Here is a 144,179-nt window from a genome sequence, read left to right on the forward strand (position 1 = left end):
TTGCCATGGTCATTGAATGATTATTGAGTGGCCTCAAAATGTCGTCAGCCAGCTCCCTCAGCACTAGGGTACATCCCGTGAGGGCCTATGGACTTATGTATGTCCCACCTGCATAAGTATTCCCTAACCTGATCCTCTTCTACCGAGGATAAATTTTCCTTGCTCCAGACTTTGCCCCTGGTCTCCAGGGCCCGGGATTCTGGAAGGCTAATCTTGCTAGTAAAGACCGAGGGAAAGAAGGTATTCAGTACCTCTGCCTTTTCCATGTCTTGCGTCACCAGGGCCTCTGCCCCATTCAGCGACGGGCCCATGTTTTCCTAGGTCTTTCTTTTACCACTTCTGTACTTACAGAAGCCCTTCTCCTTGCCTTTGGCATCCCTTGCCAAATTCAGTTCCAAGTGGGCTTTGGCTTTCCTAAATTCATCTCTGCATGCTCAGACAGTGTCTCTATTCCTTCCAGATTTCCTGTCCCTGCTTCTACCTTCTGTATTATTTCCTTTTTATGTTTGAGTTTTGCCAGAAGCTCCTTGTTCATCTATGCAGGCATCCTGGCATTTTTGCCTGACTTCCTGCTCATTGGCATGGACTGTTCCTGAGCTTGGAGGAGGTGATGCTTGGATATTAACCAGCTTTCTTGGGCCCTCTCTTCTCTCCATGGCCTTATCCCATGGGACTCTTCCAAGCAAATCCCTGAAGAGGCCAAAGTCTGCTTTCCTGAAGTCTAGGGTTGTGATCTTGCTTTTTGCCCTCCTCTCAGGATCCTGAACGCCACCATTTCACAGTCACTGAAGCCAAGGCTGCCTTTGACCTTCACATCCCTAACAAAAGCCCTTCCATGTTTGTATGAGGTCCAGCAGAGCACCTTTCCTCTTTGGCTTCTCTGTCGCTTGGGTCAGGAGGTGCTCTTCATGAAACTCCTGGATTACATATGCCCTGCTGTGTTGTTTCTCCAGCGGATATCGGGATGGTTCAAGTCCCCCATAAGAACCAGGGCCTGTGAGCATGACACTACTTCTACCTGTCTGCAGAAGGCTTCATCCGCTTATTCTTCCTCATCAGGTAGCCTATAGCAGACATCCAATATGATGTCACTCATACTGATCTGCTCTTCAATGCTTATTCATAAACTCTCAGTTGGCTCATCATCCACCCCTAGGCAGAGCTCCGTGCATTCCAGCTGTTCTGCCAGATAAAGGGCAACTCCTGCCCCATCTTCCTGGCTTGTCCTTCCTAAAGAGCCTGTTTCCCTCCACTGCAACACTCCAGTTATATGATCCATCATACCGTGTCTCCATGACCATAACAAGATCATAGCCCTGCAACCACAACTAATTCCTCATGTTTATTCCCCAGTCAGCGGGCATTAGTTTACAGGCTGATTTCCCAGAAAGGGTTTGAAGGTTTTTCCCATAGTGGTGCCTTGTAGGCGATCCTTGCTTACATACAAATACTTGAGGTGATCCTACTTAAGCTCTTTTGTGTTTACTTTCATTCACACCACCACAGGCCCTTTGCTTATCAACTGGGTCCATCAGTCCCTCACATGGCTGCTGGTAACTCTCTCCTTCCCCTGTTGAGATCTAAGAGCCTGAATCTCTTCTGAAAACGAGTCTTTGTTTTCTGTATTGCTGAGGTGCTTTTGAAAGTTTTACTGAAAGTAAGTTATAATCTCACTTACTTTAAAATATCTTAATTTTACTTCATTTGTCATTTAATCATATACACTGATAGATAGCTAGATAGATATATTAGTCATTGATTGGCATTCAAGAATCATTCATGTAATATTTATTGAATTCATATGTCTATATCTGGAAGACTGGAGAGAGCAAATATTAGCAGATAAAATGATTATACTTTCAGTGATGATTTATAAACTGTTTGTAAACATTTAAAGCCACAGTAGTTCATACATATCCTAGGTGATAGAACTTCACTTATTTATACGCCAGACACATCTGTAAAGAACCTTGAGTAAGGATCGTAAATATCATCTATGTCCCTGTTTGAAGATTTAAATTAAAAGAGAAGCCTCACTCTGACAAGTGTGCTCCTTACTTCTCATATGAATTTATTGATCATTAGTTTCAATCTCTTTGGTGTATTGGGTTTGCGTGGCAAGGTTTTGGTAGTGGAGGGGCTACAGGGTGGCTTCTGTGAGAAGCTACTAGAAGCTTCCCCTATGTCTGACAGAGCCAATGCCAGCCGGCTCCAAGATGGACCCACTGCTGGCCAAAGCCAAGCCAATCAGTGACGGTGGTAGCGCCTCTGTGATAACATATTTAAGAAGGAAAAAAAACCAAAACTGCACAACAACCTGCAGCTGGAGGGAGGAGTGAGAATATGTGAGAGAAACAACTCTGCAGACACCAAGGTCAGTGAAGAAGGAGGAGGAGGAGGTGCTTCAGGCACCAGAGCAGAGGTTCCCCTATAGCCCGTGGGGAAGACCATGGTGAGGCAGGCTGTCCCCCTGCAGCCCATGGAGGTTAATGGTGGAGCAGATATCCACGTGCAGCCTGTGGAGGACCCCATGCTGGAGCAGGTGGATGTGCCCAAAGGAGGCTGTGACCCTATGGAAAGCCTATGCTGGAGCAGCCTTCTGGCAGGACCTGTGGCCCTGCGGAGAGAGGAGCCCCTGCTGGAGCAGGTTTGCTGGCAGGACTTGTGCCCCCGTGGGGGACCCATGCTGGAACAGTTTGTGAAGAACTGCGGCCTGTGGGAAGGACCCACGTTGGAGAAGTTCGTGAAGTGAGGAGGAAGGAGCTACAGAGACAACATGTGATGATCTGACCGCAACCCTCATTCCCTGTCCCCCTGCGCCACTGGTGGGGGAAGAGGTAGAGAATTCGGGAGTAAAGTTGAGCCCAGGAAGAAGGGAGGGGTTGGGGAGACTGTTTTAAGGTTGTTTTTATTTTCTCATTACCCTACTCTGATTTGACTGGCAATAAATTAAATTAATTTTCCCTAAGTCAAGTCTGTTCTGCCTGTGATAGTAATTGCTGAGTGATCTCCCTGTCCTTATCTCGACCCATGAGCCTTTCATTATGTTTTCTCTCCCATGTCCAGCTGAGGAGGGGATTGACAGAGCGGCTTTGGTGGGCACCTGGCATCTAGCCAGGGTCAACCCACCACAGCTGGCTAGCTAGTCAGGAAAAAAAATAATCTAGTATTAAAACCTCAATCTTCCTATACTGGAAAAAACTAAGTCACCTATTAACCTTTGTTAGACTATATGGCTTGGGTTTCTACAGTTCAGTGTCTAATGTAAAATATTGATTTAACTGCATAAATTACATCGTTTATTGTCATAATATAGCCTACAAAACAGCAATTGAACTTCCTTTGTTCTAAGCAGTGAAGTTTAAACTTCAAAACCTTGCACTGAAATATATATTGAGATTATGAACTTCAAGAATTATTAAACATTGTATAATTCATTGTTATCCTGTTATTTTGATTTAACAGCATGCATAGGTTTAATATACCTGAAACTTCGAACCTGAAAATTCAAATATGATTTTTGCTGTTGCTCACAATAAGGCAAATATTATAAAACAGTAGAGTCATAAAAATAATAGAAAATGTATTACAAAAAAGGGAAAACATTTTTTGTGTTCTGTTGATACCCATTCAAATACATAAATGGTATGTTAACTCTGTGAAGTAGTGTACCATACGCAAAAGTGCCACTGTTTTCCAAATATTGCATCATATCTATTCAGTATGACAATAGCTTTAGGCACGAAATAAAACTTTGCATTATTTTAGACTTACATGGAAAGATATTTATGGTACTGCTGGAAATGCTGCATCGAATTGCACTTATTTCCCAGATTTATATTGGGCTAAAAGAAGTCATTAGCAATTTGCATTTTGAGAACATTGTTGGTACAATAAGTGTTGTGAGTCACCAAAAGCTTAGTGACATAAAGAATTACAGCCTGAAGGAAAAAAAAATATAATTTGCCCAGAGTACTGCATCTGATTTAGTATATTATGATCAGAGATTTGAATTGCCTTTTTATTTCTTGTTTTTCAAAATATGAATAGGCACTTTCATAAGCATTTGACGGAGGGAGAATATTCATTGGATAGCTTTATTTCTTTTTTTTTTGGCCAGAAAATGCACATGGCTGGAGGACACACAGAAACTCCTAACATTCAGATATAGAATAGTAGCAGTACCTCCAGTTTAAAACCTGATCTTAAATTCTTTTGAAGAAAAATGCTGTAATGCTGGGAAAGCATGTATGTAAAAGACAGAACTTGTAACACTTAAACTGAACAGTTTGGAACAGAATAAGATACTGGTGCCTACTTTGTATTTTAACAATAGTATCATGATGACTCATCAATACTCTAGACTACACAGGAACCAAAGAAAACCAAATTGCTCAATGAAAACTTTCCCATTTATAGGTCAGACTATAGCCCTTCTTTCTGTGGGAGCATTAAGAGGATTTCATTCTTCTAGCCATTATTATTACATAAAACTTGTAGAAACTTGCTGTCTTTGACACCTCTACACCTTACCAAATTTCTTGAAATGTGCAGCCAGTTCAAAGTTGTTAGAGAAAGATAGATGCACTGCTACATGTATCATGATCACGCAAGATTTATTTATCTATGAAACCAGTATAAAAATCTTTTAATGAGGAAAACTTAATCTTCTATAGGATTTGTTCCTTTGTGTTTTTTAAAAATTATCACAAACTAAATTTCAGGCTTATTATGTTATTGACTCTTTTGTGTATCCTTCTACCAAAGAATGTTAGAAGAGTTCTTAATCAGATTCTATTAAAGATTTTTTTTAATGCAATTCAAGATGTTAAGATGCTTTTTGCAAAGTGGAATTTTTTTCTTATACATAAGTAACACACCAGAGAGCAACTTCTTTTTCTGTCAAGGCAAATTGTAGTAGAGCATAAAGCTTGGCATAAGCTTGTTCCTCACCATAGGTATTTCCAGTTACTCTTGCAGGATTTTTCAGTCTGACAGAGAACTCACAGGACTAGCTGATCTAGCTGCCTAAAGGAGACAAGAAGATAGCTTTGTATGCTTGTGCAAGGTCCTAACACCTGGCAAAACTATTCTTAGCATAAAGACTTAAAACACTTAGAAGAATTTATACTATTCTAACATCTCCTACAACATGTTCGTGTGCTGGTTTATTTTAAAAATATTTTTTAATTGGTTAAAACACCAAAACCAAACAAAACCATAAAATCCCCCAAAATCCAATCTTTACTAAATCAGTTTGGATCAGTGTACATCGGGAAGGCCAGAGCTGTTTAAATATAAATTTAGACTGGATCTAAACTGGGCTGCAAATATCTTTTAAAAGTGCTTAATAATAGTCCAAAAATATGTCTTTGAAACTTGCTTAAACTCTTGGAAGCATAAACGCTTACTCCTACTGAAGTTACTATGATTTTTAAATATCTTGCTTTTACAGAAAGGATATTAACATCTCTGTAGCTGCTTGCTGTTATTTACTAGTGAATCTGGATGACTAAGAAATCTAGAAAGCTGCTAGAAGTCTAAGCAGGAAAAAAGAGTACTTATATTACCTAGAAAAACTCCGCTGTACTTTCAGCTGCCTAAACAGAAAATCCCCACCAGCTGTTTTTTGAAAGTTCTATATGACTGTGAGTCTACTTGATCTAGGTGATGAAACTCATTTTCTTCATGGAATGTTTATTTGCTTCTTATCATTTTAGTTTGTTTTTTTATGATGATAGCATTTTGATAGGAACAAAAATGAGCATTTTATTTTTTTTAATTTGGTAATTAAGAGAGATTTCTCCTCCCCCCTCCCCCCAAGTTTTTTGTGAGATCTTAATTTGCTTCAACACCAAAGAGCTAGTCAGAAGAGCATTTGCACCATGGTTGGCTATTTTGTAATTAGTAGAATAACTGATTTGTTTTCTTGGAATTCTGTGGATTCCAGTGTGATGCAAAGACATTGAAAAAGATTGCAGAGGAAGTTCATAGAATCACCATCACTAGCAATCTCTAAGTCTGTCATTGCTATGTCCATCAGTGCCTTTTATTTTTGGTTGTCTTTGCTTTAATGAAATAAATGTCTAATCCCAGGATTGTCTTAGATTTTAAACTGTTTTGTGCCAGAGACATTGCTGTCTCTTGTTTGGATGAATGCATAGTTATAACAATTCATTAATAAATAATATATTTAGTCATATTTTGTGCCAAAAATAATTAAAATAACTCTTTTTAGAATGTGGATCCAACTACTAGATTTAGTTTCTTGCATTATTTCATCATTCTGACTCATTATGTCCTTCTTTCTTTAATTTTAGAATACATACATTAGAGGTCTCTCTCTCTTGTCTGCCCATAATAACTTTTACTAAGCAACTTTCCTAATCACTAAAAGTGTAAGAATCAACTAAAGCACTAAACAATTCCAGACATGGTAAGAGTGAATTATATGTATATATAAAAAGAGAAAAGATTGTTTGATTGAAATCTTGACTTTTATGAAAATGTAGTAAGAAACTTGTGGTTGGGGGAAATATTTTAAAGCATTTTAAAATAGACCATCATAAGGGAAAAGCTATCTTTGACAGTTTTTCTTTTAGAGTTACTGTGTAGAACTTTGTCAGGATCCTAGGTAGTTCTTTTCTTTATTGCTGCTGAGAGTCACCTAGCTTCTGCTGCATGATCTGGTTTTGGCTGGCAGCGTGGGGACTTGGGTCCCCAAGTGGAGGGCAGGCTCTGCACTCATACTACATTTGAGAAAGAATCCCATGGAAAAGCTAATTAAATAACAGAAAGCAGGTAAAGGGTTTAAAAACCAGAGTTCATTTTTTAATCAGCTATTTTACTTTTAGAATTTAGGAAGTAGCCCACCTGTGAAGAGGGAAGTCAGCAAGATGGAACTTGTGCTTTGAAAACCTTCAGCTGGTGGTATGTGTAGATACCAAGATGGAATTTTCCTGAGTGAAGCAAAATTACTTAAGGTCACTGAAGTTTTATTGCATCTCTTACACCATCAGCAGATGGAAAAAAGGTTGTTAGGAAAAGAGGAACATAAGGTCAAGTGAGTCCTATCAAAGAGTCTCTAGTGCAATATGATGGCCAAGTACAGTCCTTACAACTAAGAGGTGGAAGGAAGTTGTAAGACCTTAAAATCAAGGTTCAGCTTCTGCTTGCATCTGTCAAGATTTGTATGAAGTCTGGCAGCACCTTTGGCCTTGGTGATAGTGGAAAGATACCTGCAGACCCACCAAAACTGATCTTATTTTGGGAGGCTCATATAATATCACTTATTCAAAACCAGGCATAGACAGCAGAGACAGATGATATTTGTCTCAGAGTTAGATAGTACAGTTCTCGCCTCTCACTTCATCCCAAAGGGTCTCTGACATCTTTACTTGTTGTCAGAATCAGTGAATTAAGTGTTAAGGGATTGAAACTGCCCCAGCAGTGAGATAGTTCAGTGAGAACAAAGTTAAAGGCTTCTTTTCTTGATTTGGCACTCAACTACTAACAAGAATTGCATCTTGGACTTTAATCGGCTTTAAAGACTATCTGTTTTCAGGTTTGTCAGTCATCTCAAAACTGCTTTTTTTGACAGAAAAGGTTGCTCTTCCCTTTTTATCCACTTGATTCTCCTTAAAAAGGTTAGACTCAGTGATGATATTGCTCAGTCATGCAGCTCGTCCCATCAGTTTTGAGTAATATCAACTGCATTAAATACATGTTCAGAAATGAAAAATTCTAATTGTGGTTTATATCAGAGTTCTAAGAGTCTAGGCGATAGGCAGATAAATTCTTTACATGCTTTTTGGTGACATGTTTTGTTCTTGGTGATTTGAGTTTCTTAAATAAGTGTTCATTTATTCCCACTTTTTTCTCTCCCTTTTTGTTATTAAATGCGTTTTTCTCTAGTTTAGCCAATAGTCCTTGACTGTTCAAACGGAGGTGATCTAAACTATGTAATGCTCTCTCACTAAGGAATGTGAACTTCTTTTCCATAAAACTATTTACCTACCCAGTGATTCACTTCCGAAACTTTGTTTTTCTTTGTACAGAATAGAAGATCTATGTTTGGAAACATTTCATCATTCCCAGTTTATAAGTTATAGATTTCTTCAGAGAACTGTCACATAAAGCAGCAGTGGTAATCACTGTCTGCACATTTATCTTCATTGTACGGATGTGATGAATTTTGAGAGACTCCACAAAGGAGTTTAGTTCAGTATAACTAATCTTTTTTTAAAAAAAGTTAAGTGTTATTATCAATGTCAGTATTTCCATATGCATAAAATTTGGCCATGAGATTCAATTACTTATTTCTCCTAAGATGGCTCAACATCCTATATTTCCTCCAAGATTAGTATGAGTTCATTCTCCACCATGGCAAATTATTTTTCTAATCTAGGCCAACAAACACTTGTGTAGGAATACTTTTTTCTCTAGTGGAAAAATGAAAACTTGACTAATTCTTGGCTGCATTTTATTTTGCTTTTACCTGGATTTTTTTTTTTCTTTTTTTGGTGTTGACATTTTCTGTGCAGCAGGAAATCTCCAGTTTTCAATCAAATATACTTGCATGTTTTATGAAAAATTGATAGTTCTTTTAGAACTGAAGAAGTTACCTTTATTTAAAAGTAAGATTTTTAGCTGTCAGTGGAGGTTAGTCTCAAGCAGCAGAAGTTAAGGGAAATAAAATAACTTTAGTAAATTAACTTAAATTTAAGAAATCTTTACTTGGATGTTGTCTGATTGCAATTCCTATTTCCTACTAGCTAACTGAAGGCTTTATATAATTTCCACTAACACAGGAGTCTCAGCTCATATTGTTTGGCCCTTAGCTAGATTTCTTCTAATTTCTTTTCAATTTTAGTCAGAAACCCTGTTGGCATTTTAAGAGATTTGCAATCTGTAGCAGTCATATTATACAGAACAAGAGGAAGAGTCTGTGCTTGGTCTTCTGTTTAACAGGAAGGCTGTCTTCAACAGAAGTGCTCCACTGCTATTGCTTTTGCAACATATCATTACAATCAGTATCATTTGTTCCATGCTTTTTCAGCATCTGTGAAGCAGCAGCTGGTTACTGCTTTCTTCATCATCAAAGTGCTTTCAAGGACATTGGACTAGAAACTTCTAGGAGAATTTTATTAATTTGAAAACAGAGAAATATAAGTATTTCAATGTTGGTTTCAAATGTAGGTCAAGTAAGATGTTAAAAAGTATTGGGGAAGGCTTATCCACCATGGGAATGTGTGTGTTGATCAAATATGAAAAGTCTTCTTGGAAGCAATAGAGTTTTCTTCTTATAATTTTGATGATTCTCCATTATTTTGATAATTTTAATTCTCCTCTTTATAATTTCCCTTTATTTTACTAGGGATACCAGAAATACAATCGGTCCCTTTAAATCTTCATGTTGACATAAAATGTCTGTAATTAATACCCTCCACTCCTGGGATTTACACAGCTCTAACAAAAATAAATCTTCTTCAAATGGAAATCTGGGCACATTCTAGCCACCTCTAATCCTTCTGCAACATTAAACTTCTACAAGTAGCACTTAATTGATAGCCACCAGCCTACATTTTACATATGTGAAGTTTGGCAATAAAAGCAAAAAGATCTGGACGTTTCGATTTAGAAGGCATCATGCTGTCAGCATGTCCTTTGCTTATTTGTTCTTACATATAAGTTGGATTCCATTTTTATGGTAAAGCTATCAAGAAATGTATCATGAAGATACAGTTGCTGTCTTAGCTAACCATCAACTTCTTTTTAATAATAATTCAACATAAACTTGGGGAAGAGAAGATCCAAAATGATCATCAACACTTAAATGTTTTAAATAAGTAAGAAATGGTGGTAGAGGCACTATGGGACATAAGAATATTAGATCATCTCAGTGCTCTGTCATATTCTTCATTTAATTAAGGCCAACCCATTGCAGATGTTGTTAACAATAACTAGAGTCTGATATAATCAAATATACATCTGAATTGCTTTATTGATACTTCAGGATGGTATCTGTGTGCTATTTGTTACACCTAGAGATGCAAATTAATTCTTGCTTTCAAAGTTCTTTTAGAATGGGTGAGGCTGGTGATTTTGGAAAGAGACATAGCAAACTTACTGTGCAGAATTCTTCACCTATCAATGTACTGTTAAAGTAGCTGTAATTTCATTGTACCTCCTTTGGTAAATATAAATTCAAGGCAATACTTTAATTAGCTACTATAAGTTTCCCCAGAGAACCTCATTTATTTTATTCTGTTGCTATGAAATCATAGAATCGTTGAAGTGGGAAGGGACCAACCTCCCTGCTCAAAGCAGGGTCAACTACAGCACATTGTTCAGGACTGTATCTAGTTGGGTTTGCATATCTCCAAGGGTGGAGACTTCACAACCTCTCTAGGCAACCTGTTCCTGTGTTTGACTACTCTTACAGTAAAAAACGGGTTTTTTTATTACATTCAGGTGCAATTTCCAGTATTTTACATTCTATTGCCTCTTTTCCTTTCACTGGTTGCCACTAAAAAGAGTCTGGCTCTGTCTTCTTTACTACCTTGCATCTGATATTTATACACATTCATAAGATCTACTCTGAACCTTTCTTGTGGCTAAACAGTCCCGGCTCTCTCACCCTCTCCTTTTATGTCAGAAATTGGAAATTATTTTGGATAGGTCAGGAATTCATCTTTTATATCTTTCTAATACAATTCTAAAGTTTATTCCAACTCCCTTATTGATGTATTTTCATTATTCCTAATAATTTTATTATAGTTATGCCACTGCTGATCCTAACAACAACATGTTCTTCCCCCTTCCCCACCTATTAAAATATCTCCTGTGTCCTCTACATGTCTCTTTAGTGTGTAAAGTGAAAGGATATGTCTAATCATCAAATATTTCCCATGGTAGTTTGAAAAATTAAAAAATTACAGTAAGTGTCTGCAGTTGTACTACATTTAAGGTATAGAGATTGGAACTAATATTGTGGAATACTAAAGTACATTTATTTAAAAGGTCTACTCTTCTTTTGATTTCTGCCACTAGGAGGTGAAAGTGGTCCTTTCACGTAATCAGCAGTAGGAAAATCTTGTCTTGCTCAGTGCCTTTTCTATCCCTCCACCATATTTTTTTTTTTTTTTTTTTTAAATGGTTTTAGAATAGGAATGTATTGTGTTTGGTTTTTCTTTTATAATGCTTTCTTAGTGTTTGTGGCTCACCCTGTTCACACAATCATTTCCTCTTGGTTGATAATCTGTTCTTCCCTCCCTCAAAATGGCCTAAAAGCATTTCCTCCCTTTGCCTTTTCCAGCATTTCTGCCTGACTTTTTTTTAAAAAAACCAACAAATTACAAAAAATCTCCAAGCTAGCCTTTCCAAACTGGCAGCCTGGTTGCTGTAGCCCTGAATCCCCTTAAAGCCAAATGCTTTAAGGCCACTTGAATTCAGGGAATTGAAATTGCCCAGAAAATGTCAAGAGCTAGGGTTATTCAAATGGCCCTAGGGAATTAGGCTCTCATTTCTTACTAAAAGACTTTGTGAGGACATCACCTCTAGTTCTTGGCCCTTTAAAATTGTCACTGTTCGTTATATTTATGAAATTGCTCTTTTATTTAAGTGCTTTAAAATTCCAGCAAAACCACTGACAGAAGCTATCTATGTTTCTCCCTAATTTCTTTTTTCAGTAACACTATCAGATTTCTAACTAGCTTTCCTTCTTCAAAATTTGTTCCCTGAATTATTTGTAACTTCTGAGGATGAATATTCCCCAATTGTATTAAACACTGCAAGTTTGCACTCTTAACTAGTGTTCTCTCTACACTGTCTTTCAACAGATAAAGGTCAGTGAGGGACAAGAAACGTGACCTCAAATGAAAAGGTCCAGGCAAAAGGTCTTGCATACCATGGGCCTTGCATACAGTAGCAAGTGCTAAATGTAAAAATTTTACTCAAATTCAGGTGTTTACTTGGAGATGTCTCATTCTGGTCAAGCACCTTAGAATCTCATTCTGCAGAAATATGTAAGAGGTTTTCAGTCTCTTTCTTGCAAATCTTTACACCCACAAATGAAGATATAAAAAATTAACAGCAGAACACTTTCTTTTTTTTTCCATTGGAGTATGCCTTAAGAGAATCATTCTTTTATGCAAACTGCAGGGTATAAAAATAAATAACAAAACACATGATTATGAAATAAATCAAGGTATTGTGGTTTCCTAAGTACTGAGGATTAGGGATAATGCATCCTCACTCTTTTTTTCTCATTGATTTGAAAATGAAGATATATGAACTCTGTCTCTTTTTACTGTTGGTATATTCTCGCACATTCTGATAGTAACTGAAATGAGGTCAGTTAACCATAACCCTGCCATACATTGTCAGGGAACACGGCAAGGATAAAATAATGTAGTAAGAACTTTTTAATTCTTGATTCAAGTGTAAAATATTTACCAGATTATTAGAATTCATCCTCTTTCTTCCTTTAATTTTTTTGCAGCAATTACACTTTTCCTTTTGCTGAAGTGTTAGAAGTACATGCCTCAAGCACACCAAAACAAGTCTTTTTTTGAAAAGTCTTTTTAAGTCAGTAGTGTCTCTCCAACTCCATGGTGGACTTTCCTATCCTTACTTTTTTAATTCACAGTTTTATAAGAATGATGAACAGTTTTTTTAATTAAGCAAATTTAGCTATGGAGATAGAGGATTTTTTTCGAACTTACTGATTCCTGCCATGTGCTGTTCTTCATATTAACTTTTAGATAGCTTTTTCATTCATCAAATATAGCTTTATTTGGAAACCCACTTAAGTTGTTAATGGTTAAATCCCTTTTTTTTTTTTTTCCCTTCCCTTTTCCCTTTGCCTATGTGTTTATGAGCTTTGTTATTGTGGGGAATGCTATGATAATATTATCCATATATAAAATTTTTCAGCACTGCAAAATACTTCAGATCTGTCTTGCATCAATCACACTGAGCCAAAATCTATGATTTCTAATCAGTAAAGTTCTTGACTGTAGTGGGAGTTTTGCTCAGTTTAAGACCTGCAGTATTTGGCCTGTAGTTTTTCCTGTACTAAAAGAACTTGATCATGTTTTCATGAAATAAACCTAGTATTCTTTTCTATTGGTTTTCTTTTCCAGGATCTCATTTCCTCTAAGACATCTGGCATGTAAAATTGGCTGACAGGAATGTTGCCTGGTGCATGAGTCTTGGAATGTTAACACTCTAAAGCTCAGTGCCATATCATGAGTGTGTTTTTCATAATGTTGGGAAGGATGAGTTTCCAGTTTATTCTTGTGCACAGACTCGGGATTTTTTTTTTAACAGTGCCTTGACCAGTTGTTATATGTAGGAGCTGAACCTTTAGCTGGTAATGCAGAGAGAGCAACAACCTGTTCAAGTAACCAGTCTCAAAACAAGACACCAAAACTGAAAGGCTTGATTTCCTCTCTGAATTGAACGACATTAATACATTCAGAATGATTGTAGATGATTTTTCCCCAACTTGTGTTTTCACTTATCTGTTACAAGGTTGATGGACTGTAAAAATATTTCCTTTGTGGAATAGTCATGCTTTATGTCTGTCTGTCTTTGTAAAACAAACAAAACCAAACTCCAGTCAACCTAAAATCATTCTTTAGTTCCATTAATATGAAAGGAGAGGTTTCCATTGATCGTACTACATTTTGGATAGGGCTCTTAGGCAGGCTTATAGCTGAACTATTTTTAGTTTTCTAATATAAGGAATGTGTAACTGAAATATTCAGAGCTGCTGTCACCTACTGTGCATAGCATATATGAGTGGTATTATTCTGTTAGTCAGACTTGCATCACATTTGAGCTGTCATACATTCAGCTATACTGAAATCAGGGAGCTGCAGCTCCTCTCAAAACCCTCTAAAGGTTCTGTGTCTGTCATATTAGACAGTCAGGTGAGTGCCAAATTCACTGAAGCTCACCGAACTGAATATATTGAGGCTACAGTTGCTGCAACGTTAGAGAAGTAAAGCTACAGAGCAAATGGGGGTGGGGTGGAGGAGAGGCGCAAAATGAGAAGGCAGGGCTGAAAGCAAGCAAGCAAAAAAGGATTTGTTAAAATCAATGAGGAAAGTAACCAAATGTGCACTGCTTAAGCTTCCTCAGAGATACTCTGGTCAGTCATCCCTGGTATACTTTCCCTATGCATCAGTTTCTCAGGCTGTTTTCTCTTTGGTATCCCTGCTCCTCTTTCTTGCTCATAGCAGCCTGATACTTTCTAATATGTAAGTTCCCACTCCACTGGCATATTTGACTTTCCTTTCCTGTCTGGTTGTCCTTAATTCTGCATTATGCAAAAATTTTGGCTTTTGGCTGCTTCACATCTGTGGGATTCCAAGGGGAGAAATCAGATTATTTTTTTCTAATCAACAACAAATGTAACAGTGAAGTACCCTACTAGCTGTGAATATCTGTAATAAGTGTGTTTAAACTTTTAGGATTTCCATTGCTATGAAGGTAGAGAGCTTGCCTTGATTTCTGTGTTATTGAAAGATAGCAAGTCATCAAAATTATGGATTTTAAAAAAAGTCTTATTTTAGAAAGCAGAACATTTTGAATGCCGAGCATAGCCTTGAGTATCTGCTGAGAATTTGCACCAGAGGCAGAACCTAAAATAATATAGTCATAGAAAGGATACTGAATGAATCTGAAATCTGTGCCTGTTTCAAATTTCAGCTACTGCTTTTGCACAAAGGAAACAATTTCTTGTTTGTCAGATATAAAATAAGGCTTACTATGTTACATATATGTCCAGTTTAGAGGAACATTTTTTAAAGCTTTGAAGGTAGGTTATTTATAATTTTCAGCAAATTAGGTAGTTTTGTCAGAATGTTGTGTGCATAATGAATTTCAAAATTTACAATAAAAACAGATTTCAGCATCTCTTGTGCAGAATTAAAAAGAAATGTGCAGAATATAAATTTTGAACTCAACTATGCATAGCTGTAACATTCTGCTAAAAGTTTAAGATTTATGTTTTGCATTGTATAGATTCATTAATATCACTTGCCTGTCAGACAATGCAGTTAATGGCATGCAACAGTCTTTTAATGTGTTTTATTTACTCTGCCATCTCTTTCCAAGACTAAAAAAACCCAAGCCTTCCATGTTTCCTTGTATGTCCTGTTTCCTAGACGTCTGGTCGTTTTTGCATCCCTTTGGGTACTTCCCATTCAACACCATCTTTGGAACTTGATGCAAAAACTGAGTACAGTATTCCAGTGGAAGCCTTAACACTTCTGAAATTGCTATATTTTCTTTTGATCTTCCACTCCTCCTCCCCTAGTTTGAAAGATGCATTTTACCACAAATTGGCTCCTTTAGAAATGGAAAAAATAGTTAAGTAAATTTTGTTTGTTAAAGGAAATGGCATAAATAGTTAAGTAAATTTTGTTTGTTAAAGATGAAGAGTATTTCTTCTTCTATCATTAAATCTATGTGTAAAGTATTAGAAGAGCCTCTCCCCTTTTTTTTTTTTTTTTTCCCCTTCACTGTGATCTTTTTGTATTAGGATGTGAGACATTCCTTAGCGCAGGAGTTGTAATTTTGGATCCATAGCATCATGTTACATGAGTGATAAGGCATTTTCAGTTGCTATATAAGAAGGCTTGTCACAATTTCTCAGTCCTAGATTTTGTGCTAATAGAAAGGTGAAACATTAATATTTAAAATATTAAGTATCTACTAAGTTCATCCTATATATGGTAGGACAAAATGATGACACTTTCAGAGGACATTTTTCTCCACTGCTTAAAGGGAAGGTCTGGAAACTAAAATTTTCAATGGCTACATGTAGGTGTGATGGAGGAGTGCAAATCCACAGTGGAGAAAGATGGAAACTTCTTGGAAATACCTCTCTCTCTTTTCTCTCTAGTGAGTCAAGGAGATGCTAAGGTAAAGTTAACAGTTAAAGTTAGTAGAAATGAATTGTAATATAGAAATCAGAAATTACTTGTTCGGTGTCTCATGATGTCTAAAATTATGCAGAGAGTTAGGTGTGCATTAGTTAATATGGATGACCAAAATTAGTACTTTAACCCCAAAGTTGTAACTTGACATTTAGAGGTGTCCCTGGGTCAGCTGGTATTCCTCTTCAAGTTTCTACTGTGGATTAGCTCCTCTGCATACCCTAGAACATCAAAATGAGAATATTGAAACAAATGTTTTCACCTGAAAATGCTGCTTTGTCAATACATAAACTTCACACATAATCTTCTCAATCGAAATGTTTTTTCAGTGACAAGTTTAAATTCTTGAAATGTTTCATAGTATATTTTCCAAATATAAGTTTGAGGCAGTCATCTGACCTTTTTAAAGTAGGAAAATATGCACTATAATTTCTTAGTTATGAATCTGATCTTCAGATCTTGAATTTCAGGTGAGATGAATGTTTTTCTTTAATCAATAATGAGATGCTTACATGCTTTTACTGCTTTCTTCTTGACACAATGGGTAAACAGCGATGTCATTACCAAGCCTTTAAAATAAGCAAAATATTAGTCCTCTTCTGAGCAAAGTGCATGACAAATAATTGGCACATGAATTTAGTATATTGTCTCTTCCATATCAAAACCTGTCCAAATCTTATTTGATTAAGCATAAAAAACCTCTGCGAATGCCATTAGGAGTATCGATGACTACTCAATTTTTCATTGTCTCCTTTTGTTTTTGATAACACATTGTTAAATTGCATGTTAGTCTTTCATCTTACATGAATACACTTTTATTCTCCAGAGATTAAAGGAATTGTTTTCACAATGAGATTTTTTTTAAGCATTTCCTTTTTCAATTGAAGTTGGAAACTTTAATCAGCTGGTAAAGTAGTGTGTACTTGTTACAGCTTGTTTGTCTAATGCTCTTGTTTCCCTCATAAATGCATTACAAGGCTCTTAAATCTTACCAGACACATCTTGGTTAGAAGAGGGGTCTCAGTTAGCAGTGATTCAAAGAGTATCAGTTTGTCATCTTCTTGAATTAGCTCGTTTTTCTTTTTTGTCTGTTTTGAAGCTTTTGCCCTTTTGGCCGAGAGTAATGTCTGTTGTGCAGCCCTACTGAGAGAGCAAGTGTTGAGAAATATGTAGCAGTTGTTGATTTCTCCTAATTCAATATCACTTGGCTGCTTACATGATGTAAATTCTTGTTTTGGTCCCATCTAGGCATTGATTTCTTGAGAGATTATTAGAGAGAGAGATACAAAACCCCTTTGTCATCTCTTTTGGTAGCTGAATTTCTGTGTATGTTTTCCCGGGAGACCAATGACGCTATGTTTTGGCCGAAGAATAATAAAAATAAACCTGTTAGGGGTGCATATATAATTTAGATTGCAATCGAAACTGCTACATGTAAGTGTTTACAGTGTTTGTAGAAACCTCTATCTGTTTGTTTGTAGGACTTTTTAGAAGCCTGAGATATCTGAGGACTGTACTATATGGTGTCTTCAGTAAGACTTCTAGGCTGATGTCAGGATACCAGCTTACTGACTTTCACCTTCTGAATTTGCAGTCTGATAGATTCTGATGTCTGAGACTTCCATACTTAACTTTTAGGATGATATGTTAAAAGTGGGATAAATATATTCCCTATATATATACACCTGATACATTTATCTAACACTATGCTCAAATGAATGTGTTAGCTTAATTTTTCTTTGAAGTTACTCTGAAAAGTCTGGGTTGACTTTATTACACAGGTTAAATTCTTCATTGACAAAGACAGAATTTGAAACTGACTAGGAACAACTAAAAGGCAAACTTAAACAGGCAACAAACGTAAAGGTATGAAGTAGCATTGTCCCATGACGTATAAAGATAGATAATCTCTTTGTAACTGGAAAAGGATGTCATAAACATTTCAAAGGCCTTGACAGTACTTCCTGTTGATTTCAGTAGCTTTCTCATCAGATCTATCCTACACTTGATGCTTTATTTCCCAAATCTAGAATAATAGAATGTCTGTAGCAAGATATTTGTTTTTAACAGCGGGTATAAAAACAGAGTTGGAATTCTTGAGTGCTGCTCTTGGTTCTGTTATGGACTAGCTGTATATTTTTTAGCAAGTTAGCTAGAATTTGGTCTTTTACTTTTGTCTGATGAAAAATGAAGATAATTCTGCTTTGTTTGCTTCTGAAAAACACCGTGAGATGTTCCATAAGTAGAAAGAATTATTCATTCATGATCTCATAACATAATTATCTGTACTAGTTACTGTCAATTTTTTAATGTTATGTTCAAATTATATGGCATACCAGCTTGATAATGTGTTCAGGCTTCAGTAATCTGAGGCACCATATGACACATTTCTACACTGAGAGTTTTAGAGGGGCCTTCATCACAGAGTATTATATAATTACTGTTATGTTTCAGCTTTCACATTTTTGCATTTAGCCTTTCAGTTTCCTGAAACTTTTGAGGTTAAAATTTTGCAGATTTATTCTCTTCCTGGGTAGTTTCTGTAATTGTATGTACACTCTGAAATGGGGCAAGTAATAGACAATTCTGCATAAGGGGGCAAGCTGGATAGGAAAGAATCCACTGTATTATTATAAACTATTGAGTATTGTTTTTAGACAAATATTGAACAGAATTTTTTAGAATGGGACAGACATTCCAAATAAAAGTTGCCTTTGTTTGTTCCATTGTTTGCCTTGATAGATTTATGAACCTTTCAAATTTTTATATATTACATTAAGTCAGCTTTTTGTGCAGCTGGAAAATCCCTCATCTTCACAAGCTTGTGCTCCATACGTCCATTTACTTCTAATGATTCTCATCCTTTCTGGTGCTTGAGAGAATTTAAGAAACTAATGTAACAGGTCAGGAAGAAATCACAAGATGCTGGAGAAGCACTGTGGTGTCATCAGTTAAACTCCAATTTTATTTTTTTTTTTTTTTTTTTTATCAAGGTCCCAGGGAAATTTTACCTTTTCTTATTTTTTTTTTTAATCAAGGTGCCAGGGACAATTTACCTGTATCTGACACTAATGTGCTGAGTGATATTGGGGAAGTTATTCTGTCCAACCCATAATAAAATGAAAACATTGCATTCATTTCCCACATTTGAGGATGTCAGAGCCACAATGAGGGAGGTTTTGTAATGTTCTTTGGATATTTTCAGCTTTAAGCAAAAAAATTACTGTGTTCATCTGCTGCCGGGAAGCTTGAAGGAATAGTGAGCACTGCAAAGGGGAGAACAAAGTTTCCTCCTCATGGCCTAGACTTACTGTCTCACACAGAAGCCAGATAGCATGGAAAATGCTCTCCTGAGAGATTCTCTGGACGTATAATTACTAGAACATGAGGGATGGGGAAAGAATGTTTAGCACTGATATTTTTTGTACAAAGAAACTTGTGCACACACAAAACAACAGTTGAAAAAGAAACAGAGAGAGGAAGAAGGCACTTACAGTACTGATGATTGCTCAAGATGTGCCAGAAAGGATAGTTTTAGAACAAGGTATGTAATAAATCACATTTTCTGAAGTAATAACTTGTCAATACATTGAAAAAGTACTTTCAAATGAAGATTTAAACACACATTTACAGAGTATTCATATCTTGGATATATTTTGTTAGCTAAATGTGATTATACGGATACTTTCTGGGAAGCTAACTTTAACAAATGGTGGTGGCAGCTCCTTAATTAACAGTGTTACCTGAAAAGCAAAGATCCAGCCACATAAAGAAAAACAGAGAGTGTAAGGAAATTAAGAGTCTGTCTGTTGTTAGGAGACAGTGAAGAACTTTACTCTATGAGTATCCTCTTTTAAAAAATCAGAGAAAGAATATGTGGACTTGATGGTTTTTGCATTGGATAAAGGAATAGAAAGAAGGAAGAAGTAAAGGAAAGGAGAAAAGAAGTAAGCGTATATAAAAAAGGTAACAGCAGAACAAAATCAAATCAAGGGATTTATACTCTGACAGGGGAAAGAATCAGAGCTATATGAAATATGGGAAGCCTGAAGTTTATGCTTTGTTATTTATTTGAAAGGCATATAGTAATTTAAAATCCTTAACTAAAATAAGGTTTAAAAATACCTCTTATTAACTACTGTTGAAAAATGTCAATGAAGGAAGTAAAAAGAGTATCCAGAGAGAGAAATTAAAAAAGAATAAAACTCATTGCATAGCTTTCTGTTGAAGTAACAAAAGGCATATCATGAGTTAATAAAGAAAAAAAAAAAGTACATCTATATTAATAGACGTACATTACATGGAAAAATACTTATGCACATAGAATTATAATGATTTTAATAATATCACTTTTATTAATGAGAAACATTTTAAATGGGCCTACTTATGGTACATATTTACATACTGATTCAAGCACCTTACAGAATCTTGGCCAAAGGCTCAGATGGCATTTCTGTACTGGTAATTCTGTCACTGCACTGGCAATTGGAGCAAATATGTTTAAAGAGCCAGTCCGTTTCCTTGTTAAAAGGAAATAGAAATGCAAAAAGACTCAAAGACAAATCATGCCAACTAGAGATTTTCTTTATTTAGTGCCCAGGAAAGTTCCAGTCCATCTCAGAATAGGATGGTTAGAAAGTGTGTTGAACTTATCCTCAAGATTTCAGCAGTATTTCAGAGCCAGACTTGCTGGCCACTGGCATTCTACAGGATACAGAAATATGAGCTCCAAACTGATATAAAGTAAAACCCTCGATGTCAGTGGTTACCCAGAAAGGTAGTAGAAATGTCCCCATTTGAATACGAGATCTAAGTTTGTGAGATGCTGATGAAATTCCTTGACTCACTGGAGTCCTTGGGTAGTGATAGGGTTAGCATGCTGCAGGTTCAGCTATTAAGTTATCTTGATTTTGTGGTTACAAGCAGCATGGACACTGAAATAGAAAGAGCAAAAGGTGAAATAAAGGATAGGAGGAAATGTTTTAATATTAACTGGCGCTGTTGTCCTGGATAGCATAGCAGAGAACATGCAGTATTTGAACTAAGTTAAAAAGCCGGGTAAAAAAGCTAAATGCTGTTTAGACAGAACAAGAACAGCAGGAGATGTGTTTGATAGTTATATTTGCAGAAAAGGCTAATTCAAGTGTTTTGCCTGAAGTCAATCGTTTATTGATTACTAAAATAACAATGGGATATACTTAAAGCAGTACGGGATTGTGTTCAGCATGTTAAATTATCAAGAAATTTACTGACTGAATTGGCTCTAAGAGCTATGAATGAGTTATGTGTACGAAACAATATTTGAAGCTGGGAGGTACCAGCGATGATAACAATATGCAGATGAAGATCTGCAGGAAAGGCAATGATATAAAGTATTTTTGGAAAAGCAAGGATTTGAAGAATGTGAAATGAAGAAAACTACCTCCCTTGCACAGTATGAATACAGATTTTGGTAGGGATTCTGTACTCAAGTAGTTTCAATAAAATCCATATGAATCCAAACACAGGTAACAGACTGATACTTCTGTAATGCGAACTAGAATACAAATGATGGATGTGACAGAAACATAAACTATTTGAACGAATTAAAGAAAATATATATCTGAAATACCAAAAAAACTTAACAAAAATTAGCAGCTTCTCTGTGGCCTGTTAATGGTGGAAATAACTGATTTTAAACCTAAAAGATCTTAAAGTGATTAGAGTTGTGTAGTGTGTTGTGTGCCCAGAGCTGTTCCACCTCAAGAATTAAAATGCCTTCCTCTTCTGTAAGCCACACTGGGATCTGGAATCCATCCTATATAGCATTTAAGTCTTCAAAGGTCTTGATCTCATCGGAAGGCTGAAGGCATGCTTAATGGCGTAGTATCAGGCACCCAAAAAATGCTGGCATTGTTGCTTTTTTTTTTCCAAATTGCAAGCTAATTGCACTATGTGTAGAACCAATGGGAGATCTGATTTGATTCCGTTTTTAGCCTGATGGCATTCAAACCTTTATCTCTCACTTCTTGACAGCATGCCCAAATCAGTAGACTTACTAGCTTTTTTTGTTGGAAAGGCTGGGAAGGCATTTGCTGCTTCTCCTATTGCACTGAGTCACTACATAGCAAGAACGTGATATATGGAACAGAAGGGGAAAAGCAAATAAAAAGAGTGAAAACATTACTTAGTGGAGAGAGCACATGCTTGGAAGGTGAGTCCTGGGGGACTTGGAGTCTGGTCCAAAGACAGGGCATTTTAATTGAAATGGTTGTTGTATTAAAGGTTAAGTCCAAGCACTCCCCAAACAAACAAAACCAACCCAGTGGTAATCTGGAAATCCCGCTTTAATCTTTGTTTTATCTCAGTTTGACTAACACTTTTCTTTCTGTTCTGTTCAATTTCTTCTCAATGTTTTGGTTGTCAAAATACAAAGATGACGAATTACTTCTTTTCAGAAAGCCAGCAGAAAATCTGTGTACCAGTGATGCATAGTGCAACATGTGCAAACTGTTATGAATGTTAATAGCTCTGTCACCCTCTCAGTTGGTAAAACATACTTCTCAGAGGTAACTCCTTTTTGCAGAGATAAAAGATTGGCTTAGAATCACCACTAATCAACTTTATTGAAAAAGTATGTACAAGAGAGAGATATAATAAGTAAAAATATAAGGTCATAAGCCAAAATTAGGGCAATAATGTGTGAATAAAGGTATTTTTAACCAAGTGTAAAACAGTATGAAAATACAGGACAAAACCACACATAGCTGAATGAATTTGCCCAAGTAGAAAAAAAAATCAGTTCTCCACACACAATGTCAACTTTGCACTAATAAAATAAGAATTTCTTCCATGACATTTTTAACAGCTGCTGTTGATATTCCTAATTTTTACTAAGCTTCCAGAAGTCCTGCTGGCCTTCAAGTAGCAATGGATTTCTAGGTTGATTTTTCTCTTTAGCTGTGATCCAAAACCAGTTCCAAGTTATGGCAATAAATAAGATAATTTCCCAGTAAGTCAATATCCAGGCTTGGTTAATCTGCAGCAACTCTTTGATCCAAAGGTTCTATAAATTAAATTATCTGCATCTGAGGAAGTGCACAATTGAAGAAAGGAGCTGGCCACTAAAGTTTTGAATTTTTCTGAACCTAGTAGTAATTTCTTAGACATTTCCTTAATCCCTGTGGAGTGTTCTTATTTTGATTGTGTTAGCATAGCTTACCATACAGTCATATTTATTAACAAGTACATGTTGTTCACGCAAGATTGAAAACTTGTGGTAATGTATGCAATACATATGATTAAAAACTTTAAAAATTTTTGATTAAGATTACAAATGAATGGATTTTTAAAATGTTCCTTGGCCACATTGCCAAATCCACAAGTTGTTGTGGTGTCTGTTAACTGCATCTCATCATCAGAAACTAAGAATGAAAATATGTTTATTATTGTTGGGTGATTATTTTTAAACTGAAATCTCCATAAATTGCTCAAGTATTACAATAAGACAGTGTGGGTTTAAAAATTATTGGCTGTGAATGTTTAAATACAGAGAATTTTGTGTGAGGGATATTACTTTAGGGATTGTGCACTTAAGAGTCTAGAATGGCTACTATGCCAGCAGGGTAAAAATACAAGAAGTCAGAGTAAAGAGAAGATGGGGAAACCAGTCCAGGAAGCTGTTTTGCACTGTAGCCAAAATCAATATCTAGGGAAAAACGCTAGAACAAGGCAACATGTAGTGAAACTTTCCTACCCTCCATCGATTTACAATTTAGGGACTTCCTGGGACAGAGGCCTTTTTTGTGTCTATTTGCATTTGCAGTGCTAAGGCTGTCCTCAGGCCTCCCGGAACCATGAGTTCACTGGCAGAGTGAAGCACTGCCCGCAACAAAAGAAGAGGGAATTATGGAGCACCTAAGCCAAATGGAGATACACAAGTTCTTGGGACCACATGGGATGCATATGAGGGTGATGAGGGAGCTACGCAGTATTGTTGTGAGGCTGCTCTCTATCATATTAGAAAGGTTATGGCAACTGTGGGAGTTTAGTGACTGAAAAAAGGCAAACATCCAAGAGGGCTAAGATCTGTGGAAATACAAGTTAGCCTCAGTACCTGGAAAGTTATAGAAAACGATCTTCCTGGAAGCTGTTTCCAAGCACATGAAGGTCAAGATGGCAACTGGGAACAGTCAGCATAGATTTACCAAGGCATAATCATGCCTGATTGACCTGATTGCCTTAATATCACCCATAAACTTTGTCTTCTTACCGTTCACCCCTTCTCCAGCTCGTTTAGGAAAAGGTTGAACAGCATGGGTGCTAAAACAGATTGCAGCAGGATTTCACATATGGTGCCTCTCCACTATCGACTGGCCATTTTTCCTGATTTATCTTTTCTGCTTTTTAATCAGTGGTGTGCATGTATGAAGAACTTCCCTCTCATTCCATGACAGTTTAATGTTTTAAGAACTTTGGATGAGGGACCTAATTTACAAGAATTTTGGAAATCCAAGATCACCCTGATCTTTCTTGACTACACGCTTGTCCTTTCTTCCAAAGAATTCCCAACAGATTTCTGAGGCTTAACTTCACAACAACCATCTTCCTTTTCTTGCAAGATACCATATTTATCATACAATATTTATTCACATACCCACAGATTCTGTTCCTGAGAACAATTTAAATGATAGAGATATAAGGCGTGGTAGTTTGTAGTTCTTTAAATGTCCCTTGGATGTCTTTGGGAGAATCAGTATGCATTAGCTACCACCTAGTTGTCATATAGCAAGGAGCTTTTGAGTGAGTGGCTGTATACTAGAGTTCAGATATCGGCATCTGTGGGTGAATAGAGTTTGTTCCTGGTCATTCATTACTATTAATTTTATCGATAGGTTCCATAATCCCTTCTACTGACACTTCATTTTATCAAGGCTCTTGAACCACTAGTTAACTTTCCATGTCAGTCCTATCTTAGGAGTGAAGCCTGCTCATGCTGTTAAGGTATGTCCTGATTTTGGTGTATTCTGAGAATTAAATGTATATGCCAGGGAAGAGAAAGGAAGAATGCAAATTACTGCAAAATCTATGTGGATGAGGAATTTTCAACGCATTTTTTATTAACCATAATCCTTTATTAGACCTCACAGAGGTGTAAACTATACATACAAATACATTAGAAAGATACCCTCTTAACAGTAATGCTTCACATTTTGGACCTGATACCAAGAGGGTTGCAAACATTTCAGTACATTCTACAAACCAAAGGGTGCATTAGCCTTTATGTATACAGAGTGACAAAGCCCTTTACTGAAATCAAAGTAGATAAAAGTGAAAATCAGTCAACTACCTCTTCCAACCTTTACCTACCATAAATGCATATAAAAGCCTTTAAAAGCATGAATACACTATTATTTATGGAGCAAAGTTTACTGTTCTAGACAGCTCGTAGAGAGAGGGGAAGAGACTGGTCAAGATGGCATTACATGAACTGCAAACTAGCAAAAATTCTTGGGTTTTTTTTATATTTGTACATATTAAGAGCTCTGTTTTTTTGATTTATTGGTTGTTACTAGAAAAGCTTGTAAGTGCTAAATGGGGAGAATAGCGCAACAAAGACATTGTTGAGGTATTTGGGGGATTCTGCAACACAATGATGTTACATACACAGTATGAAATATTATTTGTCATCAAGTAGTGACATTGTATTATGAGTAAGCACAAGAAAATAAAAAAGAAAGAATAAATCCAGTTAGAACTTTAATAGAGAGTTTAAATGGTTTTTAGTGAATGAACATTTAACACTTGTCACTGTTTGGTTATGATGACTTGAAATGTTAATAGTAGCATTATTCAGTAGTGAAATCAGAAATTCATGTATCCACATTCATGCTTGCATCATGGAAATCCCAGTTTTAGTCAGGATACCAATTGAAGTCCAACAGTGAAGAAAGGGAGGACAGTTAATATTCCTATTGGAAAGGGTGTCCTCCTGAAAACCAAGTGCTATTGAAGTGCTCTTCTGGGTGGCTTTGCAGATAATTAGTGAGGAGAGAAAGTTCATGTATGATTTGATTATCAGCAGCAGGTGGTGCCGCTTCTTCTACTTTAACTTTGTTTCCTAAAATCCTGAGGCTTGATAAACATGTTTAATATTCAACCCAAAGACCCCAAGGATTAAGAAACTATAAAACAGAACCATCACATTCTGATAAAAGCAACATGAAGTATCAGACTACAGGTGAAGCTGTTCAGAACATTATGAAGTAGCAGTATGCTTTCAGTGGAGCATTTTATGACTCATGTTTGATGAGACTTAGTTTAATCAGGCAACTATTACACACTTTTAACAACTGTTTTTTCATCTTGCACAGGATTTCCATAGAATTCAGTTGAACTAATTCCTTAGAAATGGTAATAAATGAAAAGGTAAGATTTATATACTGTATCATGCAGTGTAACTTGCATGTGTTTTATTATATTCAAACTTGTCTGTAAGTGGAAATAACGAAGGGTATTATAATTCTTATGCAGTATTTATATCAATTTCACTTGAAATTCTAGTCTAAAAAAAAATTTAAGATAGAATTCTTCCCTGTGCACAAAATAAGGACATTTTACCTCTTTCATTGGTATCACTTTAGTCTATTGCTCTTGGATCCTTTGTCTTTGATCAATGTTAAAGTGGGCTTTTTCATACCATAATCCAGGTTAATGCCAGTAAACCAGGAAGAGTGGAACATTAATTTGATTTTAAAATTTACAAAGTTAAATGTTTCATTACAAGATATGAATTTCATTGAATCAGTTGTAAATATAATTATCTGGTTAAACCTTTTTCTTTAACACGAGTACATGAAGTATGGTCCTATTTATCAAGATAGAGTCCTTTTTGTTCTGCAGATATTTTGTTGTTGCTTTAGAGGAATGAGATGATACTAATGAATGTAAAATAGGTAAGATAGAAAGAATGTCTTTGATTTAGTTAAAAATGATTCATACCTTTAAAACGTGAAAAAAAATTTAAATCTCCCAATTATATTTGTGCTGTTTCTTAAGAACTTCAATCAAGTGTGAATATGTAAATATTGTAGGTGGGTGTATGTATGTTAAATATTTGTGGGAAAGAATGTTTAGCAGCAGAAGTATTGTGTTGATGCTTTTTATGACTTTTGTGAGTCAAGCTGGCAAAAGAAAAAGTTACTGAAGAATACAGAGAAATCAAAAGTTATTATAAATAATTTGAGATATAGGAATTTACAGTGCTAAGTCTTTTTCACTTCTGAAATAGTTAAGGGTACTATAGAGAGGCATGAATTATTCTTACAAAAAACATCTAATTGACAAATGAGTAACAGAGGTGATATTATTAAATGACAGAAATTTTCATTCTTCTCTCTTTATATTACCCATTATTCTTAGTTTGAAGGGGTACATACGCTTAAAAAATTTCACTTAACAGAAGTTATCTGGAGAAGAATGAATTAAAAGAAAATTTTTAAATCAATGTTTTCATAATAAGGCCCTCAGAGTTAGTATTTTATATCTGTACTTAGATAGATAGATTTGCCTGATGACAGCAAAGAAGTTTCTCATGATTTAAAAATCAGGTCATTCCTTTAGGTGTGAAAAACAAAGGTAGGATCAAACTTGTGACACCCATATTATACAATGTTCTTCTAAAATTAAATTCCAATTGGATTATTGACTATAGTCCATGGGAAATAATGTGTAAAAAGCAAGAAATTCAAATTTTACTTGAGAGGAAAAAGAAGAAAAGCATAATATACACATGCACACACACACGCACATACACATACATACATTATAACATTATATATATACACATATACATACATATGTCTATATATGTATATATCTATATATACATACACACACCCTTTATGCAACTAGTATAAGATTTCCTAATGTAAGCATGAGGGAGGTCCTTCTTGTTTTGGTCTCTGCTAGACTGGTATCTCTATACTGTACTATATGTAATCAAGTTTCAGATACTCCAATAACACCCTTCATGTAAAAAATCAAAGAAGATTTATATATATCAGATACTGTGTGTTCAGACAGTTACAGTCCAGTAGAATATTCCAATGCTGTGAGAAGCAAAATGTATAGCGTAGGATTAGAATGAGTACAAACTTTGTGTTAATAACTTTTTTTCCTTCTTTCAAGACAACTTTAATCTAGTTGCTTTACTTAATGCTACTTCCACACATGAAATGGATAATTAATAATCTCATCAAGGCAAATTCTTTATTTTTTTGTGGATTGTACCCAAGAGGAAAAAGTCTTAATCACTTGAAAGACTCATCTCCTCCTCCTTACCCCTGCCCCCCAAATCAAAACAAAACAACCTCCCCAAAACAAACAGACAAACAATAAAATTATGTTGCAATAGTGTTTTAACTAGTTTTGCTGGGGGGAGGGGGAGGGAGGAATGAATGTTGGTTTTGAATAGAAGTTTGGCATTTGGAAAAGTTGTTTGCACTGAACAGTATCCTTAAAAGAGGGACCAGTATAGGTTGCGTCCCCAAATAAATTATTACTATTCCTTTTCAGACTAAAAATAAAACATTTTAAATATATTGATTATACCTTCATCAGAACATAAGTATTCTATCTAGCCTATAGGTTCCAAGAATCTCTATTTGGGCTTAACTTACCATCATTTCAAAACAAAACAATGAAATGTGAAATTTTGCACATTAGGATGTTCATAGTGACCACATAAAGTTAAAAAAAAAAAAATTCACAGACTCTTAGCCATATATTTCAACTTTTTCTCACAATTTGAAACGTAAGAATTAAAAATAGCATCAGTTTCATGTTAGGAATATTTATTTCTCCATTCCTTTTTAAAATCAGATGCATTTTTTTGTGCTATTTTTTTTAAAGATTGTTGACTTTTGGGGGGCATGCCATGAATGAGAACGTAATCAGGTAAAAATAAAAGCATGTGCTCAATGAAAATCTCGATCATATCATGCCACTGACTTTAAGCCAAACTCTACACTGATTTCAGGCTAGAGTGTGGCTTAAAAATCTGTGGTATGATATAGGACTCGCATTAATCTGAACAGGCTTTCAGTCATATCCATTGTTCCCTGACTTTAAATGCTTTTCTTCATCTGTATTTCTGACTTGGAGTAAAGATTCAGAATTGCATTTCAAGTCTATGAATTTTTGTGGCATTTTGACTCTTATTCCTGCTCCATCTCTGTCAATTTAAGATTTCTTTGCCGTTGCTGCGTGACAAAAAGTTGAAAAGTTATGGCTAGTTGTATTTCTATTTTAATAACCATACCTACTTAATTGTCATTTTCATACATTAAAAAAATATTTATGCTTTCTTTTATATTTTAGTCAAGTACTTTCTTAAACAAAACAATAGCACCACTTTGGCATTGTTGGCCAAATCAGTAACAGGTAAAGCAAATATGCATACACTTTTCTGAACTTGTCTTATGCAGTTGCTTGTTAAAATGGAGAGCCAAGAAGACACAGTGCTTGGCCTAGAGTCTTCATTAATCAACTTTAACCATTGATACTAAGTCAACAACTAGCTCATGGGGCAACTGAACATAGCTGCTAGTTGTGTATGGAATTCACTTCTGTAAAGAAAGTCTACCACTAATTTACCCTTTAATATTAAAAAAGGAATTGACACTGTAATCTGTCTTGGGCAAAAGGTGCCTACTTTAATGTATCTACAGGGACTGAATGCAGTATCCCATTATTTGATTTTCTTTTCTTTCTTGACTGAATGGTACAAATGAGCGTCATCCAAGTCTTTCACACAAATGTAAGTGTAGGTTTGTAAGTACATTTTGAGCAGAATATAGATTGTATTCATCTTCCACTTAAACTCTTAATGATTAATTATGATTACTATGGAGATGAGGCTCAAATTTTGCTACCTTGATGAAAGAGATATATTAACTTCAGTGGGTTTAGCTCTGCAGTCCTTTTTGAACTAACTGAAGATAATGAGGCTTAATTCATTTTTTTACTTCTGCACTTCAGTGACATTCTGTGTAATAATTGGAGTTTTATGTCTATTCTAGAATGCAAAAATCTGTGACTTCTGTCATGTGATTTACATGGTATGGAAGGATGGGGAGTGGGATTTTCTTTACCACTTAAGTGATTTGTGAGAATCAATGGCATCCAGTGGGAGCCCTGTTCCTAAATATCTGGAGTGCTTTTGAAAATCCAGCTGAACCCTTCAATTTCTCTAATTAGAAGTTTTCCAAGTCAGACTACTTTGTACTTTTGGGAGGGAGATATTTTGGCTCATGCTTCAACTTCTTTAAGTAGCGGATTTATTGAGATTATTAAGCTAATGCAGCCCTTTATCTTTCACACTGACTGGTATATCATGTGCTCCCTGCCATATGACTGGAGATTTCTTATACAGTATGCATTTCCCATCCATGCATTTCTCACCTCTACAGTGGTGCAGCTACTCTCCATTTTGTGATACCATTTATTCTCTAGTAAAGCAAAGTGTTGCCTTTGAAGCTTGTAGGGTTTCATTGTTTATTGTAGTTTCTTTCAAGAATTGTTCCAATTTGTTTAGACAGTTGTCAAGTTCTGATGTTAGATATTGCTGTCTATGAGTGACATTTTCTAATTATGATTTCTTAACAGGAGAAATATGGTGGTATGAATGTGAGTGCATGAATTCCAAGATTAGACCAAAATTTGAATTAATTTACAGGAATTAAATAGCACAATGATGTATGGTTATTCAGTTAACAGTGCATTAGTAAAATGTTATCTACAAAGAAGCTTGCCACCACAGAGATCTGCAAATTGCTTTTTGTGCTCACACCTTTCCTCCCTCCTTCTGTTAGAGCTTCAGAGGAGGTAGGGGACAGAAAGAGTCATGGGACATGAAATGGAAACATGTATTATGTCTGTGACATCAAACTAATGGCTTATTCTTAGAATGCATTTCAGAATTCTTAACAGCCATTGAAGTAAAAATACTTCCCTCTCCTTCCCTTCCACCAAAAAAAGGCCTGTAAGAGCTGTGATAGGTATCAGAATCACTACCTCTGTTTATTGAATTGGTGGTAAATAATTTACGTTAGTTTCCCCATCTGTTTCTCTCTACTTTCTTCCTTTTTCAACATAACTATCTCAGTCAGTGACAGCTGTGACATATTCTTTTTATTCATTTACTGTTCTGTTTTTACAATGTAATGGCAGCCTATTGTGCATATAAACATGCATCTCACACAAAGTGGAGGGTTTAAAGAATTGCATAGGAATACATTGCACTTTCCTTGGAAAAAATACAAAACCCAAATTTTCTATGGAAATAAAAAAGGAACTATAATAATTTGTTAGACTTTTAAGACCTACCTTTCCTGTCTGTTTCACAAGAAACTATTGAGAAGCTGTACCATATGCAGTCTGCAGAGATTCTTCTCTTGTGTTTTAATCAATAGTTCAGTCATCTACTCCCATGGATGTAGTAGAAAGTAAGGCAGATTTGAGCCTCTAAAAAGAGATACTTTGTTTACAGGTCTAATCTAATCTAACATCTCCCTAATTGCTCCCTTCATACAGTATTCTCCCTGCCCTCTTTGGGCTGACCAGGGGATACTTCATCCCTTGTCTGAGCTTACAGCGTGCAGGGTGATGGGGGGAAGAAGTCAGGTGGAACCACATTGCAGTTCTGGACAGGATGGAACAGTGCATTCTCCCCTGCCTTCTCATCCCTTCTCTCACAAAGAAGTTTATTGTTCACCTTGGGACGCTGTTGGCTACCTATCCCCCTTTACTGCATGGCCGATGTAGCACTGAGTTGATTTACAAAAACGGAGCATAGGACACTGTTATTCAAGGTAGAATCAGTGCAGTACCTATCAAGGTTACATGGCAGAGATTATCTGGAAATGTATATGTCTCCCACAAGAGTGCATGAAAAGGTATTGGGAGTAGCAGTTGGAAGGACTTTATGGTTCATCTCTTCTTGAGGACTCTTTCTACACTGTAATTTGGTGATTTGATTAGCTTTTCTGATTTACGGAGAGATGCAGCAGCCTAATTAACAGTCAGTTTAGTCACATCTGATTGTGGGAAGAATTAAAATGGCAGAGAACTTGAGTAGCCCTCTGTTACACTTGAATAGAATGCTGACATTTCAGAAAGATTTAGGCCCTGATGGGCTACCCTTTGAAGTCATTTGAGGGCTGTTTTTCAAATTGTCTTCTCCCGGTCTAGGCATCTATGAATTTGTGTTCCACACTACGGTGAGTGAAAACACCACCATTCAAGTATCTAAAAAGAAACAAGTATCTGAATTTTCTTTTGAAGATGGGAAAGTTATTTCCATGTTGGAATCTGAAGCCATTTTTTAGTTCATTTAAACTGAATATTTTTAAAACTATTTTGTTATTTAATCTTTGGCTTGATCTTTTCATATTTGCTTTTACCTATTACCGTTTTGGCCAGACCCTTTCATGTAACAAACTATAAAATAGCACCGTTGTACTATAAAACAGAGATTTTTACATACTGTTTGATATATGTGTATTATTGATATGCTAAATTTTACATACTGCATTATATGGAGGAAGAAAGAAGTTACCTATACTGTTGCAAAATAATTACCTGGAAGAATCATTAATGGTTTGAGAGCCTATGTATGCTTTAACTGCTTTTAAAAATCTTTTGTCTCACAAATTGCAATAAACTGCATCTTTGCAAGAGAAGGAAAAATAAAACTGTCTTAAAACAAATGCATCTATAACCCATATTCTGTCAAAATGCCACAGATGGAATTAATGGATGTTTAAAACTGTATATGTTACCTTACTGCTGCTGTTACTGGGAATGTCAAACTGTGCAAATATGAAGGGGTAGACAAACAATGTTATCAGACACTGTAAAACAAACAGCCTGTTGCTTGTATAGAAGTGCAAATAAAAAAACCACCACTTAGACAAGGCTGATGAATGACTCCAGCAGCCAGTGTTCATAGGTTAATTTAGTGCAATTGGAACCATCAAAGGCCCATAAATTTGTAGGCTTTTGAGGGGCACAGGACTTTAAGAGATTTTGTGCAGGACATTTAAAACAGGTTAACAAACAGTAATATATCAACCGCAGAATTTTTTAGCTCTGGGCTGGTTAAAATGTTCTGTTCTCTAAAGACTTAATATTGGAATGTTTAGTTGCATTGTTCATTGGGAGAATGCCCATTGGTTGAGAATGCATCAAGCTTATTAAACCATAGGTTTTTTTAAGTCTTCCAATGTTTAACAAATAATTTATTTACAGCAAAGTATCCTGCAGATGGCACATTCATTCTTCATTCTTGTGGATGGCATGTTCTTACATTCTTTAATTTCTGTTTCCTTGTGTTCCCTCTACTTGTATTCTTCAAATGCACTTCCTGAAGGTGTAGGGAAAAAAAAAAAAATTATTCTAGATAGGTTTTAATACGCTGCATGACCACAAAACTCATCTTAGTGGGAAAACAGTTATCCTGAATGCTGGAATTGTTAAAGCCCTTCTGCCAGTTCACAGAGAACTTAACTATATAAAACTTCTGTACAGTAAATTCCCCGTTCTCCTAGGCATAAACACTTTGACTGCTGTCATTGTTGATCTTGGCAGAGGAAACATCTGCATACTGGAACCTGGATGGGCTTAGACACACAGTAGGTACCAAAGATTTTCTTTCTTACAGAACAAGGACATTTGCAAAAGCAGGATGTACAGGGGCCAGGGAACGTTAGAGTTGTAACTGCAGGATTTATGGAGCCTCCTGGGCTTTGGTACCCAGCGGTCAAAGGTTTTCAAAATTGCTGAGTGGGACTCTGTTACCCACATTTTGCATAAATCACATATCAGACCTGTAATTTTTTTGTTGGAGAAGGCCTTTAGGAGGATAAAAAGTGTGGGTTCACTGCAGGAGCTGCAGCCAAATAATTTGCATTTTCAAAAAGAGACAAGGTGATGTGCCAGGCAAACCAAGAGGGCTTTGGAATGAATAATGCCCTCAGTACAGTCTTTCCATGCACTGGCCAGTTTCTAGCAGCAGGGATGGGTGTGGCATATATCTTTCAGTTTGACTTCCTTATTTGTCATGCTGGTAAATATTAGCTGGGCCCAAATCTTTGCACATTCTGTACCAGATTAGAGGCAGAATTGTTAAGTGACTCTCCACATTTATATTCTGCATCAGAAGTAAAATTCTTAGTTAACTGAAATCATGTCTGTTGTCTTAAGAAAAGCCAAAAATAAAAAAATCTCCCTGAGAAAGGTGAGGCATGCGTATGCAACTCTACCACTGCATTATCTGCTATTTAAGCCCTAAAAAAAAAAAGAAATTTATTCTCTAAAATTTAAAAAGTAATGAAATTTTTGCCTGCTTTTCTGATGGACAGAAAGAAAATGGAAGCTGATTTGGTGCATTACTGTAGATTTGTGAGGGTTTTTTTTAATTATTTCCTATATAAAATTCTATTCTATATATAACTTTTCCATATCCCTCCAGTATCTATTAAACATAAATCAGAAACTGGCAAAGGATCACAAAACTTGAGCTCACATGAAGCTTATTCATTTTCACTGGTTTTGGATTGGGTTCTCATGGATATGAGTAGAATTATTATTTTCAGGATATAAAAAACCCCCAAGCAGTACTAGTAATTGTTAAATTAATTATACCACCAACAAGTAAGAACACTGAGCCAAATTAAGATTTATCATCACTGACAAGCCAAATTTGTTAATAGCAAAGTATTCATAATGAAGAAATGTCTTTGTTAAGAATCTGCCATTCTAGATGTTTTTAGTCCGAAATGCAATACTAAATGAGGAAGAAGAGATTAATCATCTAGTCACTATTCCCGTGATCAGTTCAGTAGGATACTGGCTTGTCTTCATCAAATTTTGCTAATACTGCTATAGAATAGCTTCCTTAGCATGGATCGAATACAGAAACAGAAATGTCAACAGAATTCTGCTTATCCATAAATTAAAATAATTTTTGCTGTTTCAAAAGCTCTTCCAGCTTTTCCAAAACTACCTTTTCCGTCTTTAGTTTTCCCTAAATTGTACCTTAGTTTTCACCCTGAAGCACTCATTCCGGATGAACCCTTCAATTTTCACTGATTTGCACTAAAATCATCATTGCAGCACTTCACAGGAGTCTGCCACTGTTAAGGATCCTGCCTTATGCTACAAATGCTTATACTGGTAACAATGAACTAAGAAAACAGGAATTTCTTGACTCATCTGCCCTGTTTTTTTCCTTGTGGAAACAAAGCAAAATAACCTTGTCAATGCTGCCCCTAGGTTCTCCTCTTTGAAGAGAGTTTGCTAGCATATAGGAAAAGTTATATGTTACATTTTATTTGCAGAAAGTCATACATTCTTAAAGACTGCACACTCATGATTTATAAAATAGACAGTGAGAGCCTTATTATGAAACAACAGCCATTTTGCATTGCAGTGGCTTTCAAAGTATACTTAGATTGAAAAATAACTCTATGTTTCCCAAATGAAAATATAAATTCTCTCCACTACTGTTGTTGTCTGACTTTAAAATTGCTTTGTCATCCAAAGAGACCAGATAGTAACAAGCAGCAGGGTTTCAGTTATAGCTTTTAATACTGACATGTAGATGGAAAAAGAGCTGTCATAATACACTTCGAAATAGCGGGAAGATGGCAGGTTACTTCTAGAGCAGTTTCTCCTCTGGAATCAGCATTTTGATGAATAACTACAAAGAAGTGGCACTGGTGGTGGCAGCAATAACATGCATGCCAGAAAATGCTTTGACCCACATTACACATTTCAGGTATGCAATGTTAAGACCGTTGGGGAAAAAAAAGTGTGAATGCCTGAATCAGGTTCTCAGACCTGCATTTGCACTGGTATAGAAAAGCTTGCCTTGTTTCTCAAGTCTTTAGAAAAAAGGTAATTAGAAATAAAATCGTTATCTGTGATGCCTGTTTCATTATCAGATCCTCTGAGCTGATATTCAGACCCAGGCAAAGACAATAAGCGTTTTAAGATGGCAGATACAAAATGTCAACTTTGCATAAGTCAGTTCATGAAGAGAGAAGCGCAGACTTCTGACCTATCACTTTAAGCCTGGATCTTTGGAGACAGGGCAGCATTAACATAAGGATAACAACTACCTCTGTGATAGTAAAGGTCATTTAACTGAGATGGAAGGGTATTGGAAAGCATGCAGCAGCATTCTTATCCTATTAGGATGGATATTCAAACCTCATATTGGCATTAAAAGATCTCCTGCTTTATTGGTAATAAATGGAAAGTCTAATGTTTGTAGTAACAGGCATGATATCTTAGCTACGAACTCTCTGGGGTCTCTTTGAAAGCTTTTCAGTTCTGTGGGCAGTGTGATCAGTAACATAATAACAAGGCTGGAAAGTAAGCAGTGGGAAAAAATAATTTTCTGAAGCAAAGAGGCCAAGTTCTTCTATCTGTTACACCTAAAGGTTCCCTTATTGGCTTGGTAATGTGGCATGGCTGTAATAGAAATTAGGATTTGTGCCTTTGTGCATATTTTGGCCTGTAAATGTATCTGTGAGTTGATACTGAGCCAATTACAAAAGAATCTGTCAATCTTGGAAAGATTAATGAGAAATAATGCAATACTTTTTCTGTTTTCTTAATGGCATTTTCTTAAACTAAAAATATTAACATCTTTTCCCTCTCTCTCTTAGTCCCACTTTGTATTTATTTAAATTTTGAAGATTAGATAAAATCTGAAAAGGATTTTTGAGAGAATCCACTTCCTATTGGTACTTTGTTGGTAAATATATTTATGTGTATTTTCCACATATGAGGCCTAAAGAAGAATAAGGACTAAAAATCTGAGGAAAAGCAAATTATGTCAAGATGTACACCTCTTTGGTCCTTTTGCTCAGGGTGCAAGGGGATGGCATAGCACTATGTTTTTTTGCTTTCCCTCTTCTTTATTTACTGGATATTAAAATCAACCTTACCAGGGTTCACATTCACGTAATAATTTTCAAGGTACCTTGTAACCTTTAATTGATAAGAACTTTGTGCCACTGGTTCTGTGACATTGCTTCGCTCAAAAAGGTCACAGTCTTCCCTCACGTACACAATTGTTGTGGAAATAGCTCAATTTCCTTTGCTTGAACAGAGAATAGTTGTTTTTCAAAGTTCTATTCACTAGTTTTCCAAACTGCTGTTAAAACTTAATTCACTTAAGGGTAAATAAACTGAACTTTTGTTAGCATTTCTCAGAAGAGAAAGAAATGAGTGAAAGAAAAGCTAGATGGAACCGTGTACACTGAAGACAGAACTTTAATTCCCCTTCTTGCTCCTGTTTTGCAGTTTAAAACTCTAAACATAAACTTAGTGTAAAAATAGGCAAAACCATTACTTTGCTTTCAGCACAAATACTGAACGTTTCTCCCTGTTCCTTACTCCTACTTTACTAGCTGATGTATTTCCTCATTAAATGAGATTTTAATCTGAAAGCAATGTCAACAATTATTCTCATAGTTTTAGGTAAAAAAAAATCTTGATCTATAATGTGCTTTGGTTTCACACCTGTTCTCTTTGTTATAAAATCAGGGACATCTTTCTTGGGTTAGAAATGCTGACATATGATTAAGTTGTGTCCTCTTTAATAATCTCTGGTTATATACATAACTAACTGCAATTGAGGCAGAATTTTATAATGGATTTGTATTATGCAGTTGATCACTTCCTGTTTTTTATCAGTTCTGGCAAGATGAATACCTAAGTATCTCTCATTTTTTAACAGTAAGAATTCAACTGAAAGCTTTCAACAGAGTATTCAAATAGCAAGAAACTAAACAAAACAGGCTTTGGATGAGCATAATTGATGAGTGATCATGAAATGAGTGAACAACAGATTGTGCAGGTTGCTTGGATTATTTGATCAAATGTTTAGGTTTTCCTTATTCTTAAAAAAATTATTATTATTTCTCATGAGTTTTCAAATGAAATCTATTACAAAAGAAAATTGCTGCAAGACTAAAAGGAATATTTGCTGGATTGTGATCCTGCAAAAAATTACCTGTGTTTAAATGTACAAGTGTTTTAATAAAATTTAATTTTTTACAGTATTTTAACTTTGTTTTACTGGGGTCTTGTTTTGAATAGTATTATAATTAATGCAAAAAGGTGAAGTAATAAATTCAGTGGCTTAATTAAGATGGTCAGAAGCAAAGTAAGGGGATTTTGAGTAATATTAAATTCCCTGAAATCTGAATCTGAAGTGAGACTGAAAATAGCTCAATGAAAATCAGTTTCACCACAAAAAAGATAGAACTGCAACAAATCAAAAAGCTTTAATTTGACTTTTTGAGATTAAAATGTTTTGCTTTGGAAATACAAAAATATTCAATTCCAGCAGTTCCAATGTGAAACTTCTGACTTTCCCTTTTCAAAACATCATTGTTTTCATTCAGTGTAGTAAAGAGATATAGAGAACTAATTAATGTCAATAATATAAATATTAATAATAGAAAGGTATATACAATGAAGTAAATTAAATAAACTGAAAAAAGAAAATCAATCTTTATCACCCTTGGTCTTAGTGTTGCAACAGGTTCTAAAATTATTCTATTCCCTTACCTAAATAGTCCAGAACAGTTGTCCTGAATTATTTTTTTTTATTTCATCAATCTGAACATTAAACTGAAAATCAAATTTAATCACCTAGTTTTCCTTAGGAAGCCCATTAGAGAAAACCAATTTCATTACCTGTAGTTCTTGCATATTTTATGCCATTTCTGTATTTCTGGTCAGCTGCTCTTGTACTGAGGAATCTGAATGATCAGGGCAATATATTCTAGAACACAGATTGACTGAGTGTAGATTATATGGATAGATCCTATTCTATTTTAAAGGAATAATTTACCTTTGCAGATCAAGTTCAGAGGAACAGAAACAAAAGATGCAAAGTAAATGGTTTACTAAATCTTAGCCAGCTATGTTGGTTTTGTATAAAATCTGCTTCAGAGATGACCGTTACAGCAACCTGTGAAGGCTATTGAAAAAATTATTTGTATAAAACTAAAGCATTTTCTCATTGACCAACCATTGTCCAGTTGTCACCAAGAACACAACTTTTCTTCTATGCTAGATTTGAGCATTTAGAAACAGAACTGCCACTCACTGTATATTTCCTGTACCCCAGCTTGGATATATTTATTGTTTCACACCGGAGAAAGCAGTTTGAATGCTCCAGAAGTCTCTCAAACGACAAACAGTTTTTTCATCCCAGAGTTGCTGACCAGGCAGGTTTCGACTCAAAAAACCAGAAAGTATTTCAGGGAGTAGGGGAGATAGATACTTCTTTTTATGTAGGGGGGACACACTCTGGTGAGAGTTTGGTATCCTTTAGATAGATGTCTGAGAAGGATGTTTGACTGCTGGGCACCAATGGAAACTACGTCTTACTGTAGTTCACAACTTACTCATGGCCCACAGTGCTGAAATCCAGCTGGAAAGGTACTCTGAGTTATCCCATCTGTTCACTAGAGACTTTAGGGTGGTTAGCCTGTAGCTATCACTTTGTGCTCTGATGCGCACCTCATTTCTCTCTGCAAACTGTTATGCATGTTTGTTGCATTCATTGGCTGCTCCAGTTTAAGGTAATTTTGTCATGCGCTGAGTGCAAAAGAGGTGGTGAAAGCTGGGCATCTAAATTAGGACAGAGTTAAGGCTGGGTATGTGCTCCATTGTATACAGCAGCCGAGGCAATAACCAAGTGCTTCTAACTGCTACTTCTTTCTTAATTTCTTTTTTTGTGGATCTGTGAAGTACACTGTGTATGTAATACCCCTAAGTATATCACAACAATGTGTTTATTTCTTACTTTTCAGTATACTTTTATATTTATTTGTGAGTAAAGGTCTTAGAACAAGACAAATAATAATCCTATAGAGAACAAAATATTTTGTTCATCAGCTACAAACAAACAAAACTCTACACATACAGTCTCTGTAATTGGATTAAAACTAGTTCTTGATGTTGGCTTTATAGCAACAAATAGGCATTTTGGGGTTCCCAGCCCACATCAATCATTCAGTGCCTGGTCCTCATCATTCAGATTTGTGCGTGTAGTGTAGCAACACTTGTTTGTAATGTAATGACTAAAGAACAGCATTAACATAACCTATAAACAGAACAACAGCCCTGCTCCATTGAAGTAGGTTATTCTACCAAATTGTGCGTAGGAGAAATGATCTGCTCAAGGAATTGGGGAAGTAGACCATTTACAAAAACACTTAAACCAAAACACAAATCCTGGGTTTGTCTATTAAAAAGGTTGCCAGGAGATGCCAAATAAAAACTACAACAGAAGTATTAAAGGCATAAGAAACTGATTGTGTATGAAATCTGAGAGTAACTGTACAACATCTTATATATTCCACTTAATCCTGCCTTAAATCTTGTAACTAAACAAGAAAATATTAGAGGTCATATATATTATCTTATATATATTCACTTTATATGTATAAGGTATGTACCTCATATAACATATAATATTAAGAGAGAAAAATATTCTAAATAAAAAAAAAATTGCTCAACTGAAAAATAATTTGACTTTAGTATAATTAATTTTTTAATTAAAATCAGTGACATCTCAACACTATGAATTAGCTAAATGCATTCATACTGGGGGAGCCTATCCAAATAAGAAAGTATGAACATAGCATTGTCCTTCTTAATGGAGGCATGTACAGCTGACTGCAAAAAGAAAAAAGAAAAAATAATTACATGAGAATGTGTACCAGAGCTTTTTCACACAGAGTTTTTCTTAATGAATTCTGTTTCCCTTCTCTTCCTTTCCCTGTATTTTCCTTTTATCTATCATAAATCTGAATAATAGTTTCTCCTACCCCTTCTGTATTTTTGTTTCCTCAATCTAATTTTCTCCATCCACAGATATTAACAAAAAATTCAGTTTGTTTTTCCCATCAGATTTCTGTTATTTTATCAACAAGGTCGCATCAAGAAGCATTTATGATTTTTCTGCTTCTAGTCAGTTCTCTCCTTTTCCATACATTTTCTTTAAAGGTGTTGTTTTCTTTAATATTAATTCTTCTCTAATTTTATTTTCTCTCCCTTTTTCTCAAAATTCTGTCTTTTCTGTGTGATGCACCATGGTTCATTCAGTTCTTCGATATTTCTCATCTTCTCAGCCTCTTTGATCTAATTCCCTCCCCTTTCTTTTCTTCTGCTCTTCACTGTCCTTTTACTGCCCTTTTCATCTCTTGATTTTTTTCTCCTTTTAATTTCCTGGGTGATTTCTTCTGCAGCTAGATTCTCCCAATTACTACATACTCCCTCTAATTTTTTTCTTCTTCCAGTATCCCCTCTTGCACACTACTTCCCCTGCTGCTGCAGAAAGATGCAAAGCCTGTCTTCTGTTCCTTCCTGTTTGTAAGAAAAGTGTTTTCCTGCCTATCTTTTGAACTGGGAAGAGGACAGCTGCCTGAAGAATGACATCATTCCTTAGCACTCCAAGGAAAGTGGTATGGAGATCCATCAGAGAGCTGGCAGGTATCTTGTCTCCTTTTACTTGAAGTTACAGAATGTTTTACCCATCACCTTAGCAACAAGTACAGGAAGGAGCACACAGATTACTGCCAAGTCTGTTTTCTTCTTTTCCCACAAGTCTTAAATGTATGTGTGCCCAGACAGGAATAAAACACAGCGTTTTCTTGTCTATAGTTGAGCTCTACCTGAAGAAGACTTCACTTGTTGTCATGTGTGCCTTTTGAGATGTTCACGGCTAAGGTGGTGCTTCCCAGGAAGAATCATACAGGTGAAAGCATTCCATTCCATGGATTAACTTATGGAAAAGAAATGGATGCTGGAATGATTACAATTGTTCTTTTCATAAAGTTGATATCAAGGAAATTAGTATATAGTGCTGGTTTCCTGACTTCCTATGAAATCTTAGGATTTCATGCAGTTCCATTTCTTATAAGAAAAAATTTTCAGATAACTGCAGGAGTGGGGCCAACATATGTGTAGGACAGATAGGGTCAACAGCAATAAAATATATCACTAGAGGCTTGCAGCAGATGACAGATAAAACAGATGTTCAGAGCTCAAAGAGAAGAGACAGTTGGACATGAGCTTAATGGTAGCCTAGCCTAGCCTAAGATGGGTTTTCTGAACTATAGGCTCTGTTGAGGAGAGATGAGACTTAACTACATGTATGCACAGTATATCTAGTATGACAGGAACAAAAATCTGGATACTCTGAACTCCACAACTATACAAATAATGCTGATGAATATTTGAAGTGCTTGGAAAATATACATATTAAACATTAAATAGTTAAAATGAAGTATGTAATGGTTGCAGTGACTATCCAGTTAATTTAGTTCTGATTAAAAAAAAAAAAGCCAAAATAATGCAGAAAGAAAAAAATCATTTGTTCGTTTACAAGTAAAATTAATAGCAGAAGAGCTGTGTTTTCCCTCTTGATCACTCACTCTACCTCTTCCTGACAAGGAAGGATGAGTGAGGAGGTTCTGTATAGGTCAGTTGTTAAACATTCAGTGTTTGGTTTCTCTTTTGAAAGAAGTCTTAGGTGCTATTATGATTGGATGATGTGAGTACTTGTCATTTACTACCCAGTAGCAGGATAAAGCCTCACAACTACTAGCTTTCCATCTTTCATTCAGTGTTCTAAGAGATGAGATAGAACACACCATTTCCTATTTATTTCCTACCACGGACGCTATTTTCCAAAACCCCACTAAATCTCAGTGTCCCTAGTAGGCAGAACACATCAGTTGTTTGCTATGTTACCAGTCTTGATAGAATTTTCCTTCCCTAAAATAGGTAGGTTGGGGTTTTTTGTTTTGTTTTGTTTTGTTTTTCCCAGCCTGGCCTACCTTTTGTGCTTTTGGCATATCAGTGTGGCGCTGAGCACGTACAGAGCGTGCAGATTTAGGTGGCTTTATTGGAGCACAATACATCTCCAGCCTCCTCAGGTCACAACTCTGGAAGCAGCATTCATCCACTATTCCCTTGTGGTGTAAGCGTCTACTGCTGGATCCATACCCTGTAGGCTTACCTATTCAAAACACAAATGGAAAGTTTTTATGTTAGAAAGAAAATGCAAAGATCTCAGCAGCAATCATATTAAGTTGCATTATTTTAACTGAATCACCAACGACAGTTGTAGAGGCTGCCTGTGTGTATCTATTCTAAGATATTCCTGGAAATGGCCAGCTTTGATCTCTGTCTATAGGTGGTTGCTATTTAAGCATTCGAGCAAAATTACATCTTCTTAGAAACGTATTATTAAAATACTTTCTTGAACTGTCTTGGCATTGAAAATGGAGAGGGAGGAAGTTGAAATCTGGCATTTAGAAGCCTTGCAAAGGAAATTTGCCCTTTAGGTTTTGGATGAAAACTGGTTGTTGAGCTGACTGAGGTAGCTGGTGTTTAAAGATCATAGATCGTGCCTGTGTTGTAGGCAAGTATTTTCTAATGAAAAAGGCTACACTGAGCCACTATGTGAAGTCAGAGTGTGTGCCAAAGGGGAAATAAATACTGTATACCATTGCACAGGCTGTAAGATCTGCAAGCTCAAACACTAGTGGGAAGCAAGAAATAAGGTAACAAAGTAACCAATGAAGTGCAGCAAAAATAGGAAGATGGTTGATGGAACAGGTAAAAGCAGAAGATTTTATATTCAGTAGCTTCGCACGAGATAGGTAATGGGACTGACATAACGTGGTCTTTCCTGTGTTTTGTGTTTGCACTGGGCATCTGTAGAAACTACTTGACTGGCAAATGTTTTGCATTTTTCATTCAGCTCCAGTAAAGGGTGACATTTTCATTCATAGAACTCTTACACGCTTCTCTTTTTTTTTTTTTCAGTGATTTATGACTTCTTTAGTAACTGTTGATTTCTCTGCTGTACTATGCAAAGATTACAGACCCATTATTTCCTGGGCCTGTTGGTATGCAACCCAGTTGGATGTGCAGTTGCCCTGTTATGACTAACTAGAAATGAAGGAACAGTAAATTCACAAAAATAAGTATTTGCTTACTTCAAGTATTTTAAAATTCTGGTAGAATTTGGTTTCAGACAGTAAAATTCTGAAAAGATTAAATGTTTTGTTTTGACATTTTCAGCATTAAATGTTTCCATTTACAGAATGATCCACATTGGTTAAGAACCCAGAAATATGGAAAAAAGGAAAGAAAATGTCACCAAGAGCCAAAAAATGAAGTAACTCAATTCAGTCAGCTCTACCAATTTTTTTTCTTGCTTTTTTTCTTTTCCCCTTCAGTTTTATCACTGAGACCAAAAATCTGTTATTCACAGAGTTTGGCAGGGGTTTACGTTTTAAGAAATTACTCAAGCTAGATAAAGGATAAGAATATCAAAAAAGATGAAAATTCAGTTTCTCTTTGGGAAATTATTGCCTCCAATGCTTATACAGCAAATTCTAGGTTAACATCCGTATACTTGTCCTGCAGTTGTCAAGTTGAAGACAACACTGCATTTTGCAGTTCTCTGTGATTAAAACATACGTCCACTGATGAAGAACCCTTGAGGCCTTAGTACATCCATAAATGAAAAGACCTCTAGTGGTAAAGTATGTCTAACATTTTAGCCAGCAATACAGTCAGCTAAGAACTAACTATCCCTATGAGCTTTGTAAACCCAGACAATAGGTTTTTAAATGTCTTTTTTTTTTCCCAGGGACTATAAATAAAACAAAAAGAAAAACATGCTTACTTAGTATATTGCAATCCACAGAGGGGCTCTATACTGTACATTGCCTGCTAAATTATTTGTTTCATAAGACTGATCAGAACAGCAAGCCAGGAGTAGATTACAGTAATATTCTGATTTGTCTATGTGTGTGTGCATGTGTTGTTTTCTGTGTATCACTGTAAAGTATTACAAATATTAAGACACAGAGTTTGTTTTTTTTTCCCCTGACTATTTTCACTCACTAAGTTACAATATAAAGTACAAGCTTCTCCCTGGAGATTTTTCTGAAGTCTGTTAATCAGGTTGTCTTAGCCTAATACTTTTAAAATTTAGCAGTCATGATAAAATATGGAGTGTCATTACTGTGCGGGATACCCTGAGCCGTTCCACATTTTGTCTTGCTCCCATTTAAAACATGCAAGGGCAAATTCTGTTCCTGGATATGCAGGCGTAACTCTTCCTGATAGATCCAGCTGAACTGTAGGTACAAAAATTGATTAGTTAAGCTTACCTTTCTTTTCTCAGTCTGCCAGGTTTTCATAAGCAAACACTCTAAAAGCTTCTGTTCAAGAATACTCCTTTAAATGGTATTTCACAGCAGCTAACAGGCATAGAGGTTTGGTTGATTCCCTGGCTACTGCTAATAGTAAAAATAAGGATGGCCAGTTCACTGGTCAGTTTCACCTGGCTTATCATGACCTTTCTACCTAGCAAAGAAGTTACATATTCAAAAAAATCTCTATCAATCCAATAGAAGAAATATCAGGATTAGAAATATCTTGCACTTCTAAGAATCTTACAAATGTTAGCTCCTCATGACATTCATGCTAGGTAGATAATATTACTTCTAAGTGACAAAAATTAGAATCAATAAGATGAAATGTGCTGGCCAGGAACTTCCATGAGTTAACAACAGAACTTGACAGAAGAAATCTTCCTTCCATGAGTAGCAAGACTATAAATGTCTAATGACTGATAGTGGCATTTTTTATGGGATCCATTGGTATATGAAGGGGTTATAAAGGAAATAGTCAAATGAAATGTAAAGTTTGCAAGGTCTCAAAATTTGTTGTTTAATGTGGTTAACATTTATCTTTGTCATGATTAAAGCCAAAGATGAACTGATTCGTAGAGGTGATTTTTTTTTTTTTTAAATTTTTCTTCTCCTTTAAAAACAAATAGTTCTTTCCAGTTTGTCTGTGTTGAGCCTGTACTTGTACAGTATTGCTTGTATTTTGCCATTTTAAATTTAGCTCAGTCATATAATCTGATGCTTTCTTTCCTTAATTATTTTTTTACTCAAGACATAAGATAAAACAGTGACATCCAATGGGTTATATAGCGTTCTACCAGTTTATCAGTATCATTTCTTGTAAAAAACTTATGACTTATTGGTAAATGCAGTCATTTCAACAGGAATACATTTGTTTTTTCTTTGATGGTGCATAAAGTAGAGGAACTAGAGCCGTGTACTCTAACTTTTAATACCATCACTCATTTATTTTTGTATGATGTCTTCCCAATAAGTCAAGCAGGAACTTATACAATTTTTTTGTTAGTTGGAATTTGTCAATTCTGAGTTTTATTCTTATCTAGCTACAATCTTGTTGTGTGATTACATGGAAGTTATTTTACCCTTCAGTGTCTGAATTTAACCATTTATAAAGTTGATAAAATACCTTGAATAACCCATGAAGCATTGCCTGCTTTATTTAGTAATCAGTAGCAACATTTCTCCTGCACTATCATAGGCATAAACAGTTAATACAAATCCTGAATCCTGGAATCTTTCAGGTGAAAATCTCAGTGTACTTCAAAATTATTTTTACTGTAGCCAGACCACAGACATCTACAAGTTGTTTCTCTTTCTGACAGAATAATGACTTTATGAAGGAGGATATAGTATCTTATAGCTCTTTAAAAAATCTGTATGGTACATGTAACAAGTTTGGAATGGAATCACTAACACATCAGTGATGTGGTCAGCAATGAAACTTGACATTTATTTATAGGCTTAAATATTCATTTTTTCATGTATTACATGGCATACTAAATGCTCATCCTTCATAAAAAGATAACATTATATTGCGAATTCAAATGGTTTTATTTTTTTCTTTAAAAAAAAAATTTCCAAAGGTTTTTGAAAGACCTAAGCCATCAAGTATGCTTAAAATTCATATAAAATAGAAAGTGATATTACCTAAAGTGCTGTACAACAGAGCAAATAAATAGGGAAGAAAAAAAAAAAAGGAGAAATTATTCTTTTTCAGTAATCATGATTCTGGACTTTACTTTTGAGACGTATCTGATGTCCAAATTAATTTGAAACCAATAGATTTTAAATTGCTGCTGTCCTCTTAAATGTTGCAGTATACAAAAGATGCTATCACAGACAAAGATGAGATAAAGAATTACAAGGAGATACTACCACTTCTACAGATATTATCAGTATTTGACCCATTTTCTTCTGGAAGGACTGCAGGATCAGATGGTCCCTGTTCATGAAGTTACCAAAGTATGCACTTAGATCTAGGCAAATATTCAAGCTCCTACATGGTCTGTTGGACTAAAGCACCTCTTCAACAGTAAGCATATGCCTGAGTGCTGCCCTATATAAGGACTGATGTAACTAAGCACTTAAGTTAATTTCTAGACCAAAATCCATATTAGTAAATAAATGGCTGGTGGTTCTGCACACTTAATACCAGTTTTCTGTTCCTTAGGTTTTTTTATGGTATTGCCTTAAAATACTGGCTGATCCTGCTGTGTCAGTATACTGGGCACCCATATAGTTCTTTCTCATCTTTCTGACACAATTTGAGTGCTGCCTTCCAGCTGTTATCAAAAAGTTCCTTATATTTACTCAACCTTCAAAGTGCTGCCTATGGACATATAACAGTCCTAGGCATTCCTTTTTGCTGACGTACACTGATTTCCTCGGAGGTTTCTTTCCTTTCTTGTCAGTTGCTAGCTCAAAAGAGGCTTCATATCATGTAGGTCAAAGTTTACGTACTAGAATTTTTGGCTCTCATTTAATCTACAGTACCAAATATGTGAATGTTTCCATGTGCTACATGCAGATACAAAGTTTAGTCGCACTGTTCTGAAGTCCCCTGAAAGCAGGCCAAGGTACAGAATTCCAATAGTTAAACAGCTGGCTTCTGTACTAACAGCACTTCCCTTTAAATAATGCAAAGTCAATGGAGTAATTCAGCAGGGCTTGTTTACGCTTGATTTCTTTGTTCCCCCCCTTCCCTCCAAAATATCTCACTGGTGCTGCCATTGGTTCTGCTCTACTGACGGTTTCAATGTGAGAAGCACTGGTGTAGGTGGACTACAGAGGTTTCAGTTGTCAAACTACCTAGGCATTCTGTGGAGAATTATAATCTACTGTTGTAGCATTAACGTTAGAAATTACATGAGAAATAGCCCAGGATAAACACAAAGCTAATCTACTGTTTAGGTGACTCTAGGAAGAACTGGGGTAACGTTGCCTGTCAGGAAAAGACCTGGGGGTGTTGGTCGACAGCCGGCTGAACATGAGCCGGCAGTGGGCCCAGGTGGCCAAGAAGGCCAATGGCATCCTGGCCTGTATCAGAAATAGTGTGGCCAGCAGGAGCAGGGAAGTGATCGTGCCCCTGTCCTCGGCACTGGTGAGGCCGCACTTCAAATACTGTGTTCAGTTTTGGGCCCCTCACTACAAGAAGGACGTTGAGGTGCCGGAGCGTGTCCAGAGAAGGGCAACAAAGCTGGTGAAGGGTCTGGAGAACAAGTCTTATGAGGAGGGGCTGAGGGAACTGGGGTTGTTTAGCCTGGAGAAGAGGAGGCTCAGGGGAGACCTCGTCGCTCTCTACAACTACCTGACAGGAGGTTGTAGCGGGGGGGGTGGCGGTCTCTTCTCCCAAGTAACAAACGATAGGACGAGAGGAAATGGCCTCAAGTTGTGCCAGGGGAGGTTTAGATTGGACATGAGGAAAAATTTCTTTCCTGAAAGAGTGGTTAAACATTGGAACCGGCTGCCCAGGGAAGTGGTTGAGTCCCCATCCCTGGAGGTATTTAAAAGAGGTGTAGATGAGACGCTTAGGGACATGGTTTAGTGGGCATGGTGGTGTTGGGTTGACGGTTGGACTTGATGATCTTAGAGGTCTTTTCCAACCTTAATGATTCTATGATTCTATGTCCTGGAGCTTTTATGTGACTCTCTATATTTGCTGTACATAGTGTCTTTTTTAGCCCAGCAGTGGAACCCAAGAATGCCATTTAGAATGTAATTCAGAAAAACCTAATAAATCGGAAAAACAGTGAACTTACTTCTAACCTACTATTAGAGTCAATCTTCAGCTATAACTGAAGCAGCTTTTAAAGTAATGCAAAAGGCTATTGACCTATTAGTATACTATAACCTTGTACTGAGAAACTCAAGAAGTTTCCATCAAAACATTTCCATCAAGGTAACATAATTTGTACAATTTTGAAGCATTGACAGCAGTTTTGGGGTACCTCTGTGAGGGATCCTTCAGAGAAGTGTGATGACAAACATTTTTTCTCATTTACCACTGTGTCCAGTTCATAGCTTGCAGTATCTGGATGTATGTAAGCATGCTATGAGGCAGTAGGTCAGTCAGACAGAATTTTTCTGCGGCCTGAACAACAAGGTTGAGAGTCTGTGGTACTATATTACAATGTAGTAACTGAACAAGTACATCCTGTATGCTAGATCCAGACTGGGAGCTGGTGGTTGGAGTATTTTTAAGTTGCATGTACTATCTGCCTTATGGTGGCACAGAAAACTAGGGATGCTGAGTTTGAGGTTCATCTTACTCAGCTGTACTATCTGAAAATTAGGGATCTAGTTTAAGATAGTCAAGTCAATGAGCAGGTGTGTCTGGAGAGTGACTTATTCCTGTTTTGAATGCTTTGCTTAAAATGAAATGAATCCTTGTCCTCTGAAAGAGCCCGTGTTCTTTCATTGACTATAGACAAAGCTACTTGATCTAGTCTTGAGTATATGTGTAACTTCTTCTAGGTAACTGAACTCAAAGAAAATGAATTCCATTGAAAGTGATTTGTCCTAAATCACAAAATGTATGCCACTGGTGGAGTACAAAGCTATTCTCTTTTATTTCCATTTTAACAATTAAATATAATGACACATATTGTTCTGAAAAGCCTACCAGCCAGTCTACTGTTTAATTATGTATCTCCGTACCTCTTCGACTATGTTCTATATATCAGGCTAGTATTCTTGTCTATTTTTGCATTATGAATGTATACATATGTAAAATAAGAGATTGTTGATATCACTTTTCATCTCGTGATCTTACACAAATGGTTTAATGTTATATTGGTAATACTTCTTGAGGGTACTCTGGAATTTCTAATCTGTATTTGGAAAATTATGCGTCAATGTTCAATCAGCAGGAAATGCCTGTATTTTGATACGTCTATGAACTGTTAAAACAAACAAACAAACAAGCAAACAACAAATCTTGTGAACTGTTGTAAAGTCCCTTAACAGAAATACCTCAAGGTTTAAATGTTGCAAAGTAGGCAATCTGATTTTCATGTAAATAAGTTGCATGCATTTTGAAGCTATGATATTTAATATTTAGCTTTCATTTTCCTTCAATGTTTTGTTAGTGCCAAAAAATAATTATGCTTAGACTGATTTTTGTTTGTATTCATCAAAATGAGCATATATTAGCATTTATAAATGCTCAATGAATGGATGCTCTAGCTCCGAAGTCTAATTTAATATGCATGAGAATAGAGGATAAGCTTTATCAGTATGCACAAGTAAAATCTTTATGAAAGCATATGCATTTGTTAATATTGAGATATTGCACTAGAGCTACTGCTTTGTGGAATACTGGATTGCATTAATTACTGAGTCTAAGGCAAGAAGATGTTTGCTCATTGCTCTGAAATTCTAGGTGAGTAAGACTGGGAAAACATAGGCAGTCAGTTAGTACTGATCTGTAAGAGAAATCTATCAAGACTTCACAGTGTTTTGCCTGAATAATTAAGATTTATAAGCTGCACCTTATGAAAAAATGAAAACTCTTTGATGCTTCAAATGGAGAGTAAAATAACTATTTCACTTCTTTAAAGTCAGCCGACAAATGTAGATTTATTCCAAAAGGTGTTTTAATTTTTAGTTTGTATGTCTGTGTTTATTTAGTCTGCCACACAGTTGAAGAAGGTAATTTTTTCCTCTAGAAATACGCTTTCGGAAGCATTTTTTTTCTTCATTGTGTATTTAATTGAAAAGAAAATCTCCTCTTCCCCTAAACTTATTTCCAAAGTACAACACTTGTAACAATTTCCTCTCACATATAGCTGCACTGTATTCTGCCCTTTTCATGGAACGGCTGCTTTGGAGGCCATTAAGTATACTGAGCATGTGATAGAGCCATTATGCTTCACACAGTAGTTCCTAAGCCAGTTGCAACGTGTGAAGGGAAAGACCTATAGTTTTGTGAGTATTGCACTGGGATATGAAATGGAAATTTCAGAGTTTAGAATTCTTTTGAGGAAAAATAATAGCAGAAAGAGTGGGAAACAATATAATGTATTATTTTACACCAATTCAGTGCTCTAGAGGGTGAAAACCTTGCCAACCTAGCACAATTTACAAGCCTACGTCAGATTCCAGGGCTGGAAAGTGCCAGATGCTGCCAAAAAATATATACTTTGGCAAGGGAAATGCTTTGCTGGAAAGAAATTCACTATTGCAAGAATAGCCAGGTTTATCAGGGTTTAGGACAAGATAATTAGAAACCAGTAGGTCATTGTTACATTTGAATATTGCCCCCTATATTGCATCAAGGAGGACAATGGTAATACAGTCATCCGTCCATAATGAGAACGCATTCTCTCCTCTTCTTGTATATGCTCTCACAGTAAATAATTACTGCTTACTCTTGTGTGTGGTGACAGGATGATCAGTCATGATAGGACCTTTCATACCCTTCTTATCCCATAGCCAATGTAAAACTGCCTTTTATTTGGATTACCAAACGAATAACAACGCAAACCCTAGCATCACTAAAGTCACCGGGCAATCTTTTAGTGCAGTCAGGATTATGTCCTGATAAATCAGGTCCCAGAAGCTACTTATATATAACATGATCCAAGGTCTATTAAAATCAATGAAAAGACTTCCATTGCCCTTAGTAGGCTTTGCATCAGGCTGATAATGAACAATCACTTGTTTTTTCTTCCAGCCTTACAGTTCAGTGAGTAAATACTCTCTTAGTGTCATCTAGAGAGATTTGCAGGGAATAGATATGATGTGATTCCTTGAAGAAGGTAAGAACAAAAGAATACTGATGTACAATGTGAAGCAGAATGACTGCTATGTGGTTCATGCCACTGGCCACATAAAAAGCAGTACATTGCTTTGCACTGTGTAATCAAGTTTTTTATTTCTATAGGTACTCTTTCTCAGCTGTATTCTGAGAAATGAAAGCAAATAACAAATGACAAACATGGTACTCTTGTTCCTGCATTTTGGAATCATCATCTGGTTAGAGGCAGAAGGTGTGAATGGCTGTTGCATTAAGTAACTCCTGTCTAATACCTTTCACATTATCCAGGAGTGCACCTATTGACACACGTTATGATTTTTATTTCTATTTATACAGCAGTAGCACTTACAGGAGGGTAAGCAGTTGAGCGCAGGCCAGTGTCATCTTATCAACTATAGAGGTAGACAATTTTCATTCCCTTATAAGAAACAAGTGTGACAATAGAAAAGAAAGCAGGAGGGAGAAAGAAGATAACAGTAAGAGCCTGGCTCACTTCTCACTTACACTAGTTTTGTATTTGTCTAATGCAGTTAACGTCAGCGGATTTACTCAAATGTGCTCTAAGCTCTAGAGCTATAAGTTCTGTTTAGTAAGATCTGATATCATTGCTGAGGGCTTTGTCAGCAAGAGGCATCCAACCTTGTACAATGATGCAGCAACAGAGCGTAAGGAATAAACAAGATTCAGCTTTGTACCCGTGCAGTATTGTCTGAATCTTGTTTAGACTTTCAGTTATTGAACCTTGTTGTACAAGTCAGGATGACATTACTTTAATTACTTCAAAAATTACGTTAAGCGTGGTAAGATGACTTAATGCTTTTGATAGAAGTCCAGCATGTAGTTTTCTTATGGCCAACAATTTAAATGTGAATTATTTTCCAGAAAACTTATTTTTGACTGTCTGTTACTTTTGGTGTATTGGGATACTTTTACTTGTGAAGATTGACTTACAAGGTTCCTGATTAGCAAGGACAAATTAGCCACTACATTCAGAAAGGGAATTACGACAGAAAGATTAAGAGACAGATTGTTTTATCTTCACTGATGTTAAACAGTACTTTATCCTAAATTAAGAAAGCTCTTTGCAGAGAAAGATAGTACTTAATTTGAGTAATATTTATGGAATCTACCTATCAATTGTTTGCACAAGAGAAGGCCGTGACAGTGCCAGGAACTGAACCTACATCAACATAAGCATGAGGTCAATACTTTAACCATATACCTGTCTTCCTTTAACGTTATTTTTGAGTCAGTAGGGCATGTAAAAATCTAATCTTGAAATGAAACATTCCTTTGAGGTCATGATGCTCCTGTTAAACTTGTCTAATGAGATAAAAGAAAAAGTGAAACTTTCCAGTGGAGTACATAGTCATTAGGGAGTGAGGATGAAGTCACTGGGATAAGAAAGGGACAGTGAGTTGTGTCTGGAAACAAAACCAGAACTAAACCTAGCTAAAATGTACTGTTATGCTTGATTCACCTTTCACTCACACTGGTTTTCTACCAGTTGTAGCTCCATTCTTTAGTGATTTAATACTGCAATAGGAGCCAGGAGAATCAGTTCTAGTGGCAGGAACCTAAAAAGAAGTCTCTGCTGAATAATAAATGAAGCTACTCTTGTTCTCCTTGACCATCCAGCTCACCTTGTTATTACTGAAGACAAGCAGGGGGATTATAAAGGAACACTGGTATAGTGCAGGGAGAAATTGGTTCCAGTATAACATCTTAAATACCAAGACTACAGTTTCTATAGGATCGTTGAAAATGGAAGTGCTTATAGGTAGTAAAGTTGGTTTATGAAGCAAATAGGAAGTAATCCTTCTTTTACAGGGCTGACAATGCCCTCTCCAGTCACACTTTTTAAAAGGGAATGTGGTTTCTGAGTAGATTTTATTTAAGTTCTCACTTGCCAAGTTTCAATGGCCTTTTCAGGGAAGTTCAAAGGTTTTAAAAGTTCACTTCCATTTAAAGAGAAGGTTTTCTAAGTAACCAGAATTATTCCTTTCTTTTACTATTTCCTTCCCAACTTGTTTAGACTTGATTAACGATTGAAACCTCCGCATTAGTTAAAGATGTTTTTCAATGTCTTCTCTTACTTGGCAACCTTGCTGTCCTTTTGTTCCTCTAGGTTTGTTCTGTGGGTCATGTAGGAATATTATAAACTTTAAAAGGGCCGTGACAATATTGAAGTTGATCTGGCTTTTAAATTCCACGTGCTCACTGACTTCTCTTGAGCCACAACTTTGTGCATCCACAATCATTTAAGCAAGGGAATCCAGTTCAGCAGAAAAGTAGGATGAATAAGTATGCTTACAATGGTGTAGACTTCTCATTTATCTTACTGGTGTACTGATGTGTAAGCTTAATGGTGACTCTGTAAATATTAACTCTGTTAGATGTGCCTCAGTCTACAAAATCATTCTTCCCAATGCTGGGCCAGTGTTTTTGGACATCATGACATCCACTTCATCAGGCTGAGCCTATCCCTGCTCAGGAGCTATTGTGGTTATGCAAAAAAAAAAAAAAAAGTATTGTGGAAAAATGAAAAAAATACTTGTCTTAAGCATACTTGGCCAGTGGAGGGCTTACATGGTATCACAGAAAATGAGAAAGTAGAACCAAGTAATTCCTATGAAGTGCATTTCTAAAGAATCTCTTTTATTCCTGTATTGGTTATTAGAAATCACAGCCTTTTTTAATTTTCAAGCCTTCAACACCTATCGTTCAATTTTTATTCCTTTAAATGCTAATAAATCTCAAAGCCTGGAGGACTTTGAAGAAAGCTTTTGATCATCTGAAAGCATCGATTCTTTTGTTGTTGTGTTGAGTTGTGTCTGAAGATATTTCTTGGACATAGGCATCAGTCTTAAGGCCTTTTCAAATATTTTTGTTGTGAGTCTTTAGATATTTAGTTCTGTAGTTACAAGTAACTTAGCTGTATTTTAAATTAATAATCCAGTATAAAAATATGACACTAAGAGTCAAGCTGTACAAAGGAAAACTATGTTCAGGCATACTCTGTTAGTACCCAAAATTTGACTTAATAAGATCATAAATATTTTCAAATAACTATCCTTAAGTAGCTAACTGTAGTTAATCCTACAATTAAATCTGACATAGCTATACATAAACTGAATCAAATAGGATAGAAAACAATACTTCCATACTCAAAAGACACCAAAACACCAAAATCCTTGTAATTTCTTCTTCTTTGCTTCTTCTATCTCATTTGATACAACTAAAGGAATGGGAAAATGTTCAGGGGAGGTTAAGTCATTTTCAGATGTTATAGATGTGCAGTTAAAGAAGGTTTTTTTAAAACATATTCAAATTAACTTTGTCATTAGCCACTCAAATGTCATTAGAAAGTGGAATAATTTATACAATTTCCTCTGACTCTGCCTCCTAAAAGTGCTATTGCATAATTGTGATAATATTTGCAACCTCCTGCACTTTTAGTATTTATACACTTTCAGTGTGGATGTAGATGCCAGCAGTACAGTATTTCTTTCTCTTAGTCCTTCTGTATCAAAACTTTTTAGACTTCTTTCCATTGAGAGTTATTTTTGGATAAAATATGACCATTGGTCTCACTGAACCTTTGGTCAAAATGTATACCAAATGAAACTTTTCTGTGGTTTGGGAAAGTTGGATTAATTTTTCCCCCTTGTTTTTCATTTTGCATTCCTCCGAATTCTTCTTTGCTAGCCGGAAAAGGAGGTGCCAAAATAACCCAAGGAGGCTGTGCAGCCTGTCCGGAAGTGAGAAGTTCAGCAAGTTTAGTGAGAGTGGTTGTTCACGTAAGATTTCCAGCATAAGGGCCTTAATCAGGACGACACTTGAAACTCATTTTCCCCATTTGTGAAATTCAGAAAAGTTTCAGGTCAGCATCCAGGATAAAATCCTAAATGGAAGTAAAATGAAGTCACCTTCACAATTCTGTTTGTCTAAAATGGGTCTGAGTTTTCTCTTCTTTGCTTCTAAATGATTATCTAAACTGCATCTCTTGTGATTTTGCTTAATTGTTTGCAATCTCTCCTCATCTGTCAGTTGCTTATGCCTCTCATGCATTACTTGTCGTCTTCTAGTATCACTTCATAACTTTTCTAATGAGTTTCCTAAACTCATTCTAGCATTCTAGGTATTCTTTGTTTATCCCTCTAGCAGTTAGACAGCAGGGCATTAAATAAGTTGTTATCAATTTAAACTTCATAATTGTTTTGACTTTCCATCCAGCATCATAAAACTGCTATGCAATCAACTGTGATCACTCTAAAGATTAAAAACACAAAAATTATCTGTTGCATATGGTTTTCTCTCTACAATTTCAGAATAATATTGGTTTTAGACCAGATAAATTTAACATATAACTCATTTAGAATTAGTGGCAATAAAATACAATCAACATAAGCATCGTCCTTGCCTTTTTCTTCTAAGCTTAGTGATACAAAGCATAAACCAAAAGTTTTGGTGCAGGAAATAGCTGCATATTATGGACCTGTGTAGGACCGAATGTCTGTCTATCTCTCTTTACGTGTCTGTCTCTCTCTACTTGCATGACTGTGATCTTTTGCCAACAGCTACTATGCAGCATCTTCATAGAATGCTACAGGTACCATGGAGGCATATGCTGCCTCTCCAATGTCTTCTTTTGTCTTCAACTGTATATATTATGTGAATATTACATGAATTACATGCTGTAGTGGTATATATAGAATTTTTTTTCTCTATCATATGAGATAGAGAGATGGAGCTGTTGTAATGAAGCCGTATCACTAGCAAATAGATCCGAGCACTGGAATTTCCTGGATATTATTTAGATTATAAAACAAACTGGCTACACCTCTGGAAGATTTGAGTGATCAGCACATAATAGATAAAACTTGCCCTAGTGCATAGGGTTTACAAAAAGGCTTTCTGTCCTTTAAATGCTCCTTATCAATTGTTCTTAAGGTCAAGGTCTACTGAAAAATTTAAACAAAGTCTTTATCTGGCAGGGACTGCAGTTTATTTCTGCATCATTCTCAGGTTTTTGGATTCCTTTTTCAATTAAGACTGGTTTTATGGCCAGTCACACATTAGCCTTAAATCACATTATCTGTAACGCCCATTAAGACTAGCTGTAAGTATATACACCTTTTTTCCTTCAGTGTTGAAATCCAGGAGGTTTTATAATTGTTGCATCTTCTGGCCAGCGTGTGTTGCTGGAATGCCTGGAGACTGACAGTGACATTGTAGTCATTGTTTTGCTTGCGTTATTTGTGTGCAAAATATGGGTGGTAGGTTCAGTTTCTTTTTTACACTAGAGGGCTCCTTCACACTTGGTTAGCAGTGTGGCAGCACCTACAAGTCAGAGCAGTGGAAACATGCCGCAGTATAAGGGGATGCCTGCACTATAGGACGTAACAGGCTCGCTGCGTCTTCGCTTCACAGAAACTGCTTCTGCATATCATGATATTGTCACCTCAAGAGCAGCATCAGAGAGGCTTGTGATAATTTTCCCTCTGTCTTACCACATAATATGGGAAGAACAGAAACGCTGTGGAACTATTTCTGAACAAAGAGAAGTTAAGATTCGCTCCCTGTTCAGTTTATAGGTACACATGAGAATGGTAAATGCCATAATCACGCCAGCTGGCAAACCGGAAATCTTATCTTGAATGTTCCCTAAAATTACGGTCACTAGGTAAGATTTTTAGAGGCTATTGAAAATCATGTCGACTTGCCCTTCTGTTGTTGAAGCGGCTGAGTTAATTTAATTTCAGCAGTGGGACCAGTATTTTTACAGGTTGAAGAAAATGCTTATGCGACCTCTGCATGTTGCAGTAGTTTTTCCTGTCAGTATTTGGATCTTGGACTACAGTGGCTCAAATAACAGAGGAAAACTAGAAAGTGAGAAGAAAGCTTAACTGTTGGAGGAAGGCACCCCCGTGTGATAACTCCTCTTGACCTTTTTTAGACCAGAATTTCAGATAGTTTTGACCTGTAAATACAGTTCTGGAATTTGAAAAATAAATTGATAGTGAAGATGTGCAAATCAGAAAGTAAAACACTTCTCAAATATCTGCCCTGTACTCTGTCCTTTGGCATCTTTTCTGCATTATTAATAGTTTTCTTAATTGTCTATATAGAAATTTCTTAGTATTAATCAGTCTAGGCTTTCTTAATTTCTAGTTTAAATGAAGTATTATGGTAGAAAACCAGCAAATTTACAGACAAAATAGCTGTGTGCTGTAGTTCAATAACCTTTGAAGTTTCTAAAATAACTGAACCATATTCAGTGAGACAGGTTGTGTGGTAAACACTCTTGTCCGTTCAAGTAACAATATCAGAAATTTTTCCCAAAACACTGAGTTATGTTGATATTTTAAAATATTGCTGTTGATCTCCACGGCTTAAGCACTTAAGCCCTACCCCTCTTTGTCAGCTTCATGCTTGGGAAATGTCGCTGGAGTGACAGCTGGTGGAGTGAAGGCAAAGAGCAGAGAGGAAGCACTGAAAAATGCTTGGAGCATGTTGCTGTATAGGAGGGAGAAATGATACTAGAAATATAGAAAACAATATATGGCTTTTAAAATCCACAACATGCTCCATCCTATGTAAAAGACTGTTTAGTATTGGTTGTAATTAAACTTATATGCATGATGAGCCGTATATTTATCAGAACTCCTTGCCATTCTTCAATAATGCAGCAACAAGGAAGATTATCCTTTCCCCTACTCCAGGATGACGTCATTGTACTGATAAGTAGGACTTAGGAAAGGTTTATGTTCTTAGCACTAGAATTAAAGAATATAATACTCCTTTTAATATAGTAATTTCTAGCTCTACTAATTTTCAATGTTTATCTTACAAGATCATTAGGAAATTCAGAAATCATTTCTCTGGTTTGAGAGAAAAACAGTGGGGTGATCTAAGGATAAAAAAGCACTCTGCTCTAGTGTTCCTCTACCACTGTATCACATCTGGCAAGTATCGACAAGGTCTTTCAAAGTGATATGCTGTAAAATTGTGAAGAAATGCAGCCTTTAAAAATTCAAACATATTGTTAACATTTTAGTGTTGAAGCTGGTAGCAATTATTGAGTACTATATTTGTTTCCTAATAGAACAGACGTTCTTAATTTATTATTTCACATTGTAAATTTTCACATTAGACACCATACTGGCTCAAGATAAAATATCAGTGATAGGACACTTGTTCTTTCTTTTTATTCAGAAGAAACCAGACATTATTGCACCATGTCCTGTATCTTGCTCAGATTCATTTGACTCATTTCCTTACAGAAATTGCTGAAACATCTCCAGAGTTCTTCATGGACCATTCATTCATTATTGTCTCAGTGCTCTGGCGCAATTATATAAAGTCGTATTTAGTGGATATAGAAGAAGAAAGATTAAGAGTTAGCTCATCTGGATGGGCTATATGGCATCTGGTATAGCTCAAGCTGGAATCAGTGAAGGGCAGCCCAATCCCTAAAGAACAATTCATCCTGTCTTATTGCACAAAGCGCATATAAATGTTTGAAAATTAAATACTTCTGCAAAAGCAAACTAAATATCCCATAACAGTATCATCAACCGAGCAGGAGAACATAAAGTTTGGTAATCATACATATAAATTATGATTGTTTGGCACTATAATATTACCATTGACACTAATAGTTGGAGCAGGTAACAACACTTGAACTTCAAATTACCTGACATTTTCTAATATTAATCTCTGTCTTAACGTTGCTATAACTTAACCAAACCTTAACTGTCTGGGATTCAGGTTTTGTGCATTGTGCATTTTTGATAAGTTTTTGAGTTTTTTTGTTTTCTTCTTGTGAAGGAATGGGAGAGAGAAAGGCGCAGCTAAAACCATTGAGTTGTTTCTGACAATAAGATTAGAAGACACATGGTTTTGCCCCTATTAAAATGTAAACCCCCCCCTTCTCTGAAGTGTATGGCTGTTTTATTGAATAACCCTTGTGCTTTTGTGATGTGAAGGTGGAATTCAGGGAGGAGGCAAAAAGGAAATTACTTTGGTTCAGATATGTGCATTTGTGTCCTGCATGTGGAAATTCACCTAAAAATTGCAATTTCCAAGGTTCTAAGGTATTTATCATTAAAGGTAGGTATAAGTATTTATCAGTCCAGTATAAGTATTTACTGGTTCAGTTCTCTGAAGAGTTGGGCTGCCACAAGTGTTTTTCTTTTTATACACCCCCTCATGATAATTTCAAGGAGTTGTCATCTGGCAACTCTCCTGCTCTTTAGAATGGCTGCTACCAGTTGTTACTGCTGGTAACAGCAGTAACATAACTGAACCTGCTGTCTGATACTGACATTTCCCCATCTGAACACTGAGGTGAGGTTTCTCTTAAAAACATTTTTTCTTGGACTCTACTGAGATTGAAGTTAAACGAGATGCGGCTACTTTGTGGTTAGGCGATCTGGTGTGGGTATTTCTGTAGAGATGCTTCACAGCCTGCTTCACAGTCTGTGCTAACCAGGGCTGCAGGATTGACACTTACATAGCTAACCACTGACATGCAATTGCTAGTACACAGTGCAGTTGCTGCCCAGCCTGGATCTGGTAAGAAAAATTGGACACAGTTGCATGTGCTGTGTGTTTCTGAGGGGAGAACTGTCCTTGAAACCTGGTTCAAACATGATTTACCCTCAAAGGAATCAAAGTCCTAGTTCAGGTAAGGTAGCTGCCAAATACAGAACTTTATTAGCAACTTTTAAAGGCTCCTCTGTCTTAAATTATGTTTTCTTTTGATTCATCATTTTTACCTCTTTCCAGTTGAAATTTTTCTGCCTTGCTTGTAACACCTTTCTCTTACTGCTAATTCTCACCTTCTTTTTTTCTGCGTGCAATTCTGAGGTATAATGACTGTTTTTAAAAGAAATATACTAGAGTATTGACTCCTTTAAATTAATGATGGATATCTCAAAGCTTAGACTAAGGGATTTTTCTTCTATTGTTCCTGCATTAAGAATACTGGAAACTTTTGAACAGAGTTACTATTAAATTTGAAAGAGTAAAACTTTTCTCAACTGATTTTCCCAAATCAAAATTACTTAGCAATTCTGAAAAATAATACCTTCACAGTTCATTGACACAGTATTGACCCAGAACTGACAGATATCCTACCTACAGGGAAGTCACTGACTTCAGGGAAGTTAACCTCATGGGAATATTGATAGAAACAGGACTAGGAAAAGAGCATGCAAGGCAAGTGCGCTCTTCTCTGAGGCGACTTGTTTGATTTATTGCCTCATCTCTGTGTTAGCATTGGCAGAACATTGTGGAGAATGAAAAGAAATTGCTTACTAGGCTCTACCACTTTATTGAGAGGATGCAAGGAAAGTGGTGTGAAAAGTGAAATGTGTGGGGAATTAGAGTGAGAGCACAGTATTTTGTTGCTGGCAGATGTCTGCTAGGCTTCACCATTTTACTGGGGTGGTACAATTCAGTTGTTATGACACATCCAGGAAGAAAAACAGAAAACACGAGCTGGAGGCTTGTAGAAAATTAAATGATGATGACTCAGAACTTAAACCCCAAAGTAAAATGAAGATTGAAACACTGCACCAATTTGTTTAGCAGAGGAATCTGAAGCACACATGAAGAAATGAGCTTCCAATTTATTGAAGCTTTGCACTGATCTTCAGATGAAGAGGGTAATATTAGAAAGCTAGTGTCAAGGTGAAAGGCAAGGATGATTACAGATAAACTGCAAGCTGAGCTTATGTTTTTGCTGCTATTCCCTTTTCAAAACATTCTTTTTGTTCAGTGTGTAGTCAGCCCCACATCTGCTTCTGCTGAAATCCAAGGAAAAGTGTTTCAGTGCCTAGAAGTGTTATTGTTTGACTCGTTTGGCTGGGAAAATGAGTCTCAAGTAACCTATGAACTCTGTGCCATATACTTGCAGTAAGCAGAGGGCCTGCTGGGGTGATCTACTTAACTTGCCGTTAAGTTTTATGTAACTGTTATAGTATTGTTTAAAAACGGTTTGAGGGATTCTCTGCAGAAATATGGCATACATTAACTTCTAGTTTGAAAGTAGTAGCCAATTTTTATCCCTTATGTAAACAGATCTATTTTTATTGTATTTACTGAACTGTCTTTCTAAGTCTGATAGACTATTACCTGTAATTTATCATCCTTACTGCAATGTGGCATTTTGCTTAAAACTTTAACTGTTCCAGTGGTTGAGTTAGATATGGGTGAGCTTCTAAAAAATAGTATTTGGATGGATCTGAATGGTTACCTGAATCGGGGGATTTCAAAAGCATTTAAAAAGTGAATAGACAACATTGCCTCATTTTCACACGTGGTGAAAGTAAGACAAATACAGATAAAATTGGTTTGTTCAAGGTTATGTAAGCTAGTTAGTCCCAGAGCTAGAAATAGTCATAGCCCTCCCAGCTGCTTTACTCTTTATCCATTGCCTATCTACAGAAGCACTTGGTCTGTCCTCTGAAATATAAAAGGTGAGAGAGGGTTTACACCAATTAGGCTTCTCGATTCGGAAGTCTTATTTCTGGATTCATGGATTGCACAGAAAGGGACTGTGTTAGCCATAATTGTGTACTACTGGACTCATACATTTCAACATCTCACCATTTCTTTTTATGGGGGCAAAATTTATAAATATTTTTTCTGTTCATATGAGAAATTGGTTAACAACAAGATCATCTTATGCAGCATATCAAGAAATCAAGTGACTGTGGCTTTGATACTGGAAGTAACATGTGTCCAGAATTCTTGTGCACTTTAAGAAGCAGTTATAATTGCTGAGTGTTGGAAGACCAGATGGTGATCTTGTTATTTGTTACCAGAGAAATTCAGGTCCTTTTATCTTTGCCAAAGAAGCTGTAATTCAGTCTACCCCAGATGACGGTGTTGCATAGGGCATATCATCCCTTATCTTGTGAAAGCATAGCATCAAAACTCATTGAATAGTATGCAGCCTACAGGGTATAGTAAGCCTTTATTTCATATTTTTATGCATCATAAATACAGTGTTAGTGGTCTCCTCAGCGGGTTGTCAAGAGGGCAATGGCTACATTACACCACTGCTGATGACTGTGATTACATAAAGGGACAATCTGTCCAACATAGGGCCTCTGTTTTACAGCTCCAATATGCTGATATTCTAAAATGACAGGTAACAGATAACACCAGGTACTCCCTACCGCATGTCACTTGAGGCAAAGGGTACGTATCATTCCCTTTACTGGTACCTGGCAATACTGAATTCTGTTTATCACCAGTCACTTGGCAACAAGAACTATTCCTGGTCAGTGCTTTGCTGCTGCCCTGCACAGCAGCTGCTCTGGAATTTCTGCAGCTCGCAAGGATGAGGCAATTTCTGTTGCTCCAGTGAGAGCAGAAAGAGGCTAATGATTCTCTGGAAGGGTGCTTAGATTTGAAGAAAAGGAGAGGAGGATTACATTCCCAGTTTCTGTTACATGCTGTTCTCCATTGCTTATAGTTGTTGGGCCTAACTTATTCTAAGTTAATTTGGACTGATAGATAGACCATTTACTCAGCAATTTGGGAGTACTATGCTATTTATTGACTGCATACATTTAGGTACATCATGGCCCATTTATAATGTAGAAGCTCAAGTTTATTTTTGTCCATTAAAATGATCAGGATTAGCTCTCTTACCAGACTATATCACTATGAGTTATATTGGTGATGGAACCTTACTGTGTCTGTTGTCTGAATCCAAGCTTCCAGTGTTAACATTGGCTAAACAAGCTTTACATTTTCTTTTCCCCTTATAAAAAAAATATAAAGAGCCCGTATTTCAAAATAAATCTCCTGGATTTTACTCTGACACAGTTGAGATTTTAAGCCGCTAAATGCACGTATAATGCATTTTAAAAAGTGACATTGCTATGGTTATGAGTTACACAACAACATGATGTCAGCCCTCTGATTGGTGTCATGGTATTTAGCAATGCCACTTGGACAGGAAAGTTCACACACAGAAGCCTGTCCAACAGTTCTAAGAATTTTATATCTTTTGAAGTATTTAATATATTTCTTTATGTGTTGAAGCACTGGCCTTCCAAACCCTTGTTTTTATTTTCCAGCAATCTTAGTGAACTTGGGGTCATTGGATTGCTTGCTTTCTCACTGGCTGCACTGAAATCAAGCAGCCATCAGCTAAATTACTATAGTTTAAATGTATCTAAAAGGAATTCAAAGCAGTGCTTTAAAACAGCATTATGACTCTGCTTTCAACATGTCATGAAGATATAAAGCAAACCAAAGAGGTAGAGGTGGTTCAAAGAAAAGGTGGATTTTCTGTACTGACTCAAAATAAGAAACAATGGGACTTTCAGATTTCAACTACCTACTTCAGCCAGAAGTTTTCTGTGATTATAGTTGTTTCACCAAGAAAACAATATACTGTTGATACAAATTAGGTCTTAGTTTTCTGAGACATCTCTCCATCTTTTGAGACTATAAGGAAACAGCAAAATGAAAACTTTATCAAAATATTATCAATCTATACTGGCAATATGGCAATGATAGCCTATCAGTTCCTTTGTCGGAAAAAAGTCAAGCTAAGGACAGTTAGGATGGACTCAACCAACAAAATCATATTTATCTATTTAGGTTGTTCAGAACAAACAGTTTTCCAAGTGTTACATATAATATGGTGATGCAGAGTGGGGAAAGCAGGAAAAAAACCAAACTGACATATAAAGTGGCTTTTTATTTAGTAGATTATTGTCCATTGCCAACAAAGCTTGGTATGTGAAAAACATTATGTTTTTACAGTGACTGTTGAGAAATGCACTGGTGGTCTCTGCTAATACTCACATCATAAAATTACTTGAATGAATTCTCGTCCAGTTGGTATTTTCAATTGACTACCCATGAATGGATACGCCTAATTTATGTTGTCATTACTGAAGATAGGAAATTACTTATTCCAGCTGAAGGTTTAGCATGCAACTGTGAGCGGTATTTACACAACCACGGTACTTCATGAACTTTTTGTGAACAGATATAGGGCTTTTACTGTACCACCTTTCATGAGCTCCTTCATTAGCTGAAAAGGAAAATACATGTTTTTATGTTCTTTCTTAATTGTTTTTAACCTTTTCATCTAAAATCAGATCTCTTGACCAAGAGATTTCAATCATTTAAAATTTTAAATGATTCTGCACTGAATTCTATTTATCACCAGTCACTTGGCAACAAAGACTATTCCTGGTCAGTGCTTTGCTGCTGCCCTGCACAGCAGCTGCTCTGGAATTTCTGCAGCTTGCAAGGATGAGGCAAATTCTGTCACTCGAATGAAAGCAGAAAGAGGTTAATGATTCTTTGGAAGGGTGCTTAGATTTGAACAAAAAGAGAGGAAGATTACATTGCTTTTGTTTCCAGCTCTTTTGGCAAAAGTGCTTTATTAGCTCAGGTAGGGTAGGGTACATGCTGAAGCTGCTTTTGAGCAAACGGCACACTTGCAGATGCCTTTTTCCTTCAGTTTCCCCTGTATAAAGGGAAGGTACTACTTCACTGTATCTCTAGGTTAAATTCATTGACATTTGTATTCTGTTTTGAACATACAAAGTACTAGCAAAAATGTTAAAATTACTTTGCAGAAAAAATCCTTACCATCTCCAGTTGGATATGCAATTACTAGGGCAAAAAAACCCTTACAAATGTTTAGAGAAACAGATGATTTCCTGGGAAATTGTAGGGTATAATGTATTTGTCTGAGTGCTGCAATCAAATACTTCTATGATGAGCACTCTAGAGGAGTTTATAAGGAAAATATTAATTCTTATTGTCTGCAGTGTTTGGGTCTTGGAAGTCAATAGGGCATGAGACCACCCATTACATAGTGAAGACAGAATAAATATTTGAATGATTTTTTCCTTCTCCCAAGAAGTGTGCATCCTGCATAACTACAGATACAATTTTTTGTTAAAGACTGTAGTCATTTAGTGATGGAATGTATCATAATATAAAACTGATTGGCCTGTGACCAAAATGAAGGCTAATATTCCCTGATTTTAAGGGATTCTTAAGACCACAGCTTAAGTCACTAGTTCTTTCATTAAGCTCTTCTGTTTGAGTTGCAGCACATGTTTAAAAAATGTGTTTAATGCATATATTTCTGCATAATTTGTGGTTACACAAACTAATATTTTTTAATAAAACCTGCAGGTTTTCTTCCTCCTTATATTATAATGTACCTTATATTATAATGTATTTAGAATTATTGCAGTAAATTTAGGTGCTGTCAGATGGTCTCATTACAGTGGAGATTAGGTCTAAGTCACAAGTACAGGAAACTCCAAAGTAAGACATCCTAAAGAAGTTTGAGAGATTTTTAATTATATTTTTCTGGTCAGAAGACAAAGAAAACAATAAAATATGCAGTCTCCCACTTCCTGCAATGATTATAATTTTTCTCATGTTTGATCTTTATCCCATATTGTTTGTGGTCCATGTTTAGGCTTTGGCATCTTGCAAATGAGGTTAATAGAAAGGTAGCATTTACAGTACTTATTAAGCACTGTCTGTTCCAGAATGCCTCTTAGAATATTTATTCAAATTCAGCCTTCATTATTTTTAGCTCACTTGGGAAATTATTAGCTTTCATCTGATGCCTCACATATTTATGCTAGAAATAAGAAGATTTCATACTAAGCGTATTAGTATGTTTAACGTCAGAGAGGAAGCCAAGTCATTATGCCAATTCTTATTTTAAAGAGCTTTTAATAGTGATAGCTTTTTCACAAGTAGTCAATAAGGTCCATAAGCAAAATTTAGACAAGTAGCTAAGGACCCTGACTTGTATTTCCAAAGGTACTGAGGTGACTAAAAACACAGGCATATGCCTAGAAGGATTTAAAAAAAAAAATCTGCTTAGGACCACCTATCACTGATTTCAGTGGAAAATAGATACATGACTGCTTTTGGAAAATCTTTTGAGTGTCCATCTGCATCTTCAGTGCCTAAAAAACATTGAAAATCTGCCTTTAGGAACCTCCAAGGTCTCACTGACTTTTCATGAGACTCGTACTAATTTTTGAAAATAGGTTAACACTCTAAAAAGTTAGTGTTCAGTCTTTTAGATGTAGCCATTTCCTGCCACAAAATCAAGACCAATTTAGGCACTTCAGCAAACACTTATGTATGAAGAACTGATAATTTTTAATAGTTTGTACCATGAATGGTAAATGAACTTTAAAATTACACTACAAACCTTTCAGGTTGGTTTGAATGAATGTTAAAAATGAGGAGTTTTTTGATGTGCATGTACCCTTTTAAAATCAGGCACAACTAGTATCTATTGATTGCTCAAAAGAGCCTCTATTTGCTATATTTATAATACAGAAGGAAAAATATCAGAAATTGAGCTGGTAGTTCTTAGGAAAAACATATGACTAGTTAGAAACTAGCGGGAATCCAGTCAAGGGAAAATATTTGTGGTGCAATGATACTTATGGCCAAAAGACCTAGGAAAATCAATGATCAATGTTTTCTTTAGTGAACACAGAGAATTCCTCAAATTAACTCACACTATCCTCGGTGTACTGAGCCAAAGCCAGTTGCAGTTAACTGATAACCTTGAGTAAGTAAGTATCCATGGACTCCTGATTGTGGATTATGAAGTGAAGAAACTCCTGGACAAGGCCAGCCTGGATTAACAACATCACTATTTTCCCCTTCTTTGGTATCATCTTTGTCCCTTCTTTATTATACTACATATCAGCTTTTCCTTGACAATGTCTCTCTTTTCTCTGCCATATAAAAGTGTAGATATACACTTTTTTTGAATATTATATCTTAAAAAAACTCAACAAGGGCACTCCCAGCTGTTTCATGATTCAAAGATCATCGTTTTGCATTGAAAATCTGTTGCAGGTTATTTGATTCTTGATGGGGGGTTCAAGCCTGATTTATTCAAAAACTTTTGCTCTTTTTTCACAGACCTGAGCTTCATCTGTTCCATATCAGAGTATAAATTTCTATTTGAAAAGAGCAGCAGACAATAAGAATATGACCACTTATGAATTCTGCTCATTTTATTAATCTTCATCTTAGTGATAACAGGAAATAGTTGTCTTCTATTGCATCAACACCTACTGCTTTCAAAAACTAAAATAAGATGACTATGTAACAAAAATTATGACAGTTAACACCATTAGAGCTGCAGTTGTAGAATTTCATTCCATTGTTTGCAAAAAGAAAGCTAAGAGTCAAGTTCTACAAAAGTATCTTCCTATTATTTTTTGAATGACCATATTATCTTGACCACTCCAGTTTTTGAAATGATTGTATCTTGGAATACCTATATTAAATCTAATGTATCTAATTCCTGAAATAGTGGTGGAACTCTACAAGTGTATAAAATAATTCATGTGAGTATCTCATACAAGCTCACCCTTCGTGACTATTAAATGCAGAAGTCAATACATAACTGCGAAGTGAGAGAATGTTGTGGAAACACTACCCTCATTTCTACCCCATGTCCCTCAAGCCAGACCAACAGGGAATGGTACAATGCACAATATTAAGAGTAGCCTGAAATAAGCTCAATTGTATACATATTTATTCATAGCAAATGTAAATAATCCTTTCTGGTTTCTAGTGCTGTACTCTGACTGCTTCAAAATACAGTTACTGGAAAAAGGTTTGTCAAGGTCTGAACAACCTGAAGTACAGTTCCTACTCCCCATAGCTGGTCTGGAAATTTTAACTACTGCAATTACTGTTCCCTGCAAAGGGATCACTTTAGAGATCATGGAATGCAGTTATCTTTGAAGTGGTTCTGCGCTGTTTCTGTATTGCCTTGGATGAAGGGAGGAACAGAATTGAGGAAGGTAGAGGGACTTTGTGCTGTTGATTCAACTCATTGAATGGTTAAGAACCTCAGATGGGGTTCTGCCTTACTTCAGTCATATTATTGCTTTTATAGATGAGCTTATTTGCTCAGCAGTAGCTGTTTTTTAAATCTTTAAATTGCCTGAGTATTTCAAAACTGTATGCCTGTTGTATCAATGAGTATCTCAAAACTGTACTTCAGCATCATTCTGTGTCCTTTCTCCATGATGATACTTTATGGCACAGCATTCTAACAGAGAAAATGCTTCATTAATGACATCTGATATTTAGATGTCACTCTAGGCTTTAAATATTATTATTGTCTCAATTTCTTAAAAAACTGCTGGGCCATGTATATTCATAGGGATAGAAATGAATCTGTGTGAACAGCAGTGTAAAAAATTGCTTCATTATTTATGCATGGGTAAGTGCACCTTGTCTCATTATGCAGGAATAAAACATGAAGGAGTGTTACTTATTACAGCATGTAAGAGCATATTCTATCTATTATATCAAGAAAGGAAAGATAGATAAGCTTTTCCCTTCTACTTTTACTGTTTCAAGGTGGACTGCTTTCTCCAACAGGATTTACACTTAGTCAGGCTGAGGCCTGGAAGTTCTTAAAGGCCAAAGGAGCAACTCTAACTGGTGTTACCCGCATAAGGCACATTCTGGGTCATTGCTTAACTGTATTATAGCATGGCAGCTAAAATAAGCTTGGATTTACTTTGATCTGAAATGTGGTCCATATGAGTGCATCCTTATCTCCACATCGAAGTTCACTGTGTGATTTTAAATAGATTCATCCCACCAAAATTTAGGCTCTTAATGGAGTGGTCCTTACTCAACTGACTTAACTAACTTAAGGATACAATTGCCATAGCTTCCTTGCTTAATTTAGTGGATAAGGAAAAGTATGTTCTAGGGATATTCAGAACTTAATGAGAGCTCTGAAAGTTTCTTACTTCTGTCACTGACTGTAGAATGAGCTTGAATAGGCTCCTAACTCAGATACCTCATTTAAGTGCCCAAAAGTAGATGGAATGAATCTGAACCAGAATCTCCTTGTGTATATCGGATCAAGCTCTGTTTAGTCTTTATCATTCAGAAGGTTCAGTCTGTAGGTGGGTAAATGAAAATGATGTTTGTCACAGATTGCCTGTCTAGAAGAACTGAATTTAAAAGTCTTTTGTCTGAAAAGGGGTGAAAGGAACAATACAGTCAACACCATAAAATACAAATGAGAGCTTTTCTAATACACCTATCCTTCTCTGTATGAATCGTGGAGGTATAATAACATCACCTATTCTTCCTACATCTCTATCCTCCCTTGAAAAAAAAAAGACACCCCCCCAAAAAAAAAACCCCAAACAACTTCAGTAAGGAATACTTTGATATTACTGAATTCCAAAATATAAGTAGGGTCATAACGCAAATTATTTCAGTAGTACCTCTGTTTTCATTCAGTGCCCATTGATTTAGAGTAAAATGTCAGAAACAATTAGAAAAAACAGAAGTGTTCTAAAAGCAAATATATATGGTGATTTTGCATTTAATCTTAGCTATATATTTCAGAAATAAACATGGCTTTTATTCAGGACATGTATTTGCAGATAATACATCTGATTAAACTAGGAAAATTAGACATACTATCAGTAGCTTGCTCCCAAATTACACAAGAAGAAATTAGATACATTTTCAGTAGCTTGCTCTCAAATCTCTTCAGTCTATGAGTCACCAGATTCTTCCTGCCAAACTAAATATGTCTGTGAAAGGCTGGAAACTTTAATGGAAAGAAACATAAAACTTGAAATACGTAGGAAAAACTAAGTTTTTTCATGGAAGACCTGTTGACTAGTAATTCAGGAATTCAGGGGATGTAGAAACAAATTATTACATCTTACTTGTCTACAGAAGTTTCAAGGTATGAAACGTATTCAGTTTAAACCTGCTATGTTAACCTAAAACAGATGTCCTTATTAGCTTTCATGTGACCTAAAGTAATCAATGAAGACTTACAAAAAGAAGTTGTAAAAATTTCATCATAATAGTAGAAGCTCTTATCCAGTCATTTTGATGGGGCTGAGTTAAAAGAAACCTTCAGTATAGTTAATGCAAGTCTGAAAAAAAATCCCTCTGTTGTAAATTGGATTTATTATACATAGTACCACACAACCATCAAAGCTAATTAGGAATGTACTCATCTTTTCAGATCCACAACCATAACGACATCTTCTCTACCATTTTCCCCACAACACTTATACTTTTTCTACCTTTGCATAAGCCATACATTTAAAAATATTCTTTAGAATACAGACTTCTTGTGAAATACAGAGTTTGTGTGCATAATTTAAGATTTTATCCATTGCCTTAGTAGGATATGGCTGGTAACATTCTTTTTTAGTCAAAACACTTTTCGGTAGTATTTACTTTCCTTAGAAGTTGTGTTTATAGGAACTGGGGATGTTACTTAAGTGCTTACTTGTTTAGAGATAGAAATAGTTAATAAGTATTGCTAGAATATTTATTTTCAGAAAGAAAACAGTTTTGTTCACTGAGCTGGATTGAGTCAGAATGCTCTGAGCCAACCCCTTCTTTTTTCTGCATACTCAGCCTTGTGAAAATTTCTGCCCAACACACAAAGACGCAAACACTACAAACAAACAGTTCTGTATAAAAAAAAAAAAATCATATAATTTTAGGTTGGGGCGTGAGCTGTAATTTCCTAATGGAAGTGCTTTAACAGGACACTTTTTCCCTAATTCCATGCTTTTATGGGCACATAAGGAAGCAGAAGGTTCTGCTGTCTGGAGGCATTCTCTTACTCTAGAACAGTTATATTACATAGATGGGAAAATTGGGATCACAGCTGAATTTCAAAAATAAGATGGGAAATATATAAATATGCTGTAGACTCAGGAAAAAAAAAAAAAGAAAAAGAGATGAGGCCTAAATTGTTTCTTTGATAAAAGGAAGCTATTCCAGTTTTCACTAGCAAAGGATTTAACATGAGGTGAGCAAACAGCTTCCACTGTCTTGTAAGAGCAAGAACATTGAAAACACAGTAAATTTGACTGTACACGGAATTCAATCAAAAAATACAGCAAGTATCTCAGACTTGTGTCTGATTTTGTAGGAATTTAAGTTTACTAAGGAATTCAAAGCAGTTTTCTAAGGAATTCCAAACCAGTTTAGCAGGAATTGGCATAGAAGAGGCAATCAGAAATTTAACCTAAAAGTTGCTCAGATAAAATTGACAAGACAAGCTCACCTATATAATTTGTCTAATAGTTAAAGAAGTCTGAAAAGAAGATAGCATTTGACTTTTCTTGCTTTGATACAGTAAGAAAAGCAATTTATCCTTTTATTCTGAAAGTTATGTGGTAACCAGTGCCTAAGGTACAGCCTTTTGAAATGGGCATTTAGTATTTAACTGGATTCAATTTTTTAAACTTTTACTTACAGTGACAATGCAAGATTTTCTATAAGTTGGAGTGACCCACTGGTCAGTATATGGTATGCCCCTCCAAAGGCTATGGATGTGTTAAAATTCTTGTTCTCAGAACCCCATTCACCAATGCAAACATGAAATATGCCTGTCATTGCTTAACAATTAGACCCAGTACTTGGGCTACATCTTGTGTAGTGATTTTGCATTAAATGCACCACAAACAAAGTATGAATTAATGGCTACTTCTTCTTTTTGACATGGAAGTTCCTGTGGTTATTACCAGAGATAAATTTAGCATAAATTCTTCAATAAGTATACATTTGTGGTATTCCTTTTGTCTTGATTTCTAGACTGAGAAATGACTTAACTGTTGGTTACCCCTTTCATTTCTTGCCATATTTTGAACAATTAAGCTTATATCATAGGGAAATAATGACACTTGGGCATGGCTTAATAAACAAGTTCACATCCATCCTTTTTTAGCAAAGCTCTGAAATGAAAATGGCTTTAAGTCTTTATTTGATTTTCAGTAATGTGAGAGGGTTTGAAACATGCGTAAGAGCTAAAGTGCTGAATAAGCTCTAGAGAAATGGCTGTATGAACTTCCTGCTTTGAATGAGCACTCTGTATAGATTGCCCTAGATGCTCAAGTAGTTAATGCAAAAGCTTTTAATTAAGAGACTATGTGGTTCTACTAAACTGAATAATTTGCTTTGCGACTCGCTGCTGTTGATCAAATATTGCAAATGCATTATTAATAGCAGAACAAATGAAGAGGTCCATATGCAAAGGTTTTGGCCAATTGCATAAAGCATATGCCGGAACTGAAGTGAGTGAAGGGTTTTTCTTGGTTTTTAAGATTCAGTGGAAAAGTAAGAGGGGCAGCTATGCCAAGAATTAATGCTCATCTTGCCAAGTGCTTCTTTGAGCAACTTTATCCAACATGAGACTAAACAATGTATTAAATACACATATAGCAGGAATCAAATGTCAAATAACAGCTTTCCGCTATTTGAGACCAAATTTGAACCTTGGTCTAGTGCATAGATAAAGGCAAACATCATAAAAAGCATTAGCATCTCTAACATCTAACAGCTAATAAGGACACATATAAATTGAACTTTGGGAGAAACTGTACTTATTTGGTTTTAGTAGTAGACACTTTTTGCAGGGTTGTTTCTTGCTGAAATTTTGATCAATGGTTTGCTTCCAGTCACCTCATTAGAATTATCATTACTACTACAGTCCCTCTTCATGAAAAGGTTGAAAAATTATGAAATCCTTGGCAACCTGAGAACTAGCTGTAGGGGAGACCTGTTTGCAGAGTCTAAATTTAGTGTGTTTCAGAGGCTAAATCCTCCTAGACTCACTGTGTGATCCATGGAGAAAGAAGGCAGAACCTCTGTCTCTGTTATTAAAGAGGTAACTTAAGAAGATTAACCTCACTAAACTAAGGTTAGCCTTTATGAACACTCCCTAGCCTTTGTTAATGTGGTAAAAAAAGGAAAAAATTGTTTCAAAGACTGGCTTATTTTCAGAGAGCTTCCTCAATGATTACTACCGGGGGCAACAGAGCACACACCAAAGTTATGTATCGGTTATTTGACTATACAGTGATACCATTCCAGAAGCCAGAGCTGTCTTTTTTCTTACGTAGGTATATCAATAACTGTGCCTATAGTCCTGGTTCCGTGAGCACTGACCCTGCAGACCTGGTTAAAGCACATCTTAGCTCCTTTCCAGGCTAGCTCTCCTGTAAGAAGTAAGGAACCTGGGGATAAAGATTGAAGAATATACTCAAATCTTTCATGGATACAGGATTTGGACATGAATGGGGCATGTAGCCAGACCAAGGAGCTTAAAAACACTCTCAGATCTTGCTGTGTGAACATAGCCAAGATGACCAGCATTTCTTTGCAAATATTTGTAAGACTGTCACTGACACCATAGGCTGTGTGTCCACCGCAGCTTTTCAGCATGCCTCTCCTGGGCTTGCAACATTAACATTCCTCTCAATCAGGGACACAGAGATGAGCTAATGACTCATAGCTCCTACAGGCATGGAGTAGTTAAAGAACTGAGTGCCATGCCATCTCTTGTAATTATGTTGATAGGTTTGACAGGCCTAGAAACTTTAATAACATCTTAAAAGCAGACTTCCTGAAGTAAACAAGTAGCTGTTAACTAAAGGGAAATGGAAGAAGCAAAACGTAGTTGCCTATTGCCATGCCCCTTATTTCCTCCTTTGTAAGGCGGCAATTCCTCCATATATACCTTAGTTCTACAAAGCAACAACATCTGATGACAGCTCTGATTACCCAAAACTATGTTCACTGTCTTATCCTGATTTTCTGATGATTATAAACCTAATAGTTTTATGTTGTGCACAACTGATATTCCCAAGGACAACACACAATTCTGATTGTCTTAGTGAAAAAAAACATAGTAAAAATCTGTAATGATTCTCCACAAAGCAGTTGACACAGGAAGCATTAGGCTGGATACCAGAAAAGCCCATCTTTTATGGGATTCACTCTTTTACATATGGAAGCATGTGCTAGATCATTCTCCATTCTCTGAAGAATATCAGAGGAACATCATTGTGTCAGGTATCTAAATTCAGCTCCTTCTTTTCTATGCAAGTGATACTTCAGAATATTCACCATAAGCCCAAAGCAGTTTTTTAAACAGAAAAAAGGTGGTTTTTTAATTCATGAAATTGATTGCCATGATTTCAAATAAGTATTGCCATCTAACTTGGGCTTTAGAAATAAGATTGACCGAAAGTGTCTAAAGAAATAAGAAAGCTATTTCTTTATTGGCACTCGTGTGTATTGTTAGCCAAACTGGTATCCATGTATTGGAAAAGGAATATTTTCAAAGGAGAAGAAACTAGATAAAAAAGAATATAGCATTTGATCCTTAGAGCAAACTACATTTGCTTTCCTTTCTCATGGTAGTAATAGTCCTCAGGAAACAACATGAGCAAGAATGAATGATTGTCCATCAAATTCAACTTGTACAAAGAAGAAAAAAATCTCTTTTTTTGATTAATCTACATAGTAAATTCCTGTGATAAGACTAGACTATTTCAAGCAAAATTTCCCCCCTCCTGGGCTATCGCTTCTGTAAGTTTCCTGTAATTTGTCCTTTCAGTTTTTCCAACATTCTTTGCCCTCAGCATTGTTTTGTAATAGCAGTGGCATGATAGACCTTTCTAGGCATTAAGATTCAAATGAACATAGCAGCCATCCCATTTTGCTTCATGACTGTTGAATCCAGAGTTTTTGAGACTCAATTGAGAAGAGTTGTGTCTAAGTGTAGCCACTTGTGTAGCTGTGGCCAGGCTCTCTGTTTGTTGACTTCTCCTAATGTAAGCTAGCACACAGGAAATTGAGTGGCAGAAGTTCTGCTAGAGAGGTGTTGCCAGATAAAAGGTGGCAAAAAACTGCTTTTCACTGGTGAATCATGGGAGAGAAAAAGCTGCCCAAGAAGTAGCCAGTGCTGGCTGGGGTTAAATGTGACCAAGGGAAAAAGCAGATGCTCTATTTTGGGATTTGTGCAGTGTTCTCCCCTAAAAAAACTTTAAGAAATGCTCCTTGCCAGTCTACCTCATGAAGAAAGGGAGTGGTAGAAACCACATTTGACTTCCTCTTGAAGTCAATACTTTTCTTTGTGTGTGGTAAGCAGCTGGGGCATCTCTTCAGAAGCTGTAAAGAATTTCCTTTTATAGATAGGAAGTTGGGCAGAGTAGACTATATATAAGAAACTTTTTTCTTCCAGTCCTAGATGTAGATATAGCCTTGTGGTTGTGGAGTACAGAGTTTCAACAGAAAGTAACTCAATTATTTCTATCTTCCTTTCCACCCACAACTCCCAAGGAATAGTCAGAAGGCTTAAAATACAATTTAAATTGAACATCCTCTTCACAATAAAAGAAAAAAGTTAACTGGATTTTTACTTCTGCAAATGGTGTGCTATTCTTAAAAAGTCCCAAGAAATGGAGCAACATTTTTAACTTCCAATAATACGCTGCATTCTGTAGTACATTTGAGATGAGGATCTCAAGTTGTTTTACCAATGTTACTGGAGTTACTTTTCTATAGTTCTATATTTTAGATTAAACACTAACAAATAAGAGGGAGAAGGCTAAAACATTAAATTGCTGCCTCATGAATCAGAAGTAGTCAGGTGGAGGACACACATTACTTAGCATCCAAGGGCCATGTATCAACTTCATAAAATTCCTGTTGAATGTTGCAATTGCAGTCTGTTGATTACAACAGTGCAAGACTTTCCTAAAACAGAGTGGTCATTCGTTAGTAAAACCTTCCACAGTCTTCCATACAAAACAAGGTAGACCTTTATGGTGTCAATAGTGACATTATTTCAAGTGAAAACTCAGAATGTAAGAAAACAACAAAGAAAACTAGAGAAAAAGTCTTTACTGACAGCAGATAAAACTCAAGATTGCAAGGGTAAAGAGCTCCTTTAAAACTTCAGAAACCCGCCCTGGTATTTTAAAGTAAGGATGATCTAATATTAGAATCATTGAGGTTGGAAAGGACCTCTGCTTAGGGAATGTAGAGATTTGAAACACACTGTGCAACCTTAGAATAACTGAGACTGGAAACAAAGTAAGTTGTTGCTGATGATTAGTATTTCACATGTCCTCTTACCTTGAGGAACACAAAGAGTACACATAACAGTAAGTCTGATTGCTTGGCAGTAACAGCCACTCTTGTGGCAAGCGTGATAGTTCTCTGAACACACCACAAACATTTTGCCGGGAGAGGACTGACTGGGAAAATGCCTAAGATACATGCACAGTAAAAAAAAAAAAATTGCTATGCTGTTCTAAGGGGGCAGTATATTGTCTCATCATTTTCTGGTGCAGAAACAGGAGGAGGAGATGAAAATCTTCCTTTACATTCCTTCCAGCCACAAAGAGAAAGTATTTGTAGGACACTCAAATAGCCCCTTAAGTGTAACTTAGCTACTGATAAACGTAACAGATTTTGGTCTTCAAATGAACACATAAAGAGTTGGTAGAAAAATGTAAATTCTTTATGAGAGATTCCAGTATTTTTAATATTGTGTTTAGCACCAGAATACTAAGTTAAACAGCACCCTAGAGTAGGTGCTTATTAACGATCGCTAAAGTGTTAAATACAGTAAAGAAGTGAATTACTTTAGTGAATTACTTTGCATATATGAAACTAAGCCTCCCAGTTTCAAAGGTAAACTTTAATAGTAAGTACCAAGAAGACAGTGAAAACATCTGCAGCTTGTGTATTGAGGAAATCAGGATTTTCTGTAAATTAAAGGTTTAAGAATTTCCCTAATTCTATTTTTATTGCAAGCAAGGAGAAAAATATTGAAAGCAATAAATAGAAATGAATAGGAATGGGGTGGGTAGGATCAGAAAAACAAAAGCGATACCTTAGAAGGCAAGAGTTATTAGGATAAAATGAGGATTATAAAAGTAAAAAAAATAAAAAGAAAAAAGCTAGACCTCACAAAGAATATAAAAATAAATAGAAAAAAACCCTCTTCACTTAATTTCTTGTCTTTATAGCCTAACCACCCTATATTTCCTTTTCTTGGTTATATTCTTGTTTGGAAAGGTAACTGAGGCCCTGAAGGAGAGGTAACTCCAGACAAGAACTTCAGACAGGCACATATTATTATTAAAAGTAAACACTAGCTTCAGAGGCTCTAAAAGCACAAATTCTTGCATGTTTTGAATAAATATATTAATGAACAAGTTCAGAATGAATATACTCCTAGCTAAAAGTTTCATTAACTTTGTTATTTGAGTAGCAAATAGCTGAAAATTAGATATAGATTTCTATTATTTGCAAGTTGTGTATTTCTTGATCTTGATGGCACTTGTAGGAAGGTACTAAGATAAAAGAGACAACTACTCCAGCTTGCACAATCTAAAACACAGCAAAGGAAAAATATTGTGATGTTCATTTCCAAAGTGTAGGTCTTGCTCCAAAAAGTTATTTGAGTACTAATATATCCACACTTGCAGATTTAATTTTATCTGTTGTCTGTACTGGTGTTAATCTTTATTATCTCACCATGCATGAATTGTCCTTCACCTGTATTTAACTGACGAAGCATGTGGATACTTGGATGTGGTAACTTTCTGCTTGCTGCCTTCCAGCTTTTTTTCTTTTTCAAACCAGATGTTGAAGCTTAGCGTGTTTTTAATATGATACAACATGTACTTAAACTGTTTATGAATAGACTGCCATAACAGGTACATGCAGTGCTGCCTCATGAATACCTTGGGTCTAGTATGTGCTTTCATTCATTTAATTTCAGTGGCAGGTCAGCAGAAAGCAGTAATACAGCAGGTGGAATAACAGCAGCTGGAAAGTGGTTAAAAACAATAACATGTCTGAAAAGGAAAATTTGTCAGAAACTCAGAGAGGCTGAACACAAGCACAGCTTTATTCTTCATGGTCACTGCAGACTTGGGCATCTCCAAGATAGAGGATACTAGTCATACTCAGCAGCCTGGTTTGATCGTTTCTAAGCTTGCTTAGAGCAGTTGCAAACTCTAAGACGTTACATGGAAAAGTTTAGCAGCTGAATGAAAGAAAGGGTTGACTTACTGAAGTAAAAGCCTCTGTCTCCACACACAAACTGAAGAGCATCAACCAGCTCAGCACCACAGAGTGTTTCTGGGCCAGCAGCAGCAGAACTGGTTAAGGTAAGCAAACACAGGCCAAGGTAGAAGAAATGAATGTAGGACACAGTGTGCATCTTCACCTGCCAAGGAAGCAAAAGCAGTGTCAGAATTTCCCAACAGAGTCCTAAAGAAAATGACTCCTGCACCCTTGTGAGTTGAGAATGCATATTTACTGTAATTTGTTAGACAATAAACACAGTATCAGGAAATGCTTCACCATAATTTTGCAACTGTCTACATATTCTAGTCCATATAAACTGATTACTTCCTCTGGTGGATATTCTTGGTTCACATTCACACGTAGTTAGAGAACCTTGTAGTAACTATGATTTATGGTTGCTCCTGCAAAAGGAGGATATGGAAGAGTGCAATAGACAGGCAAAGGGAAGCCCAGAATAATAAAAGTAAAGAAGACTAGACAACCTTGAATTGTTTTGTCTGAGACCAGATAGGCTAAGAGGGAATACGACAGTTGCCTGCCAATGTACTGTGGGAGGTGGAGGTGGCATATGACAGAGAAGAGCTATTTAAACTAAAGAACAGCACTGGCACAGGAATAAATGGCTGTAAGCTGGAGGGAAGGAAATTTGGCCCAGTAGGAAAAGGGTTCATAATTACTCCAAGGGTCTCCAGCCACCTTAAAAAGCGAAATACCAGGACAAAACAAAAGAAGTTTCAAGGTAGAGGTTGCTGAAGTTACAGAAGAGTTGATGTGGGACCTTCCATGGTAGGGGACTGCGTTCAATGACTCTTACAGTCCTCTATTACTAGCAAGTTAACATTTGGAAGCATTCAAGAAATTGAAAGGAGCACTAGTGGGAGTGTTAAGGATTTGTATTTTTACTTGATGGAAGCAGCTATACTTTCACTGACCTCCATTATATCCTCTTAGTCAGGTTTGGCTATGAGGTATACACAGAGGTGATAATTCTTTTCTCATTTACATTTGGTTACAAACTATCTTTTTCCTGGACTTATGATTGAAGAAAGGCCAATCCTCAATGGGTGTAAGTTTGCACCATTCCATTTATCCACTTCCTTTTATTTCAATTTATATCAACCAAAGATCTTACCCAACATGTCATAGAAGATAGCATTATTTATTTTAAATAATAGGAAAAGCTATTTATATTTAGTAGCAGGACAGTGAAGAATGTGCTTAATGCATATTCTGAACTGATTTAGATCACTTGCCAAAAATGTTAGTTTCGAAAGGTGTAAATCTGCACTTAATTTCATTCTTTTTCAAGGTTAACATTAGTATTGCAGTCAGGTAAGAAGTTACAAATCTGTCTTGCACATACAGTTAACCTTGGCTTAAAACTGCTTTGTATTAGCAGACTAGTGCAAAGTAATTGGAGTAAAATGATTAATCTTCCCTAAAGTTTCTTTCAGGGTTTCAGGGACTATTTATTCTTATTTTTTCACTGAACTTTTGAAAAAAATAATTAAATTATCTATTGTCTGCTCATATGGGATCTGATCCAGTGGGGTATTGAGCCTTCTCTAGTCAATAATTTTTAAGAATTCTTATTTTCTTGGCAAGGCATCTTAGCACCTTGCTGGATGAACCCCGTATTTCAACTTAAGTCAAAGCTGAATAAGAGACAAATCTATAAATAAGTCAGAATTTATCCCTGTTTTTTTCCTGATATTTCCACTGTGAAAATAATGCACCAATCTTAATCCCATGATATATCATAAAAAGAAAGAATAATTATTTTCCCATTCACAAGAGTCTTTAGCCAACTTTGCCATTCAAAAACCAACAAGCTTTAATGCATGGACATGACTTTAATGGCAGAGGGAGGAAGATCAGATTATAAATGAATGATGATAACACGAGGCATTATTTCCTGTAATGATTCCATATCTTAACAACATCAATTTCTTTTTTCCCTTGCCATATTTTTGAATTTCTAAGATAAATGTGATGCACCTGCAGTTTAAGATGGTTCCCGTTTCTGAGGAGGTAAAGTAGAAAGCTGTTTAGCACACCGCCTCAGAAGGCTGAAAGATTTTACAAATACAAGAACATTATGCATTTAACAGTTTGTTCTTGTATGACATTTGGGCCAGAAATAAACACAAATCTTAGACATTTAACAATTTTGTATTTTTCAAAACTTTTCAGCTGGGTTGCATTTTCAGATAAATATCAGTACTGAACTACAACAAAACAGATTATCTACTGTTTTTCCTTTAGTGGAAGCCAAAAAGGCTGCACAGTATAAACCACAGAGAATTTCTAACTTTATCTCCAAATTTAAATACAGTCAAGAACTTTCAAACAAGTAAAAACACTGGGGGAAAGAAAACAGACTCACATGTTTCTAGGGCTCAATCAATTATTTGTTAAATAAAATGCTGTTTCATCAAAACTAATTCCAAAACGTAGTTTAAAACTTTAACTTTACTTCATCATTTTAATTAAACATAACATTAGTTGATTCAATATGTTTCTGATAAAATCAAAGTTCCCATTTATGTCTGAGGGGAATATTCTTAAGAAAATACAAAGTTGTAATCCAATATTGCTTCAGGTTCTTTACAAACAGGCAGGGTACTTGCAATGTCCCCAGTCTGACTAGAAAGTTGAGAGTTTAAAAGAAAACGCATTAGCACGTGGGTGGGGTTTATTGAAGCATCTAATTACATTTGGAAATTGAATACAGGTTCAGGATGAGCCTGGTTAAACACTTCTTTTAGTTGCATAGAATGACTGGCCATATTTTCACAGCTGGAATTTCCTCTTTTTTCAGTAAAATGCAGCTTTTGCTGCATTCCTCTTTTAATAGTCCAGAAGAGTGGCACCACAGAGGAATGTCATATATGAACACTTTACATCTCTTTTACTTCTTAATTCTTCTATATAAGTCCTCTTAGTCTAATAAACTATCAGTTGGCACAAGTTGTGCATAAGAAGTCTTCACACTCTTGGTCATTTTAACAACATATAAGGACATCTACAATAATTACAAATATCTTGAAGGGGGCAACATTTTTATGGCTAGTATATGCTATAGAAAAAAAAATCAAGAGTTATATTCAAAATTACATTTTGCTACATAGAGGTTGAGCCTGATTACCAAGCCACAGTAGCAAGTATGTAATTAGTATGTAGTAACAGTATTCACTAGTAATTATTACATAAATAAAGCATATATACTCTAGAATGGATCAAGGTTTAAATACTGCTAACTTTGATTAAAGAATCTAGGCTACATCCTAACCTAAATCAATACGTTCCATTGATTCCAAGGAAGCTTGGCAGGATGCACCAGCTGAGGAACTAGCACATTACTTTTATGTCTCTTAGTGCCTTGCTCAATACTTAAAAAAAAAGATCTTCATCTTTGAAGTGTATTGGAAGGGATGCCCATTTATACATTAAGAGAATGGTTTCATCCATTGCAATTACAGACCTGCTCTTTTGAATCACATTAAGGAATGAGATAAGTGTGTTTTTGGTGTAAGACACTCTAAAAAAATAATTAGGCCCTAAACAATTAAAACAGGAGAATTCTGCCAACTGCATAAGTGTCCTTGCAAAATATTAAAGAAAAAAGTTCTTGAAGGATATAAATTTGCTGATAATGGAAAGTTGAACTAGGGCCAATTGACAGAAACAGAGGTCAATGCACCTACTGAAGCCAAATTTACTTAAAGACAGTTTATATTAATGTGCAGAAATTATAGGGTCATAACATGAAACTTCACATGCAAACTTTCCTGCAACAGCCCTCCCTACAAGGGGAAACTTGGAGATGAACATGTAGGGGAATTTCCATTTTCTTAATGTACAATTGCTTAAGCTATACAAATATGCAAGGTCAGCAAGAGTTGCAGCTGGTTTCTAATGTAGAAAACAAATTGGACTTCACATTTACTTTTAATTTATGAAAGCAAAAAACAAGTAAATGCTACAATGCTGCCAGAAAATTGCTGCAGTGACAACATCCCTTAAAAGTTTCCCTGTGAAAGCATGAACATTTTATCTATAATTGTGTATAATAAAACTCCAGAAACTTAACATGTGAATAATACCTTTTTTCCTATAAAACCCTGCACCTGCAGAAAATAGCTAAAAGTTCTTGTTTTCAGAAGCATTAATTAACAATATAGACAATGATGTAATTGGTCCCTTTGAAAATGACATAACTGAAATATTGCAAAGTTCTCTGAATAGAAGTGAAAATTAAGACATGTATCTGCAATAGTTTACCCTTACAGTTATCTATGTAATTGCAACTATTACATACAGCCATTTTCCAGATCATACAAAATTGCATGTTCAGCAATTTATAAATAATTCTCAGTTCTAAAATAATGTTATTGAAAAGTGTACAATACTCTTCAAACCAGAAGCAGACAATACACAGTAAAATAAAACTAAAAAATTATTTGAAATAGTAATAAAGATTTACCTTCAAGAAATCACAAAAGCAGCACTTAACTAATTGTGTTGAAAGACTGTTGATTTTTTCCATTGCTTCTTAAAAGTGCAAAGTCTGGAAATAAATTTGTTAGCAGTAATGATGAGAAAAAAGAAATCCAGAGAGATGTGAGATGTTGAGAGCAATGTCACATTTCAATATTGAGGACTTTATTCCATTGCGCAGGCTCTATCTGCTCTGATTTTAGCAGTGACAGTGAGATTTAGCAAACAGAAGAGGGATTTAGAGAAAATCCTCACATTTATCTACATTACACAGACACTGTAGACAGGAAACAGCTGGGGGAGCATTTGCCTTCTCTCTCTCTCCCTCTTCTGGCAAAGTTACCGAGTAAGGACTTTTTTGGGCATGGTGACAAATAACATCATACCTTTGCATTTTAAAACTAGAGCACAGAAGCATATTTTTTTCCCTTTAAAAGAATGTGAATTAGTGACTGAGGGGTTAGCAGACAAAAAAGCTTGTGCTGCCATGAAAAATAAGAAAATGTATTCTGTTAACTTTCAGATAGCTATGTGTGCATTTGTATTTTTGTGTGTGTGTGTCTGCATTTCAAATATATAAAAACTTATATACGCAAGGGCATTGTTTGTATATATGCATACCTTCGTATATATGTATACATTTTATTTATGTATAGAGACACAGGTATTTTATTTATATAGTATAGAAAGACAGGCAGTTGCAGTTCTACTTTTTTCTTAATGCATCTTTACGTTATTAAACTTGGCACGCCTATATGCTGAGTAACAATTAAAACCTCCAACTCTCTGTGCTATTAACCCTAAAATAGCAGTTTGTAATTTGCTAAAAATAACAGAATTGTTGAGCACTACTTGTAAATAGGGCAAAATAGCTTTGTGATCTTTTAGCAACCACACAAAAGAAGTCATATCATTTCCTAGAATTTGCAGTACTATGAATATAGTAACACAAGTAGCCCGGTTTGGGGGGCTTCCATTACATTTGTCTTAAAAGTGCTGTTGTAATTATAAAATGATTTTCCCCCTTTTTAGTAGTAATCTTCATAATTACTCTTGATAACAATTTAAATGACACTGGGAAAGAGAGAATTCAACTTTGTTAGTTCTGCAATACCTAACTTTTGCCTTTTTATTTTTCCTCAATTATGAGTATATTATAAATAACACCAGCTGGCCAGCAACATGCTCTCACGGGTTATGATGTCATTCAAATCCCTCAACTGTGTTAGTGGCTTGCAATGTGCTCCAAGCCAGCTGTTTTTCTATTTATAATGTATGCTTGCATTTCAGTACTTAGCTATTGAGAATAAAGTTGTGATGCTGTTTTATAGACACAATTTGTACTTGTTACCCTTTGGTTTTGAAAGATGGCATTTAAAAGTAGAGGATTAAACAAGACTGCAGCTCCAGAAACAAAATACATGTCACAAACAGTGCATGATTTCCATAAAAGCTGTTTCAGAACATTGTATTTTGTCCCTGTCCGCACTACTTGAATAGGGCAAAATAGCTTTGTGATCTTTTAGCAACCACACAAAAGAAGTCATATCATTTCCTAGAATTTGCAGTACTATGAATATAGTAACACAAGTAGCCCGGTTTGGGGGGCTTCCATTACATTTGTCTTAAAAGTGCTGTTGTAATTATAAAATGATTTTCCCCCTTTTTAGTAGTAATCTTCATAATTACTCTTGATAACAATTTAAATGACACTGGGAAAGAGAGAATTCAACTTTGTTAGTTCTGCAATACCTAACTTTTGCCTTTTTATTTTTCCTCAATTATGAGTATATTATAAATAACACCAGCTGGCCAGCAACATGCTCTCACGGGTTATGATGTCATTCAAATCCCTCAACTGTGTTAGTGGCTTGCAATGTGCTCCAAGCCAGCTGTTTTTCTATTTATAATGTATGCTTGCATTTCAGTACTTAGCTATTGAGAATAAAGTTGTGATGCTGTTTTATAGACACAATTTGTACTTGTTACCCTTTGGTTTTGAAAGATGGCATTTAAAAGTAGAGGATTAAACAAGACTGCAGCTCCAGAAACAAAATACATGTCACAAACAGTGCATGATTTCCATAAAAGCTGTTTCAGAACATTGTATTTTGTCCCTGTCCCCTTCCACTCAAGTGAGAGTTATATGCTGAGGTGCTAGCTGTACTTTATTATTGAAAATAACAATTGAGATCATGTTGGCCCAAGTCCATTCTCAGTTTTCAGATCCACCTTGAGCTATATGGTGCTTGCTAGGCAGAAAGGACACATTTAGTTATTTGTATCCTCTATGAATGGCTAATACTCTGCTCTGTGCAGTTTTAAACGGTGTATGGTTAGCTAAGCTGATTCATCTTTGGAAGGGATTTCTTCTAATGTAGCATAATGGCAGAATCACGGGGGCATCAAGGTAAGTTCATTTAGTTCAGGTAATACCAATATTTCAAGTGTTCTAATACACATTTGTACTGCAGGTACTGTATTTTAATATTCTGCTCTGTTTTATTATTCCCTCTGCATTTCAGAGGTCATTGAATAGTGGCACTATTCTATACATAGCTTGATGTAGCCTGCTGCAACTCGTAGCACTATCACTTATTTCACCAGCCTAATAGAAGAATATGGGAAGACAAATTATCAAAGCTCTGATATTCTTTATTTTTGACTTTTACAGTACTACAGATGGGTGCACATACTTCTGCCTTTTTCTTCCTAAATAACAGAAGGAATCCACTCATTCATCACTTCCCCACTGCCTAAGCTTCAAACCCTCGTTTCACTCCTCACTGCTTTCTTTCTCCCAGGTTTCACCAGGCCTCTCTTGGTCATGAGAGCAGCGTGCAGTAGAAGATGCAACTTTTTGGCTTTCAGGGTAGCCAGAGAATTGTGGTGTCTCTACACAACTGCTAATCCTGTTTCTTTCCATGGAGCCATTCTGAACTCATATCCTCGTTCCACCCGACCAGTCTAAGTTTCTGATGCATTTCGCTTCTTTCTTTTAGTTCTTGTTTTAAAGTGGTATTGTGAAAAGGCAGGAAAACAGAATAGATTCCAGAGAGATTTTTTCCAGAGTAATTTTTAGATTTACTGTTAGTGCAGTGTTTTTCCTCACTAACAAGTAATTCAATTTTTTTCTAGAAAATTAAACATTCCTCAGGACATATTGTTCTGGGGATCACTACTTTCCTAAAATATAGCTTCTATTCTGGTGATAATGTTCTAGTCAGTATAGCAGTCTGTTAACTAATGGAGATTTGTTCATTTCTCCCTTGTTAAATATAATAGCTTTTACTTTATAAACCATTTAGAATAAAGTACTGTATGATTACTACTTTATGATTGAGTGTTTATGCAGTTACATACATTCCCTTGAATAAAATGCACTTGTAAACTACAGAGTGTATGGTAGCCATCAAAATACTCACAAAAGGTGTCCAGGTCAGAAAAAATTATTTCATTGGAATGTGTATAGCTATTCTACATTAAAAGGCAATAGCATATTTATCTTTGTTTGGCTTCTTAAGTATAACCTGCAGTGATATAATAGCCACAAAGAGATATAAAATGTGTGAGATAGATAATCAGATATTTAGGAATTTATGTGTTCTGATCCTCATCTTTTGCATATTAATGTTCCTATGATATCACTAACATGCTGTAATGCTGCAGAGCTCGTGTCAGTTTTTCTGGGGAGAACTCCATTTTGTAGAAGACAGTTAGCAAAACTACAAATAATCAATTATCCTAATTAATATATTATCCCTCCTTAAATCCTTCCTTAAAAGGTAGGAATATTGCCACAATGCCTGACAAAATCTGAACTATAGTAAGGTAACCGGTATGCCATCCGCTTGCATTCTTCTATATCAGTTCACCGTTACCTATATGCAGTTATTTGTTATCTGTAACTGTTGTTTCTTTTCTTACATTGGGATTATAAATTTTCTGGAACCAAGATAGAACCACTATAATAGGTATCACCTGAGAGGGTGGTAGGGCTGAGAGCATGGTGGAAGACAGGATGGAAGAGGACAATAAACACAGTGGCTGGTGAACAGCTGTTCTTCATTATATGAAAATAGCAGAGACTTTTATTATGTTGTTTTAAGGACATATAACAACATTTTATGTTGTTTTTATGTTGTTTATCCTGCACAGAACGTACACAGATGCAGTAAGTTTCATACACTGTGAAAAGATGATTGAGCTATATTGAATACCATGGGTAATGTGTCCCCTGTCCTCTCCACCCCCCACCAAAAAGCAGAAGAGCCTTTTGAAGGCATGATGTCTTATAAGTCTTCCCTTAGCTTACTGATTGGTTACTGAATTCAGCTCACTGGGCCAATGGGAACTGTATTTTTTGCGTCTTTTTTTTTTTTTTTTTTTTTGAGGTCCCAATCATGATATTAGACATTAAAGACATCATTAATTTGCCTAAATCTAGGCATCTAGTGTCATTTTTAGTGCTGCAGGATATCCTGCATGCCCCCAACTTCCACTACAGAGTGATACTTATTTCCTATAAGTCCCTGTGTCCTATCTGCTGACCTCATATACATTTCTTGCATATTTTAGGGCATCTAGCTTACTGAGGTTACTGAATTCAGCTCACTGGGCCAATGGGAACTGTATTTTTTGCGTCTTTTTTTTTTTTTTTTTTGTCCCGATCATAATCATGATATTAGACATTAAAGACATCATTAATTTGCCTAAATCTAGGCATCTAGTGTCATTTTTAGTGCTGCAGGATATCCTGCATGCCCCCAACTTCCACTACAGAGTGATACTTATTTCCTATAAGTCCCTGTGTCCTATCTGCTGACCTCATATACATTTCTTGCATATTTTAGGGCATCTCAAATGGCCTTCAGCACCTGCAGGTAACTGAACCCCACCATAAGGCCTTCTTTTGGCAGACTGGTCTGGGATTCTTGTAAGTGCAGCCTTTGGCCTGGGTATTACCTTTGGCTTCTCCATAAGTAGAGATACTCTGTCTTCTGTCATTTACTATTTTTGTGATCCATTTGTGAAGAGGTTTTAAAGTGGAGAACATAACCATTTTCATTTAATTTCAGCATGATCTGAGTGTATATTTTCCTTATTCTCCTTTGCTTAGCCTCCAGCTTAAGCTCTTTTGGTTTGGAGCTGACTCTTTTTATTTGCTTCATAAATCATCTTGCTTACTTTTGGATAAGATAAAACGTTATTTACAATGTTAGTATTATTTCCTGAAACACACAAATGATTGTTTAGCTCTTATAGTCTCTAGTGAATTATTTGTAAAATATTATGTGTTTACTATTGGAGAAGTTTGGCTTTCTTTTCTAGGAAACATCTTTGGAGAAAGGGGTGAAAGGGAGTATTTTATTAATATGGAATGTTGTGTTGAAGTTAGTGATAAGTCAAATATACGGTGGAAAATCCCTTTCATCAAGTTAAAAGTTAGGAAATCAAGAAAGAAATCATTTTACTAATTCATTTGAGCTAATGAACTGTTTAAAAAAAACCCCAAACACCTTTTCTCATGGTGGCCTAGGTAGCATCATCACCACATGAAAAACAAGTAACAAATTTGATGGGGGAGATAGGGGCATGCAATCTGAGCTGTCATTATACTGGCAATATTGAAGAGACACCAAGGAGAGAGCAGTGCCATGAAAAGCAGTTTCTCACTTGGGCAAAACAGGGAAAGTGCAAGTTTCATGATTAAATGAGGATCAAGTAAATTGAAACCTTTCATATTTGCTGATCAAGAAAAACAAGTGTTTCAAGAGCAGGATGGATGTGTGAGAACCTCAGTCCAGAATTACTGCTTATACGTAGTAGTGGTAGAAACAATCAGTGTTAATAACAGGTCAGAATTAATGCATGGACTTGTAAACTGAAAGTACTGAGTACTTCACATTGTGTGGAGTAAGAATAATAGCTTTGCTGAGAACACAAGAAGGCAAGGACTTTATTGCTTGCAGCTAGGATGCAGAGAAAGTGTGTTAGAATGCTGCCATGAGTAAAATGAACTACTGTATAATTTTAACTTATGGTATAAGTTAAAGTAGATACCGTTTTGAATATCCTTGTTTTAGTATGGTTTTTTTCCCCTAGGTATTAGAAACAATTGCTGCTAAAAATAATACAAAACCAAATATTGATCTTATTTTCCTACTCAAATGAAATATACATCAACTATTGGATATATTGTTTCCACAATTTAAATACTTAATTTTTTTTAAGCATAATATATTTTGAAAATTACTTATTAATTATTATTAAGTGGCATGAGGTGATGTGTAGTTATGACTGGTAAAACAAAAATACAGAATATGAAAAGTAATATTAAACGAAAAAGCTCAAACAAAATGTGTTTCAACATTTTTGAAAGCATTTCTTTATTTTTTTTAATTTCTGTTTTGTGGGAAATTTTGAAATAGTTTGTTCTGATTCAGAATAATCAGAATACCAGAATTTTCCATTAAACTGGAAATTCCCAGTTTCAGCTGTCTCTAGTCTTGCTCTCCCTTTCTCAATGTTAAGCACTGAATAGATCATCTTTGCTCCAAAAAGTTGCTTTCTTTCTTATTCCTAAATAAGCAAAAAGTCAGAATTAACAAAGAAAGAAAATTGGGAAATATGACTGCATAAGCTCTATGCTTGCATGCACAGAAAGAAAGCAAAACAAGTGGGAATTGTGATAGACTGGGGCTTACATATATGTGTATAACTTCCTGGTAGATGAAGGATGATTTCCATGAGTCACTTAGATGCCTGTATCACAGGAAGAAAAATGCATGGCCTTAGATATTCCTCTCATTTCCTAAGCTTCTATCTCCACATTTAGATGAAATGTAGAGGCATATTCATTTTTTCCTGAGTCATCTCAAGGGTTAATCTGTGATCATAGATTTTTATAAAATACGGTCTAACAGATATATTTAATGGTATTTTGCTTTTTCCGTAATTTAGACACATGAATGCTAATGCCTATGTGTGATTTTTTTTTTTGGTTTGCTGACTCAGAAAGAACTGTAAAAGAGAACAAACTGAATACTGTAAATTTTATCACAAGCACATTGCATATTTCCATACAAAGCAAACAGTGTGAGCACATGGCAAAAATGCCTATTTATTTTATCTTGGCCTGAAGAGTTTTTGCATGAGTTACAATAAGGAATACTTTCTGAAGTCTGTACTTATAAACAAACACTATTTGGAGACGAAATAAGACGTCTCTAAACAAAAAGAACATCTGCTTAGTCCATTTTTAATTTCTTTAATTTACAATTAATCTGGCTCCTACTGCATTGCTTAGGACTCTTTCTTCTGGGTTCATTTCTCTTCACTCCCATGATTTACTACACAGAAGGGGCTTATCTCATAAAATTTATACAGTGTTTTGTGGACTGAAGCCAGTATGTTCTGCACCTTCAAAGACTAAGCCCCCTCATTGACATTTTCACTTCTATTTTCTTCAAACAGAAGTTACAGATAGATTGGTCACCTCTAGTTTGACCTATTAGTTACAGTGATACTCTGGTTTATTTTAATCAAAACATTAAAAGCTAATGAAAAAAATAATCCAAACCCATAAACAACCTCACCTAATTACAATTTTTAGATTTTGGTCAACTATGCTTTCATTAAGAAACTACTGAATAATTCATTTAACTACTGAACTACTAAAAAGAACCCACAGAATGACAAAGTTGCCCCAAATAAAAGCTATATTGATTCTGATTCATGAGTGCTTCTCTGTAATAAAGACTTAACCAGTGTCATTTAAACCTCAGACCTCAATCTGTACTGTAGCCCTAGGATATAGCAACCATCTCTTCAACTGTCATCTTAAATGGTATTGTCTGATCAAATGACCAAATCAGATTTCCTTTCCCTCTTTTCATCTTAAAAAACAAAGTATGTTTGATTATAGCAGAATGAAGCTCTGCATTTAGCAAAATAGGAGGAGTGAATCTATCTTAACTCATGCATGGATTCTGTCATTCTGAACAATATCTGCTTAGTAAACTTGATGTATTTTTCACCCTTTATTTTCATCCGTTCTGTCTTTGATAACATTATTTTGTCATTGGATATGTTTTTAGGTTTTCTGAAAGGCGATGGCGGCTTAGGCCATGGAGACTGATTTTGTAAATCTGTGGTTTCGGATTTCAGGGCATCCTGTATGTGAATGCATTAAAACAAACAAAAATGCATCTTTGATCTCTGACAGATCTTAAATACGATCATGTTGAACTTGGCTCTTATTATCATTTCCACCTCTGAATTACTGTATTACCTTGAGCCACTTGAGCCATTTCTCCGATCAGTTCCATATTTTCTTGTCTGTGAAACAGGAATAATAGTTCTGAAATGTTTTGTAATGTACTTTGAGACTCATAGAGGGAAAGCAGAGCAAGCCACGTTATGTATTTTTTGGAGAACACCACCGTGGCCAAAAAACACCTCTGTATGTTTATAGGAAGTGACAAGTTACTGTGTTAGCCCTGTGCATATTATGTCTCTGTCATCTTCCAAAAGTGTTAAGCATAGCTGGAAGAATTCCCAACAGATGCTTCCTTTCACTTATTTTCTTATTTTTTTCTTTTACACCATTCACAAGTGTTCTTGTCAAAGACCTTCTTCGCAAAACTGTTTCTGGAATTATTGTTCTTGGTACGATACTAATATTAAAATATGACGAAAGTTTATGCTTCATTACTCTGTTGTTTAAGAAAACAATGCTGTTATTTAAACTGATGTAAGTGAGGAGTAATACCTCTGAAAACAGTGAAATACAACTGGAAAGGGAATTGCATTCCATGAGGTGGCAGACACCAACGCTATGTATTACTTGGGATGTATAGGGAACAATTTAATAAATAATCCTTAGTCTAAATATGTGCACAAATATACCCTATTTATAGAATAGGTATATTCTATTTATAGAATAAGGTCCTGATTCTACAAGCAGACCCATTAGCATGAAACTTTTTCCCAGTCTGTGAACCTGCCTATGGGTTGAGCCATGCCCCTGTGCAGAAACAAGCCCTGCTGGCATGTATAGGGAACAATTTAATAAATAATCCTTAGTCTAAATATGTGCACAAATATACCCTATTTATAGAATAGGTATATTCTATTTATAGAATAAGGTCCTGATTCTACAAGCAGACCCATTAGCATGAAACTTTTTCCCAGTCTGTGAACCTGCCTATGGGTTGAGCCATGCCCCTGTGCAGAAACAAGCCCTGCTGGCAAAGAGGCTACTGTCTGGGTTGCTTTCCAGTGGTAATGAGCACCTGCAGCGCTCATTTGGCTTCTTTTGGTGCTAATAGGTGGTTACCGTTTAAGATTGGCAAGATCGATTTGAATCTTACTTACCCTTTCCGTAATAGTTTAACCTCTTTTCCTTCAGTGTTATGTAGAGTATTAGATCTTTTTTAAAAAATAAAATAAAAAATCATGAATATGAAAGTTTTTATCACATGAAAAAACACACAAAGAAGTAAGAAAACATGCTTTATCTTTGTTAAAGGGGGGCAAGTTCTGTGAGAAGTATCATGGGTTAGAAGTTTAGGTGATGAAGAGAAATAAGTCTTAAGCAGAATTATTTAATTGTTTAGAATTTTAGCTTTTCCACAAAAGATTAATAGAAGGAGAACACATTTACTTCATATTCTGTGTTATCTATTTAAACAGGACTTTCCTGTTTCTGTGTCTACTTTTACAGCTATCACATCTTTAGTTCGCTAAATCTTTATTTTTCTTGCATGTTTTTTTGTTACATAGGATATTTTCTAGATCAAAGATTATTATTGCTTCTTTAGAAAAATGTTACTGTTTAAATCTTTCTTTTTATGGGCAACAGATTCATCATTATGGTAAAGAACTGAATATTGGTGCAGTTTTGAAACACTTCTTTAAGATTTGAAAAGTGTAGCAGGCTGTGTAACAGATTTTATAAGTGGAACAAAAAACTTTGCTTATCATTTGATTTAAAAGGTTTCTCTTTCTTTATAAATTTCTATTTCCATTCTTTTGTCTTTTGACAGAAAAGAAAGCATACATACAAGCATGGTACCTACCTATACTTCCCAATGTTGTGGGGTTTTTTTTATACTTACTTGTCTTTTGGTGAAGGATTCAGATTTTTAACAGATTTTTTTTTTTATGTGTCTATAATTATTAATACCAGATCTATATGCTACTGGGTCATTCATAAACACAAGTCTGAGCCAGATGAGCTGTGAACACAAGACGGCATTTCAGCTGAACAAGGCAGAGCAGAATTCAGCGTTGATGTGGTTTTATGCTGGTTGCAGAAGGAGACATGGTGTTTTATTCTTCATAACATTAGAAGGGTGCAGGCAATTGTTATGTGAGCTGGCATAAAGACTGCAGGTACAAAATTAACCTGTCAAAACTTGAGCAAATTTTAACAGGTACAGTGAGTTTTGTTTGAAGCATTGTGTCAAATATGCCTGGAATATTTTTATATAGTATTAGAAGTCCTAAAACTGAGTGTACTAATCATTGAACCATGGACTTCAGCAAGATTAGAACATACTGGCTTAGAATCAGTTGCATTTTTTTTTATTTTAAAAATTATCTTTGAATCTTTTTGTAGAAGATTACAGTGCTCTGATAGGTGTGTTAGGTTTCTGTTTCTTTTATTCTAATCTTTACTGATAATTTTTATCATTCTTCTATTCTTATTCTATAAACATATTGTTTATATGGAAACAAAAGTATGCTAGGTGCTTTTCTGTCTACTTTTTGTTGTGATAGGTCTATATGATTCTAGTCACATTGAAATACATGTAAACTTACTGTTCAGTTCTTTACTGGAACAACATTTGTCTGTTTTGCTAGTATTTCTTCCATCAGAAGAATCTGTAACATGACTACTATATAAAAATAACATCCCCTCCCCTCTAAATTAAAAAAAAGGGGGATTTTATGGTTAAAAAAATCAAGCACATGATATGAAAAAAATAAGATTTGCAGTTGCACCTGAACACTTTCAGCAGCCCCAACTGTACATTCAGTTTCTTCCCTGAATGAAGAAGGAATTCTTTGGGGGAAATACTCTGTGGTCATGTAATTACAGGTTAATAAAAGGATGCACTCAAGGCTACATGAGTGGCCACATATTTGGCATTTCCAAGACCACTTTCCAGTCTTGCAAAACATCCATCTGAATAGCAAACATGTCATTTCTTGGGCTTCAAGCATGAGACTCACTCCTTTTGCTCATACTTTACTCCTCCTGCCACAAAAGTGGTATGTCATTACTATTCAGTAAAATTATTATTGCTTCTCCGTGGCTGCACATGGCATGTAGTGCCCACAGATAGGAAAAACAGCCTGTATTGCTGTGTTCAGTGCCATACTTATCAGTGATGTTGTTTTTGGAGGCTGTGTCTACACTTCACAGGGCGGGCAACCTAGGCACCACCTTTCTTTGGAAATTACAGCAAAGAAAAGTGCGTACTCAGGTCTTGACTCAAGGCTCTGGATGTGGACAGGGTGTGCACCTCGACTGGGGTGCTTCTCAGTTTCATTGTCCATATGTAGTCACAGGAACCTCATTGACTAAATATTGCCTGGGAAACAGCCTCCTATAATTTTAATGTGGCTCAGTCTTCCTGGAGGCAACGATTACATGACCTTGTATGTAAAAAGATCTGACATGATCCAGATGCATTGTGTACTAATTATTTGTACTTGCTAACTACTACTGGGTTTTCACGGCTGTCAGGTGAGTTGAGAAGTCTAGAGCAGTCTTCATTCCAAACACATGAAATCCTTTCGTAGCTCAGCGGGCACATGGCCTTTGGTTATCAGACTACTATATATGACAAACTAACCAAGGTGTTCTCATGATTTAGTTAGGATGCTCTGTCAAGAAGGTCTGTCTGCTAAAAGAAATGGCTTAGCTGATACTGTTATTCTCCATAAAGGTGTGAAGGCATACACCAATGCCAAAAAAGAAGGTTTTAGCCAATGTAAATAATAGGTCCTAGGTTCCTGATTTTATCCTTGCAGTTACAGATGGTTATGTTTTTCTTTCTTTCCTGTCTTGCACTGATACACCATGCTGTGCATAGTGGAAAAAAAAAGCTGTCATGTTCCACTGGGGCTCTATACAGGGAGACATTTTTAACATTCCTATAGACCCTTCAAGACACACACTGATTATGAATATTTATTAATTTATTTCAGGACTAATGAAGTCTGTATTAGATTTTGATCATGTGTGATTCTTTTTTAAAGGCAGTGTTTGAATAACAGGTGAGACAGAATGGTTTAATAAAAAGAAAAAAATTATGCTATTGTCTCTTCCATCCAAACTGATCGGTAGCTTACTTACTACCTACAGAACTGTAAACATGGTTACATTTATGCTTAAATACTGTTCAGTGTGATATCGATAGTGAAATCTATCCTCAAAATAACTGCTGGAATTGGTAAGTAATCCTAATATTAATGAAAATGTTCTCAAAAACATGTTTTACAATAAAGTATTTTAAATATGCATTATGTGAACACTTCCGGCTTGAGTTGATTCATGTGTTATAAGAACCAGCTGAAGTTCATGATGTAACCATGTTAACACTTTTTAATAGCTTTTTGAGAACACAACACAATTGTGTTAATGATAATCAGTTAAAGACTCTATTTGTTCCAGATGTTACTTTCCTAGGAAAAAAAAAAGATTTTTTTAAAAAAGAATTTCTTCTATGTCCCTGTTTAATATCAATTACTCAGAAAAGTCCTAATGTAAACCTAATCTCTTTCTTTAGCTAACATACTAGCAAGCCATAGCTTGAATTGGATATGTAAATACAACTGTGAAAGAAACAGAGATGCCTAGAAAAGCATTTTCTTTTTCTGGCATGGGCCTTTAGTTCCCGGTGGCCTAAAGTCCCACACCACAAAATCACTATAACTGGCATGGCTGGCAACTTCTTCTCTCATTGTCAAACAGATCCTTTACAGTAAATTTGTAGGAACTCTGAAACTGAGCTAATACCAAAAGTATCAAAATGAAAAAAAGAAAGCAAACCACACACAGATTCAAGCATGCTATTAAATGACTGACTTTTGATAAACAGTAGGATTGTGACCTATATTAACAAAGCAAAAACATGTATTTATTAGTTGCTTATATTTCAAAGGTTCCTCCAAGAGAAACTTGACATTCAGTGCCTCATCAACAACATGGGTACATTTTACTAGACTTACGTTAGACAGACATGTCCAGGCTTGTTCATAATGTTAAGTAAACATTGATCTTAAATGTTATAACTTCAGGAAAGAAAGGAATCAGGATCCTGGGAGGTGGTGAAACATTATGCATATATCTCTATGTTGCAGTAGTAGCTGGAAAATATCTTTAGTCATTACAATAGGCTGTAAGAAATAGCTTTTTTTACCTGCATAAATTAGGAAAAGGTATGATAGCCCAGAAACTTTCCTCCACTAGGACAAGCTCAAGAAAGGAAGGAAGTTATTTATTGGTCCTAGATTTCTACAGTTATGTAGCTCCTCTACATTGCTCCAGAGGATCTCCCCAATAAGGATATCTCAAGCAGAGGACATGTACAAGACCACAATGAAAATCCCATGATTTTCAATCACACCATTCATGTTCAACGGATGTCCTTGGGATGCAATCTCTTGTAGCACCTTTGGTAAGGATACTTGCTCTCTTCTTTGCTCTATACCGCAAACACTCTGTGGCCCATCATGCTGCTTTTCATAAAGGAGCCTTCTCACTGTTCCCCTTCAACATTGCCATTGATCTTTCTGTGACTGCATGTTCTGATTAGTCATGACTAACAAGGTTGGAGAGGAGTGAGGAAGGAAGCAGGAGGCTCCAAAGAAGGAGGTGAACCTGCTGCCCAGAAGTAAAGCAACATTCTTCTGCCCTCTGCACATATGGTCACTGTATCTTGAGGACTGTGTCCTTTTGGACAGTGCTTGTCCTAGTCAAGTCCCAGTTTCTCTTTGCTGCACCAAGAGCATAAGAGTTCTGGCCAACTGTGTCTTGGTCGTTCTGGGCATGCATTGTGAACATCCTTGATACTATCATACGATGAAACTACAAGGAATTTAGCTACATGGAACAGCTGCCACGTATCTGCTGAGTTTTCCTCTGGTTCACTCAAAGCACGAAGTCATTGTCTATGAAGCAGGTGGACTGGCAGTGTGGAGAGTGCTATAAGGTTCACTCAGGACCATAGAGTTCTTCAAAATGCCTGTAGGGAGAGCATGGACTGTCACTGTTTATTCCAACACAGTGAAGACCTTGACCTTGGTAGATACTGCTCTTGCAAGGTAAGGGAAATATACCATCTGTATCAACATATATTGGGCATTAGGCCAAAATAATAGAGTCTTTTTGTAAACAGCAAAACCAGTTTTTTTGGTTAAGTGTAAAAGTCACTCTGTTTTCCAATTTAAGCAGATGTTATTAGCCTTACATGGAGAAAGAGTCTTAAAAAGCAGTGAAACCTGAAAGACAGACATTTTTTTCTCTATTGTTAAATACAAACACTCCCACCCGAAAAGGCAGAACATGTTTTTTGCCAATACAGTCAGAATCTACATAAAAAGGCTACCCATATTAATCACTGTCAGATTAAGCATTGACTTTTTACAGAAGCACTGTGACATGTTCATGCCCTTGATGGGCTGCCTCATTTTGGATGTTTTCATAGTGTTAATGAATTTTTGCAGTTTGATCAGGGAAAAACAGAAAATTTAAATATGAGTCATGTAGCGACAAGTTTTTTTCAAAGTATTTAAGAAAAAAAGCATCCCCTAACAGCAACATGTGTTTGTGGAAGAACAATGGGCAAAGAGTGAGTGCCACTAGCCTTCTCTGTCATATAGACTGTTGAATTCTCCACTGAGTATTCATTAAAAAATGTCTATTATCACAGTTCCTGTATATGACTGCAAACAGGACATCCTGCCTTACAAAAAACAAAATCAAGAGTCAAGAAGAGCCCCTTCTCCACATCTGTCAATAATACTTTGGGAAACCTGTACCTAGCAGTCACTTTACTGTCCAGTGTTGAGGATATTCTGGATGGCCCCTCTGTACCCTTTCCTTGGTCATGTGGGTAAAATCACTTGTCTGGACTCCCCGGTGCTGTATATGTATAGAACTGCAGTAAACAGACAGGTAAGCTGAGCTGGAGTAGTGCTGCTCTGTGTTTAATCCTATTAACAGTGGCCAGTTCAGTCTGCACTGACGGTTTACTTTTGCTGAATGGTGATCCTGCCTACCAAGGCTGCCCTTGTGCCTTAGAGGGAAGGGGACTGTAGCCATATAAATAGGAGAGATGTTCCACTGCCTTTATCTGCATCCTCACGACTGTAGACCTGGGTATCTGCCTCATTGCATTTCCCCTCCCAAGGAATGATGTAGTCCACTTCCTCTTGCTTGTCCCTGAGGTCATGATCACACCCTTCTCCCAGTTGTGAACATCTTGTCTCCAAAGGAAAAAATGCCTGCCTTATGAGTTTGGTCTGTTCAGCAGGGTTTTGGAAGGGACATATCTTGTGTAGAGGTACAGGGGTTAAGCAGTCTGATATGTGATTGGGGCAAGATGGGCTATGCTGTGTTAGGCGTGATGTTTTGGAATACTGGGGTGAGCTGGCAGGAGTGCAGATCATCTAAGCCATGTAAAGAATTCAGAGCATGTTGGAAGAGAGCTCTCTTAAGGTTTATTTCTTGACATTAGAACTTCAATGCTCTCAGTTTCACATAAAGGAGATTCAAAGTGCTAGACAACGTGGGCAGTCAGAGAATCTGGTCTTGAGTGTGCTGTTCAAACTGTAACAAGGCAAACTGTAACTTCAACACAGCAGTTGATTCGACTTGTTCTGGCCATAGCCCTGGCATGGCTGTTTTAACATGTGCCAAGCTGATTATAGTCTGCAGGAGACTATGTGCCAACTGAGAATTGCTGGAAGGCAGGCCAACATCAAAACAGTTAGAGGGTAAACTGCTTGTTGACTTTGTGAGTGACTTCTGGGAAGAGGGGCAGCCTCTGGCAGCCTCTGAAATTGCTGAGAATGGAAGGAAGTAGTGTCCTCTCAGAAATGCAGTTTGGGGTGGTTATGAGAAAAAATAACCCTTGTGCCTCTTTGAGACAAGAGTTGTGGGAAAGATAGAGCGAGTTCGTGGACTTAGTGTGGGGGAAGGGAATGAAGAAACTTGCTGGTTTTGTTGGGAAATTGGTTAGTTTTTCCTTGCTCACTCCAGTTCAATCCAGAGGATTGGGGCCCTATATGAGCCAATGAAGTCAGAATGGTTTGGAATATGTTGTCCTTATCGGCCACAAAAGCCAAAAAGGGAAGGTATTTAAGTCCATCCTTTTAATAAAAATAGGCACATATCATGCAGATACCCCTGGACTTTATTCTTTCTGCTGGTAATAGGTTGACCAACACCCCTCAGTTGATCATTGCCAGTCTTCTTAATAGGGATTGAAATTCATAAGCCATAGCTGTATTTCTTGGCTTTGGTCTGTGCTTAAAAGCATTACAAATGGAGCAGGAGTTGATAGGTAAACTTGTGGCACTTAAATCCAGGCACTTATTAATGATAAAATGCATTTAGTTCATTAAATCAATCTCTCTCTGAGCATTTTTTCTTCTGCCCTCAATTCCCTGTATCACTACAACCAAAAGGAGCTGTAGTGTCTGCATGTTTTTAAAATAAACAGAAAAATCCTTGATGGTGCTGGACTAGATGTTCCTGATAACATGTTGCCAACAAAAAAGTTCTCATCCTTGAAGAAAGTTTTTCAAGTGGTCATGACACTCTCAATCACGTAAGCCTCTCTTCAGAACAGACATTCGTTGCCCTCAAATGACTCTTCAGACTTGGCTCAGAAACAGGCTGACACAAAAGGGGCTAATTAACACACACATTTTCATGGGGAGGAATCTGGTTTCCAAACAGATTTTTACCAGCAATATAGCTGACGAGCTGAATCTGCTAGGGCTGTTTCTTCCGTCCAATTTGAATGAAAATGGAAACAAGGGATAGGAGAAAGAGACATTTCATTCCAGTGACGATACGGACATGATGAATTCCTTTGAGCCCAACTTCTGTCATGTTATATTTCTTCTTAAATGAAGCAAGGCACAAAATATCAGAGGAAACAAATTAAAATAGAGATAAAAGTTACGTGTGCCATGTACATATCCACAGGAAATGTAGGCATGTACATGTCTGAAATATGTATGTATTTATGGAGAAGAGGCAGAGAGGGGGTAGAAAGGTGGTCCTACATTATAGCACTGGCCTAGAATCATGAAGACAACACTCCATTTTTCACTTCTGCTAAAGGCTTCATGTCCTGTAGTTCCCTTATAATGATTGCAGTAGTATAGCCCTACTCTGCACAAAGGTTTTAAGGCTGCACGTGCATCTGTCCAGACAATTGTGACAGAACAGTGAGACAAAAGCAGTGAATTTGGTAGAACCCAGAAATCAAACACCACCACCTACTCCCTCACATGTAGCCAACACCGGTTAGGAGAAGATATCCTCAATGTGCAGGGCCTTGGGTTCTCCTACTTACTTTGATATGCTCCCTGTTCTACCTGGATTGATTCTGAACCAATTATTATTTTATTGTCATCATTATGGGAAATTATATATGCCTCTCGCCCCACCATAGCAACAACTACCAAGTGTTGATAGCTAATTGCTCCAGACTAATGCACTGCATGTACCCTTGTATCTGGCAGGGTATTGTAGTGGCTGCTAGCAAAGGGCTCTGAAGATAAGAACAGATTTTCACATGTTTTAGTGTATCACAAGGAGTCCATTGTAACACTGTGCCCTTTGGATTAACATTAAAGAAACGATTTTTTGTCAGTTTATCAAAGGAAAATTAAAGTTCCTTAGACATCAGTTACATTGAATCTGAGCCCTTAATCATACTGACAAGAAAAGATAGAGAATTTGAGCTAAAGAATGTTTTCATAGCCTTAATATTGGATGGCTGGTATTTAACTCTGTGTAAGCTACTGATTTTTACAGGGAAGAGTTTTATCTCACTGAAGATACAGAATTCTGTATCATTTCAGTTTAAATTACTCTACCCCATATACCTCTATACATTTTCCCCATATGGTAGACTGGATCTTTTTTCATTCCAAAGGCTATTAGATAAATTTCTAGAAATGGTTCATTCAGAAATTAGTTTGTTTTGCATCCAGCAACACAAGGAACTCAAACAGAAATTTAGGGGGGAAAAAAAGTCCTGATTCTCAGTGACACTTGTTTTGCATCAGCAACACAAGGAACTCAAACAGAAATTTAGGGGGGAAAAAAAGTCCTGATTCTCAGTGACACTGTCTGGGCAGTCTTTATTCCACATGAAACTCTATTTGCAGTATTACCAAACATTAATGTACTGAAATCTGTTATAAATGGGTACTGAACCAACTCTCTGAAAAACCTATAGGAAATGCGTAATGAAAAAAAGCGCTGAACTTGAAGTTGTTCTTTAAGAACATAAGAGAATGCTAAGTGAAAAACATATGCAAACAGAAGGTGATCTGGTTAGCAGATGAATTACTGTACAGTTATTTGGAATTACAGGCTTTTCCACATCTGACCAATAGAAAAAAGAACAAACAAAGTTCTAGAAAGAAAGCCTCCTGGTCAAACAGCTGGGGGTAATTATAAGACCATGACCAAGCCATCAACAGTGTAGGTGTTACTTTCAGTTTGGAGCCAAAGGGAAAAGGAGGCAGTTAAAAACATGCTCTGGGGAGAAGGAATAGGAAAGAGCTGTAAATATAATAACGTAAAAGGCCACCATAAAAGAAGTCCTAGGAGTAAGTAGAGAGCATACAAGGAATAGAAAATATACACGTTCAAAAGAAAAGCACATTTTTAGAAGCAGAAAAGTGTAGAAATAGCTTGAGCATTGTCCAAAGTCAAGCTGAATCAGATGTTACAAAAAAACCCCACAAAACCTAAATAAAATGCTTACCGAATTTTCTCTTCTACTTTTGCTATAGTGGGCTTATGGCACCTTTTTTCTCTTGCTATATAATTTTCTGTTTTCTCCTTCTATGTATTTTGCAGTGTAGCAAGTATTTTGTAGTTCTCCTGTGTTATATGCTCTTCTTCACTTTTATCAGTGTGTACTTCCATGGGTTGTCTGCCTCCTTTAGCATAAATACTCCTTTTCACTGCTATCTATTTACTAACTGCAGCCATGTTGAACATTTGGGATAGTGAACTTCAGGTGGAAGGTGGTATACAAGAGATTTTTCTTGGAAAAGCTTTGCTTCTAGTTAAACAATATTTTTTGCTATGAGGGAAGTCCAGTCATTGAATGCCATGGGTGATAACTTGTGCCAGCAAAAGTATTCAGTTAATATTAAGACTCTGAAGCCCAAAGCCTGATGGGAGACAGATTTGTGTGGTATGACCACTGAAGAAGTGATAGATGAAATCTTGTGAGATAAAGGGGAAATACTGAGATGTAGGATCAGTGGTGTAATTAGCCTAGGAGGAATGACAGCAAGGACTGTAGTTTTATGTTGCTTTAAAATATTATAGTGTATCTTCAAGGTCTTGCTGAAGTATCAATCAAAACTAACATGAAAGAAAAATACCCAGCAAACAAATTAAGAATAGTACTTCATGTAACAGCATAGGCATTCACTGGTAGTCTAACATCTGCATTTTGGACAAAGTCATCCCTTCCACATGTCTCATGGTCTTTACTCAACAGAATAGCGTTATAGTCAGTATCATTAAATAGCTGGGAGGACTGGAATTGATCCTCTTTCAGTTTCCATTCATATATTAGTCCAGTTCTGCAGTGATGTAAGATGCAGAAAGAGATTCATCAGTTTTGCTGATTCAGAAAGAGTAATTTTTCTGTATGAACCCTTAAAAATGTAAGCAAGACTGACCAGTTCCAGGCCCTGGAGGAACTATGAGATGAAATTCAGTCTCTCATTCAGATCCAAAGAAAATAATGATTAGAGAAGGTCAATATGCATTCATACATGAAAATGGGTAATGAGAATGAAAGAGGCTAAGACCTGTCAGTAAGAAGTCTTATCTGAAACACCTGATGCAAGCAGACCTGTAGCTCCCTAGTTTTGTTACAGCTTGACTAAAGTACAGCTGAATTTTAGCTGATTTTGAATTTACAGACTTTCTGATATGTTATCTACTGTCAAACTAGTTCATTTTTTTTTCTCTTTCATAAATTGATTGCCTGTTCAGACTGTGCAACATGCTTTTTACCTTTGGAACTACTGGTTAATGCTCTGGAATTCTGATTTATGATTTGAACGACACTAGGAGGCATCAGGTATAGGTTTAAGCATTTTTTTAGCGTAAGTTCTTGTGGAAAGGACCATACAAACACTACAAAAGCTTTTGACAATAAATCTTGAAGGCTGCTGAAAGAAAATGTTGAGCCACAGGGAACAAAAAGAAAAAAATGTGTAACTTTAACTTGTTGTGTTGGTGTGGACTGAGCATGTATTTCTCTGTTTGGGAGGTGTCAAGTTGAGCATGCTATCTAACCACAGCCCTTTATAGTGGCTGAAGTCTAAACTTGACCCAAGTGCATGTTTAGCCAGATGTCATTTGTGATTACAGGAATTTGGACTGACTTTCAGCTAAACCACAAACCTGGATGAATGAATGTTGTTCCAGATGCATTATCTTATAATCCTAAAGAAAATAAGATCTCAGATGAAAGGACTATAGAACTTTCCTTTGTATGAGCTTTGAAAGCTAAGGCTAATCCTGAGATCATTGCAAAGAGATGCATTATTATAATCCTAAAGAAAATAAGATCTCAGATGAAAGGACTATAGAACTTTCCTTTGTATGAGCTTTGAAAGCTAAGGCTAATCCTGAGATCATTGCAAAGGTTTAACCTACCACTGTGTGAAATTTTAGCCAAACAGAACTTAAGAGCTTTAATACTGTTAGAATCCCCTCAAATTAGTAGAGGAATATTCAAAATTAATTGAACTGGTTCAATGATCTTGAAACATATAACAATTTCTCACTTTAAAACATTTTAATATATTATTATGTGTTTGTTAGCTTACATTGTGCTAGTAACATCCTGATCATGTACGGAACATTCTTCATTGTGGGGAATTCTTTACACATAGTGTTATCCAGAAAGATCACAGAGATACTATACTTCAATAATACCTTGACATAAAGACTTGTGTTGACTATCTGGAGAAAAAGGAACTGGGAAAGAGTGAATGTTTTCAGGAGCTGTATTTTATCTCCATTCAAAAAATAGCCACTGTACATTTCTAAGATGACTGTATATATATATATTAAAAAAATGAGTATTGGTACTCTCAATCTTACTCTTCTGTGCTACAGAAGGTAACCCAGGCTACTAGTTTAGTTACTAACTTTTAGCTAATTAAAGTTCTTGGGTGACATCTCCTCCCCCACAAAATATTCCAGAGGAGACAAAAATAAGCAGAGCGTTCAAACAGCAGTGAAAGCCCTTATCTTCTGCACAGCTGAAAGTCCAATATTGTTAGTGTTACTCTATCACCCTCGATTTCAGATCAGGTTATGTTGTGTTAACATGCTATTGTCTGCCAGCTGAACTGTGGCAAATGTAAGTGGGTCTTCTTAGCCTGTAGCATGAGCAAAAATGAGTCTCAGTTTAAGTTGTTTTCTTTGTGGACTGAGCTAAGTCACAGTACTTGCCTTTTGTTTCTGGCTAAGAGCGAACTGGCAAACGAAGATCATGTGTCGTATGACAATTTGTCAAGCAACTTGATGGTGTGTCTGAGTCCTTATTAAAAGATAACCTAAATATTTTTTAAAACTTTCTGCCTGGTAGAACTTACAAAGCAAACTGATTTATATGCAAATACAATAATCAACAAAACCAGGCCCATGTTCTTAACGGTGGGACATTTTACTGGATTACTGGAATCACAGAATTTAAACAGGAAAAAGAATATATATCTCCCTAAAAGACTATGAGCATCATTGTTGGTTTCCTTGGTGTCACCAAAGTGGTTAATGGTTTTTGAACTCCAATTACGGAAGCAGCCAGAAAATGAACAGATATAGAGGTATGGGAAACAGTGACATGGGTTAAATATGCAGGAACTAGAAATCAGTTATGCTGAAGATATTACTGTTAATACCTTAGAAAAATGTTTGGCTTTGCTTACAGTACATATATCTTTGAGATGTCTGTATTAGCCTAATGATGAAGGATTAGCAACCCTCTTCTAGGTAGCTAATCATGCAGGTTTGTGTCAAAAAAGAATTATATTCTTTTGGTTTGGGAATTTGACACCTTGTTATAGATAATTTAGAGTGTATGAGAAAACTATCTTTTTAATGCCAAATGGCAATCTCCAATAGTGGCCAGCATTGTCATAATGAGGATCACAGATTTGAGTAGTTACTGCTTCCAACTATACTCTTTCTGGATGAGAAGTGAAAGTCTGCTAATATGATATTCAATTATTCACTTACCTTCCTAACATTTAACCTGCAGCAGTCAAGCTGGCCTTATCCCTTGTTGACCGTTTACACAGCTAATCCTTTCCTACCATGGACACTTTAAAAAAAATGACACCTATTTAGTGAAATGAACTTCCTTCTGCTTTTGTTTCATGATTTATTTGAACTCAGGTGATACTCTCATCATCTTGGGAAGAATAGGAAGAATAAGTAATTACTAGCTTTGCTGAGAACGACTAGTGAAAGAATCACCTGAAGTAGATTTAAATTCTTTACCTGTGCAACATAAATCAGAAAACACATCCGTCACGCAATTCAAGATTTGTTTTCCATGTATACCTGGAAATCAGCTACAGGAATGCTTTGATAGTGTTTTCTAAATGTGTTGTAACACTGCTGAGGAAATTATCATTTAAGAGTGCTGAGGTAGCTGGCCAATGTCGTTGCAAGGCTGCTCTAAAAAATCTTTGAAAAGTCATGCCGGTTGGGCAAGATTCCTAAGGACTGGCAGACAGCAAAGACACTCCTGTTTTCAAGAAAGACAAAAAGAAAGAGCAACTGATATTGTTTATTTTGACTTAAGCAAGGCTTTCAACACTGTATCCCATAATATCTGCATAGACAAACTGATGAAGTTTGGACAACATAAACAGACAGTGAGGTGGATTGAAGACTGGCTGAACTGCTGGGATCAAAGGGTAGCAGCATGAAGTCCTGCTAGAGGGTAGTCACACTTTGTGTGCTCCAGGACTGGATACTGGAGCTGATACTTCACTTATGATCTGGATAAAGTATAATCCACTTATGATCATACTTCACTTATGATCAGAGTGGAAACACAGCAAGTTTGTGGATGATGAAAAATTAGAATTGTTGATACACTAAATGGTTGTGCTGCCTTTCAGAGAGACCTTGACAGGCGGGAGAAATGGGTCAACAGGAATCTCATGATTTCTAACAAAGGGAAATGTAAAGTCCTGCATCTGGGAAGGAATAATGCCATTCACCAGCACAAGCTGGAGACCAACCAGCTGGAAGTCAGCTTTGCAGAGAAGACCTGGTGACCTGGGGATCCTGGTGGACAAGTGGACCATGAGCTAAGAATGTGCCCTTGTGGCAAAGAAGGCCTATAGTGTCCTGGGCTGTATTAGGCAAAGCATTGCCAGCAGGTGGAGGGAGGTGACCCTTTCCCTTTTTCCACTCCAGTCCTGGACTCCCCCATATACAAAAAGGACACTGACATATTGGAGTGAGTCCAGTGAAGGGCATGAAGATGATTTAGGGACTGGAGCATCTAACATGCATGAGAGTCAGAGAGCTCGATCGTTAAGCCTGGAGAAAAGAAGGCTTAAGGGGATCTTGTCAAAGTGGTAAGGGGGAGAGGGAGTAAAGAAGGTGAAGCTAGATTCTTCTCAGTGATATCCTGTGAAAGGATAAGAGGCAATGGAAACAAACTGAAACACAGTATATTCAGATTAAACATAAGAAAAAAGGTTTTTGTAGTGAGTGTTCAAAGGTTGCCCGCAGAGATTGCGGAGTCTCCATCCTTGGAGATATTCAAAACCTGAATGGATATATTACTGAGCAACCTGCTTCAGTTGACCCTGCTCAGACCAGAAGGGTGGTGGATGAGGGGAGAGCAGCTGATATTGTTAGAGGATTGATAGACAATGTCCAGAGGTCCCTTCCAACCCCAACGATTCTGTGATTCTGTGAAATGACTTTCAAGAACTACACCTTCCACACACTGTCTACACACTATGTAGACTAGTATGTCTGCATAAAACGTCATGACTTACATGACTGAAACAATCAGAAAATGTGTCTGACAAGGCAAAATGTTGTTTTGTGAACTACAGTGCATGAGAATTTAGCCTTGACCTTTTTCCTGGGGTTGTGAGGTATTGGTTGGGTATACAGGTAGCAGAGAAGTATGGTTAGGGTAGCTGGTTGGAAGAAGCCTATTTTGTTTCCTTTTCTAGCCCATGAGAAGGTTTTGGCAGTTGTCTTGGCATTCAGTTGTTTATAGGAAACAATATACAGGAAACAACATTATACAGTAAAGCAAAAGTCTGAAACCCTTGAGCATTCTTCAGTTTTCATGAGCCCACAGTCCTACAGGCAAAGTAGACCACATATAATGACTAATTAATAAGTTAGATGTTTAATATTTGTCTCTTCATAGATAAGATTTCTGCTAAAGTAACATCTCCCATCCCCTGTGACATACCTAACAAGGTATTTCAAAAATTGAGAAGAGCTACATTTCTAGATCTCAGTATTGACTTGTTGGGAGAACACATTTATTTCTTGTATGGATACAAATAGCTGGGAAAAGCATACTGTTATTACTAACTTGGCTCAAGTCACAATTATGATGTTCAAAACTAGACAGTACTTCTACAAATATCTTGCTTTTTTCACTGTCTGAAGTTTTATATGTTTTAACTTTCAGCAGTAAATGTGTCACTCACCCAGAAGCTTCATCCAGAAGTCGTAGTTGGCACACACTCCATTATACCAAATAATACTAAATAATGAAGAAGAATGGAGACTGATTATTAATGCAAAATGACTTGAATAAGCAAATGAATAGAATGACAAAAATAGATTAAATAATTGTGAGTCTCAGAAAGGATGTTAAAATGTACATCTTACATAAATCAAAAATGAAGTGTGTACGACACAGAATGAGTCATCCTGTGAATAAGGGGAAGATGAATTCAAATGTTATTTGCCAGTAGTAATAGATGGTACCACTCTGGTTCTGTCAATCTGCTAAATAATAAAGATGGACCTAATACAGGAAGTCAGTAGAAGTATTGCTTGGCTAAGGAATGTAGCACAGAGCACTAGGAAAGTAATGAATTTAAATAAGAAATATCTGTTGTGTTGGCCTACATTCTAATCCTGCCTCTAGCGAATTAAAAAGCAAAATATTTATTAGCATCACTGGTGACAGGGAAGAACCCCCTCTCCTCTGATACAAATTAATTCCTTTGTTAGCAGCAAAGTAAAATGTAAGGTAGTCTCCAAATAGCCTATAACTTGTCATGTTTGCTCAAAATAGTAAAAGCTTTAACAGACTTTTTTTAGTAATGTCCGTTAGTGAAGGACAAAGTAGGAATGTTATTTATTTTAGAGGCAGAAGAAATTTAAATTTTTATCATATGCCACAGTACACGTGAAAGAAATAGCAAATCTATAGGACAAGAGACTTGTAAGAATTAGCATACAAATGATACCACATTATCAAGTCTGAATTATATAAATAGGTAAATTATATAAATAGGTATTATTACATTCATCTTTGAATTATTGAATTAGAAATTGTAAGATTAAAATCAAATGGCATTTCCATATGAATTTCTGACTATGGATAAGATGTCACAGATGAGGTTTGAAAGTTTCTATTGTTTTTAGTGGTGTCTAGATCGGGCCAGTTTTTAAAAGCCTCCCTCTTTCCTGTACACACTAGGGTGAAAAAAAAAGTGACAATGACTGCTATTTTATTGTGCTCACAAATCTGAATTCTCAAATTTTAGCTTGTCACTGCTAAAGGAAAAAAAAAAGAAAAAGTGGCATGATTTTAGTGCACTGAGAGTAGAAAAAGAGTAGAGAAGTAAAAAGAGACTAGAAAGACAGAGGGGAAATAAACTTGGCAAAAAAATCTTGAAGTGCAGGAAGGTCAGAACAGGAGAGAAAGCTTGGAGGAGACAGATGTGCTTGGGAACAAAAAGGGTAAATGCAATTTCTGGAGTAGAGCGAAGCCTTGGACTCATTAAAGCAGAGCAAAACAATCAAGAAGGAGACGTTGGGGAGCAAAGAGAGCAATCACACCTTGGAAGGAAAAAGAGAAAGAAACTGGGAAGTGGGCCTGAAAGAGGAGAGCAGGGGAGAGTTGAGAAATGATGTTTTGGGAGAAAAGATAGGGCTTTGCTAGGATGGAGTTAAGCAAAAAATATTGCTAAAGGCTCCAACTCTCTGAAATGTCAGCCAAGGTGGCTGTCTGTAAATCTCTGGGTTTATTTATTTGTCTTGCCACAATATATAAAGGAATTTATTTAGTTAGTGAAACACATTTTTATTGCATTCTGCAGAGCCTATTCTCCCTTCAGTGTACATGCTAATGGGAAATTGTTGAATAAATCGATGGGAGAACAGATGTCTCCAAGTAGTTTTCCATTGACAATTTTTTCTTGCTATTTAGAATTTTTAAGAACATGCAAACTTTTGGAAAAGTCCACATAGAATGTGCCTAATTCATGCAGGCTAGAAACGCAGAAATTCATACCTAATTGTGAAATATAGAAGGCTGATAAATGGCTAGATGATATAACTCTGAATCACTTAATCACTAACATGGTCAGATTGTCAATGATTTTACTCCAACAGAAAGTGCTCCCCTACGTGAAAAACAATTGCACACTGTATTCCCAAAGACTATCTTGGACAGTGAATTAAGCAGTCTGAGTGATTAATGGATTCGGCAAATACTGGAATAGATTAATCAGTCTTTGATTATGGTGTGTTCAGAGAAGTAAAGAAGTTGTGAAAAAAGAAAAGGAGTTCTGCTAACAGTATAGTTCTTCCATTGAAAGCTATAAAGTTTTGTAGAATTTGTCCAATTATACATATTCAATTAGATATATCACATTAGGAAAAGAGTCTGCTTCCTTTGCTCGTAACAACTAATATGTCACTCTTCAGGTGGGATACCTGAAAGCAGCAGAAAGCCTTGAGAAGTAACGTACTGTTCTTCATATAAAGATGAGGAGGAAATAATATGTATAAAAACTTCTTTCATAATTTTCCTTTTTTTCACTGTGTATCAGCACAGTGCTTTGAAAAGTTTCCCCCCTTGTTTAATCTGATTGTTGGCTTACATCACCATGCTGCAACCTGCACTAAGCCAAAGCAACCTAAACCCCAATGAATCTGCAGGATCTCATCTACTAATACCCACATTTTTTTCACAGGTTTCATAGTTAGCTAACTACATAAGAATGTTGTTTGTACCTGTTGGTGAATCTATAGCTCATATATTCTGAAGACAAAAGTGAGGAAAGCAAAATGTCTTCACAGCAACTACAAAATACAATTTTTCTTCAAATATGATGTGACAATTGTTGTTATATTTTGGACAGGGATATTAGGAATCAAAGATTAAAATCCTTCTTGTACTTAGGAAACACACCCTGTTTGGGATCCTTCCTAACCATGTTGTCTCATTCTGTTTTGTTCAGTAAAAATATACACACACATATATATATATAAAAATTTCTTTCCCTCTTTGAGTGTTACACTGACACATACACACATAAATTAGTATAAAAAGAAGAAGGGGGAGGGTTGCACAACTTCTTTTAGTTTGATGTGATGTGTGTAGAGAGGACAAACCATACCGAAAAACTGGAAGGAGAAGGGTTCTCTGCCATGTCATTGAGTGGAGGAAAGGGCAGACTTAGATGCATTAGATGCAGGAATTGTCAGGTTACATGTGTTGAACCAGCTGCCACGAACAGAGTGATTTCTGGCATCTTGTAAGAAACCTGCTGGTGGCTGGTACATGAGGCCATAACCTCCATATCAAAAAGAGGGAGACTTTGTCTGTTTGGAGTCCATTTAAATGCTGAATGTTGTAAAGGGTGTTTGTCTTTAGCAGGGATCGCAACCCAGGATGAATGGAGTCCTGAACTATTAATTTAAATCTTGGCTGCAGGAAAGATTTTTTTCATTATTTTGACCAGTCTCAGAAAAGATGGGTACAATCCTTGTTTTGAATTTCAGTGCCTTGGGGTACCCATCTCAAAGCCAGACCCAGCAACTTATGCGTGGTGTGCATGAGAGTAAGTGATGCACAAGATAGGCACGTATCACAAGGCTTGCCTTGCAATTGACCTCTGTGATACTTCATCCACAGCCTCCCATAGGGATCTGAGTGAATACTAGACCCCCTACAGGTCAGAGAGTTCTGCCAACTTGCATCAAGTTTACATTAAAACAAGAAAGGAAAAATAAATTCTCAAACCTTTCAAATGGAGAAACATTTTTTGAATTAAGATTTATTACTTGGTTTCATAATCTGTTACTTGACAGCGGCTGGCTATACAGAGTGTGGAGTCTATTGGATTAGTTTATATAACAGATGGTTCTGTTTTCAAATTTACTCCAAATGTTCAGATGCTTTAGTAAATTAATATTTCCCATCTGATAATACCCCATGGGCTCAGCTTTAATCTTTGGTCTTTCAACAAAAAAAGAGTTAATAAAGACCACTGGGTATCATTGACAATTGATTTGAAAATGACAGCCTGGGGAGCGACAGGACTAGGATAAAATGCATAAGCAATGGCAATAAGAGTATTGTACTGAGGTTTAAACTAAAATCACAATGTATGCAGTGTTGTAGTTTACTTCTCAAAATAATTTTATGGGAAGACTTCAAAATCCGTTTCATGTGTTAATTTCAGGTGTGTATGTTTCTTGCACTATCCAAAAGTTCCACTTGTGTAAAAACCGGTCTTGAAAGTGCACAAATAAAGCAAGGCCAGGCCAATAAATTCATTAAGCTTCATGAAAGCTCTGTAAAATGGGTGAGATTATCAGTGTAGTACAACACCCTATCACAGTGTATTAATTGTAACAAATGGGTCATCTTATGTGTTTCTGAATCATTGGAAGGAAAAAAAAAATCCAAGACAGCTTCTAAAGACCTGCAGGCAGTGCACTGTGTTACCTATTTCTTACTCAGCAGACATACAGAGATGTTCTCTTTCTGCATGTTAACCTTATATCAACCTTCAAGAATTTTCTTTCTTTCTCTAAACTGATATCTAAAAAAAAACCTTACAAAAGGATATTAAGAAAATAGGAACTGCAAACAGTGAAGTTGCTGCTTCAACATAAATTGTCTCTCTGTACATACATGTGATATGATACCAGTTTCAATTACATAGCACTTTTAATTAAACAGCCACATCCCACTTTTCCTACAGAACTCCAATCTCATTAATGGCTATGACAAATGGTGCCCATTGAAGATTGGTCTTTATTCAGTAGTTCTTCACAGTCTCATTTTTCAATATATAACCGTATGCATTATTTATCATGAGCCATCCAAACCCTGTCCTGAATATAGAACTTTTGCTGTGTACAGAAATATTTCTACTGGACTCTTGCATTAGGAGCAATGGATAAGTTCAAAAGGAATATGTGACCTTAGACGGGACTCCAGAACCCTGGAGTTATGTGACCAGACTCTGTACGTGATGTGAAGGGAGAGTAAAGATATTTCAGAAAGCTATGCGGATTGTCTATCAAGTTGAGTAGTCTGCTGTCCAGGGATGGCACATAGAGGATTATTGAAAACAAAAGTGCAGTTTAAGTCTTTCCACCGTGGAAATTTAAGAATCTTACTCAAGGGTACAGGAAGGCACATCCTTGCACTCTGGACAAAAGCCCTATCCCTCACCTTTGGTGAGGTATCTAAGTTCTTGCTTTCAGTAAAGAGCAGGGAACTTAATTATTTGACTAGAGGAGGGGGCAGCAGAGGAGTTGATGGTACTGTTGCAGTGATGTTGGTGATGCAATAGTTTACTAGTTAAGCATTCACTTGACATTTTAGAAATCCAGGTTTAGTTAACTTCCGTCTCTCTCTGACAGAGGAATCAAATGTGTACTCAACAGTCATTCCACTGTACAAAAAAGCATTCAAGTTTTACTTGATCAGGCAAGAAAGAGGACGAGGTGAACTGTAATTCCTTAATTTAATGGCTAGAACATGCAGTTGAGAATGAGGGAGGAAATGAGTGAGCAGCTGCTGCCTAAGATAGGGAATATCTATTTTGCTTTTTTCCTAATAAGGAATCCTTTAAAAATACAAAAAAACCTACAATGGAGTACAGGGCCTTCTAATCCAGCCCTGCTGTTGCCTGGAGCCTAACAACTTGTCCAGAAAGTTTATACGCATCGTCCTTTCATGTTGTGGCACAGTTTCAAAAGGAACCAGCATTTCTGCCCTCCCTTCCTCACATTCCCCAAAAGTCTATTGTGTAGAAGCTCTGAGAATGACTCACCTCAGAAGAAGGGGGAAATTGAGCCTGTACCTCCTACATCCCTGAGAAATACTATACTGACTAGACTATTACCTAACAGGAGGCACCACCTTCTTGGCCAGTTGGGTTTTAACATAAATCAATGGGAGTAAGCCTTTTAATAGACATAGATGGGAGTTTCTAGATTCAAATCAAGCTGAGGAAAGCATGTATATTGAAACAAGCCCTATGTACAGTGACATACCTCTCTGTGAATATGCAGAAGCAGAATTTTAGATACTTGTTACACTGTGAGGTAATTGAGACTCTTATGGAGATGAGGGGTTTCCAAGATTGGGTGGAAACAGAAACAGAGTGTTGGAGGATCCAAACCTGTTTCATGTGTTAGACAGCTGTGTATGTTTCTTGCACTATCCAAAAGTTCCACTTGTGTAAAACATGTTGGAGGATCCAACAGAGTGTTGGAGATCTCAGAATTAAAAGTAGGCTCTGGTTTAAATTTACATGAAGACCTACTGTCATTGTTTTAGTCCTTTCAATCTGTCCATAGCACTTATGATTTTATTTTAGCGACAGTCCTGTCCAGTAGAGACCATTATCATCACAGAACTATGACAGACTATAGGTAAAACTGTGAAAGAACGTAAGGTGGCCAGTCTGACATAGACGAGTTGGCATTATAAGAACAGTCTAAGTGAAGAGTAGAGCTCATCTTAAGACCTCTTTGGTCTCACTGACCTCAGTTACAGCAGTAAGAGGTCAGCACACTTGCTGTGTGGTTTCACACTGCACAACAAACAAAAAGCAACTACCTTGTCCACTTCAGAAAATGTCAGATTATTTTACTTTCCCAGCAGCACCTAAGAGCTGGAAGAGCAGCTGAGACAGAATCCATTTACCCAGAGAAGCTTTAACTTCCTTAGCCTTGAGGATATCCCTCTGCCTCCTGCACGTTCCAGTCTCAATGTTATGCTTTATGGCAAGACTCTGGTAGCCCTCCTCATTCAGCAGACAGCCTTGAGCACAACGCACTGAACAAGGCCTGGCTTCACTTGGAAGAACCGTGTTGTCATGGATTTTGATTATATCCATATACATACGCACAAGAGAGGCACATCACAACTTCATAAAGTAATTTACATTGCAGTAGCAACACAGGAACAAAAATTAGACTAAAAAACAACTGAACTTTCAATTCTGCAAAATATTGTGCATCCTCACGTGGGTCATCAGTGGGTCTGGGTTCTTGAAATGTGTAACACAGCTGTTTAGCACTTGAGCTAACAAAGTAATTTGTAGTAGCAGAAGGCTTTTGTCTTCCACTAGGGGGGAATGGATACACATACTTTGCTGGTGAGTTTAACAAATCTTTGCTAGCTCATGAAGAAATTATGAGGCTTGGGGGTAGTAGGTTAACTGGTGTCCTAAGGCAAAAATTAAGAAAGTCATAGTCTAAAAATAGAAACACACCCCAAGAATGACGCCTAGTTTCCTTTTATCTGTCTCTGGATTTCTGAGAGCTTTGGGATATGCTCAGGTCAAACTTTTTTCTGCAACTAAGAGGAAAAAAAAATTGAAAAAGTAGGACTTTAAGAAAAACACCAAGTATTACAAGATGCACAGTAGAAGTGTCTGAGTAGGTGAAATTTAGTAACATACTTGCTGACCGAAAGCAGGGTCATCAGTTCAAAAGTGCTGAGCAGCCTCCACCATAGACATCAGTTCCTGTGCTTCATACAATGGCTCAAAGCCTCCTGGTGCTACCCTTACTCCATTAACTACAGTCAAAAGCAGCTTACCTGACAAACAGTCCCAGTGGTTTCTACATTAAATTACTGCGAAGCAAAGGTGACAGGACCTGACATTTAGTAAAAATCTTTCCAAAATCACTAATGATGTGAAGATCCCTGTTCTGGGATCTTTGATTGCCAAAGTTGGGAGAGCTTTTGAGTTTGGGTCTCAGCCAGGCCCTCAGTCCTGTGATGTGCTGAGAGCCTTCAGCTCCCTAACAGCCTTGGCTATGGATGCTCTTCTGACTGTGTCACCTCGGGCCTCAATTACTTCTCTCAATTTTTATTTTCCCTACCCCTGTTCATTCTTCTATTAATGCCAGTTCTCCTCCCTTTCCCTCCCTCGTGGCAATGTATTTCATTCACTGTGGGCCTCTCCAGTTCCCACTGAAGTCAACGAGTTCTTTGCCATTGACTTCCGTGGGAACGAGATCTGGCCTTTCCTATTCTTTCTCTCTCTTCACCCACCCACAGCTGTCGTCTATCTATTCTTATGCTGCTTCTCTAGTTTTTTTTAATTCTCTGTCCAATATTATAAACTTCATATTTTTTTAATATTTCTCTGGCCTCTTTATGCACTGTAATCTGAACCTTTTGCTATTTAACCTCCCTAACGTTTCACACACCCATTCCCTTGTCCCTCTTTCATTTTGTTTCTTTTCCAGCTTTTGGCTTTCCTATTTTAACCTCTCTGACTGAAATAGGAAACAGAAAAATAAACTAAGAACTTCATACAGTAGCTGGGTGAGGTGGTGGTTTGGATTCATCAAAGGGTATTCGTTTTTCAAATTTTAATAGCCTCGATAGGAATCTTGTTCATTATTCATCTGTGTTAGAATTGTAATGAAATGCTGAAGTGGGGGGAATTAAATTTCTAGACAGATGCTTCATAAATAAAGAAGCATTTCATAAATATCAAATTTTGCTACTATCTTAGCATATGCAGGTTCTCTGTCATTACAGAAATGTGATAATTATCTCTGATTATTCTTTAAGATTTAAGAATGGATAATGAGTAGAAAATGTATGCATGAAGGAAGGAAATACCTGTAGCACTGAGTTTTTACCTTTTCTCTTTTATATGTGAGTTTTAGGGGGGTTCACAGTATTAATTCAGCACTCATTTCAGCAAAGAAAATGAGTATGTGGTTAAGTAGTACCTCTGTTCAACAGTACATTTAACTGTATGTTTCACCAACTGCTGAATAGTACTTTTTCCTTGCAACAGGCTCTTTCCCTTTGAACAGTACTCTGTTCCCACTGGCACTTTCACAGATATGGTCAACATGAAAACTTATTTTGTTGGTTTTTAAAATATATTTTATGAGCAGAATTAAATAATTATATTTCCCAGTTTTCTTTTGTATTCCAGACAGAAATAATCCATTCACTGCCTAAACAGGTTCACGACAGGCAACAGCAATACGAAATTCTCACACTCTTTCATGCCAAAGTACCTCCTTTTTGCCTGAGTGGCCACTTAGAGGAAAGAGAACTGAGAGAACTGGTCAAGGTACAGCCATTCTGTGAATTTTCTACTGGAACGGGTTCCGCTCATGGTGGTGGTTGTTGACCCATAGTACTTATGACAACAAGTATTTGACAGACATTCGCTAACTTATTTGATAAAGGGAAGTGAGATGCTCATGGGATGCTATTTGGTGAATAATATATTTCTGTCACCACCTACCTAATCTGGATTAGAACTGTGGTCAGATTTAAGAGATAAATGGACAGGTAATAAGACTGTGAGTAGCAATGAAAGTTCATTTCAACAGAGGAGGAAGTTTCCAGTTTGATGGATGTAATTTGTTAGGGTTCCAGGAAGTATGATGCAAGGCCTAAAGGGAAAGTAAAGGAGTAAGAGAAGAGCATGGTATAGGGAAAATTTCTCTTTTCATACATGAAGAAGTAACAGAATGTGCTACCATATTGGCAGTAGCTCAGCTGAGCTAGCACAAGTAGCACAGGTGACAAAGTAGAAAGAATAAGAAGAAAGAAAACAGGAGGCACATGACTCCTGGACTTGGATGTTCTAGAAAATCAGTTGGAAGAGACTTCAGGAGAGCATCTAGCCATGCCCTGTGCAACCAGGAAGCACATGCCATCTTGGAGGTGCTCTGAATGGCAGATGAAACATGAAGCAGCCTCGTGATTGCTTGTTTTGGAGCCATGCTGTGATTAGGTACAAAGGAATTTTTTTAATGGAAGTGAGACATGAACTAAAGAGGGTTGAGAAAAACTCCATTTTAGTTCAGTATTCATTTCCTCAGCAGGTTTTACCATCCCCAAATTATTCTTGACAGAATAGTTCCAAATATTTACCTCTTTTACACCGATTACATTTTTATTTCACAGCAAAAATTCTTATTCCTTGTCCATATCATATCTAAAATGTAATGAGATCTTTAATTAGGATTGTTACAGAATAACAGGCTGAAAGTCTTACCATATGCTGTAAGATACCATATAAAATCTGTATGCATACAGTATTTTATTATCACATGATCAGATAGGAAACTTAGGCTATTCGTCATTGAACTACTTGGGAAGTAAACAGAGAGATCAAGAAATTCTTGTCTGCAAAGTGTTATAACAGTTATGTATTACCAAAGTGTTACAGTAAGGTCCATTTTGTGAACTGAAGAGAGGTTTCAGTTATGCATCACCTGCATGCAATATTCCTGTATCATATTTGCATATAACTATAGCAGTAGACTCATCCTTATATTGTATTAATGTTAATATTTTGTGCGTGCAGAGGTGTGGTTAGTTATTGTGTGATTCTGAATCATGTGGTAAAGTCCAGTCAACACTCCTTTGTGGATTTAAATGCAAATCAAGTAGTTCTGGCATTTAATTTTTATTAATCACAAAGTACTCTAAACTTTCTCAGAGTCTGATCTTTTCATCCTAAGCTTATTTGATCTTCATCCAAGTAACCAGCATGATTCAGTATTCTCCCAGGATATAATATTATAGTTTGCAAAGTGATTGTTAAATGCATTAATAATTTCAATGGGATCATTAATAACATCTCTTGTCAGTGACCTAGCTCGGATAATAACTTTCTTGTGACTTGCATGAAGTAAATTTTTTCAGGGGGGATGGGTATCCTTTTCCAGAGGTTTCTAGATGTCTTTCAGTTGTTTTCCAGTGACTGAAATAGCTTTTAACTGTGGTATGTCTTGAGGTTTATGCATTTATTTCTAAGAAAATGTGATAACTGGTTAACCAACCATTCCTCTGTAGTTGGCCTGATTGCTTAACCTAACAACTCCACCAATATTTGCTGTAAATAACAGTAATTATATTTATTTTTCATTATATTGTCATCTTGCTACAGACTAATGTAAGGCAGCAAGTGTCTATTGACACAAGTCATATAAATCTATTAAAATAGTATGGCAAAGAGATCTCTTCTGGACTGAAAGTTAATTTGGCAGAATTTCAGTTTGTAAGAGCAATGTATCATCATTGTTGGTATCTTCATGTCAGGATAGTCATGTGATTGCATATGCTAATTCTCTGGCAGTTGGCATACCATTAAGAACCCCAAAATGCACTGTAACTTGCAGAAAGACATTAATCATCTTTGTCTCCCTATTTACCCCTGCTAGTTTGATGGAATGCTGTCTTGCAGCATTCATCTTGCAGATCACCGTATCCTCCTGCAACGATTGCAAGCTATCTCTATATAACTCTACATTCTCTATATTGCTCTCTCCTGTTTTCCACGTGGAGAATAAAGACAGTCTGACTACTAGTTGGCCCTGCAAAGAGATTGCCACTGTTCAAGAAAGGATCATGCTTCTTTCTGCTTTATCTACCTTGGTATAATGTGTAGCAATGGAGCCAAGAACCAAGGTGACATCATTTATCACAGAAAGTAGGTTAAGAAAAAAAATTCAGTTGTGGAAACAACAATGTAGCTTGCTAAAACAATGAGAGGGAAATGCCTGCCAGACATTGACATAACTCATCAGCAACCAGTTCCATAAGTAGTTGCCTCTGTGCATTGCCTGTTGTGAGAAAGCCAGTTTTCACTGTGGTTCGACAATGAGAATGTCCTTAGGTAGATCTGCTTGTAGCTGTCCTTCACTGAAACATATTCTTGTTACTCTTTTCTGCTGTCTCCTTCCATGTGATACATCCAGTGTTGTATAGCTGATAAGCAAGATTTATTATGTATTATCAGCAGCAGTCCCACCTTTCACTCTTTTGCACATACATTGAAAGGGCAGAATGGGGTCCATAGCAGTAGACTACGATGTTTGCTATGGCTGGGGTTCTTTGGACAGTGAATGAAGCAGCTAAGCTAACGTGAAGCATTAATTTTACTGCATGTCTTCTGTCTTTCTAGACCTAGAAATTTTAATAACATTTTTCAGATGCATATTGTTATTATTGGGCTTTTGGGGGGTTATCCTAAACTTGGAGCTAGTATTCTTCAGTGCGTTCCCTAGGTCAAGTTAGAGTCACCCATAAGAATCTCCATCTTCAGTCAGCAACCAGTGGGTGTAACTGAGCTGGTTGTAACAGCTGGGGAATGCAGGCATTCGTACAATGACTGTGTCATTGTATGCATTGGCATAAGCATCACTCTAGGAACTTTGCCCTATTGCGCTTACCCTCTTCCCTTACCTTTCCCAGAAGAAAAAAAAATCCACCATTGGCTAGCTTGGTGCTTGCTTTACTCTTCTGAAACATTCTAGTGAAGCAAGGCCTAAACAAAACAGAAGGGTCCCCAAATTGCTACAGGCAGAATTTTCCAACAAACTCCAGCTAGGACAATAATTAGTAGAGAGGAAAGGAGGCTATTCAATCTGGCCTTGTGTTATGCAGTCCCTATAGGTGTTGTTGATTAACAAGATACTAAAAAAGATACTAATTATGCATTGTAGCTTCAGTCCTGTGAAGTCCTGTGTCCTATAACTTTAATCCTTCTTCACATGCAGGCAAACTGGGTAAGTACTTATCTCGTCTCTTCAGATGAGAGGCTGAAACTTAGGTTGTTAGCATTACAGAATCATAGAAATTAAAGATGGAAAAATTTTATTAGATCATCTACAGTAGTTCATCATCTTGCCAATACAAGCATTTTACTATAGAACAATGACTCCTTGCCCAAAGCCACAGAGAGAATCAGTGTCAGAGCCAGGATTAAAACTCAAGGAGTTTCTGGCTGCCTGTCCTCTACTCAGACGGCAAGAGCATACTGCAGAAAAGCTACATTGTCCAAACATTAACAAAAAACAGCAGGGATGATTTGATTAATTCAGACTCATTGCTAAAAGGCCTGTAGTGGTTTTGATTAGCCCTTGGGCCCTCATCAGGCTTAGAGGGGTGTGTGTGTTAAATTTCCTTTTACCAGTATATTACCTAGAAGATCTTGAAGTGATGTGTGTTCTTGAGAAATGTGCAATCAAAACACTACTTCAAGCAAATCCCTATGAATATCTGGATCAGCATCTTTATGATAAATAGGTCAGACTTAATCCTGTAAGCTCTTGAAGGCAGGGGCTGTGTTTTCAATATGTCCATACAGTGCCTTACTGGACACTCTAAACAGTACTGTGATATAAATTAATAATAATTAATATTTATGTGTTGGACATGAGAGCTAAAATTAGAAGTTATTTCTGAGGTGTAGCTTCACTTGTTCATAAGCAGTTGCACCGTAATAGTTCTATATGCTTAGTCCACAGGGCTGTTTGTGAGTATCAGTTGTTCTGTATCCCATATATATTTCCAAGGATGAAAAGTATTACATGGGATATGCTTATTATTGTAATTATTATTGCATAACACTCAGTATATATATTACTATAGATGCTCACGTAGTGTCTATAGAAAGAACACTTAAATAGTCAATATTTACTGCACAGCTCAGTTTTTACTTCAACACCAGAATTTTCATACACAGGTTTTTACACTAAAAGCATTATTATTGGGACTGGAAACACTGCCTAGTAGTAAAGTTTTCAGATGTGTCTCATTATAAAATCTTGTTTTCAGTAGCTAAACTTTAACTATTAGGGAAACTTTTCAGTGATATGTATTACCTCAGACAGGATTTTCTTGAGCAAATTTTACTCTGAATAGTCTGGTTATTTCTAAGAAACCAAGAAAAAAAATTGCAACTATTTTAGTCAGAAGATTTGAAGCCTTGTGTTTTGGAGCAGAGATACAGAATTTGTCAAAAGGTGATCTTTATGTTGGATGTCTGTTTTCTTCCTGTTTTGAACAAAAATTTCAGGATGCTATGAGTTGTTCTGGCAGCAGTTTTTCTTCACTTCTTCCCACTTAAAAACGAAGCTTTCCATTGATCTGATTCTGTTTACTCTTGAACACCAAGGTTTTTACCTCTTCAGTGCTCTTTTTGTCCTTCCCCATTTATCAGATGATTTCTCAGACACTAACAAATGACACTCAGTGTTGCATTTTACATTGCATTTTAGCAGGAATCTGAGAATGAGTGGTTACATGCTGTGGCAATGCAGAAGATAATGAGAATTAGCTCTCTGCATGTAGCTAAGGTTGTGCTTTCACAATCACTTGAAGATGATCTAAGTAGATGCTTCTGCCAAAAGTGGTGACCTCACCTATCCCCAGACAATGGTGGCATATTCCTGCTTCTTGAGTTTTAGAGAACTAATCCAGATAAAGACTGCTAACTTTTTGGCTGAATTAGTTTGCTGACACTGTAGCCATGCAGATGTTAGCACAGGAGTGGGAGTAAGACTGCTTGCCTATGACAGGGACAGGGAATGCTAGCTCATATAGTCAGCAGCTGAAATTATCTTAAACTAATAATTACTAGCAGTCATGTCCTCCTCAGCTTTCCGTTGACTATATATAATCTTTGAATTCAGTCAATAGTCCATTAGTATAGAGATTAGTTGATAAGACATGGCTGGTAAACATCAACAACTTTCAAATATGCCACTAGTGAACCTTATCTGCTACTTGAAAATTATTAGGGGTAGTCATAGGGATTTTGTTGTATGCCTGTACTTCCTTTATTGAATTACAGACCACCTGATTTGCACATATAATTTGGCCATGAAAGATGGAATTCATTTTGCGTAACTTTAGATGTCTGTAATGTAAACATTGAAAACTGAGCTGACCTCCTAGGTTCCCTTTAATCATCAATGAAATGTTATTGGGATTTCTAGGTTGGGACCTGTTTCAATAATCTGTCTTTAGAAGGGTTAATCATGCTCTAGAAATGCTTACCTTGCTCTACTGAGTAAATAAAAAATTAATCCTCTGCAGATGAGTAGTCACATGGCAACATATACACTGTTATATGAGACGAAGCCAATCAAAAAGCCTAACCATCTAACCTGGTAAACTCAAGGACTGGTTAGGCAAGGAGATTTGGTCAGAGAGAGACTGGAATTGGTTGGCAAATTCATGATGCAGCTGGGAATAAATGGGGCTGAAAGCAAGAACAACCAGTAAGAACAATCAACTACCAGCTCCCTTCCTCTTCTAAATGATAGTGGTCTGTGCTATGCAGCAAGATATGTCAGCCCTACTCATGACTCGTGGGTATCAAAATAGTTCATCTTGATGGATGTTGCCAATTCCATACTTTGCTGTTTTAAAAACATAGGCATTTATTCAAAGTCAAGCACTCAAAAATGAGAATTGCCATTAAGTTCATCCGTAAAGGATCATCATCTGGGATGATCAGACTCTCCAGGAGATGGAGATCTCAGGTGGGAGTTTACACTGTTCCTATTCAAGATCAGCATATTTCCCTGAATTTAAATGTTGTACATGCCTATGTAAAAAAACAAAACCAGATATTCCTGGAAGAACGAAATCAGTAACTTCTCCCCCCATTCCAAGAGGAGGAAAAACCAAAGAAGGAAGAACATGTAAGTCAGTCAAGCATGCTGTTGTACTGCTACATGCAAATAACTTGAAAGGATTTAAACAAGTAGAAAATATTTTTTAGAAAAAAACAAGACTTTAGAAAAAAATAATCCTTGCAAAATGTAAATAACTGTTTCTAAAAGCTTTATAAGTATTTTTGTTTTTAAACTAAATCTGACATCTAACTGTATACGATAATATTGTCATGCTTTGTTTGGTGTTATGTATTATGGACCAACTGAATCGGAGATCTATCTACATAATAAAAATTAGACAAATTTTAAGTATTTGTTGAACTGCGGCCAAAGCAGTAATGTTAACATACAGTTCAATTAAATTATGTTTTAAATATAAAAAGTAGAAATATATTAACTGCAACTGAGTAAAATGTAAGAAATAAACTGCTAACTTTCCATCTGGGCATTTACAACCTTTGGCATGTAACTAACAGTAACTTCAGTGAGATTTAAGTGTGTTAGGTAAGCACAATGCATAGGAGCATAAGGCATGAGAACAACTTCAGCATATGAGAGCAGGGGATGGTTCCAATGAAAAGCACATCTGTAAGTTTCGTATACTGTGAATTCCCTGGCTCCAGCTGCAGATCATGCCATTGTTTCTAAATAGCTCTGAGATTCCTCCTTGTGTCAGTGCAAAGCATTGTTAAAGTTTAATACTACTTCTGTGCTGCTCAGTTTTTCAGTTTTCTTGGCACACTCCACTGAGGAAGAGGAATGCTCAGGGCTAAAAATGAATAACTTAATTAGAGTAGGGCCTTCTATTAGTGGGCCAAATTCTGAGTCCTTCAACTGAGCAGAACACCCACTAATTTGAGAGGAACTTTTGTTCAGTTGACTGCATAACTTGAATCATTGTCCCATGTTAACCTCTGGTAGCTTAGTTAGTCTCATTGCAAGATACACAGGGAAAGCCATCTTAATCCTGAGGAGCTGAGTCTAAAAATGAGTCACTACAGCACTCTTCTAAAAGAGCTTTTATGTCCTAGCTTCAGCTTGATTTAATATTTTCAACTGCTGGTGATACAGAGTACCTCTTTTACAGCAGCTGAGGGTTTGTTTTTGAGTTACTACTGCTGCATTCTGGGAGAGCAAGAGTAAAATCCTTGATTGTTTTTCAGTAAAAACAAAATCTAGTTGGAAATTACTTGCATATTCTTCAAGATGATTGCTTTTGCTAATCCGGCTAACTACCACAAATTCTCTGTAATTTGGGATGAGCAAAGCACTGGGAAATTTTGTTGTGCTGCACTTGAGGATGGTTGCATTTCACTGATGGATAAAGCAGGGTTTCTCCCTCCACTTCTGTTTATGACAGTCAGTAAGCAATATGATCTGGAATACTTCTGGAAGAAAGGAATAATGCTGCAAGAAATACAGCTTTAAAGACTGTTTTCTAAGGTTTCTAATCTGGCTGCATGCATTGTTACTTTGTTCTCAAAGCAAAAGTACCTCATGGGAGAACTATTATTAGCATTTTTATTGCTTAAGAAACTTATTATTAAAAGAATGTAAAGGAGAAAACCAGCCGGCTCCTTGTCAAATGTCAGCTTTTCTGACAGTAAGGGTAAGATTTTCAGAAGTCCTCAGATTTACTCTACATTACGTCTTTCTCAGTCAGCAGGAAAAATTGTATTAACTTTGATGGAATTTAGCCCAGAAAGAAAAAAATCATTAGAAATTTTAGAGAAATAGAAAATTTCAACTTGCTTTGTCTTGTCACCTGTTGGTCTCATATACTGACATTTATGGGAATTTTTCCATTCTGTTTTTCATTGCATTGTGACTGAGGTTATCACAATCTTATTCTAAATCTTTTCTTAATAACCTTAGTGTTAAGCCCCTTTTGATGGATTTAGGAAAAATGGTTTAAGACATTTCTTTTTCATTCAAAGACTTAAAGTGGTGAATAATTTCGCTATAACACTTGTAAGTTATTTGTTATTGTCTTGATAATCCAAAAGATGCACCTTATTTTTATTCTCAATTTGTTAAGCTTCAATTTCTAGCTATTGGTTCTTGATATTTATCTTTTTTAATTAAAAAAATCAACAAAACCACTATCAAAAGTCTTCTCATTTAATCACTAATAAACTATAATGAGGTCATCTAGTTAGCTTCTCTTGGATAAATTAACTAGACTGAGCTTTTCTGTTCTGTCATTCTAAGACTGATTTTCCACACCATGATTCATTCTTTTATTTTGCTCCTGAGCCCTACATGATCTTTTAATATCTTTTTTTAAGTGTGGGCATCAGAATTACACCCGCTATTCCAGTAATGGCCTCACTGGTGAGAATCACATGTAAAAATTGCTACAAAATGCATTATTCAAATACTATTGCAATAGGGGCCAGATAGTACCTAGCTACCCTGATAGATATAAAAGCTGTAATTTTTTTAATTAAAAAAATCAACAAAACCACTATCAAAAGTCTTCTCATTTAATCACTAATAAACTATAATGAGGTCATCTAGTTAGCTTCTCTTGGATAAATTAACTAGACTGAGCTTTTCTGTTCTGTCATTCTAAGACTGATTTTCCACACCATGATTCATTCTTATTTTGCTTTCCTGAGCCCTACATGATCTTTTAATATCTTTTTTTAAGTGTGGGCATCAGAATTACACCCGCTATTCCAGTAATGGCCTCACTGGTGAGAATCACATGTAAAAATTGCTACAAAATGCATTATTCAAATACTATTGCAATAGGGGCCAGATAGTACCTAGCTACCCTGATAGATATAAAAGCTGTAATAACATTCCATTCCAACCTTTTCTTCAGTGTTGGTTCCTGTGGTTCTATGCACTCACCATGTTCATTTTACTTTGAGTTTTGGTTGTTCCAAAACTGTAAAGTGAAACTCATCTCAGCCCACAGTTCTTCCCCTTCTGCCCCCTCAATTTTGTGTTGAAACTATGCAAAAATGTGCATTTTTGTTATTTTTATTGAAACACAAAAATAGTTTGGCGCAACTGTGCTGAAAACTGGGTCATGGCTTGTTCAGAATATTTGCAGCCCTTTCAAGGAACATTGGTTGTACTTAGGGCTTGTAATGAATTCTGAATTTAACAGTTTCGGGTGGCAGGTGTGAACATTGTCCTGAGTTAAATGACTATGCTTTTTAATGTTTTGGAATATGCTACTGTACGTTAATTCCTGTTCATTTTCTTCTGGTGAGTTACTGACTGAAGCTAAAAGTTAAAATATTTTCGTATTTGGAAGGTAAGTGGCAGATTGAATGTAGTTCATTTAAATTGTTTACTGATGTGAAAATGACTCCGTAGGGAATTAAACTGAGGTCTGTTTTTCAATAACATTTGTGATTGTGATTTCCTCAAAACACTGCCTTATACAAATTGGGTTCAGGCTGAGGACTCACAACAGAGTCACATTAATTTAACAAGAAATCATTAATCAGCAGAGCAACAGTTACAGCATGGGAGGATGTTTTCGGCTCAAAGCAAATATAAGGTCATCCAACATGAATGTTCGGGCACATGGTTAAATTATAGAAGCTTTGTTCAGTCTTGGTAGCTGAAATTGTGTATCCTCTCAGCCAGTCAGTCATATATTAATAAAACCTACCCTAAGTCTCAAGGTAAAAGGTTATATTGCCTCGCATATGAAGGAGGCTAAGAAGACAAACATAAAACGTCGCAGAATTTCAACTGGTGCATGGTAACTTGATTGGCTATATGCCTGTAATGTAGATTGCTGTTAAAAAGTATCTGTCTTGTGGTATCTGTTTAGTAGTATGAAACTTTTGGTAAATGAACCCTAAGTCTTACATGGAATTTAACAAAGACTGCAAACCTTTTGGTGAAATAGGCTGGATTTCCAGCAAATATGGGGTAATTTATTCTCTGGAGCGGAACTATAAAGCCTGCCTGTTTTCAACTAATTTTTGCTTTTGATCTGATGCAAACCTATAGGCTTAATTGAAAAGGAAAAAACTTTTCTTTGGCAACTGTTCAGTCTAGCTCTGAAACCTGAATGAGACTGGACTTCATAAGAAGAGTAGGTTCCATACTTTATCTCTAAATGTGAATGGGGAGAATGATGAAAACTTCGTACTTTCGTCATCTTCACTCTGAGCATGGAAGACAGAGGGACAGCTAAAATAAAGCTGTCAGTTCATTTATGTTATTTTTATAAATAGACGGCAGTATGTTTATAAGAATTCAGTTTCTTTAAGGAGTAAGGAAATCAAACCTTAGAAATGCACTTTGAGCTGATAGTAATGACCACAATTTCAAAGTAGCACTGAGGGATTTAAAAAACTGAATCCCACGTACATCAGTTAGTTTTGTTAAATCTATTTGCTATGTCTTGAAATTAAAATACAAATTTCAGCCCAAGAAGTATGGAGCTATTATTCAGATCCTCATGCATAGCTATTGCAAAGAAGCACAGAACCACAGGTTACTGTATTTTATGAAGAGCAATGAAGCTCACACCAAGAAACACGGAATTACTTAAAACTCAGCAAGTTGTGAAATTCATTGCAAATTCAAGACCCATTCCAGCTCTCTGAAATGTTTGGGAAACCTTAAAGTAACTCCTGGTCTGAATTTCTGGGAAGCATGAATCAATACCTGAATGAACTTTGGGGGTCAGTCACCAAATGATTCTGCTATGATGAAGTCACTAATGTGCTCCTGTGAAATCCAGTGGAAGGGCTGACAGCACCAGGGTATCTAATGGACCCAAGCCAGCTGTTATTGAGTTCCTTAAAAATAATGTAGAACATGAAGCCAAGGCCCTGTGTAAATTTTTCTTGTTGCATTATTGGGAATGTGGAAAAATTAAGTTACCTGATTTAGCAATACTTATGAAAACCCTTGTGTAGATACCCGTATGTCAGCAAAAAGGTATGTTTATTTGTGTAAATACACCTCAGAGTGTAATACATCTCATAGGCAAACTAACGAAGTATGGATTATTTGCAGGGATGTGGGAATTACTCATAATATTTGCTAGAATTATTTAAAGGCTGGTCAAACCTAAGTGGAAATCCTGAATATTTTTCAACTCAGGATAGCAAACATACAAAAGCTTTGAGGGTTCCAGAAAGTAGTCACTCTTCACTTTAGCAAGCATAAGACATAGGTAGAGCTAAATAAAACATGTGCATATGTTTCTCTGTTTCTCTTTCCTCACAACTTCAACTCAAACTGATGCAAGTCATACTCTGCTTGGGTATCAGAGAAAAACCTCTTTCAACTCACTTCTGTAGCTAATTTTCTGCTTTTAGTTGCTTCTTGAGCTCATGTCTTAACCTGTTATTACTTCTTAAGTGTCCTTTTTGTTGAATCTCATCACTTTCATCAAATGATCACATATTCTCCATTAGAGGTTAATTACTAGTTATCAACCCACTTTGCTGCATTTGTGTTTTGGCCGCTATCTTCAGCATATTCAAATATCAGTCACTGTGATCACCTGCTCACTCAGTCCAGACCTGTATATGTGACACAGGTTAGCCCACTAATCGTATAACTCCCAGCAAATGTCTCGAAAAGAAATTAACTATCTGAAGTCCGGGAACATGGATCACGAAGTTTATCAGGTAAAAGGAGGCATGCATTCTATTATTAACATTTAATGCAGAGATCTGGTTTATTCATCATATAATCTTCCACTCTATGAGAAGGCTTTGTCAGCTCTAGCTTAACTGGCAAACCCTACCCAGCACAGATGAATGCCAAATTTTGTGCTAACCCTTGTAAACCAAAACCATCATGTTTCATGTAGCTCTCTTCGTATCTGCTATAATACCTAAACAAAATGGGGTGAATTGAGGACAGAGTTGCAGCCCTAACTCTGAATTTCCTAGCTTTTGTGGGCTTAAGTCATACCCTTAATGTTATTTGAAAGTATTTTTTTGTGGTTTAATATATACTATAACTTGTTCTTTTGTGACAACTGGATTTATACTGGCTTCATCCCTAATACCACTGGAAACTGGAAGCAGGTCATAGTGTGAGCCTGTCTTCCAAATATTTTAAACAGAAAGTCACCATTCTGCACTCATTGCTCTTGTTCTCCAATAGAAGTTCAGTGTTCTGTATTAATTAGAATGATACCTCTTATGTCAATACCACATCCAACTTGTAGACTATTTGTCCTCCTGAATGTTAAAGGTGAACAAATGAACAAAAATCTCTTTGTACTTTTTCTCCTTTCTTTTCTATTCATATGAAAAGACCTGGTTTTAATGAAAAAAAGGTTGTTTTTTTACACTAGAAATTCTTTTCTTGTCTTTTAATTTGATTTTCCTTGGTTGATTCCATAGTTGCTCTATTCTATGTTCAAATATTTTAATGTGACAGGCTGCGTTCATGTTGACAAAAGTCTGCCTATCTCTACCTATAAGTACTGTCTAATATGTCTTCATATTAAAACCGTAGCCCTTAGTTGTCTGAGTAACATTACATCACATAGCAAAATAAGTTCATGTTTACATGTGAATGTTGACATAAATCCTTTGTTGAAGTCCTGCCTCCTAATGTCTGCTCGGGTCACAGACCTGAACTCTATTGCTGGAAGTCAAATCACTTCCAGCAGAATGCTCTTCCTCCCACATATGTACATGAGTTTTTTAATTTTGAAAAAAAAATTCCTCTTCTTGCCACACCAATCCTGTGTAGGATTGACTGCCTGCAGGACAAAATATGTACCAAACCCATACGCTTCTTCCTTGAGGAGGAAGACGCCGGATCTTTTCCTGTATGGATAGAACCCAGTTTGATGAGAACCAAAGGAATGGAGACATCTGTGGGAGAAAATGAATGAGGGGAACAGGGGAAGGACAATTGGAGAAGAAAAAGATCTTGAAGAGTCCATGGGTACTACTTGTGTCCCTGTACAAGCAGAGAACAGGAAGTTCCAAACCCAAGCTTCAACCCACCACTATGCCATACACTGTTTTCCTCTCAGGGAGTGATTTTATGGTCACTTCAATGCAACATGAGTGAGGGCTGTCACTGAAACAGCAGTCTCTCCCTTCCCAGCTTTCTGACTCCGTGTTTCTGTCCTGCCACCTCCCTTTTACAGATGTTAGGGAGAGACCATTTGTTCAGTAAGTCAGCTCAGTGAATTGATCTGGCTGCAGATGGACCCTTTTTTGCTACCCTTTTCGCTATCTTTTCCCATGCCAACTTGCATACGAGTTGGACTAAAAAACCATGGAACTTCACTCTCCGTTGCGCTGATATAGCTATATGGGTGGCCTTTTTTTGTTTGTTTCAATAATCTGTTTACAGTGCAGCACCATAAACAGTTGAGATAAGAATGAGGGGGGAGTGGACAGGAACGTTGTAATTTTACTTTACCACTGAATGAACTGTAACATTCGCATTCATACAGCATTCATTCATACAACATGCATATAGCCACAGAGAGAAGCTGGATAAAAGAAAGTATTCCAGAGACAGAGAGATCAGAAAAAATCTTGAACAGCTAATCTGCTCTCTGTCTGACCAAAAAACTTTGCTGAAGTGACATTTGTAACTCAAAAGCTTTTGTTGTATATCCAGAGTCAATAAACATTGACTTATTTTTGGAAAGGCAAATGTTGTTGGCAAATCTGTTGGTTCCTTATCTTTTCATAAAGGTGTAAGTCAGCATTTCAAAGCAGATTGAGACAAGAGATTTTAGAAGCTGTGATTTTCAGGCCTGTTCTCAAAAGATCTGAAAGACCTTACCCCTGTGCCAGCCACTGGCTAAAAGGGATTGCTCAGAACACTGTGTAAGGGCTATATTTGCAGGAGAAATCCCTTTTACACAGATTTGGGTCTCAGCTCAATACTGTCTAATTTTAATTAAGGAGCGCTTAAGAAAGTTTTATTTTTGCAGCTGTCTTAAGTTTTTTTCTCCATTAAAATAAACCACTACAAACCCCCTTTTTCTTTGTTTTTTGATGTAGCTTTCACTTTGCAGGACATCTGTAATAAGGGGGAGAAACAATGCCTTTTTGCTCTTGGAAGTCAGAGTTGTGAAATATGATAGTAGGCATTTGGCAGGTTAAGTGTTAATTTTTTGTCATCTTATTGGATGCCAGTTTTTCTCAACTATTCGGAGGTCCATGTACTTACCCCTTTTATTACTTACTTGTACTTTTCTGACAATGCAAAGAAGTCAAGCTGTTTTGTTTAATGTGGGGGAATTCCAAATGCGTATAAAGCTGTCATAGTGAACCACATGTTACCAGACCTATTTTTTCCACCTTTCTTCCCTTTTGGTGGCTAGCAGAAGTGTGTATGGGGCTCTGGCAATCCCAGACTGAGAAAATAGCTTCCTAGTAACATTGGTGCAAGCTACATTAAACTTAAATGTTTCTTCCGTACGGTTTTCTGAGAACAGCAAAAGTTCACCAGACTCTGAATTTGCCAAAAATAAGGTGACATCCCAGTAAAGGGGACATCTGCCCAGATTCTCAAAGTTGGAAGACCTCATCAAAATGACAGTGGTGATACTGTGCCAGATGAATAGTAGTAAGGTGTTGTCTTGCTGCTTCTCCAGGAGACAGATCATCTCTTTATTATTGCCAAAGTTATTAAATATATGCATGCACCTTGTTTCCACTCTTTTGGGCTGAACTCTAAGTAACAAAAGGAGTTTATGTTTGCTACCTCAAAATACAATATAGAGGAAAATGTGTATGTATGTACACACATACAACCACACATAAATGCACACAAACACAGAGGTTAGTTTTAATTTACTTTAAAATGCATAAGCGTGTTTGTGAGATGGAAACTAAGAAAATCCATAATAAGACTGAATGAAGTCCCAGTGCCTCCTAAGATTTGAGAACAGAAAGCAGTTTTCCAAGCTTTTATGTATGGAAATACCAGATGAGTCAATGGGTGTTCTCCGTGCTAGGAGCTTCCAGTGCTACTTTCTCTGTGTCAGCAGCATTGCCTTATAACTTGTTTTTAAAGGCCGCCCAGTATCCACAGCCACCACTAATTTAACTGGAGCTTTGGGTGCTCAGTACCCCTGAAACTGGGCTTATGGATTCCACGATACTTCAGGAAAGGCAGTCACACAAAAACAGTTTAGGGAAATTAACATTTGGCTTAATGTAAGATCTGCTCAAGGTGACAATTCCTGGTAAAAAATTACACTGGAGAGGAAAAACAAAAAAAGAAAGAAAACCTGACTTACTCATAGTGTAATAACACTGTGCTTTTAAAATGCTTTTAACCACAAGCTGTTTGGAGCAACCAACTGCAATCTATTAAGTTTCAGCTCACAGGGATTTTACTTTTTCCTCAACCCTTTCTTGTACGTTATATAAGTATTTTTAGGAAATTCACAATTCTTATTGAATTTAAGAGAAATATCTAGCTTTATGAGGAGAAACCAACTAATATCCATAGCTTCTGAGGTAGACTTTGGAAACTAAGGAGATTTTTCACTATTGATTGATGGATTGTTCTATAGTAAATTATTTTTCTTTGTCCTTCTGGGAGTTATTTCATTTTAACTTCAAGGACAAATCCAGCCTGATTTATACAAGTGTCATTATATAGAATACTGGAACTTTTATCATGTTTCTTGCTTTGAGATGAGTAAAATAAGCAAAAGTTGCCTTAGAGAGTATATCTACCCAGAGCAAGAATTTTTGCAATATCTAGCTTATATGGGAGAGATTTTTACATATAATACACATTTATCCTTCTTGAATTAAGTAATATAGGCAATATTTTAATACTATACTGGTACTTAAAACCACAGTAATTCTTTCTTTATCCACATAGACCTTTCAGAAGTTTCAGTGAGACCTGAAACCTGTTCATTTCGATGGTGATGGAGCTAATCTATTTTTGCAAAATAATAAAAAAATCCAATGAATATCTTATTGGAATGACATCCCCACGTATTTTTCCATCTCAGTTTTAGGATGTGGTTATTTTTTCTGACGTGCAGTAGGCTATGTTGTTTGGATAATCTGTTTGGGGAGTCAAAAAACAATGAAATCTAATGACTATGAAATCTATGACTAAATCCTACTTTTCATGGATTTACTGGGGTAGCCCATTATCTGCTATTCTACTTTTGTAGACTTATTAAATGTTTTATGGAGAAGGCTTATTTCACATTGTATCAGACTATGTTAAGATACCAGTTCTTGTATCTGGAATAGAAGTATGCTTAATGGCTAGAAGTGTTCTATAATGCTTCTTGGAAGCTGATTAAAGACAATTAGTGTTTGCTTTGGGACTGTAATGATTTGAAACCTTATTAAAGGATTCACCTAGTATCCTTCCTCTCCCCATCATTCCTTTTGTAGTTATACAGGATACAAACAGCTGAATCATTCACAAGATAAAATTTATGAACCAAATTTTAGCATGGTTGCTCTCAAAACAATATTGAGTGGTGCCAGAAGAGATGGGGATGTGAGGGTGAGGATTGGGCATTTCCTCACATGGAAGAAATAGTGGCCTTCAGGTAACAAGTCTGAGGTGACAGGAACAGAGGAAGAGAACGGAGCTGCTCGGTGAACCAAGTGTCAATACTATAGTACCTGGGAGAAGAGGCAGTAGGAACAGGAGACAGATCTAGCTTGGAACCACTTCTGATTTTGATACTTAATTCAGAACAAAACTGTCTTCAGCTTGGGCCTGGTAGCTAACCCATGGAAGATTTAAAAGAACATGTAAGTAGTGGAATTCCAAGCAATACTTGGAAGCATCTCTGCCTACTTGTTTTGCCAGAAGAATACCATTAGACTTGGTTTCTATTTCACGCAAACATTGATAGGATATCATTTGCGACGATGGGCATTGTGCTGTGTAATTTGGAGATGTGCTAGGATATGCCTCTTTTAAGGCTGGCTGCAAATATTTTTTTATAAACTGGATAATTGAGCAATAATCATCAGTGTCACATAAATGGAAGGCTAGCTCTTCTCCCACTTCAAGAAGCTGAAACAGCGTTAGCCTGATGCAGGATGGTCAAATGCCATCCGTACTATGCATTCGACTTGAAAATGGAAGAAGTGTATTCCTGAGTTTTAGAAATAAATTAGTAACTCAGTCCTCACACAAAACTCTCTTGATTTCAATGGAAATGCTCTGCATAACGGAATGCATAGATCTTAAGCCTTCAGCCTTCCCATCTGCTTTTCTAGGGATAAATTCAGACAGAGGTATGTAAGTCTGATACAGAGCCTATGAACAATCAGGAATTAACACCTTCTGCAACATTCTAAACTTTCCAGATTAAAGCTGATGCATATTTTGCTGGGAAAAAAATGCAAGCATATATTAAAATAAATTATTAATACTACTGTAATTTAGATTATTACTAAAGTAATTTTACTAAAATTCTTCTAGTAATGAAGATATTGTAGAATATGACATTGTCTTGTAGTTCATGGAGCTTGGCATATTGAAGAATGAAGCCAAAAAACATATTTTGGAATACTTTGGAAACATGGCATGTGTACAGCATCATATTAATGCTGTAAAACTTATCAAATACCTCTAAGAGATTTCCAGGAACTATTTTCCTGTGTAAAAAAGGTGGTAAAGGAACATTTTCTGCTAGTACTAAGGTTACTGGGGAAAGGGGAAAGTCCATGGACTCAGGGAGGCTGTCAGGGTGATTAACCTCAGTTGCCAAGGGTGATTCATAGTCTTTTTTCTCTGAGAAATAACCCATACTGATTTGATTAGATTAAAGAGGTCTGGCAGATCATGATCTTAAAACTGTCTGTACCAACCCTTATGCATGAAAAGTTGACATCTTATATTCCAGAATAGGACAAGGGTCTGTATTAGACAAAGAGATGGGTGAAAAGACCTGAAGTAATTTAATCAGGTTCTCCAATACTTCTATATGGGTTCCTCATGTAGAGGATGATTGCCTGCCTGATAAACTAGATCTGCATAGTTGTTCTTCATTGCTTTATGAATTGTTTTCTCTGAAGCTTTTATTGTTCTAAGTAGATGATAACTAGCACTGTTACAGAATACTCTGGACTTTTTAGTCCTGACATTGTCCCAGTGAGGACATGGATAGAAGTTCCTCCCTGAAGTCAGACTTGCAGACATCATCACAAACACCAACAGCCTCAATCTCCTCCTGGATAGAAGGAAACTAAAGGGCTCCATACCAAAAAATTGTGTCATTTCAAGGTTTTAAGACTTAAATAGGACCACTGAAAGAGACACAATGTATTAGAGGTGCATTAAACTCAGAAACTGTAACAGAGACACTCTGGGACACACCAATCCATGAGGATTTTGTGGAGAGGAAAGATAAAAGAAAGGTTAGACGGATCTTCAGTGTGCTGAATGTGCCTCACAGTTTTTATAGAATAATATAACTGAACTGTGCTTAACTCAATTTAAAATTTTACTTTGTGGTTGACCTTTTCCAGATTAATGACACAGTTTCAGTGGTAGGACACAGGAGATGTGCCAATTACAGTGATTAAGTAAAAACATTAAGAGAAACTATATATATTGTTGCCTAGCAGAGAACCAAAATATTTTTTTCTGAAAGCCACATGAACTTATTTTCCAGGTCTTAAAAATGGCGGTGCATTGGACATCAGTAGAAAGGAACTGGAAGAGAGAGGTGATTTGTAGTATTTGTATTTTGGATGGTGATGATAATTATTATAATATCCCCAAATACTTTTTATATGAAAATAAATATTGAATCTGAAAAATAGTGCCAGAGCATTAAGGTCACGCTCCAGCTAGATATTTTAAAACATGCTTCACTTTACTGACTTTAACTACTGTCTCTTTAAGATCTTTCTACCAATTTCCAGATGTTACCTCAAATCTGATATGGATAAACGAAGACTCTTAATCTTTTCCCTGTTAATCCCTTTTACCTTCTTTCTAATCAGTATGAGTAATGCTAATCTGTTTACTCAGTCCCAGAACCCAGGCATAACCTTTGGGTTGGGCTTTATTCCAGATCTTCACGTCCAGGCTCTGCATGTGTCTTTGCCATCTGAGACCTTCGTTCTGTGCTGGGATGAATCTGTATCTGAACATGCCTGTCTGTGTACCCTAACTATATATAGACAACAAAAGCAAGTAGTTTGAATTAGGTAAATTTTTAGCAAGCCATAGTTGGATGAAGTGAATACCCATTTGAGATGATGAGGGCCTGGATCAAGGATTTAGCAATATGGAAGGATAGAAAAGGTGGAATATGAAAGATGATCTGGAGAAGGAACTTTTAGGCATAGCATCATTTTGAGACGTCTAGGCAAAAACGTTGTTTTCATTCTGTCTGGAGTTAATAAGAACTTCTTTCCTTTTTTTTTTTGAAGAAAGGCAGATCCATGACTTTTGTTCTCTTCAGAACAGAATTAAGATAGATGTGTTGGAGGAATATTACTGAAAAGAAGTCACCCAAAGTGTGAGTATTCAAACAACAATGAACTTTGAAGATGGCAATGAAAACATCAGTGTTTACACTAGACAAGGAATGGGTGCAGTAAATAAAACCTCAGTCAGAAGATCCTGTTAACTTTTGCTAGTAGAGGGAATGGACTGAATGTGACAGTTCATATTCTCTTCAGTCCCTGAAGACTTGGAGCTGTAAGAGTAGGCTACCACCCATGAAGATTATGCTGTGTTCATGGCCCAGTATGCAGACTTATTTTCCTACGATTTGAAGAATTGCTTTTAAATCAATCAATTTTGTAAAGCACCAGGGCAATTCCTTGCTTTCAGTGACACTGGAAGCTAATAATCTGTCAATGTAAATGTTTCATTTTCAAAATATGAAGTCATTTGGCATATGAACTATGTGGATTTTCATTTGTTTCATGTCTGTGACATACAAAGCCTGAAACTGTGTGTGATAGAGAGAGGGGGAGAAAGGCCTCTAATTTGCTCATGTTTTGTATTTTAAATGCTCTCTTATATTTCTGTGTGAAAAGAGCAGGGCTTTTAATAATAACTTTTTTTTTTTTTTTTGGTAAATGATCAAAATAGAAACTTAATTTTAAGCAGGAAGTAATCAGTTGAGTTATCCTCTCATTTCTTTGAAACTTGATTCCAAGATAAGCTATCCTTTCCTGAAGATCTTCAGATAGCTTCCTTCTTTTCTTTTTGTTTTAATTTTGGGTGACTGTTCTGTCTTCTCAAAAAAACTGATGGTAAGCATACCGTCAACAGTGGCGCACTTACCAGACTGAAGATATAGTTGCTGTATCCCTTATGGAGGTATTTCTAGAATGCTTCCATACAAGGAATACATCTAGTTTGCATTCATACTACAAATATATTTAGTGTACATCCATGTATCTTGCAACTGGGTGTTATGATTTCTTCTCAAGTGGAACTTTTTCTGCTCTAAAATTACCCCACCAATACAAGCAGAGGTGGTTCTAGGCTGATAGAGCCAGATACTTCAATTTCTTCAACACCAGGTCTATGCATATGAGGTATTGATTTGCATTTGCAGATTATTTTTTATTTTGCTTATATGGACTCCAATTACAATTAAAATGGATTTTTATTTGTTTGAAAAAGGGCTATCAATGTTAGCAGGATATGTAGATTACCTGAATGAATATAATTTCTTCAGGCAGACGAGGCAAATAATGTATTCCACATTTCCAGATATTTTTCTATTTCTCTGGCAATTTGAAATACAAAGTTCTCATCTGCCTCTTTCAAACTTACTGGCTTCCACCACACTGTGATAAAAAAACCAACAAAAACTACATGAAGTCTAAGGTTTTTTTTCCTTTTCGAATGAATATTCAAACAAGCTGTGTTGTCCAGATATCCAAAATCTCCTTGTGGTATTCACTGCAAAGGTTAACCCAATTTCAGAAAGACTGGAGTTAATAGATTTCATAGGCATTACTTAAGTAAAATTACCACCTAAGTGAAATGGGAAAACATCACATGAAAAACAAACAAAACAGTCCTGTAAAAAGATGTCTTAAGCCCAAATGAAACAAGAATATCTTTGAGTCTAGTTAAAAATTGAGGTGAAAAATTGGAAGAAATTTGCAGGGAACTTTGCCATTTTGTTTTACAGAAAATGAATGGATGTGTTCCCATTTCTGTGGAAAATTTTGGAGGTACCTCACATAATTTATAATTGATTTTCCACTAAACTGTTGAAAAATCTTTTTTTGCTTGTGCTGCTAAAGTGCAGCACCAGCAAAAATCTGCAGAACATCTTGGCAAATTCTTCAGAAATTAACTCTACCTCAAAAACCTGAAAGTATGATGTCTTTTTTTTTTTTTTAATTTGAAAAAGAGAATACCATGAATGTGCAGAATACATTAATTCCATAATTCAGTTAAATGCCATAGTACTGTAGTTATAGCAGTACATTTTAGCAGAACATTTCAAATGACACTTTGAGGTAAATTTTATACTTTTTAGATTTGAAATATAGTAGTGCCTTTTTAGAACTCTTGGACCTAGTCTATTACTTAGATGCCATACACCAAGTGTCAAACCTGCAGTTGGTTTGCTGTTTCCTAGATTTCTAAAAGTCTGGATATTAGAACTTCTTAAAGAATCATCTCATGGGTTTTATTACTGTATAATGAGTCTTTCAGCTCTGAGTTGCTGACTGAATTTTCTGTAGCAACAAAAATGCTTTGTTATCTGGAGAGCAGTTAAAGAAATCAGAAGTTTCATTTACTGCGTGAGAACTTTGCCCACAACTTGAACACAGTACAAAGAGCCATTAGAATTAACCTTAATTGGCAAGTTCACCAGAAATCAAGGAGAAACAATTATCTTTTCCTCTAAAGTATAGTTCTATCTGCACTGTTTTGAGGTCTCATGTTTGATATAGATGGGAGTGAGATGTACATTTTTACTGCTCGTATTGTAGCCGTGCTGTGGAGGAAGAAGTCTTCAGCTAAAGCTGAAGGTCCTTTAGAATTAAATACACATTTTGCTGCTGATGTCAGTGGGACCAGCATTTCACCCTTAGGTTCCATAAAAATCATCCTGGAACCATTACCAATGCACTACACTGATTTTTCAAAACTATCTCCAGAGCATCTTTTGCAAAATTACTTACTCAGTAGGCTTTAGAAACAGCTAAATGAAAGGGTTTCACTTGCTCTCTCAAGCTACAGACAGTAAGCTACCATTTATCTCCTAAAGCCCTTGAGAATATGTTTCCGTTTAGCTATGGTATTAGTTCTGGTCATAGCATTGATATGAAAAAAAGTGTGTAAGATTAGTTTCACTGCTAGTAGTCTTAAATTTATACATTTCACTTGGCACTGGTGAGATTTTCAGATACTTTTTGAAAAAGATTTCTGCCAGTATTTTCTGTCACCGTAGATCCATTATATAGCTTGAAAAGTACTGCTTAAGAGACAGATGTATACCTTTGTTTCTCATTTCTTAACAGCTAGTATTAGATTATGCATATTATGTTGCTAAGACCTAGTTAAGCTCAAGCTTATTTTCAAAATGCCCATTTCTATCTCTGTCTTGATAGAGAGCCAAGGCTGGATATTGTCATGTTTTCTGAATTGAAAACCTTCAGATACATGCTAGAATATTAACTGAAAATTCTCAACTGAAATACTAATTAACTGACAATATCATTACCACATGATGTCCAAGCCAATGTTGACTACCTTCTACATGTAAATGTTTAAATCATGTGAATTATAGCCAGCTTTGCACTTCAAACAGAATATTTCTGGTTTAGATATAATCTAGAATTAAGAAGTTGATTCCTGCCTTCAAAATTGATTATTTAGTGACTAATTTTGGAAAAAAAAAAAAATCCTACTTGATCTTTGACGTAGAATTTAGATTTTTTTTCCTTGCACTGGTCTTCTACACCAGAGAACCATCTGTTATTCATACTTTTGTTCACTTTTGGTGAAGATTGCTCATTTTCTTAAGCTCTAAACACATGTTTATATGATGCAGATCAACTGAGCTTCACTGTATTCAAGGTAACACCAGTCCATAAGACACTAAAGGGAAAGTATGAAATCTGACTTCAGGTTAGCAATCTGTTCTCGTATTATTTCAGGTTTCAAACTGATTGTCAGAGAAGCATCCACCCTCTAGAATCTGATTTAATGATTCAAGGCTTCTATGCTCAGATATTTTTGCTACAGTGTACTTTGGCTGTGAAGCTTCTCATGCTGGTATTTATGAGTGTGACATGGCTCCATTTACTAAAACCACACTAGAAGCTTATTTGATTTATGTGACTTGTTTATAATTATTTAGGATGCTAATTTTACTTCTTTAAATTTGCTGAGCTGCAAGGCTTGATGGATACCATAAAAAGAGTCCTTTTTATTTATTAATTGATTAATTCTATAATAATCTGATACTACTTCATAATTAAATTGTTCTGTATGTTCACAAAGCAAAAACTGTAGGGGAAATTAGTGGCAGAAGAACTCTCAGCCCTTCCCCCTCTATTCAAAAAAGAACATTATATCAATTTTGAAGTTAGCATATCCCCAGGGAAAATTGCTGTGTAATTTCTATTCTCTCTCAGAAAAAGCTCTTCAGTCAGTTACAAAATAATGGTCGAAGAATTATTCTATAGCTCCTGAAGATTACTTCAATGCATAGAAAGATAAAATGACACAAGTGCCTTACTAAAAGCTGAATTTAAGTGTTAATTTCACATTTTTGATGAGTTCTTTTTCATTACTGTTAATTTAAACTGATTCAAGTTGGGTGACTTTGATGCAAATTCCTCTGTGTAATTTGTGTTGTTTTTTAAAAAAGAGAAACTTTATAACATAATGAATATGCTGGAGGAGACCTTTAACTCAGATAAATACACAGGTTGCAAGTAGCAGAGTGCAACTAAATATAGGACTTAAGAGTGTATGATGTGATCCTCTGCTATTTTAAATATGTCTCTGAACAGATACAAATTGGTGAAAATATTCCAGGATGTAAAAGTGGTAACATCAGCTAATCCTCATTTTTTGGGGTTTTTTTGTTGGTTTTTTTTTTAATAAAATCCTTTGATATGTGCAGAAGAAAGGTGAAATACTCCAAACTAAATTATCTTACCTTCTTATCTCTCATATTTTCATCTGCTGTGTTGTCCCTTAGGTGTACATGTCATTCTAATTCAACTGGCCAGGTTTTTTTCATTCTAATTTCACCTTGCTTTCACCTTTATTACTCTTTTCTGCCACAAAAGCTACAAACACTATCTATCCTTTTGGAGTCAGTGATTCTCTTTGACCCAAATTTATACCCAAAATACTACAAACAAGGAGATGTAATAAATATCAAATAATGCAATGTTAAATTCTGCACTGTGATTCGAGATGTGGAAGGAAAATTATTTGTGTTTTGTACAGCATCAAAGAAATTATTGTCACTTAGTCATGTGCTGCAGAAATTGGAAGTACAGATAGCTTAAGATCTTTTGACATATTAGAGGCATTATATGCAAGAAAATTCTGACATTTTCATTATAAGATGGTTTTTAAAATTGTTTATAATTTTGCTAAAATTAAACTGCTTGGGCTGGAATTTCCTTGTCTGACTGGGGCTGGTTTTGTTCATTTTAAGTTTCAGTTTCTCAAAAGATAAGTTTTACACATTGTCTTACACTTGTTGCCGTGACAGTGATCACGAGTCTGTACTTTGGAGCAGGGACTTCTTCTGTGCAAGAACTGTTTGAGTTTTAGGGGTGGATCGTTTACTTGCCCTTGAAAATTTGTCCAGTTTTGGCCAACTTGTAATTCTTTGAATAGTCTTAATTTACACATCCTCAGTACAGTTTTGTTAACAAATTTTCACACACATTTTATGAATATTCCCTATGTCTTAGGCATGCCTTGTCTGCTCAGAGAGCCAATGGACAATTAAAACTGTTTGAAACATCTTCAGTCTCACTGAGGAACTCATTCAAATTGATTCCTTATGCAGTTGTTTCCAGGACACTGCATGAAGAACAGTGTCCACACCATGCAAAATTTTAGTGGTTTCCATGCTAGCTTGAAATGACTGGCTATATCTGTATTGCACAGGGCAAATATGGCTATTCTTGCCTCTACATAGGGCTGTCCTGCACTGCTTCTGGTCCCGGCTTAGGTAGTTACAGTTTAGGTATCTGCATTTTCCTCCTTTACCTGCCGTAATTATATCCCCAATCCTCTGCTATTTTAAATATGTCTCTGAACAGATACAAATTGGTGAAAATATTCCAGGATGTAAAAGTGGTAACATCAGCTAATCCTCATTTTTTGGGGTTTTTTTGTTGGTTTTTTTTTTAATAAAATCCTTTGATATGTGCAGAAGAAAGGTGAAATACTCCAAACTAAATTATCTTACCTTCTTATCTCTCATATTTTCATCTGCTGTGTTGTCCCTTAGGTGTACATGTCATTCTAATTCAACTGGCCAGGTTTTTTTCATTCTAATTTCACCTTGCTTTCACCTTTATTACTCTTTTCTGCCACAAAAGCTACAAACACTATCTATCCTTTTGGAGTCAGTGATTCTCTTTGACCCAAATTTATACCCAAAATACTACAAACAAGGAGATGTAATAAATATCAAATAATGCAATGTTAAATTCTGCACTGTGATTCGAGATGTGGAAGGAAAATTATTTGTGTTTTGTACAGCATCAAAGAAATTATTGTCACTTAGTCATGTGCTGCAGAAATTGGAAGTACAGATAGCTTAAGATCTTTTGACATATTAGAGGCATTATATGCAAGAAAATTCTGACATTTTCATTATAAGATGGTTTTTAAAATTGTTTATAATTTTGCTAAAATTAAACTGCTTGGGCTGGAATTTCCTTGTCTGACTGGGGCTGGTTTTGTTCATTTTAAGTTTCAGTTTCTCAAAAGATAAGTTTTACACATTGTCTTACACTTGTTGCCGTGACAGTGATCACGAGTCTGTACTTTGGAGCAGGGACTTCTTCTGTGCAAGAACTGTTTGAGTTTTAGGGGTGGATCGTTTACTTGCCCTTGAAAATTTGTCCAGTTTTGGCCAACTTGTAATTCTTTGAATAGTCTTAATTTACACATCCTCAGTACAGTTTTGTTAACAAATTTTCACACACATTTTATGAATATTCCCTATGTCTTAGGCACGCCTTGTCTGCTCAGAGAGCCAATGGACAATTAAAACTGTTTGAAACATCTTCAGTCTCACTGAGGAACTCATTCAAATTGATTCCTTATGCAGTTGTTTCCAGGACACTGCATGAAGAACAGTGTCCACACCATGCAAAATTTTAGTGGTTTCCATGCTAGCTTGAAATGACTGGCTATATCTGTATTGCACAGGGCAAATATGGCTATTCTTGCCTCTACATAGGGCTGTCCTGCACTGCTTCTGGTCCCGGCTTAGGTAGTTACAGTTTAGGTATCTGCATTTTCCTCCTTTACCTGCCGTAATTATATCCACAGCCTATCTGTATTCTCCATAA

The 144,179-nt window shown here is 36.3% G+C and overlaps 1 protein-coding gene across 1 annotated transcript; it reads right to left on the reverse strand.

Moving 5' to 3' along the window:
• Window positions 1-33,250: 33,250 nt before the first annotated feature.
• Window positions 33,251-83,517, reverse strand: IGF1 (insulin like growth factor 1). The gene is made up of 4 exons (XM_009288379.2): window positions 83,455-83,517; window positions 78,951-79,107; window positions 42,863-43,044; window positions 33,251-33,354 (listed from the first exon to the last, which is right to left on the reverse strand). The coding sequence occupies exons 1-4, from the start codon at window positions 83,515-83,517 to the stop codon at window positions 33,271-33,273; spliced, it is 486 nt and encodes a 161-aa protein (XP_009286654.2). The 3' UTR covers window positions 33,251-33,270.
• Window positions 83,518-144,179: the final 60,662 nt, after the last annotated feature.

The sequence above is a fragment of the Aptenodytes forsteri genome, unplaced genomic scaffold (genome assembly GCF_000699145.1).
Source record: "Aptenodytes forsteri isolate BGI_AS27 unplaced genomic scaffold, ASM69914v1 Scaffold56, whole genome shotgun sequence".
NCBI classification, from domain to species: domain Eukaryota; kingdom Metazoa; phylum Chordata; class Aves; order Sphenisciformes; family Spheniscidae; genus Aptenodytes; species Aptenodytes forsteri.

Bases quoted from the DNA above. Each gene is read 5' to 3' on its own strand.
- IGF1 (XM_009288379.2), bottom strand. From the start codon at position 83,517: ATGGAAAAAATCAACAGTCTTTCAACACAATTAGTTAAGTGCTGCTTT. The intron at 79,108-83,454 runs GTAAATCTTTAT...CTTCCTTGGCAG, and splicing joins GCTTTTGTGATTTCTTGAAG to GTGAAGATGCACACTGTGTC. The intron at 43,045-78,950 runs GTAAGTCAACCC...TGTTTTGAATAG, and splicing joins AGACAGAGGCTTTTACTTCA to GTAAGCCTACAGGGTATGGA.